This window comes from Cryptomeria japonica, chromosome 3 (assembly GCF_030272615.1).
Source record: "Cryptomeria japonica chromosome 3, Sugi_1.0, whole genome shotgun sequence".
NCBI classification, from domain to species: domain Eukaryota; kingdom Viridiplantae; phylum Streptophyta; class Pinopsida; order Cupressales; family Cupressaceae; genus Cryptomeria; species Cryptomeria japonica.
The window spans coordinates 48489915-48634093 of record NC_081407.1 but is presented as its reverse complement, the minus strand read 5'-3'; the positions used below and the strand labels follow the sequence as shown (position 1 = coordinate 48634093).

Genomic DNA, 144179 nt, shown 5'->3' with positions numbered 1-144179 from the left:
GATCTTGTATAATGTTCTTCACCCGATGACAATTTCCTATTTTATGTCCCTTGCTCTTATGAAACTCACAATACTCGTCATCATTCCACCAATTTGGTTTAACCTTTGGTTCATATGGAGGAAAATCTGGAATTGTGATTACTTTGTTTGCCACTAACTTTTTGAAAACAGACTCAAGTGGCTCTCCCAATGGGGTGTACTTCCTTTGTGATTTGGAAGTTGTTTGAGTATTCACTTGGTTGTTTGTAGAGCTTGATCCTGAAAAAATGATTTTGGGTCGCACTATATTGGCATCAACAACATCATCATTGACTGTGTTCTTGTTTTTGTTCCAAAATCTTGGCTTGTCTTTTCCTTTAAAGTCATCTTTGTTTTCTTTGAATATTTTGACGATGCCTTGTTCAATTAGGACCTTCTTTGTTGCTAAGCCTTTTTCAATGATGTTTTTGAAGGTGGACAAACAAGCTTTCCTTAGATCATAGCCAATGTCTTTGTTAACATTCTGGGTGAACATTTCTACCATTTGTTTTTGTGGAATTTCACAAGAGCATCTGCTGGCTAAATTCCTCCATCTTTGTAAGAATGATGAAAAAGACTCTCCATCCCTTTGCTTGGTGTTGCATAAAGTAGTGACTGATATGTCTGTCTCTATGTTGTATGAGAAATGTTGCATAAATGCCTCTGCTAGATCATCCCAAGACTTAATTACAGGTGGGAGTTGGGAGAACCATTCCATAGCTTGATCACCTAAGCTCTGTGGGAATAATCTCATCAAATATGTCTCTTCTGCTGCTACCTCAATGCAAGCTGTGAAAAATTGTCTTATGTGTGCCTTAGGATCTCCTTTTCCTCTGTACTTATCGAACTTAGGCATCACGAAATGTGTAGGAAATGGAGGCATTGGAATGCTTCTGTCAAATGGATAGGGACATATGTCTCTCATTGTGTAAGTTGGCTTCTGTGTATTTATGTCCTCCATTTTCTTTTGTAAGTCCTTAATTTGTCATTCCAAATTGTTCTTATGTGGAGACTGACTTCTTGGACCATACCCCATGCTTGAGGCACCAATTGGAGGAGGAGCATGTTGCATATATGGATGATATTGATCATACACATGTTCATATGGAGGAGGTCTATAATGATGTTGCGTATATGGACCACTTGGTATAGAGTCATGGTGAGGAATAGAATATCTGCTTTGTCCATGTATACCATACTCTATAGGCATGTCATGAGTTTGTTCTAGTGTGTTGCCCCCAAATTTGACACGGGGTTTCCTTGTGTCCAAATTTTGAACATGCCTTTGAATATCCAATTTCTTTGGTGGTTGGTCCTTAGCATTGGTATGTAATTGAGTATATTTTTCTGCATAAGACTTCCATAATGGTCTGCGAAGGTGAGTATCATATGCTTGACCATAAGGGACCTCTGGTTTTTGAAACAAAGACGATGGTGATTCAGGCACCATATGTGGTCCTCTATTGCCTCCACTATTAGGCCTCCTTTGATCCATGTTGGAGTGAGGTTGTTGCAAAGGTCGATTTTCCATTATTTGAGACATGTCAAAATCATGAGGGATCTTGGTTCCACTTTGTGCCATCACTTGTAGAAAATATTGTCTATCTCTCCTCATTATTTCCTCATCCAATCGATTGAAATGAGGATTCATAATGGTGTCTTCCACTTCTGCTGAATGTACGGAAAAGTTGTCCATATTGTCATTATGTGTATCATTGTTGTTTGTAGTGTCCATGTGCTCAACATTTGGAATGTTTCTATTAGCATCCATGTCAGGTAATGTAGTATGATCAAAATTGAAAAAGATATCATTGTCATACTCATAGGAGCTCATGTTTGTGGATCCTTGAGCCTCTTTAGTTTCTCTCCTAGATTTTTGGGAACGGGTTTCAACCATGAACTAGGTATTGACCAAGATGTGTGAGACTAGATGAAAATGGAAAAGAGTATGGATACCTAGAGTTAGATGGAATGTAAACGAATCTGAGGTTTACTTGCAATGTCCAAAATGTAAGACCAAGTATGTATGTAGTAGAGTAGGTGTGGCTTCCAAAGAGAGGATAGTTTCTTTTGATGAGGTAAGTTGACCTTGACTCTAAGTAAGACCAAATGAGACCCAAAGGTGATAGACCTTGATGAGGGACCACTTAGAAAAATGTTGTTGTATGTAGTGTGTTGACAAAGTATGATGAGGACAAGCAAGTGACCTTTTGACTCAAGTTTAGACAAATGTGTATGTAATGTAAGGTGTAAAGCAATGATGGACTTTGTGAGACCCAAAGATAGGTTGAATGCTAGATGAAATTTTTGGGACTAGAGAATAGAGGGAATAGATCTTTGTTGCAAGACCTTGGCAAGGGTTTTTGATCTTTCATTGTGTGTCTTATTTTCATAGACTAGCAAACACTTCAATTGGTGCACTAACCATTGTCTTTTGTGTCTTGAGCAATAGGCTCTTTTTGTTTCATCTTTAGAGGGCATGTCTCCTCGTGTGGTCATTAGGACTACTAGTGAGGAGAGAACGACCCAAGTGGTAGCGAGGAAAACCCACCTCTTTCGAACCACTATAAACAACTGTATTCATGGTGAAAACTATGGATAACATGTGTTGATTAGTTCATATCGACACTATGTCTCCCCATAAACCTGTTTGATCAAATTTATTTGATCAGTTGTAGGGCGTAACCCCTACCGGCTGGGAGCCTTCTGTATTTACAGAGCTAAAAGTGTTGCATGTATGGCCACACAAGCGGATGCCCTTACTAGCACCTTTTTGTTTTAGAAGCCAAAATCCTTCTAGTTGTTGGGGCAGGAGGTCGGACCTCTAGTAGCGGCCCACACACATACGATTCTTAGTAGAGATACAAAGTTCACCACAGGGAGTTTTCATGGGGATTGATGCTTGGCTGCCTCGAGAAGTGAGTGCCGAGGGTGGAGCCAGTGGGGTCAAGCATCTAAGTATCCACTCTGAATAGCGTAGCCTCGGGGGAAACTCCATGTGGGATCAACAACTATTGTCCTAGCCAACCATAAGAATTGTGCTTGTCTTATTTTGAACAATCAAACATTCAAGACCAAACAACAAAACATTATGTCTTTTGTGTCTTCAAGTGTATGCAAAACATTCTTACATCAAACAACACACTTTTCTTGGAGTCATTTTGAGTCTCACTTGCAAACATTGAGTCCTCATCAACATTGTGTCCTCTTGTCACGAAAAATAGTCAAACATTCAAATTTGGTCACAACAAACAACTTCACAAATTGGAAAAATTTACAGTATAACAAACAAGAACAGTCAGTTTCAGACTTATTGAGCTTCCTAGGTTATTTCTCTAGATTTTCATCTAGCATTGAACCTATCTTTGGGTCTCACAAAGTCCATCATTGCTTTACACCTTACATTACATTCACATTTGTCTAAACCTGTGTCAAAAGGTCACTTGCTTGTCCTCATCATACTTTGTCAACACACTACATACAACAACATTTTGCTAAGTGGTCCCTCGTCAAGGTCTATCACCTTTGGGTCTCATTTGGTCTTACTTAGAGTCAAGGTCAACTTACCTCATCAAGAGAAACTATCCTCTCTTTGGAAGTCACACCTACTCTACTACATACATACTTAGTCTTACACTTTGGACATTGCAAGTACACCTCAGATTCATTTACATTCCATCCAAACTCTTGGTCTTCCATACTCTTTCTATTTTCATCTAGTCTCACACATCTTGGTCAATACCTAGTTCATGGTTGAAACTCGTTCCCAAAAATCTAGGAGAGAAGCTAAAGAGGCTCAAGAGTCTGCAAACATGAGTTCCTATGAATATGACAATGATATCTTTTTCAATTCTGATCATACTACATTACCTGACATGGATGCTTATAGAAACATTCCAAATGTTGAGCACATGGACACTACAAACAACAATGATACACACAATGACAATATGGACAACATTTCAATACATCCAGCAGAAATAGAAGACACCATTATGGATCCCCGTTTCAATAGATTGGTTGAGGAAATAATGAGGAGAGATAGACAATACTTCTTACAAGTGATGGCACAAAGTGGAGCCAAGATACCTCATGATTTTGACATGTCTCAAATAATGGAAAATCGACCTTTGCAACAACCTCAACTCAACATGGATCAAAGGAGGCCTAATAGTGGAGGCAATAGAGGACCACATATGGTGCCTGAATCACCATCATCTTTGTTTCAAAAACCAGAGGTCCCACATACACATGGTCAAGCATATGATACTCACCTTCACAAACCATTATGGAAGTCTTATGCAGAAAAATATACTCAATCACATGCCAATTCTAAGGACCAACCACCAAAGCAATTGGATATCCAAAGACATGTTCAAAATTTGGACACAAGGAAACCCCATGTCAAATTTGGGGGCAACACACTAGAACAAACTCATGACATTCCTATAGAGTATGGTATACATGGACAAAGCAGATATTCCATTCCTCACCATGACTCTATACCAAGTGGTCCATATATGCAACATCATTATAGACCTCCTCCGTATGAACATGTGTATGATCAATACCATCCATATATGCAACATGCTCCTCCTCCACCTGGTGGTTTAAGCATGGGGTATGGTCCAAGAAGTCGATCTCCACCTAAGAACAATTTGGAACAACAAATCAAGGACTTACAAAAGAAAATGGAGGACATCAATACACCGAAGCCAACTTACACAATGAGAGACATATGTCCCTATCCATTTGACAAGAGCATTCCAATGCATCCTTTTCCTACACACTTTGTGACACCTAAGTTTGATAAGTATAGAGGAAAAGGGGATCCTAAGACACACATAAGACAATTTTTCACAGCTTGCATTGAGGTAGCAGCAGAAAAGACGTATTTGATGAGATTATTCCCACAAAGCTTAGGTGATCAAGCTATGGAATGGTTCTCCCAACTTCCACCTGGTATTAGGTCATGGGGTGACTTAGCTGAGGCATTTATCCAACATTTCTCATACAACATAGAGACAGACATATCAGTCACTACTTTGTGCAACACCAAGCAAAAAGATGGAGAATCTTTTTCATCATTTTTACAAAGATGGAGAAATATAGCCAACAGATGCTCTTGTGAAATTCCACAAAAACAAATGGTAGAAATGTTCACCCAGAATGTTAACAAAGATATTGGCTATGATCTAACGAAAGCTTGTTTGTCCACCTTCAAGGACGTCATTGAAAAAGGCTTAGCGACAGAAAAGGTCCTAATTGAACAAGGAGTCATTAAGATATTCAAGGAAAACAAAGATGACTTTAAAGGAAAAGATAAGCCAAGATTTTGGAATAAAAACAAGAACACAGTCAATGATGGTGTTGTTGATGCCAATAAAATGCGACCCAAAATCATTTTTTCGGGATCAAGTTCTACAAACAATCAAGTGAATACTCAAACAACTTCAAAGTCACGAAGGAAGTACACCCTATTCGGAGAACCACTTGAGTCAGTTTTCAAGAAGCTAGTGGCAAACTCACAATTCCAGATTTTCCTCCATATGAACCAAAGGTCAAACCAAATTGGTGGAATGATGATGAGTATTGCAAATTTCACAAGAGAAAGGGTCATAAAATAGGAAATTGTCATCGGTTGAAGAACATCATACAAGATCTTATTGATAGAGGTGACATTGAGATTGAAGGGCATTCATCCAATCAAGAACATGAGATATTTAAGGAACCATTCCCTAAACATGACAAGGGAAATTCCAAAGCCACAGATGACCAAACCAATTATACCAGAGCATCCTATAACTATGATTCAACTATCAATCACATTTCAATGGACAATTATGTCTCTACCATTATCATCAAGGACAAAATGCCTGAGAATTCTACCCAAAGACCCAAGATTGTCCTAAAAGGCATTGGATCTTCTTCCGAACCTACCTCTGAATGTAATGTCACAACTCATCGAGGTAAATTCACTTTGCAAGGTGCTCTAGCTAAAAACACCGCTTCCTCATCAACCAAGCCTGAGTACGATCTTGTAGAACAGTTAGGGAAGACACCCGCACTCATCTCCATCCTTGAGCTTTTACGCATATCTCCTGCACATAAAGCCATTCTTGACAAAATCTTGAGAGACACTTCTATCCCCACTGATCTGAACGTGGACCAGTTTCAAGCCATGGTGGGATACCTTTCCGTTCCACACTCCCTTACATTCACAGAAGCTGACGACGCCTCCATAAGCCAACCACATAACGCACCTTTACACATTGAAGCCTTCCTACACAAACATCGAATAAAACGAGTCCTGATAGATGGAGGAGCATGTCTAAACATTTGTACATTGAGCACTATTAAACAATTGGGATATTCAGATAAAGCTGTAAATTCTACAAACAAAATTACCATCAAAGCGTATGATGATGAAGAGCGTCCATCCAAGGGCACAGTCACCTTGCCTCTGAGAGTTGGACCGATTACAAAGGATGTGGTTTTTCATGTCCTTGATCTAGAGCTTACATACAACATATTGCTAGGACGCCCATGGATTCGTGAAATGAGAGTTGTACCATCTACATATCATTGATGCATCAAGTTTCCACACAATGGAGTTGAAGTGACTGTCAAAGCTGACCCAAATCCATTCATATATTGCAACAATCTACGACCTAGATCATAAATAACAATCCCAGTCAATCGACAAGCTAATCCTTCTTCAACATATGTGGATCCAGAATCCTTGAAAGCTTCTACATCAAAACAAACAGAGATCAAAGAAAAGTTCAAGTTTAAAGACATGGGATGTGGTGAGTATATATTTCATGTTGATCAACTCCCACTATCTCCTAAGGTTTTCAGTCAACAGGAACAGTCTACAAAAAAATTGCAATGCCAAGGAATTGGGTGTGAACCACCTAGTGTTGTGGCTACTAAGTCTAAATGCAAATCTCCTCTAGTGGTGCAAGCACCTCTTGATATCAATAGTCTTAAGAGTGGTTCCAGCGAAGAATCTATTGAGCGTATAGCCAGCCCTCTTGAGAACTCACATAGCCTTACCATTTCATCCACTCATTCCATTTTCACTCCTCTCCCAGACTTGGATCAACAAGAATTACAAAAGCCCTTACTCATTGGGGATCAAAAGTCAAGCTTTGAAAAGAAAAATCTAAAAGTCAAAAATAAAGAAAAGTCCTTTAGTCCAAATCAAAATATAAAGCTATTGGACTCTGAAAAAATCAAGGTCAAGGATAAAAATTCTATAAACAAAAAAGAACAAGAGTTGATCTCCCCTAATATCAAAATAACTGGGGGCAAAAGTTATACAATTTCAAGTCAAAAAGCATACTTGTTGATCCTAAGTCTCCATCATGCCATCTTACTTTCACTTCTTTTCACAATCACAAGCCTTCATAACTCATCCACTTGTTCCACACATCCTTTCCCTTCTGGCGATACATCATGGACCTTTAATGGATCTTCCTCGAAGGACTTTATTATCAAGGATGCCCAAACTTCTTCAAGTGACACGCATATGGGCCTTTGTAGTCCACACACTAGTAATTTTATCTCAGTCTCTTCATCAAGGAAGACAGTCACTCGAGCTACACATCATTCAGTCAAGGAACAATGCAGTTACAATCATAAGGTGAAGCCTCATACATTTGAGGTGGGTGACTTATTCTTTAGAGAAAATCCTAAAAATCAACAAGACAGAGAGAAGAAGGGCAAGTTTGAACCAAACTGGCTTGGTCCTTACATCATCACAGCAGCATATGGATCTAGTGCATATCAGCTCTCAATCACAGAGGGTGAACCTTTGGAGGATCCTATCAACAACATGCACCTTCACAGGTTTTACACATAGCTCTTCAAAGTATCCCAATTCAAAAATACAAAAAAAATAAAATAAAATTCAAAAATACAAAAAAATCATAAAATACAAAAATCGTTACCTGGTGAAAACCTGGCAAACAGGTGCCTGGTAACAAGAAAAAAAAAATTGAATTGAAAAATAGAAAAACATTTTCGTCCAACGGTGAAAACCACTTCGGTGGCGCCCTGGGCAAGTACCATGGTGAAAAATGGGTCACCGGTGCCATGCGTAGAGACATTGCTCCTCCCTCCTTCAGGATTCCATTTCATCCTTTCACTTTGCACACACTCACAACCTATCCATCCATAATAAACTTACCCATTCTCATCATGGCTTGTTATTGATCTACCCAAGATTGGTTAGCCATTCATAATAAACCTTCCTTTTCACCCCTTTCCATCCATAATAAATCAGCTCCTATCTGTGGCTAAGGCAAATCCTATGTCTCGTAATGAGTGTGGAACTGAGAGCATCACATGTTTTGAGGAGTACAGTCTCTTCCACTTTTCTTCAGTCTATTTGTGCACAATCCGCAATAAAGTAACATTTGCATCACCAGTCCGCAATAAAGTTTCGTATTCTCCGCGATAAAGTATCAGTTGCATGGATATCAATTTCAGATGAGACACAGCAACAACAATAGGCTTCAACAAATCAAATCTTTCAATAGACTCAGACAACATTATGGTTCAGTGCTATCTATCCTTTTTGTGAAAGTAAACATTGTGACCACAATCAAATAAGACTTATATAAGTAACAAGAGACGCTAAACTTAAGGACTACAATGGATGTTGGTGTCGAGTCTTAGTTTTCTTTTGATTTTATCTTTTGGTGACATGTCTTTTAGCTTTTTTGGGATGTCTTTGACTAGAGAATCTATCTCCAAGATGTTTTTGACTAGAAAGGCAAGGATGGGGTATCGTCACCTATTTTTCTTTTGTTGTCTGTGGATTGTCTCTTAGTAATGCTATGACTAGTATGAGGACACTGAGAGTCTAGTATGAATTGGGGCATTCCTTGTTTGTGACTATCTTATTTCCATGCAAACAGGTATAGTGACTTTCTGGGTCGAACATATGCCTCGATTGTCATAACCTATTTCGCCATAATAAAGCTCAATGATGATAACGCACAAGAAGCTCTTTCACTTTCATATCTTCTATCTTCCATCCCCCTTTCTTGATTGACTTCCATCGTCCTTCTTGAGTCCGTGTAGCCTACTATCACATGACTGAGTATAATGACACGCCAAAAACATTTGCATTTCATGTAGTTGCACCTGCATTATCACATGTTAGCATTGCATACATACATATAGATATCACAATTGCATCACATCCTACACACAACACATATTAGCACATTTTACATTTTCATCATGTAAATAATCATTTGCATTATCATATTCATTTGCATTTCATACATTCACATTTACATTTGCATCATACATAACATATTAAAAACATAAAAGATCAAAAATATTGCATTTCATCATGTACATATTTGCATCCATATCATAACCATCACATAGAAACATACATGATATAGAAACGTCTCATCACATAGGTACACATGCATATAGTTGTCGTAAAGATGAATCATCTCATATATATAATAAAAGTGTCATGATACAATGATGTCAAAATCATATGGCTACAATCACCCGGAGGTGTCTACATCATCATACAAAATGGTACAAAACTGATACAGAGAAACCCATTGATCACTCCTGCCAGTACTGCTGGTAATGCTAATCCAGTCCGTGTCATCGTGTCCTATGCCATGTGTCCAGCCCTCATCTCCAGTCTGGGATCCTGAAACACTCGTCTCAGGGCATCCCTGTCTCCATCTCGATCGTAAGGAACTAACTCCCCATCGATCGATATCCTCAGTATCCTGTACACATCCTCTAAGGTGACTGTCATCTCACCCATCGGCAAATGGAACGTGCATGTCTCAGAGTGCCATCTCTTAGCCAGCGCAGTCAGCAATCCCATGTTCACCCAAAACTGAGACACATACAGAATAAATCGCAGATCCATAACCTCAATGGCAGCTCGGTCCTCAAATGTCAACTCTAGTTGTAACCTCTTAGTCGATGGAAATCTCTCTCATGACTCCAACATAGGTAAGTACTCTTGCAGTCAAACAAATTGATCATGTCAGTCAAAGTAGCATTCACTGTTCATCACAAAGTGTTACTTCTATCCTAGTGACACTCACTATTCATCACAAAGTGTTGCTTCTATTCTAGTGACACTCACTGTTCATCAGAAAATGTTGCTTCTATCCTAGTGACACTCACTATTCATCACAAAGTGTTGCTTCTATCCTAGTGACACTCACTGTTTATCACAGAGTGTTGCTTACATTTGCACTCCCTGTTCATCACAAAGTGTTGCTTACATTTGCACTCACTTTTCATCACAAAGTGCTGCTCTTTTTAGTACTCCCTATTCATCACAAAGTACTATGTCTTGGTACTCACTGTTCATCACAAAGTGCCTCAATCTATCCTATCCTAGGGCCTCTGCTTGAGTGTATCCTCTTAAGTAGTTTCCTAATTGGCAATGTATGTTCTATCACAGAATTGTCAATCCTATCCCTATCTGCTTTCCTAGTCTTCCCTAGAGGACCTGCTTGAGTGTATCCTCTCAACAGCTTATCCAATTGACAGCGTATGTTCATCACAGAACTGCCCATTTGGCCTAGAAGACATAAATGCACATTTTTGACACAAATGCACCTTCATGACATAAACACACTCGCATTTGACCTAGACGCGCCTGACACCAACACAGATGTGCCTTGACATTTTTTGACCTTGTCTGACATATTCTAAAATGCTTTAAATGCGCTACCTAGCATGCATTAATGACAACATTTCATGCGACAAAGTACAAGGAGGTTTTGTGGTACTTACCGGCTCTCCTGCATCTGTTAGCCTCTGATATCGGTGAACGCGATTGAATCTATGCACCAATGCCATTGTTGCTGACTGCTACTGCTCAATTCTCTCTCTGCACTCTGATATCTTGGATGTGTGGATGACAGTGAGGATGTATTCCCCTCGTGGCCTATTTTATAGACTACCCTAGCCCTAGCTCTAGCCCTAGCCCTAGTCTCCCATGTCACTCTTCGTTATCCCGTGACTCTGTCACTCTATCCTATCTTGTCAGTCATTTCTAGCCTTTCTTTCTTATCGAGAGATTGTCTGAGATTTTTTCACATATGTTCATCCAATCTCTCGAGGGGGCATATCATTCCCATATTGGGGTAACTTTGTATCAGTTCATCTTATCTTCTTTGAAACAACACGACAAGCCGCATTGTCTCAAAGAGGGGCAAAATGTAGACACCTAAAATTGTCATGTCTAATTAAATAAATATCTTTATTTATTTAATTATTTTAGCCTAATTCTTCTATTAATTAAATAAATCTTTATTTATTTAATTAATTCATTTATCCTCTTCTAGCCTTATTTCTCATTTAAATAAATACCTTTATTTATTTAAATTATCCCTTTTCCTAAATTAAATAAATATCTTATTTATTTAATTGATCCTTATTCTTCTGTCAATTAAATGAATCTTTATTTATTTAATTAATTCATTAACCTTTTCTACCTATGACACATGTCATTCATCTCTTAATTCATACACTACCTACCCTCTTATTATTTTATTATTTTCTTTACCTACCCTCTAATCATAGCCGACCTCTTTTACACCTCTCAATCTTATCCCTCCATTTCTTATAGTGTCTTCTATATAAGGAGATGCTTCCTTCATTATGAGACCCTGACAAAAACTCACTATGCATTCAGCCCCGACTACGCTTTCCAACTTGTATATGCAATCAATCCTACTTGCAACCACATTTCCGTTCTTTGTTGAGCTCTTGTGCACACATAAAATCTAAGAGCAAATATATCAAGCAAGATCAATGGAGATAGGAAGAATGGAGATTCAAACCCTATTGGACATGTGATGGTATAATCTTTGTGATTTCATTTGATTTGCATTGTCTTAGGTAATCTTCATATGTTATGGTGGATCTTTGTTGTTGTTAGGCTAGGGTTTTGTGGTTGAATTCATTTAGTCTTTCAATATTGTTGTTTATCCAATTTCACCATAAACAAAAATAAATAGTAAATATTCATTTAATTAAGTGAACAGATTTATGTGACTACACCAACAACTTATGTTCATCCTGAATCTATGCTATTTGATAAGGCTTACGGTGTTTCAATCTTTCCAAATTCAACTTATTCACCATCTCTTCTGAAACAAGGTTATCTAAACTACCAGTATCAATAATAACTTTACAGCACTTACCGGATACCTTACATATGGTCTTGAACACAATTGTCCTCTGCAAGGGCTCCTCATCTTCTTCGATATGACACAAATCTCTCCTCATCATTAACAGTTCTCCATCTTCAGGTTTGTTGGCTGATTTGGTGGGGCTTTCTTCCACCACTATTGTTCTCTCATTATTATCTGTCTTCTTACATTTGAAAGCACGATGTCTTTCTCCTCGACACTTATAGAAAGTTCCTTTGAACACTCTCTTGTCTTGTCTTTTGTCATGTTTTTCAAAATTCTCATTTCGGTAGCCATCCAGTTCTCTCTTCCGGTAGAAATTTCTATCATCCTTCCTGTATGAATTGCCTTCTTTGCTTACTTCCTTATCCTTGTTCTGATCTGTACAGGTTCCTCTTCCTCTGGTATATCCTCTTCCTCCTTGAAAACTTCCTCCGAAAAATCTTCCACCTCTACCTCTCTGTCTCTTCTCATATCTTTTGTTCAACTTTTTTTTGCTTTCAGGGCATACTGATAAGCTTCTTCAACACTCTACAATTTGGTCAAACTGAGTTCATCTTGTATAGATATTTTCAATCTATTCAAATATCTTGAAACTTGTTCAACTTCATCATCAACATGTCTCTATCTAATGTTGAACTTGTAAAATGCTTCGGTGTACTCCTTCACACTAGATTCCTTCTGCTTCAAATTCTGCAACTTCCAGAACAGGTTCACTTGATAATCAGCTGGCATAAATTTTGCTTTCAACTTAGCAACCATTTGATCCCATGTCTTGATCTTCTCTTTACCTCTTCTTTGTCTATCAACCTACAAATGCTCCCACCAAAGAGATGCATGTCCTTTCAACCGGGTACAGGCATATTTCACCTTCCTTTCCTCTACAGTGTTCTCTCAAAATCAAAATATTTCTCCATCTTTGAGATCCAATCCATCAATTCATCTAAATCCAACTCTCCATCATATTCTGATGGGGTAAAATGTGGTTTAGTATTCGCCCTACTCAAAACGCTCAAAAACTTCTCTTCATCTAGATCAATCGTTGGTGGGTTTACTTGTTCTACCAGGGCTTCTTATCCTTCATCTTCACTCACATCTTCAATATGTCAGCCTCTTATCTGGGTTGTCTCAATGACTTCCAATCGGGCTGCAATTCCTCTCAACATTTCCATCACAGCAGGGTCTGCATTTCCACGCGCTCCACCATTCTTATTTCCTCTTTGCACCATCTTCACACCAGTCCTCTGCAACTGCAAGTCGGATCCACAGTCCACCACCCTACAAAAAATTCTTAGGACAATGCAATCTCCATAATGAAATCTCGCTTTGATACCACTTGGTGCAGTCACCAGTTAGGAGGGACCTCAAAGAGATCAATCTGGACCAGTCAACAAGAGTAAACACAACAGAATAACAAGGATATGATGGACACAATGTAGAACATAATGAATCATATCATGAAAACTCATTACAATCAACCGGTAACAACTGGATTATAGAAACCGGCTCACTGGCTTGCTAAAACATGCTCAATTACAGAACAGGTCATGACCGTGACCTCAAATCTTAAGATCTAGCTTCTATGATCTGTCTATCACTTCTATCTTCTATCTGAGTTCTAATGCTTAATTACAATATATATATATATATATATATATATATACGATCCAAAAGATCTGGTCGACCCAAAAAGGATCAAATACCGAAGAACAAGACCTAACGTGTAAAAACAACAAGGCCGACCTCTGTCAAAGAAATTCCTCCAAAAAATCCAAAGGATGAAGTGTAGATCAAAGGGAAGGTCGGCCACATGCCAAGGAACATCAGAATCAATGCTCAAGGCTCCGCAATCTACGGAAGAGATCTAGTAGATCACAAATGCAAATAGGTCCAAGCAACTGGTACCTGAAAATTGTCTCGAAAACCGGTAGCGATAACTTGCCGAAAAATGATCCAAATACTCTGTGATTTGGGAATAAGGTAGATGATCAAGTCCTTAATCAAAATCCAGCTCCTCAAGATCTGGTGAGTCAATGCAAGAAAATGCAGAATGAAATGTTGAAACTGCAAAACAGAAAGGAAATATTTTTTGGTTGATGCAAGATTGCCAAGAACCGGGGATGCTCTTGCATCACGAAGCATGAAGAAGAACAACCAGAGGAGATAAAAGAGTTGCTAATAAAATATGAGGACATCATTTCCGATAATGTAGCTGATGGATTACTGCCTGTGATAAGTATCAGTCATTGCATGAAACTGATTCCTGGAGCTAGTTTCCCTAACAAAGCAGCACACCGGATGACACCAGCAGAAAATGAGGAATTGAATAGACAAGTGCAGGAGTTATTAAGGAAAGGTTTGATCAGAGAAAGTTTGAGCCCTTTTGTAGTCCCAACATTATTAGAACCTAAGAAGAAAGGAGAATGGAGGATGTGTACTGGCTCTAGAGCAATAAACAAAATCATAGTAAAGTATAGATTTCCCTTGCCTAGGATGGATGACATGTTGGCATTATGTGAACTGGTATGAGGACATGATGACATTGTATGTTGTCATTGATGTCAATATGCTGAAGAAGTGAGAACCGGTATAACATTGTGAACCGGTATATATGCCAAAGTGAAGCGGTGTGTTTGTTCAAGGTGAACCGACATGTGGTTATGGGAACTGGCACATAGAAGCTTTGTATGACTACCGGTTGGTAGTCTCAACTTCAGGGTTTCCGGTTGAAGTGCTTCAAGCCTGTGTGACTCAATCGGTGACTTTGTGTGATGAGTTAGCCTTATGCACGTGAAGGATCTTGCATGAAGGAGATTGTTCCTATCTATCTCGAGAATGTGCAAAGTCTATAAACAGTGAAAACGCGTGATGGGTTATCAGCCGCCATGAAAGCGGTAGAAAACGAACGATGGAGAACATCTTGAGATTGGTTTAAGACTATTGCATTTAATTCAATATGCTCAACGTTCAGGATTGAACCGTTTGAATTGCCTAACCTAACAGGTTTAGGGTTTAGGGTTTATGCTACCGACCTATCTGCCTCCTATAAGGTCGATGTTTTGTTTCTTTCTGAGGTTGTTGGCAAAAGTTGTGTGTGTGTATCCAAGTGAAGGGATACATGATTCTTGCTAGACCAGAGGAGAGAAGTGATACTGTAGAGTGTAAGTGCAGAAGGTGAAGAGGAGCTAAAGCGGATCTGCATTGGCATTGAGTGTTGTTACCAGATATTGTAATACCTATTGATCTCTAACCACTTCAACAGTTGGGAAATCCCTTAACAGGGTAGCTTTAACCAGCTTACTATAAATCCTTTAACAGGGTGGCTCAAAACCATTGAGTTCTTGAAATCCTCTAACAAGGTAACCTTTAACAGGGTTTAACCTTACCGGGTATTCTAGCCATCCCTTAACCGGGTGATCCCTAACAGGATCGGTTCCTAACAGAACCTATTGTATTAGTCTTTAACCGGACAAGGCTCCTAATAGAGAAGACTTCTAAAGAGTTCAAAAATAGCTTGTGGGTATTCATCCCCATCGTGGTTTTTCCTAGCTGGGTTTCCACATGACAAATCTGTGTGTCATGTGTGGTGTTATTCATGTGATGGTTTAAGTGATGTGTGTTTGAAGGTAAATCATGTTGATCTAGTTGTTTATATTTTTTATGATAGATTACTTGTTCGTGCACTAGGGTGAAATGGAAATAAAGTATTAGATTGTATGAAAAGATAAGTGTCAACCATTATATGCTTGTCTCAGTTATTCTAGGTTTTGCCGGTTGTACTCTATTTAAGACCAGTGTTACTATTTGTCTACCAAAGCATAGTGTCTGCTGACAAACCGGTTTAGGATTGTGTTTTTGTATGTACTGATTCACCCCCCCCCCTCTCAGTACCGGTTTGGTACTATCCATTCATCATTGAGTTATCATGACATAATGAATTGTTTAAGTGTAGCCAAATATTACACAAAGATAGACTTGAAAAGTGGATACCATCATATCAAAATCAAAGAAGGGGATGAGTGGAAGGCAATATTCAAGATAAATGAAGGACTGCATGAATGGTTGGTGATGCCTTTTGGACTAACTAATGCACCGAGTACTTTCATGAGGTTGATGAACAAGATATTGAATAAATTCTTGGGTAAATTTGTTATTGTGTACTTCGATGACATATTGATTTTCAGTATGACAAAGGAAGAACATATGTTGTATTTGAGACAAGTTTTGCAGAGGTTGAGAGAAGAGAAGTTGTTGATAAACATTAAGAAATGCAGTTTCTTGAAGGAAGAGCTAGTCTATTTTGGGTTTATGATATCTACAGATGGATTGAAGATGGATCTTGAGAAGGTAAGAGCAATTGTTGAATGGCCTACACCAGAAAGCATTGGGGAGGTAATATTATTTCATGGATTGGCTAGTTTCTATTAGAAGTTAATAAAAAATTTAAGTTCAATTTGTAGCCCTAAGATGGAAACGATGAGAGGAGATAGTAAGAAGTTCAAGTGGGCATCTGGAGCAAATAAGAGTTTTGAGTTGTTGAAATAGAAAGTGATAGAGCAACCTATGTTGATTTTACCAGATTTTAGCAAACTATTTCAAGTGGATTGTGATGCAAGTGGGAATGCAATTGAAGAAGTATTAAGTCAAGAGGGAAGACCAGTAGCTTATTTCAGTGAAAAATTGAATGATGAAAGAAGAAGATATTCTGTGTATGATCAAAAGTTTTATGAAATAATTCAAGCATTGAAGAAGTGGAGACATTATTTACTGACTAAGGAGTTTGTGTTGTATATCGATCATCAAGGTTTACAATATTTGAACAGTCAAGGTAAGTTGAATCAAAGACACATGAGATGGGTGGAGTTCTTGCAGAGTTATATCTTTATTTTGAAGCATAGTAGTGGGAAGTCAAATAAACTTGTTGATTCCCTAAGTAAAAGGAGGAACTTGTTGACATAAATGAGAGTGAAAGTATTGGATTTTGAGGAATTGAAGAACTTGTATGAGAATGACCCGGATTTTGCAAAATCTTGAAAAGATTTTAAGGAACCTGTTGTGGTGGATAGGAGTAAGTGGGTAGATTATTTCATTCAAAATGAGATGTTGTTCTGAGGAAATCAGTTGTGTACACCCCAGAGCTCTATGAGAGAAAACCTAATAAAAGGGAAACATAGTGAAGGATTAGCAAGACACTTTGATGTTGATAAGACAGTAGCCTTGGTTAGTGAGAATTACTTTTGGCCTCAGATTCATAAGGACGTTAGGAAATTTGTTCAGAGTTGTAGAATTTGTCAACTTGCAAAAGATAGCAGTCAAAATGTTGGATTGTATAAGCCTTTGACAGATCCAGAGAGACTTTGGGATGACATAAGCATGGATTTCATACTTGGATTTCCTAAGGCATAGAGGGTAAATGATTATATATTTGTGGTGGTCGATATATTCTTAAAGATGGCACATTTCATACCTTGTAAGAAGAAAACAGATGGTGTGCATATAGCTGACCTATTTTTCAAGCAGGTGGTGAGACTACATGGATTACCTAAGAGCATAGTTTCTGACAGAGACACAAAATTTGTTGGATATTTTTGGAGAACACTTGGGAAGAAGATGAAGATAGATTTGAAATTCAATTCTACTTTTCACCCACAAACCGATGGACAAATAAAAGTAGTAAATAGGAGTTTGGGAAATTTGTTGAGATGCTCAATTGGAGAGAAAATTGAAAGTTGGGAATTGGTTCTTGCAGAAGAAGAGTTTGCCTATAACAATTTAGTGAACATGAGTACCGGAAGAACACCTTTTGAGATTGTTACCCAAATATACCCTAGAGACATATTAGAGTTAAGGGATATCAATAATGAGGACAAAAGGAGTGTAGAAGCAGAAGTATTTGTAGAACATATGAAGACGAAACATAATCAGGTCAAACAAACATTTGGAGGACATGAATAGTAGGTATAAGGAGAAAGCAAATGAAAACAGGAGACACAAAGAATTAGAAGTTGGAGATAAAGTGATGGTGTATCTAAGAAAATAAAGATTTCCAATCAGTACCTATAATAAGTTGAAGAGGAGGAAGTTTGGACTTTGTAAGATCTTGAGAAAATTTACTTCTGGAAATGCATATGAAGTGGAGTTACTTGATACCTCAGGTATTTCACCTATATTAAACATTGCAAATCTACACTAGTATCATGAGGCAGAATCCAGTGAAGACAGTGCAAAAGATTTGGAGAAGCAGATGCCCCAAAGGGTACCTGTAGCGGAGGAAATTTTCTACCTCAAGGATGATGGATCCTCGAGAACAAACTATCCCTTTGATACCTCCTCGAACTGGCACTAAAACGAGCCAGGGGATATCAGAGTTATGCTAAATTATTAGAAAGCCAAGAGGACTCTTTGGATGGCTCTATTGAGCCTCTATCCTTGAGATGAGCGCGCAGAGATGGGACACCAGCGTGACACGCTGTCGTTCTGTACGGATAAAGCACAGAGTCCGAGCAAAAAGCTTTGGCCGCACTAACAAAATGTATTAACTAACAAAAAGGTATTAAAATAAAACGATAACACAAAAAATGAGACTAAATCAAGAGATAAAAGTAAATGAGAGAATGTTACATGTGCTCCACACTATGAAGCCTCCTGCAAGTTAATATCCTCTTCACGGTGGTGTACCTACACACATGCAAGAAAGGAAAATGTTGGGGGTTGTGTTATAGAGCCTGCCTAAGTCAGACCCTCGTTTTGGTGTTTCCTCCTCCACGGACAACCCAAAAAGCCACGGGAATAATAAAGTGATAAAGATAATTGGAAAGATGCAACAAGAGATTGGTAAAAGATATTGGAAAATGAAAGAGAGAGATCAAGGAAACTCCCCTTCCATAAACGATTAATGGAAATTCTCATGTTGAGTGCTTGAAATGCTGCTACAATGGTAATGCTTGTAGAATGTTGTCCAAAGATAACTTCCAAGAGCTTCCACCTGCAAAAGACCATCAACTTGCCAAGAGAATCCCCACAAATGCCTTTGAAATTGATAGATAAAGGTCTTGGAAGGAAACCCGATGTCAATGGGCACATCTAGAGGTGTTATGATTCCTTTTGGGTGCAAGCGTAACACTCAAATGACCACTTGCAAGCTATTAGATTCACGAGATGCTAGTGAGCCATACAAACGTCTCCGCGTTGCACCTGTGTCCCCGAAGGTGACAGGTTGGCGGCGTTGGTGATACTTTAGCCAGAGCTGACAAAGATGGTTTAAGTAGACAAAAGGACAGGATGGCGAAGTCCGACCTTCGATGACATGGAGGAAGGCGCCATTTGTCGCATTAGTCACAAGGGATAAGATTTTTAACATTACAGTAGTTGACTAGATTGAAAACATTTTTGATTGTAGAATTGGGCGTAGCACCTGAAGCAGACAATACAGAGAGTATCTTGTGAAGTGGAAGGACAGACCAGTTGAAGACTCTTCGTGGATTTCTTAGGCTGAGGTAGACCATCTTGGTTTTCCGCCCCCGCAAAGTGAGGGACACTTTTTTTTAATCAACCCCAGATGTCTGATGAAAGAGCATCCTTGGTTCTTGGCAATCTTGCATCAACCAAAAATATTTACATTTCAATTTGTTTTCTATTCAGTTTTGTCTTGCAGTTTCAACATTCTTTTCTACCTTTTGCCACATTTTTTCACCGGATTTTATGGAGATGATTATTTTTCATGGACATGTTCATCTACCTTATCTTAGGTCCGCGTGTCATTTGAATATTTTTTTGGCAAGTTATCGCTTCTGGAATGTGGGACAGTTTTTTGGCCTGTGCTCTGGAGCCGCTTCGACCTATTTGCTAATGGAGAATCTTGCGGATCATTTTCATAGCTTGTGGAGCCTGATTTCATATGTTCTAATGTTCCTTGGTTCATGGTCAACCTTCCCCTAGGTCTGCACATCATTCTATGTTGTTTCCAAAGGAATCCTTTTGGTAGAGGCCAACTAGTTGTTCTTCACGTTACACCTTCTTCATCGGTGTTTGTTTTCATCTTAGGCTGACGCGGATCATCCTAGAGCTATGAATACCATATAAATCAATGTAATTAAGCATATGGAAGACAAATATGGAGATATAGAAGATTAATTGGAATAATTGTAGATCCAGAGTTGGCTCACATTCTTGCTTGAGCCCAGATATTGTATTTTGAGCATGTTTGTAATCAAGCTTGTGTTCCGAATCTGAAAGCTTGCATGTTGCTGGCCAATTTGTATTTGAATTTCCTGATATAATTTAAGTCTGATTTTGCATTGCCTCCATCACATTGTGTTGCTTTTGTTGTGTTTACTCTTGCTGCACAGTCCAGATTGTTCTCTTTGAGGACTCTCCTATCATGACTGCACCATGAACACTTTGAAGATCATTCATAAATATGAATGCCAAACATATCATCAAATATCCATATTTGAATGTAAGATATTAAGTGTTCCCTTCAAGTAATTTGAGCACCAAGATAGGGAAAGATAGGTGGTAGTATTTTATGGTTCTCATATATTTGATTGTATTCATTATATGAAAAGAAGCATGCATGTTTCATCAATTCATGCTCATTAAGTGAGATATTAGCATTTGTTGTAATAGGTCATTTGTTATGTAGTTTTAAGGTCTCATGTTGTAAAAGAAAATGTGTAAGAGCATAATTACTAGGGTGTATCAATAGTATGAGCATCATTGTATGGATCATAGTGCAACCATACCTTGCAATCAATCACATATTCAGAGAAGAAGTTTCAACACTAAGAGATATAGGGCCATAGAATTCAATGGCATTGATAGTTTCCCACATGTGATATCATTGGAGATTAGGGATACGATCCCAATATTCAATGGTAACAAAGACGAATTCGTGGATAAACATCTTCAGATTTTCAGTGATTTGATAGATAATTATGAAATAAATTTTGAAGATGTAATCATGAGATTGTTTGTGCAATCTCTGAAGGATGGAGCCAGAGAATGGTTTTTAGATTTGTTGCTAGGACCAATTAGCTATTGGGAGGAGTTTCAACTAATTTTTAATGAGAAGTTTGGTGAAAAGATTAGTGTATCCTTAGTAGTGCTTGAAGAGTTCATGGGCATTCATATTAGAAATGAAGAATTGGTCCCTGAGTTCAACCTTAGATTCATGAAAGCATTAAAGAGGATTCCTGAGAATTGTAGACCCTAGGATGCAGTGGTATTGGTTGTGTATTTCAGAGCATTTAACACAAAGATGAGTTATAGATTGTGAAATGAGGAGCCAACAAGTTTGCACGAGGATTTTCAAATTGCAATGAATATTGAAAAGGTCTCCAAGTATGGGATGATTAGGATTATCAAGCCTATAAGTAGAGCTTCATGTGAAAGTAAAAGGTGTAATTCAAGGGATAATAATGGTATTTCTAGCAATTCCCAGCCCATTCCCCGAATTTTAGTTTACACCAAAATACTGTTAGTGATCCTAAAAATGTTTCTTATGAGCCATATTATGATGGAATATACATGAGTGAATATTGTTAATATATAGCCCTCGTGAATCTAACTGATGGTAAATCGGTTATTATCTGGAGAGTGATATATTAACAGAGCATACAGTTCAGAAATTAAACATAAACAAACTAATTGTTATGAATGGTTGCCTCCATAGAGGCATGTCCATACGTGGCAACTGGCACGTATGGACATGTCCCTACGTAGGCAACCTTTCCTCTTGTATTTAAACCAGATTCAATGATGGAGACGATCAATAACTCACGGCAATCAGTCTTCTAGAATCGTTGTCATTATTCTTCGATCCATATTTCACAACATGGTATTAGAGCCAGTATATTAAGAGAATAAATTAGACAACCATATTACTCATAAGCATTTATCGGAAGTAAATAACAAATCGACGCAGAGGCTATATACGCAGAGGATATATCCGACTAAGAAAATATTCAAAATGTCAAGTAATATGAGAGTGGAAGATAGACTTGAAGAAGCCTCCAACTTCGTTTCCTGGAAGATACGAATCATTACCATTCTTGAAGAACTAGAATTAGAGTCTTACATAGAAGAAAATCTAGACATGCCAAATGATGAACCAGAGAAATCTACCTGGAAAAGGCATAACAATAAAGCAAAGAAAATAATTATTGAATCAGTCAAAGATCATATTCTTCCATCTATAGCCAGACTGCCTAAAGCATATGAAGTATTTAAAACCATTAAAAATACATATGAAGTTAACAATGCGAGCAGAATGTTAACCTTGAAACAACAACTTTTAAACATAAAGATGAATAAAGATGATACAATATCTACATACTTTTCAAGGATATCTGAAGTAAAAGACCAATTACAAACTATTGGAAATGAGGTAGATGATCAAGAAATCTCTCTCATAGCCCTAAGAGGATTACCAATTTCATGGGAATCCTACATTCAATGTTTTAGCAGAACACCCCCCCTACCCAAATTTGAACAACTTAAGAATGAGTGCATTCAAGAGGAATCTCGACTAATCTCAAGAGGATTAGGGCCAAATAAAGAAGGATAAATCCAAGCACTTAATACAAATACCTTCAACAAAAAGAAAAAGTTCTCCAAACGGAAGAGAGGAAATAAAAACCATCAGAAAAGAGATATGTCTAAAATTCAGTGTTACAAATGCGACAAATATGGGCACACTCACAGAAATTGTCCAGAAAGGAAGAAAACACAAGCTACTCTAGCCGAAGTCAAAGGAGAAAACTCACTTTTCTTCTTAAACCTATCAAGCGAAATAAATACAAATAAAAAGACTTGGATCGTAGACAGTGGAGCATCAAGGCATATAACTAGATTTAGAAATCAGTTTGAAACACTTAACGGGCACTCAAGTGAAGAGGTTACTATTGGAGATAACTCCACATATCCTGTGAAAGGAATTGGGACCTGTCCTATCAAACTAAGAAATGGAGTATCTCTACAATTAAAGGATGTTCTGTTTGTACCTAGAATAAAAAGAAATCTAGTCTCAATCTCAGGCCTAGCTGATCAAGGATATCGAGTTACCTTCAATGAAGATAAAGTTCTACTCTGGCCTAAAAATACAAATATAAAAAATGCCATAATAGTAGGTTCAAGAGATGGTAGCCTATACAAACTATGCAGTGATCAAAAGGAAGCACTAAATCTTGAAGTTTCAAATAATAATGAATTAAGGCACAAAAGATTAGGACACCTAAGATATAGTGCTCTATCCAACATAAAGAAGATTACTTCAGGACTACCCCAACTAAAATCCGAACACACAGGCATTTGCAAAGGATGTGCCTTGGGAAAGAATGTGAAAGTTTATTTTCCCTCAAGCGAGCACAAATCAAAAGTTATTTTAGAACTAATTCACTCAGACCTATGCGGTGCCATGTCAACACCATCCCTAACTAGATCCTTATACTACATAATCTTTGTTGACGACTACTCTCAAAAAACATGGATATATTTTCAAAGAATTCAAGGCACTAGTAGAAAACCTATCAGGGAAGAAAATTAAGGTGTTAAGATCCGACAATGGGGGAGAATATACATCTGACAACTTCAAAGACTTCTGTAATTTTGTTGGGATTAAGAGGGAGTATACTGTACCATATAATCCACAACACAATGGAGTAGCAGAAAGAAAGAACATAACCATAATTGAAGCAGCAAAAGCCATGATACATGACCAAAACTTACACACTTCATTCTGGGCAGAATCTTCAAATACAACAGTCTACATTCAAAACAGATGTCCGCACTCAGTTCTAGAAAACATAAATCCCGAAGAAGCTTTTACAGGGAACAAACCAGACTTAAGTCATTTAAGGATATTTGGCTGTCCCGTATATATACATGTTCCTAAAGAAAAGAGGACAAAACTAGAACCATCCAAAAAAAGAGGTATCTTCATTGGCTATAGTGAAAATACTAAAGGATATCGCATTTACATTCCAAGGAAAAAATCTATTGAGATAAGTAGAGATGTAAAATTTGAAGAAAACACTACACTCAAAGAACCTGAGGATGATAACATTACTAAAGAAGAAGAAGATCACATAACTGAGATTGAGAGGGAGAATATCATAGAAAATTCTGAACCTTCAGACACTAAGAGGGAGGACATCATAAGAGCTTCTGAACCTCTTGTTGATGAAAATATTGAAACACTCACTAACAAGAAAAGACCTCTATGGGCAAGGAAAATGATTGAAGAGAATAATGTAGAACCAAATGAAATTTCCAAAGAAAATAAGAGAACAAGAACTCTAAAATGTTATGCTGCACTTCTAACCGAACTCACAAATTCTAAACCAACAAATGTCAGAGAAGCCTTATCAAAACAGGCTTGGAAAGATGCTATGGTTGAAGAATATCAATCTATACTAAAGAATGATGTTTGGGATATAGTGCCTAGACCAAAAGACAAATCAGTTGTCTCATCCAAGTGGTTATTCAAGATCAAATATGCATCTGATGGCAACATTGAAAAACATAAAGCTCACTTTCTGGCCAGGGGATTCTCTCAGAAAGCAGGAATTGATTATGAAGAGACATTTGCCCAGTTGCCCGGTATATGTCAGTAAGAACAATCATTGCAATTGCAGCATCCAAAGGATGGAAAATTCACCAAATGGACGTAAAGACTGCCTTCCTAAATGGTTCAATTGAAGAAGAAGTATATATAGAACAACTAGAAGGATTCACCATACGTGATAAAAATTGCTATTTTTGTAAACTAAAGAAAGCTCTCTATGGGTTAAAACAAGCACTTAGGGCCTGGTATGCAAGGATAGACAACTATCTCTCCAAACTAGGGTACTCCAAGAACCTAGCAGATCCCAACATCTACTTCAAGGCTTCAAATGGCAATATGATTATATTGGTCCTTTACGTGGATGATCTTTTGATAACAGGAGAGGATAATCTCATTGAGAAATGTAAGCAAGATCTGGCAGCAGAATTCGATATGAAGGATCTAGGGCTTCTACATTATTTTCTGGGATTAGAAGTATGGCAGAAGAAAAACTACATCTTCCTAAATCAAGGAAAGTACACCATGGATATTCTAACTAGATTTGGGATGATGGAGTGTAAGCCATTAGCTAGACCAATGGAAACTAATTTGCATAAGCTAAAAATTGAGGCAAAAGATTCAGAACCTACAGATCCCACACTCTATAGACAAATCGTCGGTTCACTCATGTATTTGGTAAATACTCGTCCTGATATCTGCTATGTTACAAATGTATTAAGTCACTTCATGTGTGAACCTAAGAAGATACATCTAATGGCTGCTAAACACATTCTAAGATATTTACGAGGCACAATCGGACTTGGCTTAAAGTATGAAAATGTTGAGATTCAACTTGAAGGATATTCTGATTCTGATTGGGCCGGAAGTACCACTGACCGTAAAAGTACTACAGGGTGTTGCTTCAATCTCGGTTCTGCTATGATATCTTGGTTCAACAGAAAACAGTCAGTAGTTGCACAAAGCTCCACCAAAGCAGAATATATGGCAGCCTCCATGGGAGCTCGTGAAGCGGTATGGCTAAGAAAGTTATTATTTGGATTGTTTGGAAAAACTTTGAATTCAACAATAACTCACTGTGATAATCAAAGCTGTATCAAGCTCTCAGTTAATCTAGTTTTTCACAATCGATCCAAACATATTGAGATCCCTTATCACTACATAAGAGATATGGTAGATCGAAACGTCATAAAACTAGTGTACATCAGTACTGAAGAACAAAATATTGATATCTTCACCAAGCCACTTGCAAGATTGAAGATAGAATACTTCAAAAGTAAACTTGGTATGACTAGATTATAATTGAGATTATTAGGATGAAATTCCTACCATGTGTAATTTGTTGATGAATAAATAAATAAAATGTATATTGCAATATTCTAATTGTGTTCAAGAAGATGACAATCTTCTTATGTTTAAGGTTACTATTTCAAGGTGACGATCTTGACAATAGTTAACCAAGTGTCAAGATTGACTACATTAAGTTGTTGTCCTGAACTGCGCAGGATATCTTGATCCTAAAGTATGTGATCATCTCAAGATTGACTTCTTAAGTGATTGTCCCAGACTAAGCCGGATATCATGATATTGAGTTTATTGTCATGACAAGACTATATTAAATGTTGTCCTGAATTGTTTCGGAAGTCATGAGAGAATATGCTCCCAAGAAAATTACTTAGATCCACTCCTGCTAAGAGGGAGTGTTAATATATAGCCCTCGTGAATCTAACTGATGGTAAATCGGTTATTATCTGGAGAGTGATATATTAACAAAGCATACAGTTCAGAAATTAAACATAAACAAACTAATTGTTATGAATGGTTGTCTCTGTAGGGGCATGTCCATACGTGGCAATTGCCACGTATGGACATGTCCCTACGTAGGCAACCTTTCCTCTTGTATGTAAACCAGATTCAATGATGGAGATGATCAATAACTCACGGCAATCAGTCTTCCAGAATCGCTGTCATTATTCTTCGATCCATTTTTCACAACAAATATGATGTGATTCAAAATTCAGTTAGTTCTTGTATGCCAATCCAACATTATGTACATTATCAGTCATCTAGTGTGCAAGTTTCTAAAAGATCTATTTCATGTGAACCCCAACTTGTTGTCCAAAATTAGATAGAATTAATTGATATAAACCAAATTGATCCTCAAAACCTATCTTAGCATTATATAAAGGTGATGCACTCCATAACACATATGCAATCTCTGATTGACCATAAAACCACGAGGCTTTTAAACAATGAAGACATTGTGTCAGTAGAGGTTCATGAATAACTTCATGATGACCATGATGCAAGGAAGGAGTTTAGGGAAATTAGTGGAAGTGAAATGATGCATCCTGGGATAAGTGGACATGGGTTGAATTATGTTAATTCAGTAGATACCAAAGGGGAAAGCCTCGATTATGATATTCCTCATACACCTTGTGTGACTTTACTAGATGATGTGAATCACATTACTTGTCCCAATGATCATAGTGCTCTTTGTGAGTTAGAATTAGAGGTGTTTGTAATCTGCGAGCATGATAGTGATTCATATAATATTGATGCCCTTGCTGATAAAGAGTATGGAAGTTTTGGGTTTTCTCATGTTATTCTTTGGTTCAAATTGATTTATATGAAGTGGAGATAAAATCATTTGTTGAAGACCAAAGTGATATTAACATTACCATGATTAACAATGCATGCTTATTGATGAATGATTATGTAGCGTCGTAAATTGTACGCACTTGCTAGGGTGGTACAATTTCACACCTAGTTTAGCACCCGCCTTGGCGCATTTTGCATTTTGCATTGCATTTCCCCTTTAGCACTTAATTCATTAAATTAATTAGGTCTAGGGTTCTATTTTATCATCTCCCATATCATAAAGTTGGGCCCTTTTCATTAAAGTGTGCCCCTTTCATTTTATTCTTCCAATACATCACTTAATCTAAAACCCTAATTAGGTCCTATTTTGAACTTGGGGGCTTGATTTCGGGGGTCAAAACATCTCGAAATCACCTGTGACTTCGGGATTCTCTCTAAAATCATCATATCCGACGGCCCTGAAAATTTGGTGAAAAGTTGTCGGGACCATGGCGCCCGGAGTGCACATGGTCCCGGACATTTTTCCCAAAATTTTAGGAGCACGATCCAATCATAAAATAAAGCTTAACCCCAAGAAATTGGCGGGATATTCAATCTCTAGGTCGGCCAAAAGTTGAAATTAAGACCTAGGGTTTCATATATAAGAGCTCTCTTTCTTCATTTGAAAGGATCTAAATTTTGGCTTTGGAGGACCTTCTATGCAGCGAAAGAGCAGATCTTTGAAGACTTCAATAACATTCAACATCCATCCATCAAGCATTCATCAATTTCATTCATTTAGGGCTTGGGAGACATTGAAGAACAATAGGAGATTACCGACTGAAGATTGGCTTGTACTCCTCCCTTGAGGGTTGGGTATGATTTCATGTTGTTTTCATGTCTTTGCATAAGCTTCAATATATCCTTTATTCATGCTTTAGATCACTTTGCATCTTGATTTAGAACATTTACATTATCATTTACAACAATTAGGGTTTACTTTCTAGGTTGCTCTAGTTTGCTTACTTGCATTTAAGGACCTTGCACACACACTAGGTCTGCACACACAATACATTTTACAATACAACTTGGCTATTCATGGAGGTGGAAATCACCAAAGCGGGGGTTTGACTAAGGCAAAACCCTATATAGCCGCCCAAACACCTTTTCAGATATAAGTGCAGGTTTCGGGACTCGGACGACGCCGCAGGTTGTAGATCCGGGAGAAGCAGACTGAGACCGACCTTCCCACCAAATTTCAAAGCAAAAGACCAGGACAGGGGCGTGGGGCGCCCTAGTCCTCCTGACAGACAGCATTTTCAACATTTTTGACAGCTTTTCCAGAGTGCAAAAACAGCAGTTTCTGGAGCAATTTCAGGGGCAGAATCAGGACAGTGGCGCCTGCGCCCCCGTCTCGAACATTTTCACTCAGATTTTGACTCTAGGTACGCATTTGAATTCTTGTTTTGTCCTTGTGTTTACAGCTTTCCATTGTTTAAGTTCAATTCTGCAATCTTGTTATTAGTTCATACTTGCACTTTGGGGTTAGGAATTGAACTTGCATCATTTTATCTTTCAATTTCAACAAAAGAATAGAAATCCTAATAGGTAGCCCGTGGCTCTCTCTTTCACAAGAAGAAGTAGCCAATTGTGTGATACCTCTAGGCTCTTTCGTATTCCACAAGTGTGTGGTTGAAAGTGAGATTAGGGCATGCTTGCTTAGTGTCACTTTTTCCCCCACACAGATTCAAAGGTGTATGTAGACAACATTGCTTTGAGGATGACTTAGTTGACATCTTGAAGAATGATTTAGAGTATGGATGCACTTATTTGCTGACATTAATACTATAGAGGTGAACTATAGCAATGAATCCGAAGATATGAATATCACGAGTGACATAAGGAAGATAATGCATTTGATGAAATTATCTTTGATAACAAGGTAGAGCAAAAAAGAGTCTACGAGGAAAGGAATTTCCATGAGAATATGTGTGATAAGACCCTCTAAGATTTGTATAGGCTAGTGTTTGAAGTTTTTTGTGAGGATATAGTGAAGAAATAAGGGCTGATTATGTTTTAAGATGAGAATTAGAAGTATTCAAATGTGATGAGAATGCTGATGAAGCAGGCAGTTTGTGCTGACGAGACATTGAAATGTGCAATAGAGGGAGTGAATTTGTAGGTTCAGGTATATACTCTTGCAAGCATGATGTGGTGCTGACATAGGATGGATCAGCATATGAGTGTTTTCCTTTGATACATTTGGTACTCTAGACCTTGGTTTGCAACAGTCCATTGTTGATGAATGCATTTGTTGTAAGCAAATAAATGACAAGGATAAGTATGAAGAGGCTAGCTGTATGATTGAGTATAAGTGCTTTAATTTTTTCAAATTAAATGATCATGTTAGAGAAGATATCATTTAAGTGGATAGTATAAAATGCTTTGTTGAGTATGAGTTTGTCTTGTTTGATGGATGCAATGAAGCAACACCATATGAAGGTAAATATGGTTAGTTTTATCTTGATTGCACAATGTATAGTTACAAAGGAAACACTAACGATGATGAGCATAATGTTGTTTTGAAAAGGGTCGGTGGCTTTGTGTGTAATCATATGCTTATTAATGATAGTTGTAAGCTAGTGCTACTTACATGTGATGAAAATCAAATGTTCGATAAAGTTAAAATTTGGCTTTACATTTTTGGTGACCCAAGGCCACTAGTTGAAGGATGGATATGATTTTTGTCTAGTTCTGAATATGGAACCCAATGGATAAGGCTTGGTCTTCTTCTACGAAATATATGAATTCTTGTTATGCCCGTTGGGGGCATACATCCCCAACGACAATTTTTGTTGGCACCCTCAGAATTGGCAAGACATTTTGGTGACTAATGTGAAAACTAGAATCATGCACACTAATATGTCCTTGTAAGGGATTTTGTAAGATGCCTTGGGGTTTGGTTTTGAATCTTGCCTAAGTTATAAGGTGCATTCAAATATGCTTTGGCAGGCATTTTATGTTAGATAAGTGACTTACTGTCCCAGTCACCATTGGGTCAAGTTATTCTTTCATGGGTTTTAAATCATTCACCACTGACCCCATGTCCTAGTGTTCCCTTTTCAACCAGTAGCTTTTAGCATTTGATTTATCCTAAGTATTTGGTCCCATTCATTCAATGTCTTAGGGACATGAATCATGTGCACATGCTTCAAAGTTATTCTTAGTTGGTCATAGCTTCATAAGCTATTAACACATGTTGAAGTGATTTGCACACCTTGTTGAGGCTTAGAATCCTATTTGATGTGGCAATTTGGTCGTATTCTACAAGGTAACTCGGGACTCCGTGAATTAAGTAAAGACACTTCACAGAGCTTTGAGTGATGTTATTGACCACGATGATTCTAGTTGTACAGCTCGTGTGCTCGACAAACTATTTCAAAGCCTTTCTTGAGTCCCAAGGTCGTGTCACAGAGTGTAAGGGTTAATGTACTTGAGAGCTCGATGAAGTTATTCATAAACCTCGACATGTGTTCGAGGAAGGCGGTAGAGAAATGATGAGAAGGTTGACTTGACACTTGTTCAGAGGTTTTCCTTCTCTTGGGCAAGTTTTCAAGTAAGTGGAGACAACATGCATTGTCAGTAGATGAAAGGGATCCAGTATATCAACTTGGGACACTATAGCATCGTAAAATTGCGACACTTGCAATTTCGACTGCATTTGGGTCTTCACGATGGCAGCGCAACATTGAACCTGAATGGAGACCCCGAAACCTGTTTACGACATCAAAAACTGCATCTTTCTGCACCTTGGCCTGATCCTCCTTGCACCCTGCTGTCCCGGGAGGTGGGACCATGGCGCCCAGCACCCTGGTCCTTCAAGACCATGGCGCCCAACGCCCTGGTCCCTCAGGACCATGGTGCCCAGTGCCCTAGTCCCTGGCCCTATTTTGGGCCCGGTCTCTTGTTGGGCATCGGGTCTTCAAGTTTGCAATTTGGAAAATAATGCTCCTAGGTTGGCCTAAGGTCAAAAAAATCAGTCTCCTAACCCTAATTGACAAGTATATAAACTACATTTCTCCTCCTAGAAAAAAGGAGGAAAAACATATGTGTGCAAGAGGTGGAAGCGATAGGCAAACATTCAAACATTCAAACATTCAAGCATTCAAGTATTCCTTCAAGCAATTGAGCATTCTAAGTCTCCATTCAAGGCTAGGTGTTGCATTCAAGACAAGGATTCAACCATTGAAGAGGAGATCACCTACAACATACAACCTACAACATACAACATACAACATCATTACACCTTCGCATGTAAGAATACAAACATTCTTACAACAAGGTATCAGTACTTGATTACATTACAAACACTTACATGTACAACATTCTCATTTCTTGGTTAATTCCAAAACCGGGGTTTGACCTGAAGGCAAACCCCTAATCCCTAACCCCCCAATCGTCCTCTCTTTTCTGTGTGTAGGTTGTAGGTACACGACTGTAATTAAAGATCTGGAACCCTTGTACAGAGACGAACAGATCCCCCTTCGTTTCGCGGATTTTTCGGAGGACCGTGTGCACTCTGGGCGCCATCGTCCCGTCAACTTTCGCTCAAACTCGCAGGACAACATTGTCTTGACATTTTACTGCTAATTTCAGGTCCGCAGCTTCATCCCGTGTCCCTATCTCCGTCTACAAGCGAATCTTTCTTACTTTTACATGCACTCCTAGTTCAATCCTTCCATCTACATTCTTTACAAAAGAGGGTATCCTTGATGTCTCAACCCTTGAAACTCATTTAGAATCCAGTCTTGCATTGTGTGGGATTGGATCTTGTGGGTTTAAACCCCTATTTTGAATGTAAAGTCTCTCCTAAGTGAAAACCGTCAACCCTAGTGACCTCCTTTCTCTCTCCTTGGAGTGGGGGGAACACCTAGGGTTTGATTTTCCGCTTTACATTTTGGTGAACCCGACGTGAAGATCCTAATTCTGATTATTCATGGTTAGATCTGAAAAATTTGCTTCCTTAATTACATTTCCATGTTTGATCTTTTGCAAATTTTAGAGGTTAATTGCATAAAAACCCTAAAATTTTCTTTTTAGTAATTGAGCTTGTGAAATGTTTAATTGTTAATGCTTGTTTCAGATCTACCCTTCTATTGCAAATTGTCAATTCATATTTGTGTTTTAATTCTGAAAATTAAGTGGTTAAGTGTCAAAACCCTAATTTTTAAAACCCTCTTGATTCAACCTTTGACCGACGATTTCACTGATCAAAACACTTTCAAATCGGCTGTAACTTTGGATTCCGCAACAAAATCATAATATCTCTCATCCCTGAAAATTTTGAAAAAAGTTGCGAGGACCGTGTGCACCCCGAGCACCATCGTCCCCAACATTTTTTTCGAAATTTCGGGAGCTAGATCTTACTGTATTTTTCTGCTAGAATCCAGAATCTTGCCTGATTTCGTCAATTCTAACACTTTCAAAATTAAAGTCAAAGTTGGTCTAGTGATTGCTTGGATTAAGGCTTATAATTATTAAAAAATTGTTGAAATTGAAATTTTGTGTTAAAATTGTGTTTCTTACTGTCCTAAATCTGCAAAGTGTGTTGGCATTCATTTGAAGTTTCAGTGCTTTATTCAAACTCTTGCAATTTGTGACTTTTGAAATTAAGTGTTTAATTACAACAACTTTGATTTCCGCTTCCAAAATTGAATTTTGCGTGAAATTGAGTCAACTTTTAAATTTCAAAGCTTGCATTGCTTTTAGTATTCCCTCTAAAATCATAAAATTCAAAATTTCAGTTTCCCTCTCTTTTTCAAGATTCAAATTTTGCATTTTTCAACAATCTTGGTAGGGTTCAATTTTGAGATTGCAACTTTAATTTGGCCTATCTACAGATCATAAAATCACTCAATTTTTTCAGATCAGGTTTAAAATCATCATAACTTTCATCCCTGAAAATTTCGAAAAAAGTTGCGAGGACCGTGTGCACTCCGTTCGCCACGGTCCCCGACATTTTTTCTAAAACTTCGGGACGTTGTCATGATTGCATTTAATAGCTTAAATCTAGGAGATTGGCTGATTTTATTGAAATTTGCTACCTCTAAATTCGAAACTAAATCCAAAATTCAAGATCTCAATTTTCAAGATAACAATTAAAATTAAGTGCTACCCCCTTGGCCCTAATTTTCAATTGTGCCTACCTTTCTTGGAAGTTGTGTTTCCCTCTTCTTTCACAAAGTTCAAATTGGATAATCATTATCTCATTGTTCAATTTCGCCAACTTTATTTTTCAAAATTCAAAATTTTCTTTCTCCCTCTAGTGCATGAGTTTTACAACAATAAGCCCTACTTACACTATTCTCGTTAGACGAAGCCTTAGAATTAAGTCTTTCCAAGGTTTAATTACCGAGGAGATGGAACCTAATTTGAATGGCCTTTTTAACAAGGACACGGGTAATTCCTCTAATCCTCTTAATGATGAAGAAGCTCTCCATGAGGTTTCTGTAGAACAACTTTCGAAATTGGATAACCAATTTGATGGTTTTCAGCAATGGATGTCTCAAGAATACCCCGATAGTCAAGCTCTTTCATTAATTGAGGGTCTAAAACGTATGGTTCAAAGTGATAAGAACAAGCAAATCCTATGGCTCCGAGTGATAAGGGTGATAGTAGTCAACAACCATTTGGGAAGTTTAAACTGAACAGAGAGTTCATTAAGTTCAATGAAAACATCACCAACAACAATGTGAATGCAGCATTAGGTGTGCCTCCTATTTCTAAGTTTTTCAAGAAAGAAAGAGAGTTTACTCCTTTGAATGAATCATTGCATAGTATTATGAATAAGTTATTGGAACGAAATGTGCTTACCCTCCCTCCTATAAAGCAAATAGATCCTGCATAGATTAATTCACCCTATTTTGATAACAAATCTTTTTGTCAATTTCATCGTCAACCTGGGCATGATACTGAAAAATGTTTTGCTTTAAAGGGTAAAATTCAAGATTTGATTGATAATAATACTATCTCTGTTTCAGGTGTGAATGATAAAGGCAACACATCTGTAGCTCTTCCTAACCAAAATCTTAAGATTTTTACTGATCCATTACCTTCTCATACCTCTAATGTGATTGAGACTAATGATTCCTCTTTCTCACTTGATGGTCTTGTGTCTATGACTCCGAATATGATTAACTTTGTAGAGCAGCAGAAAATCCCTAAAGAACCTTCCATCACATTTGATTCCAGTGAAACTATCAGGGCACCTGATGGTCCTTTATATATAGCTGCAAAAGTCAAGAATACACCTTGTCGTGGAGTGCTTATTGATCCTTCTTGCATGGTTAATGTCATTACTGAAGAATTTCTTTTTACTTTGCAATTGAATCAGGTGATCTATGACAAAACAAATGTGGTTGTGAAATTATTTGATGCATTTTCTTCTCCTGCAATTGGTTCTATTACATTACCTATTGAGGTCCATAACAAATCCCTTGATGTGAGATTTGCTATTATTCCATCATCCGAACAATTTCGTGTGAAGCTAGGCTATCCTTGGCTATCTTCCATGAAAGCTATTGCTTCTCCTATTCACAAGTGTTTGAAATTTCTCCATAATGGTGAAGCTGTTACTATCAATCATAGTCTCTTTAAACCAGCTGAAAGAACTTCTAGCGTTCCTATTGATTATTTTTGGCCTAAACAATTCCAATCTCTTCCACCGCGAAGTGATCATCTTTTCAAATCTTATCAAAAGTGGAAAACAGATATGATCCTATCTCTAAGTGAACCTAGAACACCCAAACTTGATATTCCTATCATTCTTGAGAAGGAAGTTCTTCCTTTGAAAGATAAAACTAATGTCTTTCCTCAAGAAGATTCCCAACCCATCCCTATGGATGTGACTACATCTATGTCTAATAAACTTTCTAAAAGTAGACCTATACCTCCTCGTCATGATGGGCTTGGTCTCCTTCCTAAACCAAATATTCCTCCTTTATATGGAGTAGTTCCTCCTCCTTCCTCTTATGGAGAGAAGAGACCTTCCTCTCCTCCTATTGTCCAACCTAAGAGACCACAACCTAGACACTCAAGTGATAAGGATGAGAACATTCCTCCTCCTCAATCTTCTCAACTTCCTACTAAGACTAGACGAAATCGTTCTGCGCGTGAATGCCGACGAAAGCGTCATCTTAGAGCTCGTGCAACTGCTTCTCAAACTTTGCAATCCCCAAAAACACCTTCAGCTAGTATTATTCCATTTTCTCCTCAGCCGAAAATTGAGCCAAAATCTCCTAAACATAAGATGCATGATGGTTTTGATCCTGTGCGAGTTAAAGATCCTATTTTTATAAATCTTGATGATGATATAGATGAAAATGTTATTCATGATGAAAATGTTACTCCTCTTCATTCTGATAGTGAATATGAATATGTTGATGTTGATAACCATTTATCTAACGAATTTTCTAAAGTACTTATCCTAGCTCCTGGACAAGAACAACGTGGCTTGGAACATGAACATAGCCCTTGTTTGGATCTTGTGATAGCTCCATCTGTTGTGTTGGATATTCCTCCTCTAGCGTGTTTCCTGCCTTCCCGAAATATTGATCAGCAAGATCGGGGGGTAGATGACGTGCTAGACTAGTTCATTAGCATAGCAGACTCTCTCCTCCTCTCTTGATCTCTTTTGTTACTTATTCTATGTGTTATTCTCATTCTTCTATTTGTTGTCCTTAGTGTTGTCTACTTGAGGACGATGCAAAGCATTGAGATCTCTTTTGGTCTCTCTCATGTTGACTCAAAAGACGCATGTGTTCCCTTCTTCTAGGTGATCTTCCTTGATTGGGGAATGAATAACAATTATGCATACATACATATGATATACATGAATTATCATACAGCATACTGACCCCGAGGAAAGCGAAGTCACCTCGTGCTTTGTGTTTTGTGTCTATTATCCTTGGGTTTATCTCACACTTGGGGGATAAATCTTTGTGATAACATGCTCCTTTCCCTTCTCATTTCTTATATGTATCACTACCTTAAAGCAATCACCCCCGATGAGGCGTGTGCGATCGCTTTAATGTAGGGGGCATACACTCCGTTCATATCTCTTCAAGATACTTGAAAATTTCTTGGCGAACTTAGCTTTGCCTTGAAAATTTTTGGTATTTTTCTTGCATGACTCATAGTGAGGGAACCTTACTACTGACAGTCATGGTTCTCCCTCGTGATCTTCCCTTTTACTTTGTCAATCAAAGTCGTAAGATCCTTAGTCCACTGGGGGCTTGGTGTATCTTGCCTCCTTGATGTGGTGAAAGTCTTTCAATGTTGTTTCCTTGTACTTTACCGGAAGTATGGACGTACGCTTATACTCCCGCTAAAGTGGGGGCTAAATGTAGCGTCGTAAAATTGTGACACTTGCAATTTCGACTGCATTTGGGTCTTCACGATGGCGGTGCAACGTTGAACCTGAATGGAGACCCCGAAACTTGTTTACGACATCAAAAACTGCATCTTTCTGCACCTTGGCCTGATCCTCCTTGCACCCTGCTGTCCCAGGAGGTGGGACCATGGCGCCCAACGCCCTAGTCCTTGGCCCTATTTTGGGCCCGGTCTCTTGTTGGGCATCGGGTCTTCAAGTTTGCAATTTGGAAAATAATGCTCCTAGGTTGGCTTAAGGTCGGAAAAATCAGTCTCCTAACCCTAATTGACAAGTATATAAACTAGATTTCCCCTCCCAGAAAAAAAGGAGGAAAAAAATATGTGTGCAAGAGGCGGAAGTGATAGGCAAACATTCAAACATTCAAACATTCAAGCATTCAAGTATTCCTTCAAGCAATTGAGCATTCTAAGTCTCCATTCAAGGCTAGGTGTTGCATTCAAGACAAGGATTCAACCATTGAAGAGGAGATCACCTACAACATACAACATCATTACACCTTCGCATGTAAGATTACAAACATTCTTACAACAAGGTATCAGTACTTGATTACATTACAAACACTTACATTTACAGCATTCTCATTTCTTGGTTAATTCCAAAACTGGGGTTTGACCTGAAGGCAAACCCCTAATCCCTAACCCCCCAATCGTCCTCTCTTTTATGTGTGTAGGTTGCAGGTACGCGGCTGTAATTGAAGATCTGGAACCCTTGTGCAGAGACGAACAGATCCCCCTTCGTTTCGCGGATTTTTTGGAGGACCGTGTGCACTCCGGGCACCATCGTCCCGTCAACTTTCGTTCAAACTCGCAGGATAGCATCGTCTCGACATTTTACTGCTAATTTCAAGTCCGCAGCTTCATCCCGTGTCCCTATCTCCGTCTACAAGCGAATCTTTCTTACTTTTACGTGCACTCCTAGTTCAATCCTTCCATCTACATTCTTTACAAAAGAGGGTATCCTTGATGTCTCAACCCTTGAAACTCATTTAGAATCCAGTCTTGCATTGTGTGGGATTGGATCTTGTGGGTTTCAACCCCTCTTTTGAATGTAAAGTCTCTCCTAAGTAAAAACCGTCAACCCTAGTGACCTCCTTTCTCTCTCCTTGGAGTGGGGGGAACACCTAGGGTTCGATTTTTCGCTTTACAGACACGTTGAAATGTCTTAGGGGATTTCAGTGAGTGTCTGAGGGGGGAAAAGAGAGATTGGTGACGTTGAAGTCGAAGACAGGTGTGCACTCAATAAATCTCAAGATGACTCGCATCAAGTTCAAAGTGGTAAATCAAGAAAAATCAAATTTGTGTTGATGGCCATTGCTGAGATCAATGGATAAGATTTGAAAGAATAACATGTAGGAGAGTCAACAAAGTAATAAACTGGGAACATGAGTTTTGGGGCCAGAAAACAAGAAGATCTCGGTGAATCGCTTGTAGAAAATCATCACCATATGGGATAAAAAAGAAGGCTTTATGTGTGTTAAGCTCGAGGAAAGAAACCGACAACATGAAAAGTTGCATGGGTATGGGTGATGTATTAATTTGGAGGAAAGAACTGAACTGGTGGGTAGGTAGTCGTGGAGGATAAGTTTTAATCCTTTGAAAAGACATAAATCATAAAAGATGTTTTATATGCATGGAACTATGGGTTTGGCTATATTTAGAGCTTTTGATTTTAGAAGTGTTGAGGTTTTTCTTAAGTTGATGACAAATGCACTAGTCAAGTAGCGTTATAAATATTTTCTTGTGTGCTTGTTCGAGAATAATTTCATAAATGGAGCACTTATATGCAAAGATGGACAGTGTGTTCACAAGGTGCAAATTCCATGACAATAGGTGGAGAATACTTCAGTAGACTACCTTGTAGCTAAAGGGATATTGATAATATAGAAGGTAGCTAAAGGGATATTGAAAATCTAGAAGGTAGCTAAATGGATATTGAAAATCTATAAGGTAGCTAAAGGGATATTGAAAGGCAGCTGCAGTTGCAAAAGGCCTTTGAAAAGCTACCTATCTTCATCCCTTCATTGTTTGGTGACTAAGAGGCAAGGGGAGCAGGGAGGAGAATAATGAGGATAGCGGAGAGTCGGCTCTAGAAAAGAGCCTTATAAATTAAAATTGATGGCTAAATTTAGACCCCCTGTTCTGATTATAACATTGCTCTATGAGCTCCTCTTATAATTTTACTATCTTTTCTTCTAGTTCTACGAGCTCCTCCGCTAGTTTGTATAGTGTGAATCTTGCATCCTCGAAGTCATTAGCAATGTGATAGTGGCACGACTCAAGCAATTGAACTTCAATGATATTTTATTCTTCACCAGGGTGGCTTTTAGCGTACATAGTCTAATATTTTGTCATTTTCTAGTTTTTTAGTGGGAATATTTTTTTTCTGCATATAATCCAAATACATGTCAAATAAAAAAAGATAGTTGTAAACAGCTTGAAGCTTATTGCATTCCTTTCGTATATAAAAAGAATTCCAAGGCTATAAAAATGGATTTTGGTTGGTAGACATTGTGTGGGGTTCTAATGGAATGGTAGTGGTAGTACCTCGGTTAGGGGGATGAGCCTTGAACAATGAAGAATGTAAATATTATCTTCAGTAATGTCAATTAGTTCATGAATTGTCATGGAAATTTTGATTTTTAAAAAGTTGTCTCCATATTGTATTTCCTTATCATACATGAATAATAATATCAAGGACTCCATTATCCATATTTGCAAGAATGTTGTGAATGTGTAACCCTATTTGTGGGTTCTTTTCAAGGAAAATATTAAAATCTTGTAATCGTTTTACAATAGATTTAGGTATATAATATGGATCTGTAAGTATGATTTCCGTAATAGCAATAGGGGTAGCATCAACGTTAGAAATTAATGCTATTAAAACCCACTAATTAAGATAAATTATTATTTGAATGTTTGCATCAGGATATAGGTTTGACTTTGCACCCTATATTAGGCACTAGTCTACGAAACCTCCAAAATTTTGACTCTGAAACACTTAAGAAAATTCAAAGTTGCTTCTCTTTATGTTCTTTGTTTTCTTGTTTAAGTTATTCCACTTCTTACATCTCCAGGGCGTTCAAGGAATAAAGGAACTGAATACAAGAACATTATTATTTTTTCTTTTATATGATAGAAATGGAGACACTTATTTAATTATTCTCAGTGATTATCTGGGAGAAATGGTGAGCTATGAGCACCCATTTCTTATAAACTTGAGAATTATCCACCATTAGTAATCTGCAGTTATTGTTTAAAGATGAGTTGATGATTTTGTAAGACTGTGTGAATTGGGAATAATCTCTTGAGTTTGGAGGAGCTCAAAGTGAAGAAGGTTTGCTTAGCCTTGTGGTGTTATGTTTTCGTGTCCTCAATTTGCGGATAGGGTCAAATATGTGACCTAGATGTTCAATCCCATGGTCTAAGGTTTTATAATTTCTCTTAGGATTGAGGGTAGCAAGAAAAATCATCAACACATAGGTCGTGGCTTCAATTTAGGGTTGACAACAATTGGAGTTGACATTTCAACTTTTTATAGAAATCACAAAGAAGTCAGGGTTTGCAAGAAGAAAACACTTTGAACGCATTGATCGCACGAGCAATTCATTCACATGTGAGATCTCTTAAGATAGAAAGATGACAAGTGATTGAAGTGATTTCAAAAAGCCCATTTATCCATTGAATTCACCTACTTAGGGTTAAGTAATCGTTAGTACATTTTACTATTACAATTCACAAAGTTGATACTTTGTTTTAACATTTTTCACAAACAATGTTGCTGAGCAACAAAACCATCTGGAAACACCTTTACAACCTTTCCCATGCTGAAAACAACTCAACATCCAAAACACAAGGGGTTTGTAAGATCTTTAATTTGCTCTTCCCCTCAGATAGTGCATAATTTCTAGTTACTAGAAGAGGATTCCGCACCAACAAAGGGTGCAAATCCATCCTTACTCTTTTCTTCCAACTTCTCATTTGATTTTTTCATCCATGTCATCTTCATCTTCTCCTTTTCTTCATTAACATTAGTCTTCTTTATTGGAATAGTAGTCTTCTCATTCTTTCTTTTGCATAACCTAGCAATGTGTCCAAATGTATCATAGTTATAACAAGTCGGACCTTGTTGCAGACCATTTCAATTCCTTTTGATGCTTGACCTGCACTCAATAGCCTTGTGCCCAAATTTGTTGCATGCATAACAATATCTATTGAATGATTGAACATTTATACCATTGCCTGTATTCACATATCCATTCCACACCATCCTACTTATGCATTAATTTTCCTTTTGTCCAAACATATTGTAACTGTAGAATTGACCATTAAATGACTGAGATCTAATTTGACTTCTACGTTCACTATCTTTATCTCCAATTTTATTGCATGAAAAATAATTAGTATTAAAGTTTGATGAATACCTACTTTGAGTAGGAGTAGTCCTTTTATCAATATTCTTGTTTTGAACAGGATTGAAACCTTGTCAGAGTCTTTCAATTCCTCCTTGACCTTTTCCTTTCCTTTTTCTCCTTTACCGAACCTCTTAGGACTTTCACCATTTTCAAATCCAAGTCCACATTTATCTTTGTTTTGCTTATGAGTATTGAGCATCACATCAAGCACTTCACTTCCACCTTTAAGCTTCAAACCTTTTTCAATTATTCTTTTGCCTCTTTCATCTCTTTCCTCGACATATCCACTTCTTCCTCAAGTTTGATACATTCTACAAATTTGTCATGTAGCTTTGTTTCAAGATCATCAATAGTCTTTCTTCCTTCATCAAGTAGCTTTCTCAGATAGGCGATCTTTTCTTCTACTTTCTTACACTTGTTTCTACTTTCATCCAGATCTACTAAAGAATGTATTAATTCTCCATCCATGTCTACCACAACATCAATGTCCCATTCATTTTGTCCATAACATCCAAATCAGAGTCAAACATAGTATTCAAAAACCCAGATCTACCTCAACTGTTAGGTTGTTACTTCAGGAACCTTTCTCTGATACCAATTGTTGAAAACCATTGGATGTTGAGAGGGGGGCTGAGTCAAAATTTACTAAAAATTAACCCAATTTAATCTTTTTTTTGGACATTCATTCCATCTAACATATGCATGAAAGTAAATAAATAAAACCAGAGAAGCAACCATACAAGAACACCAAGATTTTGATGTGGAAAACCCAAAATGGGAAAAACCACAGTGAGAACTATCTCACTATATGATAAACTAATTATAATGTTTAGGCCAAAGGCCAAGGAGCTCATTGCCCCTAAGATGACTTGTAAACCTAAGGTGCACAACCTCATGACAAGATACCAAAAGGACTTGCAAACAATGAAGATCACTTTTTTAGGACAATATACATCTGATAAAGATAAATCAATAGAGTTGAACTGTAAGGAATTGCATCCACTAAAATGCTGATCACAGTTCACAATTCAAGATATCAAAAATTGCCTTCATCACTGCTCTATAACGCTTTCAGACCACTACACTACTTCACATATACTTCACACAATATATACACCTTGTCTATATCTCTCCACAATGATTCCACCATTTATACACCAATCACAACCTCAAGAACACCAATTAGGTCAACTTAACAAGTTGTAATGTGTAAATACATAACTGTTGACTCAAAGAAAAACTCTAGTGCAATGAGGAAGGGAAAATGAGACATATCAAGCCTCACACCAAGTTGTCACACCTTCTAGTCCATCCTAAATCATCGCCCATAGAGCCACATGCAATCGCATGAACGTAAACATTTTAGGTCAGGTGCAACGTATAATTATCAAAGCACATCACCACAACTTTAAACTATCTTCAATGTAGACCATCAAAAGTACTTGTAAATTCCCAAGATAACATCAACAAACACTATTAACATTGAATAACCGAACCGCATCACCATAATACTAGTAGGTATAGGAATACAATGCATTCCTATACATTAACACCAGAACAATTAGAATATCTAAACACCAATTGTGGTTCCTCTAAACTAGTACCAAAGATCTAAAAACTTAAGGATGTATCATTGAAATCCTTCTAGAACAATCACAAATAAACTTCACGCATTCACATGACCACATTGCAATCCCACTGCAACTGCACTATACCAAACCACATCCAAAACAAATACTATAATCAAGTAGCTCATCTAGATCAATAAGTTTGACATCAATGACAACAATAACTCATATATGCAACACAACACACTTGACAACACATAACACAAAACAATATAACTTCACTTGCCGATCAAACCAACACTAGATATCTAAACTTGGAACACTACATGAACCATATAAATATGTCCTCCAAGCCGCAACACTCGAATCACCATAGTAGAGCATTCTCTGGACCAGTCCTGATAGACAACCTCATTGTCAACAAACCACCACAACCAACTACATCATCAAAGCAATATTGTTTCTTGCATATTGTAACTTCTATTACACTAGCCTTTTGGAAACACCTCATACTTACTCAACATCACCACTAGACAACATAAAGACATTTAAACACTCATTTCTAGAGTATATACAACATTTGCACTACACACAACGACATCAATGATAACACTACACATGTTGACATCAATGACAACACAAGCAACATAACTCAAGTTTCCAACAAAATACTCATTAAGAAAACTTAGCAAGGCAAACTAGAGTTTAAATTGGAAACTTGTTAGGAGTTTTCATTGAAAAATCAACTTAGGTACTTTTGTGGGTGCACTAGTGAGAAAGGTCACTAGCCTAGGGTTATTGATATCCTCGAGGGAATATGACTTGGGGCTATAGGAGATGGTTGGTTGTAGCTAGAAGTGGTCAAATCAACTTCCATGATACATTGATTACGGGTTCTAGGCACACAAATAGTTTGAATGTGTCCAAAATATCACTAGGGATGATGGACACCAAACCGAGTGCACAAATATAAGGTAAAAATGCAAAGTATGTGATTTTTGTATTTATACATGGAGCATAAATTCCATGGATTTTCTCGTTAAATAAGTAATCATAGGTATTCATTTGAAAATGTTCTCACCTAGGTTGATAGATGATGGCCAATTTTTTGACATAGGTTAGCTTGGGGGAAGCAAAAGTAACTTTTGAATAAAATAGATGGAATCATAGCACATTTTTATTTAGGGAAGCGATTAATAACTTAAATTATAATTACGATGGGTGATACAATAAATTCTACATTAGATCTAGATCATTAGACCTTAATCAAACAAAAAAGTAAGATAATGCTAGTTTCAATCAACTTATATACTAGGATCTGTCAAAATAAACATTAAAACAATACATTTATCAACAAAACTAATATATATCTCCTCTAATCTCAATTGTTTTATCTTAGTTTGAAATACTTTCTTACAGTTCACCATGATCGTAGGTGATACTTCATGGCCAATTGTGCCCATTCGCCATTGAATGTTACTCCCAAACACACGGGAAGTAGTAGAGATTAGAAACTAGTATAATCTTTCTTTGTATTATTTATTTAATGAATTACTCCATGTTCTTATGTGGTTGCTTAAGTGCATCTTCTACTTAAATTTAAGTTGTTGGAATATTCCCATGTAAATTTAAAATTATGGAACAAGTATTATTTAGAAATTGAAAATAAATTGTGATAAAAAAAAGGAACTTGAAAAAATACATGTGACTCCATTATTTTTTTCCCCTTTTTCATTTGTCTCTATTTTCTCCCTTTCTTATTATTCATTCAAATATGTTAAAAAAATATACATTTAAAAAATAAAATTTAAAATGACTGTTAATCAGACCCTTCCCTAAGCCATTATTGTTTCTGTCTTACTGCAATTTCCTTTTCTTCTTTTGTGTGGTACGACCTACCATGAATTTTGATTGATTTACAGTAAAAATAGGCTCAGTAAATCTAATCGTTACCTCATTGGCTAGTTACCCTCTTTTTTTCGGGCTTTACTGAATTCGACCCTAAAAGAGCAGGGCATGTATTTACAGTCTGTCATTGTTCACTGATCATGCTGTACACGAAACATAAATCATAGTTCCCTGCAATCTCAATCTAAAAGTTCCCGCTCCACTGACATGTTGGGTTGACGTTTGAATCTTAGTAAGAATGTCCCGCTCCAGCCTGTTATAAATGCAAAACAGCTCTGAAGTCTGAAATGCCGTACACACATTAAACCATGTTCACTCTAATCCGTACATACCCTGTTGCCTCGAATGAAAAAAAGAGGGAAAGTACAGTTTTGGCGATTCAACCTAATTCTCCCTGCGTCCACTAGAGTTGCGCAAATTTCCAAACGTTGACGGTGAGATTAAATCCAGAGAGCTTCGATTGCATTCCACAAAGCTCGGAGTGCATATACACCGTCCCGTACAATACTTGTACTCAAGCATTCTCCTTCGTAATTAATATAATAATATTAAGATAAAGACATGTGAATACTCCCACGCATCTCAATGAACGATACGCATACGCTTAACCGTATATATAATGAATTGAGAGGCGTGAGTTTATATGTTGAGGGATAATCTTAACCTTTTACTGTGCAAAGACCTACCTATACTTTTCTACCCTGCAACTATTGAAAATACAAGGGAATGGCGAGGGCAAAATTGCAGCTGAAGACTATTGAAAACCCAGTAAGCCGTCGGTCTACTTTCTCAAAGCGCAAAACAGGACTGTTGAGAAAGGCCAGCGAGATCTCAATTCTTTGCGATGCGGAAGTTGCGCTCATTATTTTCTCGCCATCGGGAAAGCTGTACGAATTTGGCAGCCCCAGGTAAGGAATTACCCTCATACCTCCCCAAAGCACACCAATCACCAATTTATTTTGTTTCGATTTTATAGTTGAATAACATACTGCGATTTAATTTCAACGATTCAGCGCTGAAGATTTATAGAAATCGAATTTTGTTGGAATAAATCATGTGTCAAAGAACACCGTCTTAGAAAGGTGAAAAAATATCGTTAAAGTTTGGCTACAACTTTGCTTCAATTCAGGAGTTAATATTCCCTGCTTTCCATTGGCCATAGTTTCGGGTTCCTTAGTAGTGAATACAATGACGAAAACAGAAAGTCAGAGTTATTCTTTCAGACAAACGATAGTTTAGTAATATCTCTCAAAATGTGGATGGCGCAGTATTATGAAATCGAAATGCAAGTTGCATTTTAGAGGAAGTCATATTTGAGATCAAGCGGCCACCTTAGCAAGGTTCGTACCGCCAATCACATGGCCCTCCTATACCTATAACCTGCAAGTACCTCATGGCGCCATTAGGCAAAACCTGCAAGTAGGTACCACTTATGCACTGAGCGAATGACCATATTTGAAAAAAAAGACAGAAAAACAGGGGATGAGAAACGCAAATTGTTGGATGACTTATGGGTATCTCTCCAGATATCAGGGGATAAGACGCCAGGTTTTCATGATTTAAATTTTCAGACAAAGGAAAATGTTTGCAACTTGAAAGGTTTTTTTGTGACTGGGTTTCATTCATCGAATATTTGCCCATTTATCTTAGAAAGATATGCTCTATGTGACGATCAATAGATTCTCCATTGACAGGGATAATTGCAACAATAAGATTCGTTCTTACTTTTCATCCTAGAAAATGTTAGAACACGTAGTAAAATTAGTATATTTATATTTGGAGATGAATTGTTCCTCACCAATGGTAAATTAAGGAGGGAAAAGTTAGGATCAAGGTTAAATCACAAAGTGGATTAGGAGAAGATAAACTAGTATATTTATATTTGGAGATGAATTGTTCCAGTCAACAGATCCAGCGCTGAAATAATCGCTGAGTGGTTTTAAAGTCGTTTAATGACATCACGGAGAAAAGAAGCTTAAGTATTTAAAATCACACCTTTGAAGATGTTGCTGCGTAAGTCAAACAAAATTGTGTAAAACTGAAGCCATTTGACAAGAAGCCTAGCTACATGCGAAACAAAATCCCCTATTTGAATAAGGGAAGCCGCCCAAGTAAAAAGGGCAAAGTTTTTTAAAAGCCAATCCTCAAAGGAGGATATCGTAGATTCCAAAAGGAGTAAATTGCAAAGTTTAAGCCACGTTTAGAAAAGGAGAAACCAATCTTCATAGGAGGAGATCGAAGCCAGTGGGATTCGGAATCGAGCAAGAAGAATCAGGGTTTTTGTACAACCTCAGATTAATGAAAGAATTGTCCATGCAAAGAGGAAATCTGATTGGTAAGAAGGAAGCTCAATGAGATTCGTTTTCAAGACGAAGCTTCACTACCACGTTTGAAGACGGAGGAAGACCATAAATCAGAAAGGATTGATTTGCATGAAGAAGATTGCGGATCTTGTGAAAGCTGAGAAACTAACCTAAGTCATCGTAGTATGAAGAAGTCAAATCCAAGTCTTACGAAAAGCTTGGAGGAGTTACAAGCCCAGCATTTGCAGTCCAAATGGAGATTGGTTGAAATTAAGGAAGAGACCATTTTTTGAAATTAAGGAAGAGATTGTTGGTATAGTTATTTTTCCAAATTGCCCGAGTCTTTGCAATTTTCTGCATGAGCTAAAAGTAGGATTTCTAAATATAGAGTTTCTATGTGTTTTTAATTACATGGAGTTGTATGACAAGTGTATGCATGAGCTAAAAGAGGATTTCTAAATATAGAGTTTCTATGTGTTTTTTATTACATGGAGTTGTATGACAAGTGTATAATTTTTAGTTTTTTTTGTTGTGTCTGAGACTTCTACATAAAGAAGTAGAATGTAATGAAGTCTTTCTATCTCATCTCTTCGATCAATTAATCTTTGAGCTTGTAATCAAGAAGGTTTTGTAATTCCATTAAATGAATAGAAAGTTTTATCTTCTGATGAGCAATTCTTGTTAAATTAAATTTCTTCATAGATATTATTATTAAGGCAATTAAAAACAAATCAAATCCAATTTCCACTTTATACAAACAAATCAAATTCAATTTTTGCTTTACATGGCGGGTTTGCTTTTTTTGTAAAATAAATCAAATCCAATTCTTGCTTTTTAAAAACAAATCAAATCGGTTTACATGAGATATGTAAACGGACAAAAATGAAATATCCATAATCTAAACAAATTAAATTAAAAGAGGATTATATCAAAACATAGAATATGGGTATAAAACATATAGATATGGTGAAGAGATTAGATGTAGCCCGAGAAAGGGATTCAAGGTGGTCGAATAATGATAGGTGAATTGCTATGCCAATGAACTAGTAATTTAGGGGTAGATGAAGTTTAGGCTTTGGGTAATCAATCTTCTCTTTTGTAAGGATGGGCATACTAGTGTGTCAAATGTTTGTATGGAGTTAGTGATTCAAGTCTAGATGTCATTCCTTGTGTGCAATACTGACTCTCGATTCAAGTTACCAATGGTCAATTAAGAAGGTTGATTTGCACCAATGATCAATTAAGGAGGGAAACTTTGGAGATTTGGTTTTGGGAGTTTATAGAGGAGAATTTGGGGGTGTGTGAGGATAGAGTAAATAAAGTAGGGAGAATGGAGGAGTTGAAGAGATCTACTAAATAGAGGAGTTGTAATAGTATTCAACCATGGAGGTATGTAAGGGTTGGAGGATGAATTATCAAAATAGTAGTCTAATATGGAGAGCAAGATGTGTGTGCAATAAGACCAAGTATTTAGAAAGAATAAGAAATTTTTTAGTTTGGGTAAATGAAATACCATAGACTAACCTAGAACATATACTCATCAAGAAAATTTAGCAAGGCAAACTAGAGTTTGAATTGGAATCTTGGTAGGAGTTTCGATTGAAAAATCAAGTCAGATACTTGTGTGGGTGCATTAGTGAGAAAGGTCACTAGCTTAGGGGTATTAGTATCCTTGAGGAAATAGGACTTGGGGCTTTAGGAGACCAGAAGAGGTCAAATCAATTTCTATGATACACCAATGAATGGTTTTAGGCACATAAATAGTTTGAATGTGTCCAAAATATTATTCGAGATGATGAACACCAAAATGTGTGCACAAATGTAAGGTAAAAAATGCAAGTATGTGATTTGTGTCTTTATACATGGAGCATAAATTCCATTAGATTTTTCCCTTAAGTATGTAATCATAGGTATTCATTTGAAAATTTTCTTGCCTGGGTTGATAGGTGATGACCAAATTTTTGAATTAGGTTAGCTTGGGGAAACAAAAATTCACTTATGAAAGAAATACATAGAATCGTAGCAACATTTTTGTTTAGAAGAGGGAATCATAACTTCAATTCTAATTAAAATGGGTAATACGATAAAATCTATATTGGATCTAGATCATAAGACCTTAATCAAACAAAAAAAATGAAACAATGCTAGTTTCAATCAACTTATGTTCTAGGATCTGTCAAAATAAAGACAAACAATACATTTATCAATAAAACTAATATATATCTCCTCTAATCTCAATTATATAATCTCATCTTAAAATACTTTCTTAAAGCTCACTATAATTGTAGGTTAAACTTCATGGCCAATTGTGCCCATTGGTCATTGAATGGTGCTCCCAAACACAAGGAAAGTCCACGGTAGAGATTAGAGAATACTAGAATCTTTATTTGTATTCTTTTTTTAAAGAATTATTCTATATTTCTGTGCAGTTGCTTAAGTGTGTTTTCTACTTAAATTTAAGGTATTGTAATGTTCCCATGCAAATTAAATAGTGGAAAAACAAAAGAACTAGAAAATATCTATATGGCTCCATAATTTTTTTTCCTCTTTTTCATTTGTCTTTATTTCTCCCACCAAATTTTACCCACCAAAATTATTATTAACACTAGAGGAGAGGGACCTATATGTGTGCACCCTAACTCTGTGCTTTTCAAAATCTTATGTGGATATTTCAAATCATTCTGAATTTTGTACAGCAGTTAACTTGTCAATAAAAAAATCATTTTTCAAGTCCATATGGCCAAATATGATGCCATCAGCTTGCATTTATGTGAAGGTGTCCAAAATGGTCTCAAATTGTGATAAGATTGAAAGGTATGTACTAAGTCATTTTACTTATGCAGCTATGTTGCATCACATGATCAGTTATTTTTTGAATTTTAGAGGTACTTTTTTGGGGATAAGCAGATATTTTTAAAGTACCACAATTGTTCTCGTTTTGTTCAACTATCATGAAATGTATTAGACTAATCACACCCTGCCCTAAACCATTATTATTTCTTTCTTACTGCAATTTCATTTACTTCTTTTGTGTGGTACGATAGCATGAATTTTGATTGATTTACAGTAAAAATAGGCTAAGTAAATCTAATCGTTACCTGATGGGGTACGCTCTTTTACCCGGGCTTTACTGGATTCGACCCTCAAATAATAGGCAATGTATTTACAGTCTGTCATTTTTCACTGATCACGTTACTGCTTACAGTCTGTCATTTTTCACTGATAACGTTCCTGCTCCAGTGACATGTTGGGTTGACGTTTGAATCTGATGTCCCGCTCCAGCCTGTTATAAATACTAACTTCTCTATACCTAATGCAAGACAGCTCTGCACTAGGAAATGCCCTACACACACATTAACCCATGTTCACTGTATTCTGAACATACCCCAGTTGCCTCGAATGACAGAACGAGGAAAAGTACAGTTTTGGCGACTCAACCTTTATTCAACCTGCGTTCACTAGAGTTGCCGTACACACAAATTAACCATGTTCACTGTAATCAGTACATACCCCAGTTGCCTCGAATGAGAAAACGAGGAAAAGTACAATTCTGGCTGACTCGACCCAATTCTACCTGCATTCACTAGAGAAAGAGGGGCACACTTAGGCTTAAGGATCCAATTTTATAATATGTGAATTGGTGAGAAAGGATCTTAGATTTAATTAAATTAATAATTAAATGCATAGAGTTGCGCAAATTTCCAAACGTTGAAGGTGAGATTAAATCCAGAGAGCTTCGATTTTTATTGCATCAATTTTTATTGCACAGAGCTCGGAGTGCATATACATCGTCCTCTATAATATTTGTCACCACTTTTTCATTTGTCTTTATTTACCAGAATTTGGGAGAGGGTCTTATATGTGTGCATCCTAATTTTTTGTTTTCAAATTCTTATGTGGATATTTCAAATCATTCTCAATTCTTTTATGTAAAAAAATCATTTTTCAAGTCTACATGGGCAAATATGATGCCATCTGCTTGCATTTTTGTGAAGGTGTTCAAAATGGTCCCAAATTGAGATAAGAACGAAAGGTATGCACTAAGTCATGTTTTCTTGTGTGCTGATGTTGCTCATATGATTAATTAGTTTTTGAATTTTAAAGATATTTTTCTGAAGATTACCATTGACATGACATTTTTAGGACACCACACACCACAATTAATCTCATTTTGTTCAACTACAATGAAATCTGTTAGACTAATCAAACCCCGCCCTAAGCCATTATTATTTCTTTCTTACTGCAATTTCATTTTCTTCTTTTGTGTGGTACGATACCATGAATTTTTATTGATTTACAGTAAAAATAGTCTCAGTAGATCTAATCGTTACCTTATAGGGTACGGTCTTTTATTCGGGCTTTGCTGGATTCGCCCCTCAAATAATAGGCAATGTATGTACAGTCTGTCATTTTCACTGATCATGTTCCTGCTTACAGTCTGTCATTTTTCACTGATAACGTTCCTGCTCCAGTGACATGTTGGGTTGACGTTTGAATCTGATGTCCCGCTCCAGCCTGTTATAAATACTAACTTCTATATACCTAATGCAACACAGCTCTGCACTATGAAATGCCCTACACAAACATTAACCCATGTTCACTGTATTCTGAACATACCCCAGTTGCCTCGAATGACAGAACGAGGATAAGTACTGTTTTGGCGACTCAACCTTAATTCAACCTGCGTTCACTAGAGTTGGCGTACACACATTAACCATGTTCACTGTAATCAGTACATACACCAGTTGCCTCGAATGAGAAAACGAGGAAAAGTACAATTCTGGCTGACTCGACCCAATTCTTCCTGCATTCACTAGAGTTGCGCAAGTTTCCAAGCGTTGCAAGTGAGATTAAATCCAGAGAGCTGCGATTGTATTCCACAGAGCTCGGAGTGTATAGACACCGTCCCTTATAATATTTGTCAACACATCTTTACGCAAGCATTCTCCTTCCTAATAAATATAATATTAGTATTTGTATTTCAATTAGGTGTAATGGTTAATGGTTATGTTGATAGGAAAATATATTTAATCAATATATAAGAAAAAAAAATTGCAATTTAATTTCAATCAGGTGTAATGGTTATGCTGATAGGAAATTATCTTTAAGCAATATATAAGAAAAAAAAATTGTAATTTAATTTAAAGTGGCAAGTTGTGCAATTGTTTTTTGTAATATACAGTGTTTTTACAATGTATTGAGTGGATATGTGGGCTTGCTTTTGCTTTCTCTTGTGGTGTGCTTATCCTTTTTCTTGTCTTCCAAAATCTTAGGGTTAATGTTAAGATTCAATTAGCATTATGATTAGGGTTAGTATTATGATTAAAATTATTGTGTGTTATTTTAGGGTCAAGTTGCAATTAAGGTTATAGTTTTATCTATAATTCTAACTATGATGGTAATCCAAACTCTAACCTTATCAATCTTGGAACCTAATTCTAACTCCATAAGGTTCCAACCTAAACTAATGTTAACCCTAATTTACCATAACCAACTTAATCCTAACAAAAGCTTAAATCTAATTCTAATTGAACCCTAATATTAACTCTAACCTTAACTACAATTTTTTAATATTGGTATATAGTATTTAATATTTACATTAGATTGAGGATTGTAATTTAATAGAAGATGATATGCTACACATTGTAATAAATTATATTTTTTTAGCAAAATGGTTTTTAAATTATTTAAATTTTTCATATTTTAGAATTGTACAATAATTATTTTTAAAGTTTATAATATTATTAAATACAACATATAAATATAAAGTTTTGTAAAATGACAACAAATAATATATCACACAGATTTTGTTATAGTAGAACTACAACTATTATTAATAATTATTTTTTAAATTATTATATTAGTAAGATAATAATTTCAATTACTTATAAAAAATAAAATAGTAAGACAATTCAAATATTGTAAATATGAACATAAAATAATTGTACTTAATAAAAAAGAGTAGAATATTATATATTTTTAAATTTAAAAAAATTATACATGCTTTATTATTTATTAAAAAAAATGTTAAGACATTTTAATAATAATTTTTAACTAAAAATAATATTTTTTCATTTTTATTATAATAATTACAATTTACTATATAAACATTTAAGCTTATTATATTTATACAATAAAAAAACAAGATTATTGTAAGATTATCTCTTCTATATGATTTTCATAACATATTTATGTGTTTAAAATATTTTTGAATAAAATTAAAAATACACAATAATAAATAAAATTCCATCTAAATATAAAATAACATTATTTTTGTTCAATAGAATAAAAAATATACAATAATACATTGAATTTTAACTAATTATAAAAAAATATAATACTTATTAAATAAATTTAATTCAAAATTAACACAAATTTATTTTAAAATTAATGTAATAATTGTATTATTTATATGCTTTGTTGGTGTAATTATTTATTCATGTTGGATATTATTACACCTTACTTAAGTTTACTTAGGGTAATGCTTTTCATAGTAGTTTGGGTATGAGACACTTGGGTGTTTGTGCCGCATTGGGATAGTGTGTGTAGGAGAATTTCCATCTTTTTGTGGTCTTATCTTGTTGTTACATTTCACATTCCACATTCGGTGTGTGATCCACTTCATGTAAAATATTATATTGTTTCTCTTACCTACCCCTACTTATCCCTACCTACCCTTGTTTCTTATTGAGACACATTTCATGTTTGTGTGCTCACATATCCATATAGCCTTGCTCATATTCATTGTATGTAACAACAATTGATCATTTATCTATTGATGAGAATATAGTTTATTCTTGTCCTATATTTTGTCTCTCTATTTTGTACTTTTCATTGAGCTCTTGGTCTTGGCAAAATCTCACATGGTATCAGAGCCATTAGAGCATCATTGATTTGTTTTAGAGAGATTTTATTGTGGCATCAAGAGGTAGATCTGAGGAGCAACATCTTTTGGAAGTGTCCTAGACTAGATCCGACCTCGCCATTGAGCCTGGGTGGCCGTTTCCATAAATTGACTATAAATTTGCCTATATTTGGTGAAAAGTCAATTTCGGGCTTGAAGAATTTTTTTTGCCCAATTTGAACGGTACGGTACTATTTTATGCAAAAACAAATAAAAAAATTTCACTTTTTTTGCGAATAATTTATTCAATATTCATTATTTATTTCGCAGTTTTTAAAAAGTTCTTATATATAAAAAAAAATAAAAAAATTGTATTTGTTATGGGGGGTTTCAACCCCCCGACACCGTACTATCCTCTTTATTCTGCAAGCTTCGTAAAGTTGTTTTCGAAGGGTGTGTTTGTTGTGGGCCCCGCCATCGCCCACTCTGACCCCTGATTGCCAGTGCAACCTCCCATCAACGACCCCCGTCCTCCCCATTTGCTGGTGGTTGATCTCGCCTCTGACAACTGCTAAACCGTCGGCCTTGACTCTGTCGACTGCTTTGCATACTCCGACAGCCTCGTGTTTTTGCCGGTCATCGTTGCAGGTCTCGCTGGCCTTGCGAACTTCCTCCGGCAACACCCTACTCTGCGGCTAGCTACCGGCTCCCATTGCTCCGTCTTGCCGAGGTGATCCGACATCTGCCACCACGCGGGTCCTCATCTACGCCACGTGGCAACGCCTGAGAGGCTCGGTCAGCTCTCCAGTCAACAGGTCAACGAATTTAGACAACTCAGCAATGTGTACAACCCTGTCAGCACTCGACATCCACGTGGAGGCCAGTCATTTGCCACGTGGGACGACACGTCATATGACCGTACACACAGTCAGCGGTCCAGTCATTATTGTCCATACGAACACGTCAATTTTTTCAGTGAATCCGTTTTTGCCATGTCATCAGTCTGTACTGTACGGACATCCAATCAGGCAGGGAGGCGAAGATTTGGCAACACCCATACGATCGTCCAATTTAGGCTCGTAATTTGTTGACGTCATCATTTATTTGAAATTTTGGCAGGCCCCTTCTTTTGAGCTTTTTGATTTTTTAGTTCAACTTCAAATGGCCATATCTTGCTCATTTTTGCTCCTTTTTTTTAAATGGGCTAATTTTTCGTGTACTTTATCGTGGTGGCATTATTTCCTGATTTTGATGGACAAATATTTTAGAAATATCAGTTTTTGGTGACTGTACATGTCCAATCCCCGTTTCTGCAACTTCAGGGACTCCGTTTGGGCTCATACGAACTCCTTTTCAGGCTCCATTTTTTTTGAAAGTGCATAATTTTTCGTCTACTTTTATAATATGCTATCAGTTTGCAGTTATTTTGAGAAGAAACTGTACTTTCAGCATATGATTGTTTTTGGCCAATTTGGCACTTCTATTGCATAGATCTATCTTGTTAGTCTTTTGCATTGTAGTTCTCAGTCTATTGGGGTAGTTGTAAGAAAAAATCAGAAGTCCACCTTGCCATTGTTTGCAAGTGGCCTATTGTACATGCACTACATATAAAGTGCCAAAATCATTTTTTTTTTTTTGGGGGGGGGGGGTGTCTCTTGTGCTTTTGTGTTCTTTCCTTTTTGCTGCTATGGGTTCTCCTAAGTTTCCTCTCTTAACTCTCATAATTATGCTACTTGGAAAATTGATGCATGGAGTAAACTTATGGAAAAAGGACTAACTCATTACACTGATGGAACTATTGTTGCTCCCGTTGATCCTAAGGTTGATCCTGTTGTTCACTTGGATTGGCTCACTAAAAATATCATGGCAATTGGTACCTTAAGAAAGTATGTATCAAAGGATCTCATCTTTCATATTGATAAATGTACCTTAATTAAGGATGCTTGGCCAAAGTTTCAAGACTTGTATGGTTAAGTTGATGAGATTAGGGGATATCAGATTGATAGTGATCTCACCATGTTAGATCCCAAGAAATTTGATACTATACAAGACTTTGTCACTAAGGCAAAAGAGTTGAGGGCACAACTCAAAGATTGTGGCATTGATAAGGATACTCAATTGATCTTCAATTTGATGGGCAAGCTTCCACAAGAATATGCAGCATTTGTATCTAGTTTCCAAACCCATAGGATGACAATGGGTTCAAGCTACACAATACCTACATTTGATGCTTTTGCCGAAATGTTGATGATGGAATAAACTAAGTTGATAAGCATGGGCATTCTTAAGGCTTCTAAGTCTCAAACATTAGTGGCAAATCAAGGGAACAAAGGAAATCAAAGAAAAGACAGCTCAAACAAGAAGAAATAGCAATCAAAGTCTAAGGACAAAGCACCACCTTCTCCACAACAAGGAGATTCATCCTCTTCCAAGAAGGACAATTCACCAAAGGAGGAGAGACCTACTTGTTCCTATTATAAAAAAGTTGGTCATGAGGAGCGTCGTTGCCATTCTAAGAAGATTGATGAGCTCACACGCATCTTCAAAAACCACAACATTGATTTGCCTAATGCCTACAAGGAGGAGGATTCATCAATTTCCACTTCCTCACTTTCAAAAGGGAAAGGGCAAGCATTCATGGCTTCAACAAGTGGGAAGACTCACTCTTTTGGGACAAGAAAAATAAAAGCTCTTTGTGCTACTACAAGTCATGATTCAAGGAGATGGCTTCTAGATTCAGGGGCTTCTCATCATATGGCATCTTTGCAGTCTATGTTTTCTACATTTGAGCCTTGCACCATGTCGTAGATTTTGATGGGAAATCATACATACATGGATGTGATTGGGAAATGAACTATTGCCATTGGGGATAACTCCTTCACTGATGTGTTGTGTGTATCCCATTCGACAAACAATCTCCTTTCCATCTATCAAATCACACATGGGGCAACTAAGAGAATTGTGGAATTCACACCTGAGTGAGTTTTCATTAGAGACTTGGAGACTAGAACTATCATTGCGACTGGGGTGGTTGATCATGCATCTCAGTTATACTCCTTTTCAGAATTTTGTTCCTAGTGATGAGGATGATTTTACATATGATGATTCTTCACATGATGATTCAGATTTTGAGGAGAACTTTGGGTACTTGAACTTGGGGATTCTCACTTGTGACCCCGTTCTTGAGCCTTGTATTTCATCTCCTCCTATTGCTATCACATAACCTATTGCACTTGTTTATGCAGCTAGTGCGACAGTTTTGCCTTCTTGTGATTCAATGCAGTAGGATATATCTTGTCTTCTAGCTTCAGTTTCTTGGGATGACTATTTGATCGACATTGCAGATTTGGGAGACATCATTGATGATATTCATCTTCTCTTTGATGAAGATGATCATTCTTCGATTGTTGCGAGGGAGCACTCCAATCCTCTTGTTCATTCTCTACATGATCATTCTTTCAAGGTTGACATGATTGTGGATTCTTATGTACAACAGTTGGAGGAGGTCTATTTTTCCTTAGAGGAGACATGTGAGTCTTTGGGACTTGTTCTACATTCATCTCTATTAGATCTTGGAGTGCCTTTTTCAGCAGTGTGGAGCAGTTCACCACCTTTGGAGGAGGTATCTTTTAGCATCGACATGGGGACACTTGAGCAGTTTCAGAGATTTATTTCATCATGAGTTTTTTTCCTACATCTTCCCTTCATGATTGGGGAGACTTCATGGATACACCTTTGGTTTTGTTTCTTCCTAAGGGGAGGAATGTTTTTTCGACGTTCATGGAGTAGTTTCTTCATTCATTCTCGAGCTTCTACCATTGGTATAGATTCTACATTGAGGGGGAGCTACCTAGCTTCTCTTCTTCTCTCAAATGGGGGGGACTTTCTCCTCACATGGGGTTTTGTTCCTTACATACTTCTATGAGAGTTCTCTTGTATAGTTTTCATCTCTTTTGGGGGAGGGTTTTTTCCCATTGGGTTTTTCTCTCTTTCCCTGCTTTATGAGAGATCGCATTGGTTTGCATGCATTTGCATTTGTACATGGGTATCTAACATGGCCTAGTAGTCGGGACCCATCTTGCATTGCTTAGTTGCATTGTAGACTTAAGTGCATTCCCCTAAGTTGCACTTAAGGGGGGGTGTTGGTGTAATTATTTATTCATGTTGGATATTATTACACCTTACTTAAAATTACTTAGGGTAATGCATTTCATAGTAGTTTGGGTATGAGACACTTGGGTGTTTGTGCCACATTGGGATAGTGTTTGTTGGAGAATTTCCACCTTTTGTGGTCTTATCTTGTTGTTACATTCCACATTCGGTGTGTGATCCACCTCATGTGGAATATTATATTGTTTCTCCTACCTACCCCTACTTATCCCTACCTACCATTGTTTCTTGTTGAGCCACATGTCATGTTTGTGTGCTCACATATCCATATAGCCTTGCCTATATAAGGAGGATCATATTCATTGTATGTAACAACAATTGATCATTTATCTATTGATGAGAATATAGTTTATTCTTGTCCTATATTTTGTCTCTCTATTTTGTACTTTTCATTGAGCTCTTGATCTTGGCAAAATCTCACATTCTTCAATAAATAAAATAATAATTATTAATTTTACTATTTTAAGATTTTATTATTTTAATTTTATTTACATATATTTAAATCTCTAATAAAAACTATATAAAGAGAAAGAAAGTACTCCCAATGTGTGAACCTACAATAATTTTAAACTAAAAAGTAGTATTTTTATATTTTTATTATAATAATTGTTGGTGTATTTATTTCATTTAATTACACTTAGGCTTATTAAGCCTACTTAGTCGTACATTTACGTTTGAAACTTGTCCATGCAAGATGTCAAGTCCGTTAGGAGTTGTTAGAGAGGCGTCGACTCATTTTCGACACCTCATGCTACCTTTGTGGTAGGCAACTCGCCACCACTCATTGAGTGTTAAGTTTGACTTTTGACTCGACCCAATCACTCTACCTATATGAACAATTGTCGAATAGACTTAATTTATTGAAATCTTGTGCTTATTCTAATCTCATTTGTTCTTGGATTATTACTTGGTATCGGAGCAGTTTGAGTTTCTGTAAGCCAAGATCCGGATTCACTTACACTTGTGCATTGATGTGAGAGGGACTTGGCACGAAGGAGTGGTGAGGGTTTCTTTGATGCCTCACCACATAGGCGAGGGTTTTGTCCTCACTTGGCCCCCACAAACATGGACACGGAAGGCAAAGGTGGCTTGAGTAGCGCCCATGTGGTAGGTAGAGACGGCAGGAGCAACGCCCACCTTGGTTCAACCACTTGAGTCGAGGAACACTCAGTGGTGCCCTGCATTCGGAGTAGCGCCCAACCTCGCACAACGTAGAGCATGGCGTGGAGCGGTCACCCTCTGCGCAAGCCAATGACAGTCACAGAGAGGCGGCCTGCAAGGCATGGATGACCCAACAACGCCCATGCAGGCTTGCACGACCCCAACGGCCCTTTGAGACAGGTTCATGCAGAGGCAGCGCTTAGGCCGTCCGACTTGCTCACTTTTTCATTAGGCTCGACTTGCACATCCTTTCATTGGCCCATTCAAAATTTGAAAATCGGCCTTCAAAAGCACGACCGTCAAATTTAATGGAGGCCAAATTTTTGGACTTTAAGCCCCTGGTTCTTTCCAACTATTTTTTGCAAAAGTGCATGATGTTTTGCCACGAATCCAACTAGCACAATCACTCACTCTCATTATAAAGTGCCAATTCTGTGTGTTTTTGCGGTTTGGTTACAAAGCACTCATTCTATAAAGTGCCAAAAACAAGGGGGTCGTCAAATATTAAATCAAATGGGATGTACAATGTAGTCGTATGACAAGCATTGCGATCTCATTTCTTGTTGCTACTTATGAATCTAGAAATGCTTCACAGTGAGGATGCATGATTCCTTGCAACAAATTATGCATACTAATTTTCAACACTGCAAGTTTGGAGACTAGTATGATGAGGTTCAGTATTTGGATAATGTGCAAACTTTAGAGACAACTACATCACTTCCTCCACATCCAGAATGGGAAGTCATCTTCCACACATTATGGGGGGTTACATAATCCTTCATTTTTCTCATATAGAGGGAACATTCATTGTACTTGTGCATAGAAGTATCTCTTGAGAGGACATGATTGGTCCTTTCTTTTATGACATATCTTCTTCACTCATACATTCATTGTTTCATCATCTTTATCTCCATGGATTAAAGATTCTAGTGCTACACACCATATGGATTCTCTTGCAAAAGCTATATTATAACGCACTAATATAAACTATCGCACTTCTTTGTACTTTGTCATTGATGACATATGTGATGTAATTCTCTTGTACTCCATAGATTAGGAATATCTTGTGAGACTTGGTGCATGACTCCAATGAGACTTAGATTGTACCAATTTGCCATTGATGTGTATTCAGCTGATGCTCAAAGCAGGTGTCTCCATTCTTGATCTTCATGTTGTTGCAGTGAGTGATTAATCGATCATTCTTCATTGACATTGGTACCTAGTTGTGTCACAATTTGACATTCTTAGTGCAAACATTGGTTTCTTTGTAACAAATTCTACCTTAAGAGGGGGCTTCATGGTCTTTTCTTCTTATCTCTTTTTTGGAGGATATTTTTTTCCCATTGGGTTTATTATCTTTCTCCATTTATGAGAGATTTCATTGTACATGGGTACCTCACCAAGCTAGTAGTCGGGACCCATTTCCTTCATGCCCACCCAAACTATGCTTAAGGGGGGGTGTTAGTGTATTTATTACATTTATGCTTGACACTTGTCCATGCTAGATGTCAAGTTGGTTAGGAGTTGTCAGAGAGGTGTCGACTCATTTTCGACACCTCATGCTACCTTTATGGTAGACAACTCGCCACCACTCATTGAGTGTTGGGTTCGACTTCTGATTCGACCCAATCACTTTTCCTATATGTACAATGGTCGACTATGCTCAATTTAATGAAATCATGTGCTTAGATTCTAAAGCTCATTTGTTCTTTGATTATTACAATAATTAATTTAAATTTAAATATATATATTCTTTTTTAATATTATAATTTACTATATAAAAATATAAATTTATATATTTATAAAATAAAAAAACAAGATTATTCTAAAATTATCTCTTTTACATTATAATGTCAAACATTAAAAAAATTAATTATATTATATATTTAACACCAATTGTATATTTTATATTTAATTTGATATTTTAAATTAAATTTTACTTTTAATAAATTTTATATTAAGAAAATTTATATTTTAAATTATATTATTCTTTATCTATATTAAATTCTTATTGAAATTTTTTATTTTTATTTTCTTAATCTGACAAAATGTAATAATTGATTAGACAACAACTTCTATCACAAGATTAAATAAAATGCTTTGAATGAGGAGCCTTTACGAAATGCTAAATACTAACTAATTATAAACTTTTTTAATGCATGATTAAACATTAAAAAGATTACTGATATTTGTGCGATAAAAAAAAATTCCCCTTCCCTAAAACATATAACATATCTGAAATGAAATAATCCATAGCAGATAGGCTCATATGGAATTAGGAAAGTAATGACTTAACGCAAATTCAAGGACGAATGAATGAATGAATGAATGAATGCTTTTCATAACATCCACAAGGCCAAACAACCCATGGGACCCATAGATAGTTATCAAAGCATGCGAAGCCCAAACAAACCCAAATGGAAAATTGTGACTGCTAAATCTCTTTCTCCTTCTACAACTTGGATCTTTTGATGTGCATCTTGCTTAAGAAATATACAACTTTTCTTCGTCAAATAGGTTCGTCAAGGTGTTTACATTTAGTGTCTTAGCATAATTGATTCGAATGTCATTGTAGGTTGGACACTCCATGATATAATGTCATTTTGTCTCCACCACCCTTTGAGTGCAATATCTACATCTTCTATCGTCCCGTTCCTCTTGAGGTATCATCCATCTCTCCATTTCACATCTAAGTTGATGTGAGCCGGTCCCTATTTGATCAATTAGCATTTTTGCCTTCCACTTTATATCCATTCCTATATAGTTCTTTTGTGTAAGGTCATGCGTGGGGTTGAAATGTTTTATATGGTATTCCTTTTTCCTCCCCATTTGATTTGTCCACATGCTTTCTTTGATTTTTTCTTGCACATATTTCTTTAGCTCTCCATTGTTTTTTGGGCAATCTTTTAGGTTAATGTCCCATTTATTCATCCACTTAATATTTTGTTTCATCCATGTGCTCTTCCTTTTGTCTAGTCTTTCTCCCGCTGCCAACTTCGGCCAGCAATGTACCTCCATGTTTTCTAACCTCCCTAAGTAGCTTAGAAACCGGAACATAGTTGATGCTTCAATAGGGAAAGCTCCTGCCTTGCTAGGACAATCTCATATGGGATAGATGACTTAATCTTAAGGATGGTTGTAATTAGATGTTTTTGTAATCTCTCTATTTGTTTCCATTTCCTTGTTGAATTGCTGCTGCCCCATACCTCACAGCCATATAATATCACCAGAACCACAAGAAGTCCAAAGAGAGTTTTTTAAGTTTTCAATCCCATAATTCAGCTCTTCTACATCTATTTTGAAGTGAGTATAAGGATTTCCAACCCCTTTGAATCCTTTTTGCTCTACATGTTTCCTAATTGAGTTTATTGTGGAAGTCTAGACTAAGGTACTTATATTTATTCACCATTGGTAAGAGGTTTCCCTCAAAAACAAATTCTGTATGGACCTTCTCTCTCATCAAGGTGAAGATCACGACCTTGGTTTTGCTAGTGTTCACTTGCATCCCCACCTCATGACATAAATGTTCTCGAGCCTTCAAGTGTTCACTCAAATCTTGTGCTGTTTTTGTCGTTGGGATAAGGTCATCAACATACAAAAGCAACTTCATTACATAAGTGGTAAAATGAATTCCCTCACCACCAAACTTGTTTATCCATTTCTCTAATTTGTCAATATATAACCCAAATAGGATAGAGATAGTGGGCAGCCCTACTTGACCCCAATATCACTTCTAAAGCATTCTGATAATTCTTGTTTGGTACGTATCTTAGCCAAGATTTGGTCATATAATCAATTAACATCATCTCTGTAATGTACTAGAATTTCCAACTCTTTTATTTTACTCCATAATTTGCTTTTGGGCACTGTGTCAAAACCTTTTTTGAAATCAACAAAGCAACAAAAGGCTTTCCCTCCCTATTTATCCTATACCTTCTCAATCAAATGCCCGAGTGTAATGCAATGATCAATGGTAGAGTACTTTGATTTCAAGCCCGCTTGTCCTTTTGCACTCTTTCCCTCTTTTTCAACCCAAATATTGATTCTTCTTTCAATCATGCTCACAAAAAGTTTACCAAAGAGAGGATTGATAATTATAGTGCGGTAATTTGAGGGGTTATTGATGTCACCATTTTTGAGCAAGGGGATGACAACACTAGTTGACCAAAGTGTTGTCCAATTTGTTGGAAATCCATTTTGGATGACTCCATTGAATATTCTTTTGATGCGAGGCGTGAGAATTTCCAATCCCCATCTTAAATGTTTTGCTTGTATGACATTTATGTCTTGTGTTTTACCCACCGTAAGCTTTCTAATTCTTTCTTTGATATTGTTTGAAGAGAAGAGTTTAATTTTTGATCTAATCATCGGTGGAGTATCTTTATCCTGATCTCTGCCATATAATTGCTTTGCATATTCTAGCCATTGGCGATCCGTGATATTATTTTCTTTGTCTGCGTCTCTTTGCTGCAACTCTTTCCAAAAGCCTCTTGGGTTGTGCATCCCAAGCTTAATCAGCTCCTTTCTTCTTATTTGCATGTAATGCTCTTTTTTGTTTATCATTATTTTTGTATATTCCTTGTCATTGCTCTGTATTTTGACAATTTTCTTTGCTGCTTTACATTCTTCATCGTACCATGGGTTTGCGGGGAAGCTATTCTTGCTGCCTCTTTTAGGTCTAGACCTTTTGCATGAGTTGAGAGCCTTGAGAATTATAGATGTCAACTTGACGCCGCCTATCATTTCCTTGTTTGAATTAACCAGCCCATTGGCTCCCTTGATATGCAGCTGTCTTTTGAGCGTTGTTCGAAACATTTCTTGGTTTTCATGTGTCAAGAGGATAGTCCTTTGAGTGACCTCTTCCTTTTCTGTTTGTTGCATCTTCTTTTGGTGTTGATTGTCTTTTTGCATGCTAATCTTTACATATATTGGATTGCGATTCTTATTTCATATCTATGGGACAGTCCTTCACCTCTATATTTATAACACTTGTCACAAGTTTCTTTGAGCTTATAACATAGTCTACCACACTCTGACCATTATAAGTGTGACATGTAATCTTCCCTGAACTAGGCCAAGCCTTTAAATTGTTGCATATAATCAGATCATACAAACTGCAAACTCCTAGCAATTCCGCCCCGTTATGTGTGATGGCTCCCTTTCTATCTTGAGACATTCTTTCCCATTTTTAGTTCCCTTCTTCTTCTAAGCATAGAGGACTGTCCCCTATTCCCTCCTCAATATTAAGACAAACTGACAAAGAGATTGATTATTGGTTGTTCTAGCATTAAAGTCTCGAATTAAGATGATTTCGCCTTTGTGGTTATATGCTGATATAGCTTTTTTCAAGGCTATGTAGGGGTCTTTTTTGTCGAATTTCCTCTTTTTATAGAATTTTGAGCTATAAGGAGCAAAGTAGTATGTTGGAAGATAAATTGTGGACTTTTTATCTTCTATTTTTATCCATATGTACTGCTTATTCGGATCTTCTTTTTCCACATGTATAATTATTTCCCAAGAATCTCTTACTAAGATTGTTACTCCTCCATGACCCTTTCTACTTTCAGTTTAGCTCATTCCATACTGATACCTTCATATAACCCTCAAAGTTTGAGACCTTACATCCTTCGTGCTCGTGTGTCTCAAGGAGGACAATCACATCAATCCTCTTAGCTATGGGTCCTAAACCGGGCCCCCTCCTCTAAGGGTAACCTCTACAATTTCAGCTTACCATTGAGAGGTGTGCCGGGGGGGGTCCGCCTCCCTATTTACTATGTGTTGTTTTGTTACTGAACTGGGCTTTCCCTCTATACATCCACGTTTCATTATCTACACTCCTTGCTACGACGACTTTTTCTCGTTTTTTCTTTCTCTCTTCTAATTATAAAGGAGTTAAATCTTTATCTATGAAAAATCTTGTACCTTTAACCTTTTGTTCCTCAAAATTTTGTTCTTGTCTTCAATACTTTTCAATGTTACTCTTACATTTCTATTTCTATCATCTTGTGACCTTCTACCAATTCTGTTTGTTTGAATATGTCCTATCCACTCCAACTCGTCTGTTAGAAAGTCTTTTAAAGTCTTTTATTAGCCTATTGGTATGCTCACCTTCCTCATAATCCTTCAGCCCTTTTATTATTATATTTGCTGTCATTTCTTTTCGCTGTCTTTCTTCCCCTATTTGCATTCCAATCTGCTTTTCTATGAGTTCGTTTTGGTTCTCTGTTGACCCTGATATTGCTTCTTCTGGCTGCTCCTTTAGTTTAGCTTCTTCTATCTCTATGTTTGCTATTGCTGATTGTAGAGATGTTGTGAAGTAAACAATGAGTCCCGAAGAATTTATTAGTGCGAGTCCCACGAAAGACATGGAAGTAATGATTATCGTAAGTTTTAAGCAGTCTGTTTGAATGCTGGCCACAAAAATCTGACGTGAGAAATGTGAAAACCGGTGGGAGGTTTCTCACAATAAAATAGTCTATCAGCTAAATATAAAGAAGATAAAGACATGTGAATACTGCCACGTGTCTCAATGGACGATGCACATGTGCTTAACATTAGATATAATGAATTGAGAAGCGTGGGTTTATATTTTGAGGGATAATCTTTACCTTTTACTGTGCATATACCTATACTTTTCTACTCTGCAACTACAGAAAATTCAAAGCTGAAGAGTATTGAAAACCCCGTAAGCCGTCGGTCTACTTTTTCAAAGCGCAAAACAGGACTGTTGAGAAAGGTCAGTGAGATCTCCCTTTTTTGCGATCCTGAAGTTGCGCTCATTATTTTCTCGCCATCAGGAAAGCTGTACGAATTTGGCAGCCCCAGGTAAGGAACTCTCATCTCTCCCCAAAGCACACCAATCACCAATTTATTTTGTTTCAATTTTATAGTTGAATAACATACTGCTATTTAATTTCAACGATTCAGCGCTGAAGATTTATAGAAATAGAATTTTGTTGGAATAAATCATGTGTCAAAGAACATCGTCTTAGAAAGGTTTAAAAATCGTTTAAATTTTGCTAGAAGTTTGCTTCATTACAGGAGTAATATTCCTTGCTTTCTATTTGCCATAGTTTAGGACTCCTGAGTAGTGAATAGAATGACGAAAACAGAAAGTCAATGTGTTAGTCTTAAAGACAAACGATAGTTTAGTAATATCTTTCAAAATGTGGATGGCGCAGCGTTCACGAAATCGAAATGCAATTTGCATTTTAGAGCAAGTCGTATTTGAGATCAAGCGGCCACCGTAGCAAGGTTCGTACCGCCAATCACATGGCCCTCTTATACCTATAACTTGCAAGTACCTCATGGTCCATGGAGCCATTAGGCAAAACCTGAAATTAGGTACCACTTATGTACTGAAAATGGCCATATTTGGGAAAAAAAGGAAAGAAAAACAAGAGATGAGAAACGCAAATTGTTGGTTGACATATGGGTATCTCTCTAGATATCTGTTAGAATAGTCTGGTAATTTCTACCAGTTACCACCACCAACCTGCAATTAAATTAATGCCTAGTCTAGAAACATCAAGTCTAACTGTCTAAGATAGAAGAGTCTAGAAAGGATGGCCAACGTAGAAGAATGAAAAAATCTGGAATGATCCTAAAGCAATAAATTCTAGATCATTCTGCAGACCTCTATAAATAGAGGCGATGTAATCCATTTCTGCAAGCAATAAGAATGATGTGTTTGGTGTATGTACAGCAGTACACTTGCGTAACAAATAGTTTGTCTCTTTAATGCCTCTGCCCACCTTCATAGTGGTATCAGAGCCAAGTTTATTGCAGCCTTGTAGGAGAAAAGACTATTTTGGGTGAACTTTATTGCAGCCTTGTAGGAGAGACACAGTCAGAAGAAGAACTGCAGACCAAGGAAAGCACAGCAAGCCGTAGTAATCTGAAGACGTTGATTGGAGAAGCTACAGAATTGAGGAAGCATTGCCCTCACCAACTGAGGAGTCGTCAAAAGAGTGAAAGAGGCCGCAGCCAAACAAGGAGGAGATTAGTCGTATTTCACAAGAAGAAGAATTGTTGAAACATGAAATACAATCATGGCATCAGGTATGAATTATATGCAACCTCTAGTTCCAGTGTTTATAGGAAAGAATTATGATACTTGGGCAATAAGAATGAAGACATTATTTCGTTCTCAAGAATTGTTGGATATGGTAGAGAAAGGGTTTGTAGAACCACAAAATGAGGCATCATTAACCCCAAATGAAAAGAATAAGCTTGAGGAGAATAGGAAGAAGGACATAAGGGCCTTACAAATTATTCAACAAGGTATGGATGATTTAGTCCTTGCTAGAATTAGTGGAGTTACTTCAGCCAAGAAAGCATGGGAAATATTAGAGACAACATACCAAGGAACAAGTAAGGTTAGAGTAGCAAAGTTGCAAGCACTTAGAAGGGATTTTGAAAGTCTTCAAATGAAAGAATCTGATTCAGTAGAACAATTTTCAGTTCAAGTTATGAATGTGGTTAATCAAATTAGATTAAATGGTGATGAGCTAACAGATCAAAAAGTTGTAGAAAAGATTCTTAGAAGTTTGCCTAACAAGTTTGATACTATTGTGGTTGCAATTGAAGAATCTAAAGACTTGTCTAAATTGTCTATAGATGAGTTGTTTGGATCATTATATAATCATGAATACAGGTTGAACAGGAATAGTAATTCTTCATTAGAGAATGCCTTCAAGTCACAGATGACATTTGGCAGAGGCAGAGGAAGAGGAAATTCAAGATTTAGAGGAAGAGGAAGAGGCAATTTTCAAAGAGAGGATAGAAGAAGTCCTGAACCAGGAGGAAGGAGAAATCAAAGTTTCAACACAAGAGGACGTAGCAATAATCAATCATCACAAAGGTATGATAAGTCCAATATTCAATGTTACTACTGCAAAAAGTATGGACACTTTGCTAGTGAATGCCGGAAGAAACAAGTTGATATAGGAAAGCAAAATGCAAATTTTTCTGAAAATAGTTCAGAAACATTGTTTATTACATGTCATATAGCACAAGAAAGTCCAAGTGATTCTTGGTTTCTAGATAGCGGATGTAGCAATCACATGACAAGAAATAGAGATTTATTTGATTACTTGGATAGCTCAATTAAATCGGAAGTGAAATTAGGTAACAATGACACAGTGGAAGTAATGGGAAAAGGTACAATCAATGTGATGACAAATTTTGGTAAGAGGACTAGTCCTGATGTTTATTATGTACCGGGTTTGAAACACAATCTCATAAGTGTTGGTCAACTTGTTCAAAAAAGTTATAAGGTTATCTTTGAGAATGATGTATGCCCTATATTTGATAAATCTTCTAGTAACAAGATAATTGCAAGGATTGAAATGACAAGGAATAGGATGTACCCACTTCGAATGAAGAGCGAAAAGGTTGAAGAAGCTGAAGTGAATTTCAAGGCAACTTTTTTGGATCAAGCATGGGTATGGCACTTGAGGTATGGTCATCTTCACTTCAAAGGATTATCTTTATTACAGCAAAAGAAAATGGTAAAAGGATTACCCCCAATTAAAGAGCTACTAAATTTATGTAATAGTTGTATTTTGGCTAAACAACATAGAGATAAATTTCCAAAAGGGATGTCATATAGAGCATGGAAACCTCTAGAGATTGTACATACGGATATATGTGGTCCAATGCAAACACCATCATTGGGGGGGAGCATTTATTTTCTAACTTTTATTGATGATTTTAGTAGAAAAATATGGTTTTATTTCCTTAAGTACAAATCATAAGCATTTGGAAAATTCAAAGAGTTTAGAGCATTGGTTGAGAAGCAAAGTGGCCTACCCATTAAGGTATTGAGATTAGATAGAGGTGGAGAATACAAATCAAATGAGTTCTTAGATTATTGCAAGTATCATGGAATAAAGAAACAATTTACTATGAGTTACACACCTCAACAAAATGGTGTTGCAGAAAGAAAGAATAGAACAATAATGGAAATGACAAGGAGTATGTTGAAGGGAAAGAACCTACCAAATGAATATTGGGCTGAAGCAGTAGCTTGTGCAGTATATATCTTAAATAGGAGTCCAACAAAAAGTGTGAAAGACAAGGTTCCACAACAAGCATGGAGTGGTAAGCCCCATTGTGTATCTCATTTTAGAATTTTTGGATGTGTTGCATTTGCACGTGCCTAAGGAAATAAGAAGTAAGCTGGATGATAGAGGTGAGAAATGCATCTTTATTGGCTATTGTGAACAATCCAAAGCATACAAGTTGTTTAATCCCATCACTAGGAAGGTAATCATTAGTAGAGATGTTGTTTTTAAAGAAGAAGAAGCCTAGGATGGAAGTATAGACAAAGCAATCACAGGTACTGTAGCAATACCTTATGATGAAAAGGAAGGAAAAGAACAAGGAAGCCAAGGAGATCAATTGCATGAACAAGAAGGAACTTCGTCAAGCAATCCACAAGGAGAAAACTCAACAAGGGATGTTGAACAAGATGAATCGTCAAGTCATTCCTCTCCTAACTCACAAGTAAGTAATGACTCTAATCCTACACTTGCATCATTAAGATCAAGGAATAGAAGTAAGAAAACTAGAAGTCTACAAGAAATTTATGATCAAGGAGATGGAATAGATTTGCAATTAATCTTTGCATTATTTTCTCATGATCCTACATATTTGAAGATGCAATTAAAGAAGAATGTTGGGTTAAAGCAATGAATGAAGAAATAGAATCAATAGAAAAGAATGACACATGGGAATTAGTAGACTTGCCAAAGGGAAAAAAATGCATAGGAGTAAATGGGTTTACAACACCAAATTTAATGCAAATGGAGATGTAGAAAAACACAAGGCAAGGTTAGTAGCCAAGGGATTTACACAACAATATGGAGTAGATTATAATGAAACATTTGCACCTGTCGCAAGACTTGATACAGTTAGAATGGTATTAGCTATATCAGCTCAAAACAAGTGGAATGTTTACCAAATGGATGTCAAATCAGCTTTCTTAAATGGTTTTATAGAAGAAGAAGTTTATGTACAACAACCACCAGGATATGAGAAAAATGGGCAAGAAGATAAGGTATACAGGTTGAAAAAGGCACTCTATGGACTAAAGCAAGCACCTAGAGCATGGTATAGTCGGATTGATACATACATGATGAATAATGGATTCAATAGAAGCAACAGTGAGCCTACACTATACACGAAGGACAACAAACAAGGTCAGATTCTAATTGTTTGTTTATATGTTGATGATTTGATCTTTACTGGAAGTTTATCTACTGATGAGTTTAAAATAGAAATGAAAAAGGAATTTGAGATGACAGATTTGGGATTAATGAGATATTTTCTTGGAATCGAAGTTATACAAAATAATAAAGGGATTTTCATTTGTCAAACAAAATATGCAAAGGATGTATTGAAGAAGTTTAGAATGATAAATTGCAAACTAACATCTACTCCTATAGCATCAGGGACAAAGCTTAGCAAAGAAGATAAAGAGTACGAAATTGATTCAACCATATTTAGAAGACTTGTTGGAAGCTTGATTTATCTCACTGCAACTAGGCCAGATATTATGTATGGAGTCAGTTTGATATCTAGATTTATGGATACACCTAAGAATTCGCATTGGCAAGTTGGAAATAAAATATTGAGGTATATCGCAGGACCAATAGACTATGGGATATTTTACTCCACAACAAATAATTTTGAATTGACAAGATATACAGATAGCGATTTTGCAGGGAGCATTGATGATTGAAAGAGTACTTCAGGTTATGCATTTCATCTTGGAACAGGAGTTGTTGCATGGGCATCAAAGAAACAACCTATAGTGACTATTTCATCCGCAGAAGCAGAATATATAGCAGGAACATCAGCGGCATGTCAAGCAGTATGGATGCGAAGGATCTTGATGGACTTAAAGCATGATCAAAAAGAGTCAACAACAATCTACTGTGATAATAAGTCAGCAATTGCACTATCAAAAAATCATGTCTTTCACAAAAGAAGCAAGCACATTGGCACGCGGTACCACTTCATCCGAGAATTGGTTAATAATGGAGAAATCAACTTGAAGAATTGTAGATCTGAAGAACAATTGGTAGACATATTCACAAAGGCATTAGCACAAGAACAATTTGAATATTTAAGAGAAAAGTTGAATATTGTAAATAGCAATGTAATTAATAGAAATTAGGGGGGAGTGTTAGAATAGTCTGATAATTTCTACCAGTTACCACCACCAACCTGCAATTAAATTAATGCCTAGTCTAGAAACATCAAGTCTAAGATAGAAGAGTCCAGAAAGGATGGCTAATGTAGAAGAAAGAAAAAATCTGGAAAAATCCTAAGGCAATAAATTCTAGATCATTTTGTAGACCTCTATAAATAGAGGCGATGTAATCCATTTCTGCAAGCAATAAGAATGATGTGTTTGGTGTATGTACAGCAGTACACTTGCGTAACAAATAGTTTCTCTTTAATGCCTCTGCCCACCTTCAATATCAGGTGATAAGACGCCAGGTTTTCATGATTTAAATTTTCAGACAAAGGAAAATGTTTGCAACTTGAAAGATTTTTTTGTGGCTGGGTTTCATTCGTCGAATATGTGTCTATTTATCTTAGAAAGATATGATCTATGTGACGATCTATAGATTCTCGATTGACTAGGATAATTGCATCAATAGGATTGGTTCTAACTTCTCATCCCAGAAAATCTTAGAATACCTAGTAAATTTAGTATATATATGTTTAGAAAATTTTTATGCAAAAAATATCTAGACGGGAATTGTTCAATATCAGATAAAACTTTTCATTCATTCAGATGAGACTGCAATTCCTTCTTGATCACACGATTAAGGATCAGCTTATCAGAGAGATTACAAATCAAGAAGGTTTTGTAAGTCAATAAAAAGTTTTATCTGCTGTTGAGTAACTCCTGTTAAATTAAATTTCTTCAATTGGTACAGAGCAGGTTCAAAAAGGTTATCGGGTCAATAAATTTGTGGAGATGAATTGTCCAATCAAAAGATCCAGCGCTGCAAGAGTCGCTGAGTGGGTTGAAAGTCGTTTCATGAGATCATGAAAAAAACAAGCTCCAGTATTAAAAATCATAGCTTTGAAGAAGCTGTTACGTAAGGCAAACAAAATTGTGTAAAACTGAAGCCATTTGAGAATAAGCCTAGCTACATGCAAAACAAAATCCCCTATTTGTATAAGGTAAGGCGTCCAAGGTGAAAGAGTAAAGTTTTTTAAAAGCCAATCCTCAAAGCAGAAGATCGAAGATTTCAAATAGAATAAATTGGAAAGTTTAAGTCACCTTTAGAAAAGGAGAAGCCAATCTTCATAGGAGGAGATCGAAGTATCATTGTTTTCAAGACAAAGCTTCACTGCTACATTTGAAGTTGTAGGAAGATCACAAATAAAAAAAGATTGATTTACATGAAGAAGAGTGCGGATCTTGTGAAAGCTGTAGAAATTAGTCTAAGTCATCAAGTGTGAAGAAGTCAAGTCCAAGTCTCACAAAAAGATTAGAAGAGTTACAAGCTTAGCATTTGCAGTCTAAATGGAGATTGTCGCATAATAGATCGTGGTAGGAGAAAATCTGATGAGGTCGGAAGAAGATATTATTGTTGTGTGAATTCATTAGTAGTTGAAATTAAGGGGGAGATTGTTGGCATTGTAATTTCTTCAAATAAAGAGGTAGAATGTAGTGAAGTCTTTATCTTTGCAGATCTCTTTGATCAACTAACATTTGACCTCGTGATCAAGAAGGTTTTGTAACTCCATTAAATGAATAGAAAGTTTTATCTTTTGTTGAGCAATTCTTGTTAAATTAAATTTCTTCACATATATCAATAAAGCAACTAAAAACGAATCAAAACCAGTTTCTACTTTATAAAAAGAAATCGCATCTAATTTTTGCTTTACATGGTGGTTTTGCTTTGTGAAAACAAATCAAATCCAATTCTTACTTTTTAAAAACAAATCAAATTCAATTTCTTCTTTATATGGTGGGTTTTCTTTTTGTTTTTCTTACATCGATTGCGTTGACGTCCTATACACCTTTTTGCTATTGTAGAATGCCCACGACATAAAAATATAAGATTATTAATTAGCTAAAGTAAAAGAAAATACATTGACTAAATGCAAGCATCAAGGCAATAGGATTAATATGAGATATGTAAACTAACATAAATGAAATATCCAATAATTAGAACAAATTAAATTAGAAGAGGATTATATCAAAACATAGAATATATGTATAAAGCATGTGGATACGATGAAGAGATTAGATGAAGGGAGAAAGGGATTCAAGGTGGTCGAAAAATGATAGGTAATTATTATGCCAATGAACAAATAATTTGGGGGTAGATGAAGTTTTACGCTTTGGGTAAACAATCATCTCATTTGTAATGGTGGGCATGACAATGTGTCGAATATTTGTATGGAGTTAGTGATTCAAGTAGATACCATTCCTTTTGTTGCATCATTGACTCTTGGTTCAAGTCAAAAACACCATTTAGAGTAATAGTTTTAGAATTTGGACAAGTTGAAAACAAGGATTAACCTCCATATAAATCGTCACACTTTTCTTCATAAAACTTCAAAAAAAAATATTAGATTTCTTGAGCCAATTATTTACTTTATGAATATACGTATTTTTAATATTTTTATTTTAATTGAAACATTTAGTGAATTAAAACTATTATAGATGGGTTGGGACATGGCCCAATTGCCAAGAGCTTTGTGTGGTAGGCACGAGGTCATGAAGTTAACTCTCTTTCTAGCCCATGTAGTACCAGAGGGCGTGTTGTGTCATCATCACTCATCATGTCAAAAATAGTTTACTTGATGCATTCTGATTTATAGGGGGGGCTAGCCGAATCTTGTAGTCTTAAAAAAGGAAAAAATTATTTTAGATATTCTATTAGTAAAAGTTTTACCAAATTTCAAGAACATTTCATCATCATTTGCATTGCAAATACAGATTTCTGCATAATTGATCAAGGTAGGAGCGAAACCCAATGCACTCGGAAGAAGATAATATTGTTTTGTTGAATCCGTTAATGGTTGAAATTAAAGGGGAGATTGTTGGCATAGTAATTTCTCACAATTGCATGAAATCAACTGCAGTTTTCTACATAAGCTATAAGTAGCATTTCTAAATATAGAATTTTTATTTGTTTTTAATTGCATGGAGCTGCATGACAAGTTTCCACAATTTCTAGATTTTTTTTGTTGTGTCTAAGACCTCTATATAAAGAGGTAGACTGTTAAGAAGTCTTTATCTTTGATGTCTTCGATCAAATAATCCTTCATCTTGTGATCAAGAAGGTTTTGTAAGTCCATTAAATGAATAGAAAGCTTTATCTTTTGTTGAGCAACTCCTATTAAATTAAATTTCTTCATATATATCATTATTAAGGCAATAAAAAACGAATCAAATCCAATTTCTACTTTATAAGAATAAATCAAATCTAATTTTTGATTTACATGGTGGGTCTTTTTTTGAAAACAAATCAAATCCAATTGTTACTTTTTAAAAATAAATCAAAACCGATTTCTGCTTTATATGGTGGGGTTTCTTTTTTTTTCTTACATGGATTGTGTTGATGTCCTATCCACCTTGTTGCCATTGTAGAATGCCCTTGACATAAAAATATAAGATTATTGATTAGCTGAAGTAAAAGAAAACTCATTGACTAAATGCAAGATTTGAGGCAATAGGATTAAAACATGAGATATGTAAACCAACATAAATGAAATATCCATAATTTGAAAAAATTAAATTAGAAGAGGATTATATCAAAACATAGAATATAGGTATAAAGCATGTGGATACGATGAAGAGATTGGAGGCAGGGATAAAGGGATTCGAGGTGGTCGAAAAATGATAGGTGGATTGATAAGCCAATGAACTAATGATTTGGGGTGGATGGAGTTTTAGGTTTTGGGTAATCAATCATCTCTTCTGTAATGATGGGCATGATGGTGTCTCCAATATTTGTATGGAGTTAGTGATTCAAAAATATACCATTCCTTTTGTTGCATCATTGTCTCACGATTCAAGTAAAAAATACCTTTCAGAGTAATAGTTTTAAAATTTGGACAAGTTGAAAACAAGGATAAACCTCCATATAAATTGTCACAGTTTTAACCTAATTTACCGGTTCTTGTGGTTTAGGCCTGGGTCCGGGTCCGGTTCCTGGTTCGTGCCCGGTCCTGGTCCGGCCTGGGTTCGACCTGGGTTCCACCCGGGTCCTTCCCAGGTGGAACCCAAGAGGACCCGGATGAACCCAGGCCCATGGGTTCCCAAAAACGGGGCCCACGGGTCTAAAAACAATAAAAACCAATTAAAAAGTACTTAAAAAAATAGTTAATTAATAATTAAACCCTAATTCGCCCCTTTATGATGCATTTCATGCATCAAAACATTCATTCAACTCATTCTATTTGCATTTTTGAAGATTTTTTCTCTAAAGCCGGGTTTCTTAGTTTTTGCATTTTTCTTCGAAGGTAGAGACTATGAAGATGTGAGACACGCATAAAAGGCATAGGAATCACTGGAGAAGGAAGATTTAGTCATCAAAGGTGAGTGAATTTGATTTTTTTACAAGTTTTTAAGAATTTTTTAAAGTTCTTTTCAAATTTTAAATTTTTTTTTTAAAGTTTTTCTAAAAATTTTTAAATAAGTTTTGTATATTTTTATACACTTTGTATGCATAGTATGGGGTTATAATGCCAAAATTTTATCAATTTTTTTCAATAATGTTGTGTTTTCTCTTTTTATTTTAGGTGCATTATTCATATAATCATACATAATGGCTGAAATTGGAAGTGCAAGTGCAAGCTCTAGTTCAATTGCCCATGCCCGAATTGAAAATAACCCCTTTAAAATTGATCAAGATTCACCACTTTGGCATTATACAACAATGATCAAGCAAGTGTCTGGTGGTGGGGGTTTTGTTTGGAAGTGTAACCATTGTGGCACTGAGTATACCAGCTCATACTATCGAGTGAAAGGCCACCTTTGTTTCATCCCCGTGCGTGGAATAAATTTTTGCAAGGGATCAGATGCCAAGGGGCTGCCAAAAGCTCTAGTTTTGGAATATATTAGAGAACAAGAGGAAGCTGATAGGAGAAGTGCAAAGCAAAGACTGATCATCCTCTTGTCCAGTCAAGCTCGAAGACTATGAGGCCTTCTAGTAGTATTGGCTCCACAAGACCAGTCGGATCGCATCCTTTCATGCCAAAACCACCAGTTGCTCCACTAGAGAATCAAAATGTTGTGGCTTCACGGAAAAGAGGCCCATTGTATACTGCCTTCAAAAATGAAATGAGAGAGATTGCAGATCAGAGCATTGGGCGTTGCATTTATGGCAATGGGCTTCCTTTCAACCTTGTTAGATCACCTTACTTTTGGGACATGGTACATACCCTTTGCAACACACCTTCTGATTATGTTTGTCCAAGGTATGAAAAGGTGAGAACCACCTTATTGGCAAAGGAGAAAGCATCCGTAGAGTCACAGTTGAAAGTCATCAAAGATACATGGCCGGAAACAGGTTTGACCATCGTTTCTGATGGATGGAAAGATTGTAAAAATAGGCCATTGATCAATGTTATAGCAGTGTGCCCTAAAGGGGCAATGTTTTTGAAAGCGGTGGATTGTGAGGGGCAAGTGAAAGATGCAAGTTTCATTGCCAATATCCTCATAGAATGCATTGACATGGTGGGGCCTCAAAATGTTGTCCAAGTCATAACGGACAATGCTAAAAATTGTAGGGCAGCGGGGACTATAGTGGAGGCTACATACGGTCACATCTTTTGGACACCATGTGCAGTCCACTCACTCAATTTAATCATGCAAAAGATTGGCACACAAATTGATTGGGTGAAAAAACCGTACGAGGAGGGCGAGGAGATTCAAATGTTTGTGACTAATCATCATATGTCACAAGCCACTTTTAGGACCTTCTCCAAGTTGGAGTTGTTGAAGGTAATTACTAATTTAAATTTTTAATTTTTAATTTTTTAATTTTTTATAATTGATATATGTTGTGTATTTTTTTATGTCATGTTAGGTAGCTGAAACACGATTTGCATTTCACACACTCGTCTTAAGATGACTTGTGAAGGTGCGAGAGGCCTTGAGTTCTATGGTCATCAACAGATTGTGGAGTGTATGGAAGCAGGCCCAGACAGAAAGAGCTCTAAAAGGAAGAGCATTGATCCTTAGTGAGAAATGGTGGGATGATGTGGAATATGTTTTGAATTTCACTGAGCCCATCATGAGCATGATTAGGTATGCTGATACTGATCGCCCATGTTTGGGTGAGATTTATGACGGCATGGATTGTATGGTGGAGAAAATAAGAGAAGTAATAAAAAGAAAAGTACATGACCCAACGAAAACATTTTTCAAAGTTGTGCAGAATATTATTGTTGACCGTTGGAACAAGATGACCAATCCCTTACATCTCTTGGCATTTGCTTTAACACCAAATTTTTATAGTGCAGAGATGCTTGCAACACCAAGGAGGGTACCACCATATAGAGATGCAGAGGTTGCTTTTGGCTATAGAGCTGCCTTTAAAAAGATATATCAAGATGAGGAGACAAGAAATGTTGTCATGAAGGAGTTTGGCCAATTTGTATCCACAAAAAATCATGATGTTGTAGCTCTCAATGCTAGATATGGGATGGATGCTGATGAGTGGTGGTATGTACATGGTCAAGGCTCCGTTTACTTGCAGCCTCTTGCAATTAAACTTCTTTCCCAAGTATGTATCTTTTTTATTTTTTATAGTTTTCCAATTCCATTTGATGCTATCATATTTTTATTTTATAATTTATAAATTTCTAATAATGTTTTAACTTTTAACAAGTTGCAAGTTCTTCTTCAGCGGAGCGGAATTGGAGTACATACTCCTTCATCCACTCAGTCAAATGTAATCGTTTGGGTGCAAAGAGAGCTGAGCATTTGGTCTACGTACACTCCAACCTTCGTTTGTTGTCACATAAGGACCTTGAATATAATGTGGGTGCAACAAGGAATTGGGATCTAGCCCCCGAGTGTGCTGATTTAGATGCTACAGTTGCACAACTTGCCCAAGTCTCTATAGACGAGGCAGCTATGGAACTTGAGAGAGACTTGGCTAGTGGGTGTGACATTCCATTCGATAGTGGTTCAATTGATGCTGGATTTGAACCACTTGATGACCTTGGGCTTGGGTTGGATGGTTCAGATGAAGATGAATATGGAATTTAAATCCCATAGATTGCTTGTAATTTGAATTTTTATTGTGTCATGACATATTCACATTTTGAAACTTGAATCAGTTGAAACTTGAAACTTGAATATTATCTTTTTTGCAAATTATGAATATGATATTAGACTTTAGTTATTAGTTTACTGATAACATTTGCGATATATGGATATTTATTGGCATTGGCAATTATGGATTTATGATTTATGTATGGAAAGTCACATTGTATATTTTATTTTTGTATGGATTGTATATATTGATGATATATATAATATATGTGTATATTTATCAATTTATAATTAATATATGTATATATGTACAGACGAACCCATACCCGTACCCAAGAATTTTTTTTTTTTTGCCGAACCCTCGAATCCGAACCCGAACCGATAACTTAGGTTTTAATCATAAAACTTACAAAAAAATATTAGATTTCTTGAGCCAATTGTTTATTTTATCAATATACATTTTTTTAATATTTTTATTTTTATTGAAACATATAGTTATTTAAAACTATCGGTGATGGGTTGGGGCATGGCCCAATTGCCGAGAGTTCCTTGTGGTATGCATGAGGTCATGAGGTTGAGTCTCCCGCCAGGCCATGTGGTACCAGAGGGCATGTCATATCATTGTCACCGGTCATGTCAAAAAAAGTTTACTTTGCGTATTGTAATTTATAGGGGGGCTAGTGGAGTCTTGTAGTAAAAAAGAAAAAAGAAAAACTATTGTAGATATTCCATTACCATAATTTTTACCAAATTTCAAGGATATTCCATTAGCATTGGTAGTCCAAATGGAGATTCCTGCATAATAGATCGCGGTAGGAGCGAAACCGATGAGGTCGGAAGAAGATATTATTGTTGTTTTGAATCCATTAGTGGTTGAAATTAAGGGGGAGATTGTTGGTATCATAATTTCTCCAAATTGCATGAAATCAACTTCAGTTTTCTACATAAGCTAAAAGTAGGATTTTTAAATATAGATTTTTTGTGTTTTTAATTGCATGGAACTGAATGACAAGTATCCACAATTTGTAGATTTTTTTGCTGTGTTTAAGACCTTTATATCAAGAAGTAGAATGTAATGAAGTCTTTATCTATGGTCTCTTCTGTCAACTAATCCTTGATCTTGTGATCAACAAGGTTTTGTATCTCCATTAAATGAATAGAAAGTTTTATCTTTTGTTGAGAAATTCTTGTTAAATTAAATTTCTTCGTATGTATCATTATTAAGGCAATTAAAAAATAATTAAATCCAATTTCTACTTTATTTAAATAAATCAAATCTAATTGTCGCTTTACATGGTGGGTCTTCTTTTTGAAAACAAATCAAATCCAATTCTTACTTTTTAAAAATAAATCAAATCCGATTTCTGCTTTATATGGTGGGTTTTCTTTTTGTTTTTCTTACATGGATTATGTTGACGTCCTGTACACCTTGTTGCCATTGTAGAATGCCCATGACATAAAAATATAAGATTATTGATTAGCTGAAGTAAAAGAAAACTCATTGAGTAAATTCAAGCATCGAGGCAATAGGATTAACATGAGATATTTAAACCAACATAAATAAAATATCCATAATTTAAACAAATTAAATTATCTCAAATGAAATATACATATTTTTATAGAAACATATAGTTATTTAAAACTATTGGAGATGGGTTGGGGCATGGCCCAATTGCAGAGAGCTCTCCGTGGTAGGCATGAGGTCATGAGGTTGAGTCTCTTGCCAACCCATGTGGTACCAGAGGGCGTGTCGTGTCATCGTCACCAGTCACATCAAAAAAAGTTTACATCGCGCATTATAATTTATAGGGGGGGCTAGTGGAGTCTTGTAGTCTAAAAACAAAGAAAAAACTATTGTAGATATTCCATTACCATAAGTTTTACCAAATTTCAGGGATATTCCATTAGCATTTGTAGTCCAAATGGAGATTGCCGCATAATAGATCGTGGTAGTAGTGAAACCTGATGAGGTCCAAAGAAGATATTATTGTTGTGTTGAATCTATTAGTGGTTGAAATTAAGGTGAAGATTGTTGTCATAGTATTTTCTCCAAATTGCATGAAGTCACTTGTAGTTTTCTACATAAGCTAAAAATAGCAGTTATAAATATAGATTTTTTCTGTACGCATGGAGCTGTGTGACAAGTTTCCACAATTTGTAGATTTTTTTGTTGTGTCTAAGGCCTCTATATAAAGAGGTAGAATGTAGTGAAATCTTTATTTTTGATCTCTTCCATCAACTAATCCTTGGTGTCGTGATCAAGTAACTCAATTAAATGAATAGAAAGTTTTATCTTCCGTTGAGCAATTCCGGTTAAATTAAATTTCTTCATATATATCTTTATTAAGGCAATTTAAAAAGGATCAAATCCAATTTCTACTTTATAAAAAGAAATCAAATCTAATTTTTTGTTTTACATAATGGGTCTTCTTTTTTAAAACAAATCAAATCCAATTCTTACTTTTTAAAAATAAATCAAATCTGATTTCTGCTTTATATGGTGGGTTTTCCTTTGTTTTTCTAACATGGATTGTTTTGATGTCCTATACATCTTGTTTTCATTGTAGAATGCCCATGACATAAAAATATAAGATTATTGATTAGCTGAAGTAAAATAAAACTCATTGACTAAATGCAAGCATCGAGGCAATAGGATTAACATGCGATATGTAAACCAACATAATTGAAATATCCATAATTTGAACAAATTAAATTAGAAGAGGACTCTATCAAAATACAGAATATAGGTATAAAGCATGTGGATACGATGAGGAGATTAGATGCAAGGAGAAAGGGATTCAAGGTGACGAAAAATGATTGGTGAATTGTTATACCAATGAACTAATAATTTGGGGGTAGATGGAGTTTTAGGCTTTAGGTAATCAATCATCTCTTTTGTAACGGTGGGTATGATGGTTTGTCAAATATTTGTATGGAGTTTGTGATTCAAGTAGATACCATTCCTTTTGTTGCATCACTCACTCTTGATTCAAGCCAAAAACACCCTTCAGAGTAATAGTTTTAAAATTTGGACAAGTTGAAAACAGGGATTTACCTCTATATAAATCGTCACACTTCTCATCATAAAACTTTAACAAAAACTTTTAGATTTCTTGAGCCTTTTGTTTACTTTATGAATATATGTATTTTTAATATTTTTATTTTCATAGAAACATATAGTGATTTAAAACTATTTCTTGAGCCTTTTGTTTACTTTATGAATATATGTATTTTTAATATTTTTATTTTCATAGAAACATATAGTGATTTAAAACTATTGGAGATGGGTTCGGGCATGGCCTAATTGCTAAGAGCTCCGTGTGGTATGCACGAGTTCATGAGGTTGAGTCTCTCGCCAACTCATGTTCACGGGAGGGCGTGTTGTGTCATAATTACCAACCACGTCAAAAAAAGTTTACTTGGTGCATTGTAATTTATAGAAGGTGGCTAGTCCAGTCTTATAGTCTAAAAAAAAGAAAAAAACTATTGTCGACATTCCATTAGTATAAGTTTTACTAAATTCCAAGGAAAACTTATTGAGTATGCTATTGATTTTTTTTATATGTAGAAATGTGTAAAAAAAATTGTTGTGTCAAGTACATTAGTCATTAATTATAAATATATATTAAAAAATAAAATATTAGTTAAATTAAGAGTAAGAATAAATATAAAATTAAATAAAATTTTATTTAAATTTTATTTCTAGAAGGATGATGTGTTTCCTCTTGTACCATTATTTTATTAATTTGTAGAGGTTTACTTCATTCTAGAGGCATCTATAGACATGTTACAAATATTAGAGAATTCACAAACACTTATTCATTAATGTTACTTTTATCTATGATTCTTACTATACCTAGAATTGCATAATACATAATACTACTTGAAGAAGCAATTAAGTATATCTAAAATCATAGAGAAACACCATAAGTTACCTAAAACTTTTGAAAATATAAAAAGAGTAAATTCTAAATGCTTGATATTCACCTTTGTTTGCAGTTTATTTCATTTGGTCTCATTTATAATGATTTTCATCTAGATGAAATTATTTTTTATGAATAGAAATCAATAGTAATGTCGTTTGAGCTTTACACCTACGCTTGGAAGAGTTTGTAACGCCTCTGTCTGTAGCCACAAATGTTGGGATTCGCCTGGGAGGCTATATCTTTCACGTTTCTCGCCTTTCTGGGGACTTCTTGATCATTTTTTAGATACTTTGAGCTCTTGGCATCCATTCTCTCTTATCTTGCACAGGTTTTCTAGCATTTTGAAGACCACCATTGTTGCATCCTCTTGAAGAACTCACGATGCTATCTTCACAACTGTTGGAGGGGAGTTCACTCTACTTCTTAGTCTGTTTACATATTTAAAACCTCTCATTTGCAACTTATTTATTATCTCGACTATTCATCTTTATCTTTATCATTTCATTTTTCAATCGTGGTTATCTGGGTTGTCCGTGGAGGTGGAAACACCAAAACGGGGGTCTAACTAAGGTAGGCCTCTAAACACAACCCCCGACATTTTCCTTCTTGCTTTTGTGCAGGTTTATAGTCTTGGGAAGGCAATCATCTTCCTGGAGGCTTTAATCGTGGACTGTTTGTAAGCTCTCCCTGCCCCTTTCTTATTTTATTTCAGTGTCGTGTACCTTTTACTCTTAACTTAGTTTTTCATTTACTTCGTTTAATTAATAATATAGTCGCATCTATCATTTCTTTATGGTGTTTGTGCTCCATACAGGACAACGACGTGTCGCTCTGGTGTCCTAGTTCTACACGCTCGTCCTAGGGATAAATTCTTAACTAGGTCATTCGGGAACTTTGTTTGTTGCTAATTTATCTCATTATGTGCTTAGTATCCCGTGGCTCACCTTTAGTGCCAGTATAAGTTCGGTAGAGCGAAGGTAGGTTTGTCACTTGAGGTTCATCACTTTGAGGGTGACAAATCCCATCCTCCACATACATGTTTCAAAGGAGTTCATGGTTAAAGCGTGATTAATAATTTTTAAAATGAGAGAAGATATTGTAACACTTCATAATTTTAGTAAATGTTTCATATTTATTTTTTTAATGGAAGCCTTAACGAGTATAGTTAATGTTAAAGGTGACTATATTTTTTAGGTATAAGGCATATGCTTAGTGCTTGTATTTAATGTAGGTATACTTTAGGTTGAGCTTGACATCTATTATTTGCATGGATAAATATAAAATTTGTACTCATGTCATCTATGTTCCATTTAAGAGGACTTTTGAAGGTTTGAATGCTACATCTGACAATTAAAGAGTAGCAAAATCATATCAAAGGTTGGAAGAAGTGGAGGCATGAGGACATATATCATCTCAAGCTAGCTTCTTGCTCAGGGGTGATTTGTTATATGAGAACCTTCACATTTCTGTCCCTGAGGAAAAGAAGGGTCCTAGAATCTTGAGGTTCTTGTGAGTGCATATAATGTATTCATAATTGGTTGAGGTTTTCTACAATAGTAGAGGGATTATTTTCACAGTGGAGGAGGGATGTGATATAGTTGGAAGAGATGTGGACTCTCAAAGATGAGTTGTTCTCTCATGTGTAGCACTAGAAGAGACACTTTGACATACTCAAAGGAGATGTGGACTTTTAGAGGAAATTTGTGTCATTGTGCAAGGAGGTTGGGAGCACTTTATATTCTCTTATGTTGGGAAAAGGTTTACATGTTCTACAGTTAGGAGATCCGCTGAGGAAGTCAATTTGGTTAAGGATTGGTGAAGGCACTTCATCTAAGTCTCAAGAAGGGTTGGTATGATCATCTCTTGTAGTGTTCCACCCTTTGTCAGGATTGATATTATAAGGGCTAAATCTTAAAACGTAATACATATTTAGTTAGTTTTTAGTATAGTTTTAGAATAAATTTTAATCAATTTCGGTAGTTTTAGTTAGTTTTGTGAAAATTGCATTCGTGTAGGCTAGGTAGTTGTTGGAAAATAAGGATTTAAAAAGCCAATTGATTTTAATGAGAAATTATTATATTCTATCTCGAAGAATCAAATCAATACATCTTTTTATTTTTGTAACAATGGTTCAAGTTTTGTGCAATTTTTGTTTTGTTTCTCTACTATATTTAATAGTCATGCATTTATGTTAGATATGGTGAGAAAAGTAAGGTTTATAGGTTGTATAATCCTCTCACTAATAGGCTCATTGTTTCAAGAGATGTGTTTTTTTATGAAGATAAAGTTTATGGTCATTAAAAGGGCCATGTTGAGATGTGAACATCTATTTTAAATGGTGGTATTATTAATGCTATTGATCATGAACAACCCACTAATATTTCAATTCCAAATGCTACACATCGACCAAATATCCATTCATCTAGTTCTTCAATTCTAAGTGCAAGTCCTGCTTCAAGTCCGAAAGGTAAGAAGATTAAGTGACATTTATGAAAAGGAGTACACATCGGGCACATGAAAATCCAAGAGATGAGACAACAACTTTTGCTTTACTTACCAAGGCTGATTTTGAACAATTATGCTTAGAAGATGCATGCACTAATGAGTTTTGGGTGCAAGCAATGCAAGAAGAGATAGATTCTTTTCATAGGATTGATACTTGGGAGGTTACAAAGCTTGCACATAACAAGATAAGATTAGTACCAAACGTGTCTACAATACTAAGCATAATAGTGATAGGAGCCTTGAAAGACATAAGGCTAAATTAGTTGCCAAAGGATTCACAAAGAAGTATGAGATTGACTATATGAAGATGTTTGCACCAGTAGCAAGACAAGAGACTATTGGAATGCTTGTTTTATTAGTAGCTCAAAATAATTGGAGTATCCATGATTTGATCACATGGATACGAAAGCTGTCTTCTTCAATGGGTACTTAGAGAAGAAGTCTATGTGAAACCACCATAAAGTTTTGAAACGCAAGGTAAATAGCATCAACCCTGTAAGTCGAAGAAGGTTTCTTATGGCCTCTAGAAAGTACTAAGCGCATGGTATTCTAGGATTGATGGATATTTTAAGGAGAATGACTTCAAGAGAAGAATGAGTTATCTTACCCTTTTCTACAAACAAGAAGGTGATGATATTCTTATTATAAGCTTGTATGTTGATGATTTTTTGTATATGGGTAGCAGTTTTAAGATGAAAGACGAATTCAATATTTCTATGATCAATGAATTTGAGATGAAAGTTGTAGGTCTCTTGCAATATTTTCTTGGAATGGAGGTTGTCAGTAAGATGAAATTTTTATTTGTCAAATGAGGGATATGTTGAAAAAGTTTGATACGACAAGTGTTCATATAGTTGTCTTGTGTAAAAATGATGGTGTTGTAATAGTTAATGAGACAACTCACAAAATTATTGTGGGAGAGAGATGTTTCTAACCCACACAAGGTTTGATATTGCTTATTCAGTTTATCTTATTTCAAGGTGAATAACAAATCCATATGAAATGCATATGAAGACAACCAAAAGAATTTTAAGGTAGGTGAAAGACACTCTAAATTGTGGTACTCATTACTAATCTTCTAAAAGGTTCAATCTTGTTGACTTTTGTGATTCAGATTGGGAAGGTATTTTGGATTACCATAAGTCTACATTTGTTAATCGATTCTCCTTTGGTTCTGGTTTGATTACTTGGAGCTCAAAGAAGAATTTAGTATAGTTGCCCTTTCATCCACATAAATAGAGTACGTTGCAGTCACTACCTATGGCTTAAAAAAGTTCAGAAGAAATTAGAGAGAAGCAAATTCAGCCTATGGTGATTTTTGTGACAATATGAGTGCTATCAAATTAGACAAAGAATTTTGATTTGAAGTATCATTTCATCTAGATTTTGGTGCAAAAGAAGAAAGTAGAATTGAAATACATCAATACTCAAGAATAGCTAACAGATATCTTCACTAAAGCAGTTGTTTGACACTTTGAAATCAGATTGTGAGTCCTTTCAGCATCAAAGGGTAGTATAGTATGTTGATAACTAATGCTGGATCATCTAATTCTGCCACGTCATTTAGAGATCAACCAATTCTGCCATGGCATTCTTTACTATGCAAGCCACCTTGCAATTCATTCATCTTCAGCTTTATTATTGACTGATAGTTTTAAATTTAATCTACATTTAAAATGTTTTAATGTGGCATTCATTGCTATGCAATCCAGAATGAAATTCATTCTTCAGTTTTATGATTGACTGTTCGTTTTAGATTTAATCTGCATTCAAATTTGTTTCAAATTACTGTTTTTAAGCCCATGTTTGTGCCCGTTGCATGTGAGGAATTTGAACTATGAATTGTTGTTTTTAGACGCTGCGAACTCTAGTAGTTTTAGCCTCTTTGCTCTTTAAAATCTGTTTTAAGAGCTGTTCTAAAATAAGTTCGCTAAGAGAATAATACAGAATATGATTTTGTGAGCTGAACTCTTGTTTTCTGAGCAGCCTGAATAGAGTTAATTTGTTACATGCATCTATTGTAAGTTTATCCCTGCATTCTTGTCTGCTGTTATTTATTTTCTCTGCTGTCATAATTTTTTTGTTTTATCAGCTAGTTAAGTATAGCGCTGCTTTCAGATTCTCGACTTTAGCGTTCAATTTATATATTTCTTGTCAAGAATTTGGATTTCATGTTTGGTATGCCATCATGTATGGTTAAATTCACAACAAATTAATTTTTCATATTTCTGTGTATTTTTCTAATAATTTTTTTTTTCTTTTAGTGTTTTCACATTTATTATTTTATTTTGATATATATTTTTTCAATAATATATTTTTTTTAATAAAGCATGAACAGAATAATGGAGAAGTACCAGAAGTTTACTACTATAAAAGACCATACATCATTTTCAGAAACTACAGAGGTATAATTCACAACTCTTCTTATTCATTAATTCTTTGTATTTTTTATTAATTTTAATGATTTCCTTAGAAACTTTTGAGGTATAAGTGATAGCATTTTCTCTGAATGAATTTAGTGATGCCATATTTCAACTACCTAATTAATGTCATTTTTGCTTAAGGTATAATATGATGGATTGTATGGATAATTTTGCAATGGTTCGTATTTATTTTCTCCATATAAACAGCAATCACATTTAAATGGAAATTTTATGTATTAGTAATAAAAATGTTAAATTTATTAATTAATGCTTTTTGTTTTGAACGATTGTTATATGTTATTAGACAATAAAGAAATAAATAATTTTTGTAGAGTTTTTTTTTTGGATGTGGGATTTAAGTTTGCAATAGAGAAAAAATAGAAAATAATGTCTTATACATTATAAGGGTTCCTATCATTTTTTCAAATTCTAAACTTTTTTTCATTAAATTGCTGGTGGTCTTTTTGGATGAATGGATAGCTCTTCTAAATTTTTATCTTTGTAAAACTAAGGGGTCTCCTTGAGATCTTACCTAACAATTATAAAATAACAAAGACTCATAAATATATTTTATACTCTTTTTATGTAAAAGAATTCAAAGATTTGTCACTATCTACCCTACATGCTAGTATTTTCGGGTCATTTGACATGAGCGAACCAAGAAAGTATTCTGAGATACTCTCCTGATAAGGCACTAGAAAATCTTCTCAATATTTATTTCATCAGATCCTGGTACATTAGAATAACATTTCAACATGGGTTATGGGTCAACACAATACATTCATGATTGTTAATTAATTTTTCAAGGTCAAATAGCATATTGGATAGATTGTTCTTTAAACAAAAGTTATCTGCAAAAAATATTTGAAGAAGCTCAACCTAAATTGAGTCTAATTGTATAGCACTCTTAAACTAGTCAAGAGGAACCAAATTTAAAAGATGTTGGGAAAAAGAAAGGATTATGAGAAAGATGCTAGGTAAGAAATGAGATTCTATCAATTGAAAGAGTTGTTGGGTATATGAAGCCCAATGGTCACATGGCTGTTTTTCTTCCCCAAAAGACTCTTCATTTCATATCTAAGATGTCTATATACATGACTGAGTGCAGTCATGGATGTACTGTGTAATTGGATATTGGTTAATAAGAATTCTCCCTGTATTTCTAGTGGACGTAGCCACTTAGTGGTGAACCACGTTAATCTTGTGTCTTGAGTTCTTTGTTGTGTCTATTATTCTTTCTGCTATTTTTTGTTCATTATTATGTGTTTTCTTTGCTCATTTTTAAACTAACAATTATTATGTGTTTTCTCTGCTCATTTTTAAACTAACAATTGGTATCAGAGCTATGGTGAAATATTGAGCAGAGATGGGATCCGATTGGATAGTTGATCCTGGAGTTGGGTGCTTTTATGTTATCAATAAACAGGCTGAAGTTTCAGATGATGAGGCTGAATCAGTCATCGAAAAATTTCTTGACAGTCTAGACTCAGTAGAGAGTGATGTCCAAGTGGAGGTTGAAACCAAATGTCATTGGTGGGATGGCTGGAAAAAGGAGGAGACTTTGGCTGAAGAAGAAGAGGGTTTGTTGTATTCGCTGTTTGAAGAAGAGATTGGTTTGTTTCCCTTCCAAGATGAGGAGGATGCCTCCCGGGGTGAGGAGGATGTAGTCTCGAATCTAGCGAATGAGGATGACCCTGAAGAAGAACAAGCAGATTGCAAAAGTGATGATTTATTGTTGCAGATTGCAGTGGTGGAGGCAGAGTGGAATGCATTGATTGCAGGTACTGCACAAGTTTCTGCACAAATTCATTCAGTGAGGCAATTGTGAGAATTGGGAGTGATGTTTGTAGGCGATTCACACCTGTACGAGAGTTTTATATTTGGGTATTAAAATTTGATAATGGTGATCCTCTAGATATTCTATTACGGGGGAGCACAAGAGCAAGAGACTTTGATGGAGGAGTGTATTATGCATCTGTAGATAGTAGTGTTCCCGATTATGGATTACTGGATGAAGTAGTCAAAAAATATGTTTTTAACTCTCATCTGACTTGGAGAAGATTAATTCGCACTGTTCATGAACAGAGTTTGGCGATAATTAAAATCTTCTCAAGAGTTGGTTGTAGTATGAGCCTTGGAATGGAGATGCAGGGAATGTTATAGGCTGTGCCGGTTGGACTTCATGGGGGAGATTGTTGGGTATATGAAGCCCAATGGTCACATGGCTGTTTGTCTTCCCCAGAAGACTCTTCATTTCATATCTAAGATGTCTATATAAATGACTGAGTGCAGTCATGGATGTACTGTGTAATTGGATATTGGTTAATAAGAATTCTCCCTGTGTTTCTGGTGGACGTAGCCACTTAGTGGTGAACCACGTTAATCTTGTGTCTTGAGTTCTTTGTCATGTCTATTATTCTTTTTGCTATTTTCTGTTCATTATTATGTGTTTTCTCTGCTCGTTTTTAAACTAACAAGAGTAACCATCAATTTTTAAGTCTTCTTTATAAAAATTTAAAAATTGAATAAGCAATTACTAATATAAACTACAGATACAATATTGAATAACTTTCTTATAATAGTAAATATCCACCATATAATTGCCTTTCCAGACCTAAAAGAAATAAGAAACAAATAACTATATCTAAAAATAAAATAGAAACATTAAAAGCAACCAAAAAATTATAGCTAACAATGTCACCCCCAACCGCCACCTACACCTATATATACATACATACATTGCCTTTTTAAGGATGTGATTCCATCCAATTCTTGGCGTTGTGTGCCGGACAATTCATATCTGTAATTTAAGGTTCCTGCCATGCCATTTTAATGGCTATCGATATCACCTCGTGAGTAAATTCTGAAATGAATCTAACTAGAGTTGGCCTTCATTAATTTCCTAGCCACCCTTTACACAACTACAATAGGGCTCACGAACTGTTTTGAGTCGGCATTAAGTTAATTATACTTATGCGAACAACAAAATAAGATTAGATTTACATGAAATAACGCTAAAACAATTTCATATTAAAGTTGTTAATCAAGTTCCTAATCAGTTCACAATGCGAGACTGAATCCCTAAATTATCTTCATCTGTAAATAAATTTTATCGAAACCTAGATTAGATGTCATCTCAAGGACGTGGCTAAATTTGGGACGAGTTCATGTCAATAGTGAACCCTGATGACTAATAAAAGCTGATCATTGATAACATGAGAAGTTCGAAAAGAACAGTGGCTATTGATCCCTATGTATTAATGGGTTTTAGACAGGCGTTATGGTATGCATAGCATGATGGAGGTTAATACATAGTGGAGAGGTCTGATAATTTTTTTTATTAATATAAGATGGGAAGGGCCCCCAACTTTCATAGATAAAAATCAATAGCCACCAAAACCATAGGTTTGAAGAGCAGGTCAACAAATCATGCAGATACAATGCAGTTAAAATCAGTACATACAAAAAAAAAATCATTAGCGTAGAGTTTAAGGAAAACATAACTAAAATAGCAGAAATAAAAAAATATGGTAACATGAAAAAACTTGACGATTCTAAAAGATAGAGTCTTAATTTTCCATCACCTGGTTTAGAGTAGCCTCCTGAATGATCGAAGAAATTGTCTTCTTCCCTTTCTTCTTGGGGCCACTCTTCTTCGTCTTTCTCTCGATTTTACTTCCCACGGTAACCATGCCAATAACAGTCCTACGCATCAAATTACTGTTGATCTTGACAAGTTGTTCAATGGCTTTCTCAAGTTTAAAATTATTTCATTGTTCCTTTCACAGCCAAGGCATTTATGAGGAGCTTATAAATTCTCTACTTTGACCCCTAGATCTTCCAACTACACAGCAAGGACCTGCCAGTTTCGGGGAATTTCCTCTTTATTAGTGGCCCCCTTATAATCTTTAGGCTCTTCATCCTCATCCTCGCCGTAACCTTTTAAAATATTAAGTTCCTCCAGGGCTTCATTATATTGTGTTTTATAGGGTGAGAAGCAGGAAATTAAATCCTCAGGGATAAGGTTCAGTGGCTTATCTAAGGTTTTCTTGGTGTCCTCATTGGCATCTACATTAGAGGTGGAATCCTCCGACTGGGCCTTGTTTTCTCTTCTGGGAATTTTTTTGAGAGTAGTAATATTTTTAGCTGTTGTAGTGTGTTTGGCAAGTCTTGCAGACCTTCTATCAGTAGAGGAGGCAGTAATGTCTTATTTGATACATAACCCATCAGAGATGTCGATAGCAAGGGAGGGGTGGGGTGAAATAGCTCGTTTGTTTCCACTAGAACTTTTGACCTCTTTCCCTTTGCCAACAATGGTCTTTTGACTACTACCCAAGGGGTTGAACACTTTTATCCCTTTATCAGGTGTAGGGTTTGGACCGAGCTCAACAACTAATGGTGGGGCATCACAGTCAAGGTTTAATTTATGCTTCTCGGAGGAATAGAGCGAGGCATGTTTCAGAGAAATGGCTCTCGATGATGAGGAGATATCAATTTAAAAGGCAATTTTCCATTTGCTTCCACTACTTTAGGACATGCTAGGGTTTTGAACCAAAGGTAAAATATTTTGAGGCGGAGTAGGGTTCAAGAAAGGAGTGGTATCGAAGCAGTAAATGTAGATGGCATAGATTAAACCTTGATGTAACTGGGGTAGACACCTTCATTGACACATTTATATATGAATGAAAAAAGAAAGTAAGGAAAACCAATTTATTATGCTTAAGGTGATTGAGTAAAGGAAAATGTTACCCATGCACAATGGAAAATCTGCCCTAGAGAGTGAAATATTTTATCAAATGATAGCTAACTACCCCTAGGGAGGAGACAGATCATCTCTCTATTAAATCCATTCTGGTGCTGTTTGATTGTATAGTAATATAATCTTCATATGCCTGCTTTTGACTGAGACGAGAACCTTTTCACCTTAGCAACTTAAACTAGTAACCTGCACAATGAACTCCTTAGAAACCCCTATTTTATATAGTCAACTTTTACTCTGTCACCTCGCTAATTGTTCATAATTTGGGACAATAACTCCTAATCCTTTGATTTCGTAATTCGAAGAAAGGAGTAATCTCTCCCCTTTACTATTCATAGATGTATACACTAAAAGATATCCAGGTTCTAGAGTAGAAAAACAGCAAAAATTGCTCATGATTAAGATATCTCTTTTTTTATATTTATTTATTTATTTAAGTTTTTAACACGTGAGAAAGATGGATGAAAATCTTATCTATCTTTGTGCTTATACATTTTTCCATTTCATTAAGTGTGTTGTTGATTTTGAATAGTTATATCAAAAGAGACTTTGTACTTACGCTGGGTTTCAGGATTAATAATTGCCATGGAATTATTGAGAAAGCAATCATCATTACATTCTCATTTAATTATTCTTCCCTACTTGGCTTCTCATGTACTTCCTCTCATTTTCCTCTCTTTGTACACTAATCAGCCAAATGATCGTACCTTTATTATAATTAGACAACTTGCTATACATCATCATTACCAAATTAACACAGGAACCTTGCCAAATATTTAAAAAGTTAATTCCCTGCATGATTAATATATACCACTTGTCTATCTTTGAACATGATATTTCTAATTGAAAGAGGAATTTTCACATTATTCACGTAGTATTTTCATTAATAAAATTTATGACCTTTATTAGCCAATGCATTCGCTAGCTTGTTTCCCTCTCTGTAAGTATGATTTGCTCTCCAATGAGATAAGAGAGTGAGGAGACGTCTACTATCCTCAATTAAATTTGTTATTTTCCATGGAGGGGAACCATAAAATTCTTAATATCAACAATTATTTTAGAATCTCCTTTGATTATGAATTTTTGAAATCCATGCATAATGATCCACTTCAGACACCACCATAGATTAGCTGCCTCGACCTCATTATTAGTCTTGATCCCAACTTCTTTTGGATAACCCTCTATCATTTGACCGTTTTCATCTTGTATTACACCTCCCGATAGCTACCATTCCAGGATTACCTTTGCTATATCCGTCAAAATTCAATTTTACCCCTATTCCTTTTCAGGTTTTCTCCAATTAATATCCTATCGTATGAACTTCTTCGTTAATCTGATTTTATCCATTCAACAAGTAATTTCCCATTTCAATCTAATAGATAATTCGATGTTGGTGCAGTTTGGAAAGCTTTTGGATGTTATATATAATTGATATTTTCTCTTTTATCCTTTTTTATTATTTGTAGAACTTTGTTGTTCTTGTAATTAATTCCTAAAAAAATATCAAATAGATTATCTTATATAAAGCTTATGTTTGTGTTTGTTACTTATCCTGATTAACTCCTCTCCATTTTTGTTGAATGTATCATAAAAATTTATACTTACAATCTTCTCCCCTTCAACTTTTTTTGGAAATTGGAGACTCCAATCAAGCATTAGACACAAACATTTGTTGAGGAATGACGACAAGAATGCTTTGCAATGTGAGGAAGTGGCTAGCAGACAATGTCACTCCTAGTCACACAAGGTCCTTGCCATTTTTATGTTTTCTCATGAAATAAAGGACCCATCTAATCTTCTCAATGTCCTCTAACAAAAAAATACAAGCAATGTGTAGCACAAGGATTGTAGGATGCCTCTCCATAAGTAGTCTACCTAAAGCTACATCTGCAAATGCATTGTCCATTATAACTCAGACAACATTCTCAACACCAACCTTCTAGATCACCCCCTCTCTTAGATTGTATAAAGTATCAAAATCTTTGAATTTATGTGGGTGATCTATAGACTTAAGGAACACAAATGCACCATTAGAAGCAAATAAAAAGTGCAGAAGAGTCCTATTCCATCCATCTAATAAGATACTGCAACCTTTTCTTTGCCAAACTTTCCTTTGATAATCAACCACAAGCCATGTATTTTTTATGGCTTCTTGTAGCAATGACCCACTCAATTCTCTAGGTGTTGGAATCCTAAGCCCCTCATCTACATTGATCAATGCAATCACCAAACCTTCCCAATATGGGTTATTTGCCCAATTGAAGGGAAAATTATTACAATACCTAAAGTTTTCTGCTACCATTGTAGCCTCATGGTGTTTTTCTTTATTCCAACCGGTACCTTCAAGTGAAGGTTGTGCTCTTGGAACATTCTGTGGAACAAGATCCTCATATCCTCTCCTTCACCTCATATTTACTTATCTTTTTTGATCTGAAATGCTCCTCTTCACCTCGTATTTTTTTGTTTAGAACTGTATTGGACATGCTTGAGCAAAAATAGTTAAAAAATGAGATTTTATGTTTTTAAGCTTCCTGGTCGCGCCTAGGCAGACCCAAGAGTCCTCCAAAACTCAGGTGTCTGACTTAAAAACAAGTCAATTCCTAGGGTGAAACTCAGGTTGATCCTCCACAAAACTCGTTGGGACTCACCTTTCGACTTTGTGGCAAGTTTGTTGGCAATTGACACTCAATTGGTTCGTTTCAATATGTTGTCATTGATGGCAACATGGTCATTAATTCCGGCTTCATATTTTGGGTTAGTTGTGTACTGACAGACACTTCACAAACACTTCACTGGCACCGACACCGACACCGACACCAGTAGGTTGGAAGGAATTCTTTGATCACCAACAATGCAGGTCGACATGGTTTAGAATCAGGTTATCGATATTGGAGGCCGACATCTTTTGGATCTGACATCGACAATTGTTTTTGATGTTCATGTATTTATGTTATCTAGCCGACATGTATATTCATATTGTAAATATCTTTGTAAGCCGACATAAGGCATGATGAACTGTAAAGGGTATATAGGTCAGTTGGTCAGATCATTTTGAAATATATGGATGGATAGGAGAATAGGATAATGTTATGTAACGCGAAACATATGAGAGAGATCATGTATGTGAGGATATTTATGTAAGGGATATTCCAATAAGGGTTTAGGGTTTCAGACTGGGACAGACAGAGCTTAACTGAAACTGTATTCAGGCATAGAAGATGCTATATTTGTAGTTCAATCATTTTTCCGGATTGTAGTCTAGATTTGTAAGTAGTCAGTGAGGCTCCTTTTGTGATTGAGAAGTGTGCTCTAGGCTGCAAGTGCAGGCCCCTATATTTTATAATATCTCTTTATATGGCTAGTGAATTGATATTGTGGGTCACAAATCCCACCGTGGTTTTTCCTCTTTGAGGTTTTCCACGTATAATTCTGTGTGTTATGGTATTTATCTGTGTGATTGGCTTATTGGTTGCTTTACTTCTTTCAATCTTATATGTACCAGTATGCCGGTTGGTGTATGCATGTTTTAATAAGGTTAAAATTAATCATTCCGGTAGAACACTGATTCACCCCCCCCCTCTCAGTGTTCTTGGATTCTAACAGAGTTGACTCTTCCAACATTTGGAATTGCGAGTCTCATGAGTTTTGGAGAGTACTCGTAGGGTTATAAAACACTAGTCATGATAAGCACGTTTGTGATATGTGTTGAAATGGGGACTTAGCCTACGCAAATAAACTAAATCTTAATTCCCAAATTAGTATCATTCATTGGAGGAAATAGCCAACAAGATCCAACTTCAATCCCAAAGTAGAGGTGGATGTTGTGTAAGATTATTTCCTCTTTTTTATTTTATTTGATTTGATATCAATGTCTAAGGGCTAAGTATAATGATGCAAAATTGATAGTATTCAGCACAAGCAGAATGATAAAGAACTATAAATCGACACAGAAGCTCAGATTTGGTAATGAGATATAGAGAGGAACCTTGTAGGTAATAGCTCAAGCTGAAAGTGTTGGAGTAGTGAGCTAAGCACCCTAGACCCTAGACCTAGAGGTGTCTTTATTAGTTGGGGCTTCAAATTCTCAATCAGCATGCTTTGTAGGTAATTCCTTCAAAATTCAGCCAAAAAGTGTTGGTCAAGTGAGCTAATTGACAGTCTAAGAGTTTTTGCTTGTTCAAGGTCTAGGATTGTGTGCCTTAATCTATTCTATGCAAATTTATAACTTTTCGTGGTTAGATCTATAACATGCATACATATAAGAGCAAAAAATGGTTGTACTAGATAGTGCCTTGCCTAAGTCAAACCTCGTGTTGGTGTTCCACATCCACCATAGGTGTGATGATGAAAAAGAGATCTTAGTCTTGGTAGGGCATAGGCTAAAGCAGAAATAAAATGCTGAATTGACAAGATTATACCTTAGGATTGATAGTGGTGGTGATGCAATGCTCTTTAGACAAGTCATCCAAGTCTTGGCGCAATAACAATGCAAATCATAACGAAATCTATCATTAAAACATACTTGAAGATAAGTTGCTATAGCTTGAAGCTCCTTGTACTCAAATTTGCTCTTGATGAAGGAATTAGGACTCTTGAGTTGTGATGAATGAATTGCTAGATTGGATTTACAAATGATAAATGATTTCCTTACATAGGGTTCATAATGTAATTTCATATTTTGGCTGACTTCCAATGGTCATATGAAAATATCAGGATAGGGTAACAAATAGTATGAACCAACACTCAAACATGTATGAATTTGGGCCTCTTTTGGAGGGACTATGACACTAGGCACCATAGTCCATTAAAAATGGACAAAATAAATGTGTTGCAGAGCATTCAACCCTAGGACATAGGCTGAAGTCATGTCACAAGCATATGACAACAATTTGGATAAGGTAAAGCCAAAATAGGCTTGAAATTACCTTGAAGGAGACAATAAAGTAAGGGCCCAAAATTTCTTAAAATTGTAAAGGAGTTAAATTTTTTGATACTATCTAGCGTGTTTCCTGATTCAACTTACATGTTGGCACGTGGTGTTGACTTGGATTTTGTAGGTTTCGCTTTATAAAAGTTAGTGCCAACTTACTCATTTCAAATGTTATGAACTTATAATTTTGGTTATTTTTATTTTCATCTTATTGCAAGTTTTAGCAAACTACAAAATGGAAGGGATATGTCGAGGGTGGGCTAAATAGGAGGTGGTTATCTAACTGTTAACTAGTTAAACAATCAGTATTAAGGAACTTCAAAGGATTTTCAAGAGAAAGAAAATATAAATTCACATTAACACTGAATTTTCCAAGTATATAGAATCTAGGGTGTACGTTCCGTAAAAGGTAAAACACTTGCAATTGAAATCTTATAATTTGTAAGGTTTTCTTATTGTTTTTTATTAGATTAAGGGGGAAAGGGCCCCAAGCCGTTATAGATCCAAATTAGAAACCAGTCGAAAACAAAACAAGGGCTTGGAGGTCAAGTCCACGAACTAAAATATCAAAGAGTTTATAAACTGTTCATATGAAAACTAAAATTAAAGAAGTATTAAAATAACCACCTAGGAACAATTACTATCAGAAACAACAAAAAGAAGCAACATAGGGGCATTAAGAGATATAGCCCCATCCATCCAACATCTTCACCAACTCCATCTCCTAAGGGGATGAGGCATTGGTCTTCTTCCCTTTGGCTTCTCTATCCTTCGCCCTCATTGGAGCTTTTCTCTTTCTCTTTCTCTCAATCTTTTTGCCCATTGTTACCACCTCCATAAATGTTTTGTGCATCAAATTTCTATTGAGCTTAACCAAGTTCTCAATTTCACTATCAAGGCATTTAATTTACTCCTTGCTTCTTTTTCATCCTATCCATTACCTTTTCTTATCATTGAACCTTAAAATAATTTATAAGTACTAAAAATCACCTTTGAATTATAAATTGGATCACAAGGCTAAATATTGAGGAGGAAACATTGGATTTGTGGAGTTGCAGGTAACCCTAAGTGTCTTGAGAATGAAAGCACCAAGAAATTAGCAAAAACTACGAATATGCGATTCTTCTCTGTGTTTGCATTCCAGATCTATGTTGCTCTATGTGTATTTTATTTTGTATTTTTTACATTCTATATGGCAAATTTAGCAATTAAAATAAGATCATCTGCATAAAGGAGCAATCTTATCACAAATTCACCCAACTAAATACCGTCACCATTTGAGGGTCAAATTCAGTAAAGGTTAAATAAAAGGGTGTACCCAATGAGGTAACCATTAGATTTACTCAACCTATTTTAATTGTAAATCAATCAAAATTCATCGAAGGTCGTACCACACAAAAGAAGAAAAGGAAATTGCAGTAAGACAAAAATAATAATAGCTTAGGGTAGGGTTTGACTAGTAGTCATTTTAATTTTTTTTTTAAAATAAATTTTGGAAGGTAAAATTTGGAGGGAGAAAACAAAGACAAATGAAAAAGACGAAAAAAATTATGGAGCCACATACATTTTTTCTAGCTCCTTTTTTCCTCAATGTATTTTCAATTTCTAAATAATGCTTGCTCCACAATTTTAAATTTGTGTGGGAACATTCCAACAACTTAAATTTAAGTAGAAAATGCACTTAAGCAACTACATTATTTGAGAATGATATCACTTATCACTTAAGCAACTGCATAATTTTAATTTTGAACTTGCTTGTGATTAAACGTTTTTGAATTCTTTTTTGGCTTGATTCATGGGATGGTAATCCTCTAATAATTTCCATGTATCCACACTTGCAACCTCTATGTGATAGTAAGTAATTGCAGCTGGTTGGAATACTGTGGTGGATTATAAGATAGTTTGAAATTGAGTTGTGGTTGTTGGTTGCAGATGGAAGAACTCTATGAATGGTTGCTAGGTGGGTCAGAAGAGGCTAGGCAAGAGTTAGCTAAACTTCTTGCTTCTCGGAAGTGCAATTGTTTGTTAGGAAATGATACTTTAGCCTAGGGTAGAGATTCAACTAGTAAGTAACTCTATAGTTGTGGGATACTTCGAGCTTGATAGATAGCTGTTTAGGTGATCAGGATTAAATTGGGAAAATATTGAAATCTAATTTTTTCAAAATTTTCTATGTTTTAGTAAATTGCAATTTTGAGGGTCTTCGGTGCATTTTTGGACAAATATGCTGCCTAGAAACATGAGGAGATATCATCGATGTTTCCGAAATTTGGTTCTAGATTATTTGAATACCTTTCCAACGCATCAAACGGTTTGTAATTCGGAGCTAGGATGAGAAAGTTATGCCTTCTCAAAGTGGACTAAAATTTTATATTTAGTTTTTTGATAATTTTGATAGTTTTAGTAGTTTAATTGTAATAAACATTATGGTGACTCTTCGTTTCAATTCCAAGGGATTTGTGTGACCCTTGGGATACATTCGACTTGTATAAACTCCAATTTTGAATAGAATGGAGACAGTTTTTGGTTTGCAATCTTCTTGTTGTCAATTTTTGTGTTGAAATCTACAATACCGCAGGTATCACACCAGGTATTGTAATTTGGTTTTCATAAATCAGATCATTAGGAGTATAGGGATTCCTTGGTGGAAATAGGTGTGGAAAAACTTTTCTTCGCCCAAATGCAACTTTTTTATGTGGCTGGTTGTTCATAAGAGAAGTCTTTCTTGGGATAACTTATGCAAGAGGGGCTTACATGTCCTTCTATGTGTGTGTTGTGTTGTGGGATTGAAGACTGTATTTCTCATATTTTCTTTCGGTGCTCTTTTTTGAAGGAGATTGGGCACCTCTGGTGGGGAGTGTTAAAGCAGGCCTGTTGGCATGTCTCCTCTTTGGTTGAGTTTTAGGATCGTTGGTGTAAGCCTCCAGTTTTAAAGACTTCTTTTCTTCAGGTTGCTTGGGTTCTTGAACCCACTTTCATTATTTGGCATCTTTTGTTAGAGAGAAATCAATGAATCTTTCAAGATGCTAGAATGGTTGCTCAACATTTGTGGTGGATAATTATTCTCACTCTTCATGAGACTGTCTTGGCCTAGTGTGATCTTGTTGGAGATGTGGACCTTGGAGAAGTTGATATTTACAATTGGTTCAATTTTATTGTTCAAAGAGTTGATCCTTCTCTTGGAGTGGGTTGTAGGCAAGCTTAGAGGAATAGGTGCAGGCAACCTTTGCGGAAGAGTAATCGGATGGGTCGATGACACCCTCCTTAAGGGATTTTGAAGATAAATATTGATGGTTCTTTTAGGGGTAATGGTGCAGGAGCACCTAACCCAAACATACACCAGGAGGTTAAAGATCATGCCGTGAATAATTTCACTCATATTTGAGTTTATATGGTCATTGTAATGTATTTTGAGTCATTATGAGGTCTTACGTAAGGCTAAAAGAGCTAATTGTAATGAGTTGTCCAAGTTGTCCTAATAAGGTCTTGATTGGGTTTATGAGGTCAAATTTGTATAAACGAGTCATGAAAGGGTAAAAAGGTTGTAAAAGGTCATTTGAAGTCCATTTTGATGTATTTGGAAAGTTCATGTGAAGTCTTACGAGTTTGGAGTTCATATTCATCAAAGTTGTCATTTGTGGCATTAAATGTTGTCAAGCAAAAAAAACTCATGTTTTGCAAAGTTGTAAAAGGGTTGTTGATTGGTCTAGAGGTGGTTGAGTCAGTTGTAACTGCCATATGGATGTGTGGAGGTTATAAAACCCATCATTTGGTCGAATCCAATGGGGGTGTGTATGATTGGAGGAAGGAAATGAATATCATTTGAAGTTTTTACACATTCCACATTGTTTTCTGGGTATTGCAGTCTGATCATTCACGTTTTTATTTATGAAAAAACATTTTTCTCCATTGGAAATATATTGGATATGATAATGGAATGAGTTAACTTTGTTTTCCCTTTGGTTTCATTTAATTTCAATCACTTGGTAGCAAGCTATGCACGTTTTGATGAAAATTGTCAAAACCTTCAATGAGAGTTAACAGTTTTACAAAAAATGATATCAGTTTGGATTGAACCGTTGGATCTTTCCATAACTTTTATGGAAGGTCTGTATTGAGGTTATCCAAAGTTCCACCGAAGCGATTGGCTAAATGTTTCCGTTTTCAAAAGATGTTAATGACTGTTCGTTTGCATTTTATTGTGAAAATCAGACAAATTAAGATTTGGGACAGTGATAGGTTGGTTTGTTCACTTTGTTGTAAGGGGACCTCTCTATGTTTATGAATATTTGAAGGCACTATTAGATGTTGTTTTTTATGCAGATAAACCCCTCTTGATGTGCTTTGGAACTTATTGGAAGAGATCAACAAAAGACCTTTATGTTGACTGTCACAATTAGGACAGTATTTCAGTCATAAAAAATGGAAGATTGTTTGTCTTATTTTGCATTTTGGACTCACAAGAACTCAAAGGATTGGTGATAGTTCTATATGGATGATTTTTTTCATGATGCTCTGCATCAGGTAACCTAGTCATGCTAGTATTGATTGTGTAGGGTGTGATAGCTTTGGTCTTGTCCAATTTATCTGATTCACAAGTGGAGTAGGGCGTGATAGCTCTGGATTATTTGTGAATCTGATTCACAAGTGGTGGTGACTCTGTTGAATAACCAGCGGTTTGATGATGTTAATTGACACTTAGCCTTGGTTATTAGACTGATTTTAAGTTTGTGTAGTTCTTTGGCATGTATTTCTTTTACTCACATTCCTAGGGAGTGGAATCGAGTAGCAGGCTGCCCGGCCAAATGGGCTTCTGATCATTAGGAAAGGTGGAATATTGTGGATAGGGGACAATTATCTTTGGAATTGTCTCACATGTTGGAGTAGTTAGTTGATATTGATAGAATTATTTAATAATCTGTTCTATTCTGCGCTTTCAACCCTTCTTGCTTTGTAATTTAGCAAGGTTACGGGGAACGGGGGTACTTGGAGACTGGTACCCGTATTGGTATGCCTAATTTTCAAAAATAGGAGATGGGGGTACTTTGAGGCACCAATTTTTTTTAATATAATTTAATAATTTCTAGAGAGTATCATGACATAGAACTTTGAAAACAAGAACAGTGGTAAAGTTTAATGTTGAATTTAAAATTGAACAAAAATTGAAATTAAAATTGCTTATAATATTAAATCTAAGTGGCTTGTGCATCTGGAAATTTCCGGAGATGCATCTCCATTTCCGGTACGCCTCTCAGGGGGTAGGAGACGGGTCTCCTGATTAGTAATTTAGTTTGTGTTGAATAAATTTTTACCCTTCAAAAACTAAAAAAAACTTAAAAAATTAATGATAAAGTTCTGAAGGCTACATGCTTATCTTTATATTCTAAGAAAGGAAGATCTAGTAATTTTATTCTTCTTTAGTTTGAGTGAATATTAAGAAATTCTTCTTTAGTTTGAGTGAATATTAAGAATCTTCCAACCCTTGCTCGATATAGGTGAGTAAATAAGAGAAGTTTATATTTATATTAGTTTTGGCCTTTTGACTATTCTTGAAGCCAATGTAGAGATACTCTTTCTAGTAGATTTTCTTGATTTGTTTCAATGATATTATAACTATTAGATTTTCATCATTAAAGCATATATAGGTCCAAAATTTTTTTTGGGGTGCCTCTTTTTCCTAGAATGTGAAAAGCATTTGATCTTAAAGCTCCAAAGCATCTTTAGGCTTATTACTTTCTTAAAGGATAACCCATCTAGAATGGTTATTATTAATTAATTTCACTTCAATTTTAATATATTGTTTAGATTGTTTATATTATTAATATCTTTAAAAAATATTTATTAATATTTTATGAATTAAGATTCTATATGAGAATAGATGTTACGTTTGGAGCTGGAGAATTTACGAAGGAGGATGAAAAATTTACAAAATATGTACAAGTAAGCATTTTTTAAGTATTTGACAAATATTTTATATCAATATAATAAATTTAAATTTTATAATAATAAAAAAAATATCGGTCTTGATGACACAGACATATGATTGGTGACGACTTGGGTTCGCTTAGTTTTAAGGAGCTAAAACATCTCGAGAAGCAAATCAGCTTGGGTAGCAGAAAGCTGCGCTCAAGAAAGGCAACTCTGGATAGCCTTTATATTTCATAGATCTGCTTCAATCTAAGTTCAATTCTATATTCACTTTCGTCAAAATTGCAGAATTCATTCTTTAGAGAACAATATTAATAGGAGTATAAAATTACAATAAATTTCATTCAAAAGTACCATGTCTGATGATTGTGTTCTCCAATATTGCAGGATAAAATTTCAGTAGAGTATATTGGGTTTCTGAAAAACAAGGTACAATACAATTCGTCTTTGAATAAATTGGTTTACTTCTAAATATTTGTGTCTGATTTTAAAAATAAAATAAAAAATCTAATTTCTTATATTAAGATGGTATTTACCTATCAAAAGGAAGATGGTCTCAACCTATCAAAATGGAAAATGTCATTATTTTGGATTTGAATTTCTTTTTTATTATATTAAAAAGTTATATAAAAAAAAGTCAAATAATTTTTTATTTTTTTATGGAGGTGAATATTTCTTTTTACAATGTCATTATATTATTTTATTTTAATTTTTAAAAATAATTGAGATAGTGTTATTCCAAAGAATGTTTATAATAATTCTACGAATATTTATATGTTTAAATAAGGATAATTAGTTGATTTATATAAAAGTAAATATAAATATATATATATTTTTTAAGTTTAATTACTAATAATTAAGGTGTTGAGCAATTTAAGATAAAATGATACATTAAGATCTATGTTACCCAATGTTTTTGGGTCTCTTGCTTAGACCTTTGGGTCTGGATTTGGTTCAAACCCGTCTAGTATTCTTGAGAGTTCGTCAAAATCTCTATGAATTTGCTTGGGATGAACCTAGGCAAACCAGTTGCAAATTTTCTTCGTATTTCATCCTTATGCTGCAACAAACCCTCTTTTTTATTTTCTTCCTGCAAATTGTTGATCGCTTATAATACAACAGGCAGGAAGACAAACAAAATAGTGATAGGTGATCCTATATTGCACTATTGGTGGGCCGAATCATAGATGGAGATAGGTGACTTGAGAGGTGCGAGAGTCTGTTTTGATGATTATTTGTTTAATAAGTTTTTTTTTTTTTTTTGTTAATGTTTTGCCTTTTAAAATTTAGATTTAATTTTTTATTTTTTATTTTTTAATGTTTTAAAAATGAATTTTACTTAAGAGGTTTATACCTATAAAATTTATTTTTAATTAAAAAATATATTTTTTAATTGTAAATGTAATTTTTAATTACATTATTTTATAAAGGTCATGGTTATGAATTATATTTAATATTGTATATAGATTATATTTTTTATTGTTTTAAAAATGAATTTTAATTAAGAGGTTTATATCTTATTGTGTTATAGTTCCCTCACCTTTATGTAAATTTCATTCTTTTTTCCTCTTGCAAGTCTGAATATGACAACTAAAGCCTTAAAAGTGTGTATTTACCACTTATACCACCAAAGTTCTACACACTACCTTTTTCTAAAATGTATCAGAGTTTCATCTTGGTTACAAACCTTCGTTGACATCCAACAATCCTTCACATACTCATCCTAATCCCCGCTTGTCCTTCCCATAAGTGTTTCAAAGTGTTAGTGATTCATATTCTAAGTTTTTAAAATCGTGTTAGAGTTCGACACAGTTTCCTAACCATATCAAAATCCGACCATTCTCATCATACTCTAGAAGTTTTCTAAAGTTTAATCTTGGGCTTGAAGTTTTCCAAAGTCTTAGTTTTAAATGACTTGTCAAAATCCAACGCCCCAACTCAAATTGTTTCTTTGTTATATTTATCTTGTAGTCGTCAGTCCTACTTTTAAAATAAACGGTGAACTCCGATGCAGTTTCCTAACTGTGTTAGAACTTGATGATTCAAGTCATTCTCAATGTAAAAGTGAAGAAAGCATAGGTAAGAAGCAAAAGTTAAAGCAAAAGTGGATCATGGAGAGGTTAGGAATGTCTATTGGGCTCCGACACTCCATCTTGAACTAAAGAGGGACCAATAGAAAGGAGGAGGAACGCCATATAAAGCAGGAGTTATAAGTAGGTTTAAAACGTTTAGCAGAGTCCGATGATTATTCTTAATTAAAGGAAGAGATAGTGATAAAGCAAAAGAGAAAAACTTTCATTCAGCGTAACCAATATGAAGTTTTAAAACCTGTGTTGGATCTCGTTGAATCAAGCTAATCAATTTGAAAAGACGAAGTGAAACAACTCCCGACAGTGCTAAACATTAATTACGAGGAGCCAAAATTAGTGAGCATTGAATACATTGCTAAGTAAATACTATTAATTCATGTTCTCTACTTTTAAATCTTCATTCGAAGAAGCAATTGGGCATTGAAGAGAGATAAGCAAGAATACAAGAGTTGCTTACGAAGCTAGCATCGTCGCCATTGTTGCAGAAGAGGTAGGTGCCCCAAACCACCAACAACTAACTTTCGTCATAAGGCTAGGGTTCTTAAGGGTGGGAATTGAAGAATTATTTGGATCAATTTTTAAAAAAAATTGTAAACATGAAATTCAAATATTTTGTGTATGAACATCTTAATGGATGGGAAAGTTCGTTGCTTGAAATTGACGATACAAAATTAGGATATATAGTGTCGTGACCATTTCACACATCGCTCCATCACGAATAGAAACCGCTCTGATTTGCTTTTGTTTTAGTTTTATGTTAGATTGCTTGGTGTGTTCCTTTTGAATAAATGAGTGTATGGCGAAGCTTATGCTTGCATTTTGAGAGGCAACAATTCACCTTTTGATTGCTTAATCGAAATGAGGAGAAAATTCAGCTAAGACAAAAGATTGCAAGCATCCTTGAGCTAAGGATATCGCCCCCTTAAGAAATTTAAGCATCCCTTAGCTAAGGATATCGCCCCTTTAAGAATATTTCATTGTTGAACTAAGGATATCGCTCCCTTAAGCATTTCAAGCCTTCCTGAGCTAAGGATATTTCATCCTTGAGCTAAAGGATACCGCCCCCTTAAGGAATTTAAGCATCCCTGAGCGAAGGATTCGCCCCCTTAAGGATTTGCATCCTCCTTGGGCAACGATAAAGTGCGACATAGAGATTTGAGGACCCCCCTTTAGGAAAGGCAAGATGTGTTCAAGGCATTATCTTCCCTTATGCAACTCAAGTGTGATTTGATCAATGCGATGGATATGTTTTGAAGCGCCCCTTTGATCGGACCCTCTCCACGATGCAAAGACTTTTTTTAATTTTATTTTTAATTTCAAGATACAAATTTGGCCATACGAGTTTTAATTGCAAAGCATTTAATGTTGGATGCAAGCGGCTCTATGATAGGGTGCGATCCTTCTCTAAACATCTATATAGATTGTTTGATCAAACGATAGAACGATATTGCTTGTGTATACTTCGACTTCAATCAGGTCTGCGAAGGCGAATTCATAGATAGCGATCTCTATCCAAGCAAGAACAAGGTCTGTGAAAGGGTGATTCTGATTTAGAATACAGCGAACTCTTTCCTTGACTAAATGCGACTTTGATTGGGATTACGGCAAGGTCATTAAGGGAGCAAAGTTGATAATGATATACAAAGAATTGGTCCTCTGTTCACAGCGAAATCTACACCAGGTACAGCGATCCAAGTTTGACATTGCTGGTCATAACGAATTCCCACAGTGAGAAGCGAATCTGATTTGGATACAGCGAATTGATTGTTTTCTACAACGATTTTGTCTCCAAGCATAGCGATCTTAATTCTGAATATTGCCAAAATAATTGTTGCAAACCTCAATGAATTCACTTTTGAATGAATGTGATTTTCGCTTAGACTGAGGCGAAGGCATTTAGGGTAAGAGCGAGAAATGAAAGTCACCCAAAATTGTCTGGACTCGGCGAGTTCAGGGGGCTCGGACTCGACTGAGTCTCGGAGACTCGCCTTGACTTGGACTCCCCTCGCCTTGACTTGAACTCCCCCAAACTTGCCAAGTCTAATGTCACGAGGCTAGATTTACCCGTGCGGAGCCGACGATATTTTAGGTACTTGTCTTTGAGATCCAAGCACTTCCAAGAACTCGGATTATGCCTGTAAGCACTCCCAAGCTCTAGAACCTGCACACGCACACTTGCACAGCATGTACAAACTTGCACAACGAAATCCTTACACAATGAACACAATGTTGGGGTGATAAGATGGCTTTATCGATCTGAAGAAATGGCCCTTGGCCTGGTCTACAAACAATTCCAACTATGTCGCTGGTCACTACCCCGAGTACTTCTCAAGCACCCGATTGCAAGTTCCCGCCCTTGGATCTGCGTCCACTCTTGAAACACCGGTACAGATACCACTGCACCTCGCCCCTGGCTGTAGCTTCTCATGTAGACTCCAAATCCACAAAGACCCTGTCTCCTTCGGAACTCAACCTGGCGCACCACTGACTCTCTCGTGAGCCTGTGACGACTTACCCAGTACACGACCCAGGCCCCCTCCCTGAACGGGGACTCCAAGTCTCACTGCGTCTTTGCTGTTGCTTCTACTTCACCTTTGCTCTGCGATTGCTCTAAACACCTTTGCTCGCTGGAATGCTGTTTTGTTCCTCCTCGGATTTCTCCACCATGAACCTTCGCCTGGGAAAGTAAAGCACATTGTAGAAACGTTCTCTCATGAACGGCGGGGTACTCTGCTTCCCCCTATATAAGTTTTTCATCTTGTTCTCACACAACTGTAGCTTGGCATTAACCATCTGTCAATCATCACAACTTCCACCTGCTGAGAATCAGAAGCGACTTATCACCCCAGAAGCCTACTAATCTCCCCGAGACAGCAGCCCCTTACATCTAGTGAGCCCCGACTCCCAGACTTTCCAGCAGCAATGACATTTTAAGTAAAAAAAAACAAAAAAACTTACAATATGTTTTCAATTGATTTTTTTGGTTTATATTATGCTTTTATCCCAAAAGTGAAGTTCATTTCATTCATTTGGCAAAATAGGAGGAGAAAGGTGAGTTGTGAGGAGAAACAAGGGTTCATTGAAGGAAAAACAGCAAGGAGGAAGCTCAAGATTTCGTCCATAAATCACATTGGGGCTGCATTATACTTTCATTTGGTGCATCAAGAATTGGAAAGGAAGAGTTTGCATCTCATTTCAAGCTTGTTCTAAGAGGTAAGATTGATTTTTTGAGTTTTTTGTTTTGTTTTTTGTAAGCAAAAATTTTATTGTAATTTGTTTCATTAATTTTTGCATTTTGAGCCAACCATGCAGCGCATTTGGTTGCGAGTGCAATTGGAGTATTATGAGCACATACAATCCAAAAGGCATAATAGATTATCTGTGGAGAAGTTGAATGATCTTGTCTTTGTTCACTACAACCTCTGGCTCAAACAGAAACGAAGTGCACACAATGACGTCTCCCCTATCATTCTAGAGGAGGTTGATCCTGAAGCTGAGTGGACCACTGAGGCTACAAAACTTGTCTTTAGTGATGACGACATTGATTGGGTTGACAATGCAGATAGAGAGGCCAAGGCTGTAGCCATGGCAGAGGAGCAAAGAGCACGAGCAGAGACAACAGAGCCAGAGTCACACAGATATTCATATACTTGATGTTGGTGAGGGTCGCATGGTGTCACAGGCAGAGGCTAAGGCTGTCAAATCATCCAGGACCTACCTTAGACATCTTCGTAGGAGGGATGCGGGCTCCTTTGAGCCATAGGCTTGTAGTTATTTTTACTTTTGATATTTGTATGGAACATTTGATCATATTATGACATGTATTTTTTATTCCATGAGTTTTGTAATATTGTATGCATTTGACAATATTTATATATATCTATGTTTGTTATTTCCTTCAGCTACAATTTGCATTTATGCTTATGTGATTGATGTATACATGTGTATGTAATCAAATTAGCTTCTATTTGATAATGTTATTGTGTCTTTAAGGTGTATTTAATAAAGGGTGCATGAAACAAGTTTTAAATCTTTAAAAATCTCTAAACTTCTTGAATTTTTCACTTTGTCGAGTCCAATCAAGTCCGAGTTCCGAGTGGAGTCAGCCTCGCTGAGTTTGAGCAGAGTCCGAGTTCCATTTCTATGATCAAACCTGATCATTATCTACTGCAAGCAAACTTCTTGAATCAACAAATTGTGGAAAAAGGATCATTGAATTCGCATCAGTATCTAGTGATTGATCAAGGATATATTCATTTAATCAAAGATAATTTTGTCAAAAAGAGGAATCGGATTAATATAACTAGTCTGTTTTGAAACATTTGCTGGTCGGAAATAAGGCCGATTTCATCATTTTTACACAAAATCAAACCTCATTCCATAACTGATCCAACTTCTTATTCATTGTCTTCATGAGGCTTTTATTTGGGATGCTTTAATTTAACACATTTTTTTATCATCTTAGAGTATTTGCAAGGCGCAAATTATTTGCATAAATGGTTATAATCAATTAGGAATCAGATTTGCAAGCTAGGGTTTTGATCTAAACATGTAGGGTTTAAGGTGATATTGAAAGATTTTGATGAAATTATTAGTCTAGGATAGAGATTCCTAGCCTAGGTGATTGATTTCTACTTGCAAGCATAGATATCATATCACATGACTAACTTGAGCAACTCTCACAAGTAGGACATGGTAGGAGTACGATTGACCCTCATCAAGGGGGACTCAAGAGGCGATATGATGGAGTCCAAGATTACATCATTTTGGGCCAATGTAGGAGACATCAACCTTGGACAAATCAACATGAAGAAGTTTCAAGGGCCACTATACACCACCAAGCCTTCTGAATACTCCAAGATGATGATCGAGAGTGGCATGGTGAAAGCGATAGGTTTCCCTATAGTAGTGTAGTGTGACAAATTGATTGTTGAGTGTGCCAAACACTATGATGCAAGGAAGAGGATGATAGTGACACTTGATGGCAGAGAGCTCGCCTACCTTTCTAAGGAAGCTATTAGGGAGGCCTTCTATAAGAGCAAGGAAGCAACACAGGTGGTCTATGATGATGATCCTGACAAATGCCTGGGCATAATTAACAAATATTGGTTACTAAAGAGAAAACCTAGCCTATTCCAAGATGCTTAATAAGTTCCATAGAATTGACTTCAAGTAGCAATTTAAGGATTTGATCACACTACTTAACTGGGTTATGGGAAGTCCTTATGCTTTTCAATTTGAGAATTGAATGTTCTACTTTATAGAGATCATATCGACTAGAAAGAAAAAGATCAACTGGGCAAGGATCATTAGTATAGGAGCTGAGGAAAAATCAACTCTACAGCTCCCAAAGATCACCTGTATGCAAATTTGTCACAGAAGGAGAGAAGCAAAAAAACTATGGAGACTAGAATTCAGAGATCCAGAAAAGAGGAGTCATATTGATTGTGCAACAAGAATGCAATTCAATAATTACAGTTATGAAAAATACAAAGAGAGAATCCTTATAAAAGGATACTTGAAACCCTAAAGGAGAAAACCCTAACGAATTATAAAATTCCTAAGTTTAGCTTAAGCGTAGAGTATAATAGACTAATAATTAAATAAATAATTACTAGCTAATAAAAGATAACTCTAACACCCCCCCTTAAGATGAACTTAGGGAGTAGCTAAAAAACAACTAAGAACTAAAAAAACATGTAAAAAATGCAGGAAAGCAACAATGGGTCCAGACAACTAGCCCTGATGAGGTACCCAAGTACAATTAAATCTCTGTAAAGTGGAGAAAAAGGAGAAAACCCTGTGGGAACAAAACTCCTCTCCAAGAAGAGATGAAAGCTCAAGTGAAGGACTAAGAAGCCTCCAAACAAGAGTGTTCCAGAAGATAGGAACAAAAAGAAGAGAACGAAGAACACCACTGAAGCATGAAATAGCTACAAACACTATCGAAGAGTAACTGCTGATCTGAAGAACCTGTACTGAAATAGAACATGATCAGGTAGAGAAGACTGTAATTTACATGAGTGCCTTCAAATGACACTACTCGAATCAGATGGAAAACAAAGGCAAACAATTGAACTCGAAGATACAGATGACATGAAATACCAAAGCCTGAAGAGCTGATCAATCGAACCAAGGAAGCATTAGAACAACAGGACAAACCTTCCCATAATGCTGAAAAGGGAGAGGGACAAGTACACTGAAAAGAACGGCCAACAAGAACTGCATAACGAAGAACCATGAACATCGAAGGTGTAGAGAAAGTACATAGTGTCGTGGAAGGAACACTCACTTGACACACATCATGAGGCTAATGTCGTGGAAGGAACACTTACGTGACAAAGGTAGATGGCAAACAAAGACAAACATCAACCCCCCCATGGCACTTTATAAGTCGTACATGTACAATAAGGCACAAGATGTGCAAGATCCCAAGTATACATTGCATGGTAGCACTTTATCTCAATGCGTTTGCATAAATAAAATACTACAATGATTAGAAGAGACAAAATACTGAAAACAGAAAGAACAACCAAAGACGAGACATCCTACTCAAAGAAAGAGATCACAGGAGCTGAAACATCCAAGATATTCTCCAGAGTACTGAAAAGAAAAAAATTGAATAAAATATATATGGAGCAGAATTTGGAAAGAAAAATCATATGAATGGAAAGAACACGTAACAAGCTTTCCAAGGATATAAGTTATGTCTCCTAGAGTGCAAAAAGTAACCTCTGGCTTTGATAGAAAAAAATGCCATCAAAAAAGCAAAATCAAAAGTTCAAACCTCCAGATCTGGATAGAGCTCAAAAAGAGCTTTCCGATGATACAAGGTTTTTGAAAAAGCGCCTCCGTATGACCAAGTTACGGCCAAAAGAAAAAATTCCCTCTTGTAGGGCATAAAGAGGGTAAAGCAAAAAAAATTATTTATTTATTTATTTTGACGAAAATTTTCTGACGCATTTGCAAGTACATTCGTACGGATTTTTCGTGTCTCAAAAAACGTGCAATAAAAAATCATGTCCTAGATGCCCCTGTCATCGAAAATAGGCAAATTATATATCAAAATTCATGGAATCGGCCTTTTCAATCCAACTGTGAGCTCCTTTTGACACCAAAATGTACCAAAAAAATCAGCTACCCCCAGAAATGGAAAAAACAACTGCACAAACCCTCGAATACACAGATTTGAAGAGCAAGGCCCAAAATCTCTCATGAAGAGAACAAGGGCATGTAGATTTGGAACTCTGATACCATATAGGAGTTGAGGAAAAATCAACTCTACAAGTCCCAAAGATCACTTGCATACAAACGTGTCACAGAAGGAGAGAAGCAAAAAAACTATGGAGGCTAGAATTCAGAGATCCAGAAAAGAGGAGTCATATTGATTGTGCAACAAGAATGCAATTCAATAATTACAGTTGTTATGAAAAATACAAAGAGAGAATCGTTATAAAATGATACTTGAAACCCTAAAAGAGAAAACCCTAAAGAATTATAAGATTCCTAAGTTTAGCTTAAGCCTAGAGTATAATAGACTAATAATTAAATAGATAATTATTAGCTAATAAAAGATAACTTTAACAATTAGCAACAACATTGATATACAACTCAAGAGACTCATGCAAACTAGGACCTTCTAGATGAGTGCATACATTATATATTGACTTGCCAGAGCTCATGAGTATGCAGGATTAACCTATAGAGGTCTAGTCGGTAAAAGAATTGGAGAATTGAGAGCGTGTGAATCATACATACAATTACATTATCTTGGCGAGACACATTACAAAAGAGTGAATGATGCCTTCACTATGTACATAGCGAGGACATTGCAAGGTGACATTCATCAAAGACTATCCCCACAGGCAAAGAGCTAGTAGAGACCCATCAAAATGGGGACCCCCTCTCCTTTTTTTTGGTCCTGCTTTCTCTTAGCTTAGTTTTCTCTGCTTGCTAGGTGTTTTGAGTGAGTTAGTGGTCGCCTAGGCTGGGTAAGTTAGGGTTTCCTTCACAGAGCTTTCCTAGGGTTCTTTTCAAACCCAAATTTGACTTGGGCTTGGGAAAACCATTTGTTTTGTGCCTAGAGCCCTGATGTAATTTTAGAGGGATTTTGCCTTTGAAGGATGAAAAATGTATATTTTGCAAAGAAGTTGAAAAGTTTGAGTCAGGATGGGTCAAGGTTGTAAGTTTTAGGGCCAGAGTCTTTGTCTTGTGTCAAGTCAGAGTCAATTGAATGAAGCCAGTGATCAAAGTATAGGCTCGAAAGGCGAATGCTAGCATAAGCAAGTTTGGAGAGATATGATTATAAGGAGTTGGCTTAGAAATTCAAAGAAAAGGTTAAGGATGTTAGCTAAAACTTGGATTTTTCTCCTGACTCTTCCAAAGGGTCCAGAGCGAAATTTCCCAAGGACCTAAGATTTCACCTAAGTCATTGAATGGTTGGATTGATTGTCAAGGATATGGAAGGAAATGCATCAAGGGTTGAATCTAGGGCGAAGTCAAGTCAAATTCAAGGTGAATTGAGCCTAGAGGAGAAATTTCGCTCCTGACCCTTCCAAAGGGTCCAGAGCGAATTTCTCAATAGGGCATTCTACCCTGCCGAGAACTAAGAACTAACTCATTCCCAGGCATTATTAAAGGCAAAAAACTTGTTTGGATAAGGAAATGTGGGAGATGAAGTTAAGATTTGAGCCTAAGTGTGAATTTCGCTCCTGACCCTTCCAAAGGGTCCAGAGCGAAATTCTTGTATGACCTTATTTCCTCACTAAACCTTGAAGTAAACGCCAGTTTGAGAGCAAATTGACTTGATCATGATAGAAAAGGGTTTGAGAAGTTAGATCCAAGGCAAAAACGGGAGGAAAGAAGTGAGAAATGAGCTCAAGTATGAATTTCGCTCCTGACCCTTCCAAAGGGTCCAGGGCGAAATTCCCATAACCTTTATGTTGCTCTTTGTTATGACCAAGTTTTTTGACTTCTAAGGCATGGTTGGGAAGATTTTTATGTGTACTTGCCCTTGAAAGGTAGTTTGAGGCAATGAAGTGGTGAAAATCAACCTAAAACAAGAATTTCGCTCCTGACCCTTCCAAAGGGTCCAAAGCGAAAGGCTCAACTTGACCCTCTATTTTGCCTAATGCATCAAAATGACCTTGTTTTGAGCTAAGTGGATGGTAAATTGACTTGATTATGGTGAAGAGAGACAGGTTTGAAGAAGTGTGAAGTGGGGGTGGACTGGCATGTTTTTGCCTTCTGAAGTGATTGAAAGTGAAGGAGATGAAGTATTTTATCTAAAATCTTGAATTTCGCTCCTGACACTTCCAAAGGGTCCAGAGCGAAATTCCTCAAGAGCACCTTTTTTCCCTTTGTGTGAGGTCAAACCTTGTTTCTTATGGCGTGGTTGAGGGTGGATTTGTGTATATTTGCCTTGCATTGTAGATTGGAGTTAAAGAAAAGAAGGATCAAGCCTAAAACTTGAATTTCACTCCTGACCCTTCCAAAGGGTCCATAGCAAAATTCTTAAAACCTCCTTTTTTCTCCCAATTTTGTGTTGAGCCAAGCATTGACCAAGGAGAATGGAGCTTGAAGATTTCCCTAGGCATGTATTTGAATGGGTTGTGATTCTAAAAAGTGAATATTTTGAGCTAAAATTTGAATTTCGTTCCTGACCCTTCCAAAGGATCTAGAGCGAAATTCTAAATAGGTCCCGTCCTTGACCATGGTTTGGAGCAAATTTCTCCTTTCAGGCTTTCCTGGGGGTCAAACAATTATTGCCTTCATGATAGAGGGATCCAAAGGTGAGGATCAAGGGGAAATGAAGTAAAAAGGATACAACTAAGTGAGGGAAAACAAGCAAAGTATGAATTTCGCTCCTGACCCTTCCAAAGGGTCCAGAGCGAAATTCTCAAAATCCTCTAATATGCTCATGTTTCAGATCAAGAGATGGATTCCTAGGCATTGGTGGAGAGAAGACTAGTATATACTTGCCTTAAGAAGCAATTTGGAGTAAGGAAATGATGGAATTTAGACCTAATCATGAAAATCACTCCTGACCCTTCCAAAGGGTCCAGAGCGAAATCCTTCAAATTCTCTTTTTTCACCTTGTTTGAGCTACGAAAAAGGCTAGTTGTAAGATCATGATGGCAAGAGCATTGAAAGGTTAAAGATCAAGATTGTGAAATGATGGAAAGGTGGAGTAAATAGAGTAAAATGGCAAAAAGATCGCTCCTGACCCTTCCAGAGGGTCCAAAGCAAAATTTCTTGAAGAGCGGTGTTTTGCTAGTTGATGTGTCCAATCAAGCCTCCTTGAGGGTGGTCTAAGCCTTTCCACATCATGCACATTCTTATGATCATGAAGACTAAGTATGCTTTCATCAAATATTGACAAAACTTCAACATCTCCTAGGTTCGCCTATGTCTCTTCAAGGGGTTCACAAGCGGATTTCTTCAAAACACATTACTCCTCTCTTAAATCGCTCATCAAACCTCATTTTGAATAAATAATACAAATTCGCCTTGATTAACACTTGTCAAATTGGCTAATTCGGCCTATGAGCCTTAAAATTCAAAAAATTCACCCTTTGGTGCCCAAGTATATATTTTTTTAAGCTTTAATGATGAGTCGGCCAGCTTGGGAAAGGAATTTTTTGTTTTGTTTTGTTTGTCTAAGCAAGGTTGGCCTTTTGGGAAAAAGGGTGAAAGCGCCCTATAAAGGAAGGTGGATTTCAGAATCATTAATCATTCATTCTTCCTAAAGCGAATTTAAGGAGCAGACTTGAAGAGCAAATTCCAGCAGGTATAGGCGAATTTCTGGACTTAGGAAGGCAGGTCAAGACAGATTTAACCTTTCAAAACTCAGACCTGATCCTCTCAAGGGCAATTTAGAAAATCAGCAGGGGCGAACCTGAGGTTGAGATCTGAAGTTTTAAGCAGAATAAATTCTTTAAATGTCACTTGGAAAGAAGGCGAATCCAGCAGCAATCTCCCCTTTTACCTATCTTTTCAAGTTGATAGCTAGAAATCAAGATTAAGGTATGTGCAATCTGATTTTTTGAAGGTGTATTGAAGATCTGATTCAATTTTGTATATCAATCTTTTGGGTTAAGTCTTCAATAATCTAGTTTGATTCATAGATTATCTTCAATTTGAAAATTCATAATTTTAAAGGATTATCATTTTATTTTCAAATTAAAGATCAATTATTTCTTTAAAATCTCAAATCACCTATCTAGGTTACTATAACTAAACCTAACTTAAGCCTTTTGTAGGTAACAAATGGCGGCTCCCAAAGCAAGTGGATCCTCTACCCAACAGGGTCTCATTAAAGGAGATCAAAAGAATGACGACTTGGAGACAAGGATCATATCGAAATGGAGCAATATTGGAGACACCAACGTAGGAAACCTCAATGTGAAGAAGTTTCGAGAAGCACCCTACATTGGCAAGCCATCGCTCGTAGCCAAGAAGATAATTGAGAGTGGGATCATCAAGGCCGCAGGCTTCCCTTTCGCAGTCAGATGTCATGAGCTGATGATCGAATGCGCTAGGCACTATGATTCAAATTCAAGGGCAATTGTAGCCAAAGCTGGAACTATCCTCGCCCATCTCTCAGAAGGAGCTATAAGCGAAGTTTTTCATCTTCCAGAACAGAGGGATATGATCTACAAAAGCCTAGAAGGAGCCAAGTCTATCTACAAAGATGATCCTGATACATGTATAAACTTTATCAATAAGAATTGGTTACTCAAGAGTAGGTCTCGTCTAAATAAGATACCCAATATGCCTCACAGAATTGATTTCCAAGAGGAATTCGAGGACTTGATAACCATGCTCAATCAAATTGTAGGTGCTTCCCAAGCCTTCTTTTTCGACAGATGGATGTTCCTCTTTATACAAGTGATCGTTCAAGGGAAAGGAATGTTCAACTGGGCCAGGATTATTAGCAACAACCTAGATGTGCAGTTGAAGAGGCTAGTCCCTACTAAGTCATTCCACATGAGTTCATATGTTATATATTCTTTAGCCAGATGCTTTGAATATGCAGGACTACCACACAGAGGAGTTGTTGGGAGAGGACCCAGAGAGATAATAGTATGTGATTCTTATGCTCAATTGCATCATCCACCTAAGAGTTACTACAAGCTAGTCAACGATACTTTCACAATGCATGTCACCAGGACATTACAAGGAGGGATGCACCATCGCTATCTCTAGAAGCACAAGAATTCGTGATGAAACATAGAGCATGGTTCATTCAATTTCCTAAATTCACTTACATCAGAATACATGGATGTCCTTCACCTCCTTATATGTTGCCAAAGTATCGTACAGATAGAATAGTACTACTTGAGGTGACTAGACAGTCGGCAGCTTGTGCTAAGGCATCAAGACATAAGCATGGGAATGGTATCCCTGTACCTATTTCACTTGGAAATTCAATTGAAGTATGTCCTAATTATCAAGCAGCTGAAGATGTAGAAAAGGAACTATCTCTCTACTCATTCGCGTCTTTTGCCTCGAGCGAGCATTTTGATCCTAATGGTCATATGGAAGAAGCAGTTGGGAAGAAGTACAAGCATGTATTTCAAGTAGAGGACTTCTGGATGAATAATCAGGATGATGTAGAGGTTAAAAGAAAGATGCACTCTCGATTTCCCTTGGATCTTATTAGGAAATGCAAAGTTTATAGAGTAGCAGATCAAGCACAAGACAATGGCAGATATCTTCAATCTTCCTATAAAAAAGAAGACAAAGAAGTGAAGATAGATTGGGATGAGCAATAAGTAGCAGACTTAAGAGCATTGATGGATCCAGTATTGAGTTGTACTCGCAAATGGGTGGATGTCCAGCATCAAAAGTTGAAGGAACAGAACATAGCTATGACATTCAGCTTAGAAACAAGAACGAAAGAAGGAGAGGCTAGTGCAAGTGAGAACACTTCTCATTCTAAGAGATCAAAGAGAAAGGAGGGACTTGAAAAGAGAGAATCGTCCAAGAAGAGACAAAAGGTGAATCTTGATCATCCCTCGAGTTCTTCTTCTAGACATGAAAAGGAGATAAGTCAAGGAGAGGATCAAAGAGAGGTGGTGTATGAGATAAATGAGTCTGGAATCCACAGTACAAATTGACAAACAAGACAAAAGAGAGACACTTCAACACTCATCAAGTTAGTCTCTCCTCTCCAAGTTGGTGCTAATGAGCAACAAGAAGAAAAGAATGATGATAAATCAACATCTCCTTTTAGAGCCGAGAGACCTTTGCTTGAGGAAATACAAGTAAGGGAGAAAAACTCTTCCATTCCAGATTGGCTTCGAGAAAGACTTACAAAGGTAATTGTGGTTGAAGATGAAGAGCAAGTATTTGATTTGGAAAGTCTTCTAGGAAACTCTCAAGAGGAGATCGAAAGGAAGAAGGCTACAAAGATGTCAAAGGTAATTAGAGATGATGCAAGGTCCAAAAAGATACAGATAGCTACACCAACAGTTGACAAGTATGATGATGAGATTATGCCAGAGGAATATGATTTAGAGACATTTGACTTTGGTCCACTTACCTCCGAGCAAGTCGTGGATGATGCGACTGATTCAGTAAGGGCTGTTAATGATAAACTAAAGGAAGAAATAGAAAATAATAAAAGGTTTGAAATGGAGATTAACGCTTGGAGAAATTATTTTAACCACCTTAACCAGCCGTTAAGGCGACAGGATCTAGTAGTCTCACCCTTGCAGGCATTCCCTCTTGAGTCAATAAATCAGGCAGAAAATATGAAGAACTTGGCCCAACTCATGAATACATGGATTGATGGATCTTACAAGGTAGCCAAGGAATTTGTAGCAAGAATGATGAAGACAGTCCACAAAGCTATCCAAGTCCTTGAGATCATTCATAATCTAGCGGTGACTGTTGATGCATTCACTCGCACTAGAGACATTGTCATCCCACTATTGCAAGTGGTAAGGACATCAAGACAGGTTTTAACACAAGAGAGAATAATTGATGGAGGAACCCATAATCTTCTACAATGGTCAACTTTGCTCCAAATGAAGGAAGTTCTATTCAAGAACATCAATGGTAGATGCAGCCGAGTTGAAGACACTATCCATCCTATTAAGGATAAAGTGTTTGATGTATTATGTGCAATCCTTGATAGAAGGATAGAGATTGAAACAGATGTGGACGTCCAAGAATTGGAGGACAGGATCAAGGTCATCTTTTGTAGAGAGGAAGGCAATCACAGAAAAGCAATGAGATGAGATGTATACTACTATGTTCTTGATTGAGAAGACAAAAGAGTTGGAACATGGATGGGAGATGACTCTCCTTTCGGCCTTTGATGAGGTCCTTAACTTGGAAGAGCGAATGAAGAACCTGCCTGAGATTCCCATTGCAGAGATTGAAGGGATTATGTCCAGATTCATTGAATATGCCAGAAAGGAACATGGGAAAGGGAACAAAATTCTAGATGAGAAGTTGTTATGAAATGATGTGGCAATTCAATTCCTATTGGACGATGTTTCTTCGTTATTTGTGCCAATTTTTTATTGGCTATGTTATGATAATGCTTATTTGATTAGGGTTATTTTTGTGGCAAACCCTAATTAGGGTTTAGGTGTCAAAATCTCAGCCCTTGATCTTCTTTAAATCTGGGCCATTCATTATATTTGAGAAGGCTAGATAAGCTCTCACTCATTTCATTTTGTAGGTTAGAGTTAAGAGGAATAAGTTTATTAGCAGCAGAGAAGAATAGTTATACAAATTTGGTGAAGAGAGAAAGTTGAACAATTGTTGTTTTATTTTGCTATGAGATCAATGAAATATTGAAGTTATGGTGTGTTATTGCAATCTTTGTGACTTCTTACATGGTTGTTCATCTTCTTGAATCACTCCTATTGAAGATAGTATTTAGATGTTAGAGTTATATTGAGTGATAAATGTTGTGGTTGGTCTTTAGTGAAGCTCATAGTCCAAACCACTAGCCTCTTACTGATTGTAAGTATGCCTTGTGTGGTCAATTGGAGATATTGAAATTATTTAGAGTTCAATCATTATTTGAATACCGATATGTATCCAATTGATAGTATCTATGTTCATTAATGATTTGAAAATCATTGAATTCCCTTAGAAGATCGCCTCAATTTCTATAAAGTTGTTGTTCTATGGCAAGACTGAAATTGGTAGAGTTTCACTAAGATCGCCCTCCATTTAGTCATTCTTAGGCACAATGTAGCATAGCCCTCTCGAATCCCCTACCGTTTTTTGAAACATCGGTTAGTATTAGGAAAATCCAGTTCCTCATTGATAAAGTAGTCGCAAGAACCAGCTTTTATATAAAGTACGTAAGGCCCCTTGATGAAACAGCAAACACTACGAACACTAGTGCTTATCCACAAGTAGAGAACCTACATATTAGAACCTTGGAGTTGCTCCGATTGATCCTTCGGCGAAATCTTCAGCATTCGAGGGAGCTTTATTCAAGAGAGGATAAGGTACCTTTGGGTATTTTATTTTGTGTTTGATCGTGTACAAAAGACACGTCAACAAGGTCCTAACAGATTTAAAGAAATAAGAAGATATTGCAAATACATTTTGTATAAAATATCATCAATAGCCTTGACAAAGAATTTAGTTATCCATGGAAAAAGTAAGCACATTTAAAGAACAGATATCATTACATAAGAGAGCTTGTAGGACATGGAGAAATCATAGTTCAAATATTTGTAGGTTTTAATAGCCGCTTGTTACATTTTTACTAGGTCACTCACAAAAGATAGTTTTGAGCACTTGAGAGAATGGGCATCATGAATACAACAATAGCATCTGTGGAACTCCCACAATCCATGTTAGAAGATATATGAGTTGGCCATCTCGTTTGTAGTACAGATGAGTGCCGTTTGCATGGAGTGCAAGGCAGTTTCATATATTCTAAGTCATCTGTAGATCCCAAAACAGATTGCTAAGTATCATGAAAAATAAAGAATCCTTTCCCTTTATTATATATAATTAAATAATTAAATTTTGTGAGAGCCCCTAAAATGTTGACTCTAAAAGTTGAGTTCCAAAATTGTTGAGCTCCAGAAGAGCTTCTGAATAGTCGAATTCCGAAAGAACCCCGAGAAGTTGAACTCTAGAAATATCAAACTCCGAAAGAGCTTTTAAATGGACAGTTTTAGATCTAAAAATACAGAATAAGATTGAAATGGTTCAAAACTAAAAAGGAGCGTTTGGAATTTAATGTAAACCTGAGCTAGTTATCAGAATTAATTATGGAATCCTATTAGAAATCCTTTTGGGATCTGTTTATCTTCTATTTCCTTAACACCAGCTGCATTTTTAAATGCTATGTATTTACCCTCACAAATTTATTGCCGGTAGTTGAATTTGAACTTTGATGCGAGCAGAAACTTCTGGGAGAAGGAAACAAGAGAACAAAATAGGAGAGTGTCTCCGTATTAATAGCGTTCGGAGGAAGAATAAAAAACTGTAGCATCAGAGTGTTGAGCAGGAGATCAGTAGCAACACTTACAAAAAACCAGTTACATTGTATCTCAGGAAAGTGAGCATATCCTGCAGTTCTAGAAAGACCTACCTGTTATTCACAGCAGTAGTAAAGTAGTTTGTAAATATTTTTGTAATCACAATAAGAAAGTTTTGGTAAATGATATATTGTGATAAATACGTTTTCTTTATTTGGACTCTTGTTTTAGCTCCTTTGATCTCCATAATAGTTTGGTTTGGATTTTGTTCCATCAAATTGATGTCAGAACTATAATTTGTTTAATTTTACTTCAACAAACTGATATTAGAATTATAGACTGTTGTTTTGTCTGATTTTATTCTATCAATACGTGCTGCAAAGATGCTGTAAGTTATTTGTTCTATTGAATAATTCATACTATAAGTAATTATTTAAATATTATTGGATGAAGATTTTATTGGTTTGAAGTTATGGTTAACTTGAAAAGTTATTTCTCTTTGGAAGGTTTTTTTGGCTACCTATCCTCCGCCTTCCTCGAATATTATGACCACAAAAACGGATTCTTTGCAACTTGGTTTGTATCAAGGCGGAAAAGAGAAACTAGGCAGTCTTTACAAGTGTTCTTAATGATTCCTACAATTCACATTTATTTTAACATTTCAGAAATGAATTCTGTAGCCTTAGCAATCACATTTTAACGTTTAGTGATTTCCTATTTAGATGTTTTTTATTTTACATTTGAATTGGTGCGCGCTGCACAGATAGAGCTTCTTTAAATTCCTTCCGTGAACACATTGTGTAGACAATTTTTATTGATAATTTCGATGTCACCCAGGAAAAATCATTGGAAGCAGAAAACGCTAATATTTGTAAAAAGGTATGAGTGTGTGCTATCCATATCCTTATTTTAATCAGAATATATCTATCATTTTTAACCAGAATGATACTGTAAAATCCCAGAGCTATAGAAGCCACAAATCAGGAGATATTGATCTTAACATCATGGAAAAAGAGAGTTAAAGTGGGAACAGATTCTGCAACTCAATAAGATCTGGTTCAAAGAAACCTTTGCCTCCCGCAATTCACATGATCATAATAATTTCAAGGCCACGCTCTGCTCGATCAGATTTTTTTCATCTTCAACTTCAGATGTACATTCTATTTCGGTTTTGCCAAATACTCTCTATTTATTTGGTTGTGTATGCTCGTGATATAAGGCGAAGGGATTTTTCTGCAAGTATTAATTGCAATAAAGTTATAGGTGCTGTGAAATTTAATGTCATATAATATTAAATAGCCGGCAAATTATGATTATTTAAAGTTTTAGATTTTTAAACGACAGTTGTTTAAACTTATTAGTTGACATTACTCATATTTCAAATAATAAATAGTGTGTTGGCTGTTTAAAAACTTTGTTTATTATAAACATTTATTTAAAATTTTGAATGTTTTATATAATAAACAGTTTAAATTTTTTTTAAATATATATATATTATTTAATATTAATGAAAATTAAATATTGCATTTGAACCGTATAATTTTTTTTTTCTTTATTTCATATATATGTTTAATAATTTGAATTTATGTTTGTTTTTTTATTTGAGATTTTTGATGGTCAAGTTAACAAATCAAAACATTTAATTTGGGCTGTATAATAATTTTAACTACTTAAACTGTAATAATTAGATAAGTCTTAAAGATATTATCAAGGAAAATCAAATATTGAATTTGGTTTGTGTTGAAATAACTATCATATGAAGTAGTTTTAAGTATGATTAATAATAAACCTAAAACTATGATTAATGATAAAACTAATTTATGATGGATTCTCTTAAGATTTGTTTTTATTGTCAAGAAAAATTAAACATTCTGTTTGGGTTTCTTGAAATAACCCTTACAAAGTAGTTTTAAGCACTGCTAATGATAACCCTAGGTTATCATGGGTATTCTTATGAGTTTTAAAAACTCCTTTGAATAAGGGCTTGTGAGATTTTCTTGTAAGTCTACTTGAAGCTTGTCAAATTGAAGTCTACTTATCCAAAGTTAATTTGTAATTGGAGATCCAACTCTATTTAAAATTTCAAATATACGAGTACATCCAAAGTTATGGCATTTCACATTTGCAATTTCTTTCCTCTTATTGGTTTATGTTGAGAAAATTGGTAGATCTTTGACAACATTATTGTTATTGGAGAGGGTATGGAATGGACAAATTATTCCAATCTCCATGCAATCTTCATCAAAATTAATTTAGAAAAAGCCTATTATAGTGTTTAAATGACATTTTATCCAATTCATATTGGATATCGTTGGATTTGGTTCTTGCTTCATTCAATCTATCTAAGTGTTATGTTTTGATGCTTCAACTTGTCATACCACTAATGAACACATGTAAACCAATTTGGTTATTTTCAGCGCTATTCATGAAGGTTGTTCAATCTCCTACATTATAATTCCTTTTTGCCAAAAGGTTTGGCTATAGGTTCACTTGAGCCATTACACAAAATCTTGTTTATGGTATTTTTCTAGCTTCCAAGTCATCATCAATTAGTGAGTGATCATTTTGTCAACAACACCTTTCTGACCTATATTGAGGATGAGGGTAGTGTTCCCAGTTGCTGTCATTGATGTCAACCTGTAGCTTGTGTTGTGTCATTGATGATTATCAGAGTATGGGGAGATTGTTGGTAATTGTTGTCAGGTGTTGTTAGATGGTTGTTGGTTGGAAATTCTCTGTGTTGTGGATGTCCACCTTCATGGTGTCTGATGTCTACAATCAGTATGATGTGTTGATGTCGATAATGATGTTGATAATGTGCTTAATGGAAAATATGGTATAACGATGAATCTTATTAAGATGAGAATTAGATGCATTGAGATGAGGATTAGAAGTATGATAAATATATTGTATACATATGTTATAATGAAGTATTAGTCATGGAAATAAAGTGGATATGATTGCAATGATCTTATGTATGGTACGAGATGATATTTTATGATGTTTTTGGGACGCTCTAGTGTTTTGAAGATTTATGGAATAAGTAATTATAGGAATGTATGTTGAAGGAAATTTGGAAGAATGCTTTGCATTCATCCACATTTGATGATATGGTGTAATGCCTCGTTAAGGATCCCCAAAGGACTAACAATTAACAACTTAAATAATATAGCAATAATTTTTTTTTAAACATAATGCATTATATATTTTAACACATCATATAATTAGTCATTACAATGCACAAGAAGAAGGTAAACATACATTGAAAATTATGTCGTCTATGGGTTCCCTAACGTTGCTACTACGGACAACTACTAAACAAGATCTAAGATACACAAATCATGAGTGAAATAACTATAACATTACATAACATAAGAACATGTACAACTACGACTATATTCATTTTAAGTGCTAAACCAAATGTTCCTATGATAACCTTTTCAGATGAGATAACATAGATCATACATCCACATGAGTACTCGGTACCAATATCTAGCCACTTAAAGCACTATTCTAGAGTTGCATTGATTATCAATTACATCCTCCTCCTTATGGAGTGTTCAAGATACAATAACAATACAATTACAATGCTTCTCAATGATATTAATTACAATAATTGAACAACTTGCAACTTAAATGAAAAGGTATTGGAATGAAGAAGACAAGATCCTCCCAATGCATATGAACAAGTCCATCGGTCGCTAATGGAGGTCGGCAACAACCACCCGACCATGTGGAACCCTAAGGTCCACACCATTATGCGTAGGAGATGGACACAAGGCCCCCCACACACACACAACTAAGGGAGAACAAGGTCTACTCTCAAGCACAACACTAATATTCAAGGAAACATATGGTATACATAAGGACAAGTAAGATAAATGACAAAGTTCCACCAGAGGCTTCTACTCACGACATATGATAAGATACTAGAGTACCAAACAAAGAGTGTCATCACATAGCCTTAACATGAGTTACCTTGGTAGCCTCTTTAGGCCCTAGCCCCCATTTGATAGCTCATGTGGAATCAAACAGTCGTTTCATGAAGACAAGAAGGTTCGATTATTCCAAATCAACGCCCCTCTGACAACCGTGCCTTCCCAATCCCATCCTTAGTCTTAACAAGCACTCAAGGTCATGGGCGGTGCATTATATTATCTTACAAATGTGTTTTACTCAAGTCCATTAATTAGATTATCACTTAATTAATCTAAACTCTCCAATGACTTACCGTAACAACCTCTTTAGGGCCTCGACCCCCATTGAGAGTCACGCCTCCTTAATTGCATCTAGATACCCTTACTTCAGGGCTCAATCCAGGGAATGATAAGCTTCAAGAACATAGATATCTCATTTAGATCATACATGAATCCATAATCAGGAATAGAAACACATAGACGTACGTGCATATTCGTCAAGGCATTATTCATCAAGGATTCAACCATTAAACCACTCCTAAATGCGTAATCAATTAGATTCTTTCATAGCTAAGTATAGGTATAGATACATGAACACAAATAAACCCAAAACAGATCATACAAACCCAAAATCACATGATCAACAAGGTACATGACCAAACTTAGCCTTTGGAATGCTCCGGGGACTAAACAAGGCCAAATTAGAAGATCTAGGCAATTGACCTGATACCTGCACACTTGCAGGCCAATGCTATGTGGTTGTCGGCTATAGTTGCATAATTGATGCTTACTTTTGAATAGTTGCAAGTTGTAACTGTGTGCAGTTGCACCTGTAGTTGTGCAGTTGCACAAGGGTGACTTGAAATGCCTAATCGAACATCAAATTGACTCCGAAGGAAAAATTTGGGTAAGAACCATTTGAGTGAAGCTTGTTTACCTTTCGAAAATACAATCAATTTAACCCTAAGATACTAATACAAAAAACACGAGAACAAAACCCACAAACAACCTCAATTTTCTCAATTGAAACAAAAGCATTTCATATAAAAACTTATCATTAAAACCTATAAATTGTAACCACTCATCAGATCGATACAAATGATTCTAAACACACCATATTTCCATTTCAAAATAAGAAATTCAAAGAATAAACAAGATGGATAAAGAGCCCTACCTCGAAACTTAATAAACAAGGAAAATAATGAAGTTTGCACACCAATACTCCAACCAACACCTCTCAGAACATCAACGATTCCAAAAATTAATCAAAGCAATTCGAAGTAAGACAATCTCGAATCCCAAGCCTCAATCCAATCCACACATTCATGGTGAAGTCACTGGTTGCGAGGGACCTCAAAGAGATCAATGCGGACTGGAAAGCAAGAGTAACACAACGGAGACAAGAAACTATGATGGAGGCAATGCAAAATTGAATACATTAGATCATGAAAACTGATCACAAATAACCGGTAACATCCAGGTTACAAGATTCAGCTCATTGGCCTGCTACAAACATGCTTAATTACAGAATAGGTCACTCCCAAATCTCCAAATCTAAGATCTATCTACTATATTCTATATGATTTCCTCTTACTTTCTTACTTGACTTCTAATGCTCAGACTCATAAATTTTTCACCAAATTAAATATAGATCAACACTAGAGTCATTTATCAATATTAGTATATGCAGATAAACATCTGGTAAACTAATATATCAATGCTACACTTTAAGTGTTCATTAACCATGCATAGACTGAAAGTAAAGTATACCATCACATAAAAAACATTCACAATATGAACACCATGATTTTCACGTGAAAACCCAAATAGGAAAAAAACATGGTGGGAATTGGTACCCACAAATATTTTGCACTCTTTCGGAATGTGCCCTGTTAGGAGCCAAGCCTGGTTAGAAGCTTACAATGATGCCCTGTTAGGACTCACCCGGTTAAGGGATTTATCTCAGCCCTGCTAAGAGCTTTGATATGTTAGGATCAACCTCTCAAGAGGATTTTGAACTCAGATATTTAGTCACCCTGTTAGGAGATTTTACAATGTGAGGCCTGTTAGGACCTACCCTATTAACGGATTTTAGCTACTGTAATTGTTAGAGAACAACAGTGAACAATCTATGTATAACACTCAACTGCTTGCTTGATCAGATCCAATTAAGTTCTAAGTCTGCATAACTTTGGCAGATCTCTCACACCCTGGTTCGACTTGACACACTTCTCAAAATCACCAACACTTCAAAACATCAACCTTATCGACATAAATAACCTTTACAACTAGGTCGGCATCAAAACCCTAAGACTCACTACATAGATCATCACAAATCTTTACAACTCATTACAGATCATCATATGGATCATTACAATCAATTATAAATTAATATCAGCTGTTGAATGATTATAAGTCGTCACAACAAGTCGATCTGGTACAAAGTCAAACCCTTAGCTCATTCCTCTAAGCACTTTGCACATTCCCAATAAATCCGTTCTCCAAATGTGCCAAAACATCTTTCAAACACATCACATGCTTTGTGTTGCATTATGATCAACATGTGAATTTAATGTAGATCACTGCCAAACCAAAAATCATTACCGGTCAAGATAATTCTTTATCGATCCTTAAACCCTTCTTAAACCTTGGCAAAAACTCAACAAAAATTATAAACATAACTTCCCGTTGTCACAACATGATGAGGTTCTGGTCAGATACATATTATAATGATGAGGTTCCGGTCATATACATATTATAATTGTTCATCACACTTCTGCATTCATTTGACTTATGTCCATACTTGTTGCATTTAAAACATTGACTGAGGAAAGATGGACCATTATTATTCATCCTCTTTCTACATTGACTAGCCATATGACCAAATTTATTGCAAACAAAATAGTTATTATTGAACTTATGAGCATTAGGTTGCCTTACCAGAGGCTTTCTAGAATTGTTCTTCTGATGTGTTGATTTGGTATTGCCTTGACCGGATCCAGAGCTTTCACCTTTCTCAAATCTAAGACCTCTTTTGTCATTAACATTCTTCTGGCTTTCAAGCATCTCATCAAGTCTGGCTGAACTGATTCCGAACTTTTCCTTATACTCATTTGCAGCTTCAAGATCATATTTCAAAAGAAGGATATGCTTTTCAACGTCTTCCTTGGTTTCATATAAATCATGCTCTAGTTGACCATTCTCACCACCAAGTCTGTTGCATTCATTAGATCTTTCTTTCAAGGATTGATTAAGATTCTCTTCATTGTTCTTTCTTTCCTCAATCTCCTTGGTTAATTTCATCACTATATCTTCCATCTTATGTTTTAGGGTTGCATTCTCTCTTGCAAGCTTCTCACATTCCTCTATCTTCTCCTTCAAGGCTTGGTCATCAATGCTTTGGCTTTCTTTCTCCTTTAGTTATCAACAAGTTCCCTTCTCTTCTCTCTTGACTTGTTCAACTGACCTTTCAATGACCGCATGAAATTTTCAGCATCTTTAATATTTTCTTTCATTTGTCAGACCTCAACTTCCGGTTCATTCATTCAAAGTTAATTCCATTTGGAAAAAGTTCACTTTTGTAGACTGAATAGTGTTAGACAGTAGTCAGGAGGCCACTTCAAATTTTTTTATTTCATGCCCAGTTGACATGCAATTCAAAATTATTGTACCATATGATTCTCAATAAAATTATCTACCATATCCTAGGTTTGTAGCCCCTCAACTCATCATTCGATCAGCTTTCAAAGCCCATTCCAAAGGAACATTTTCAGGGTTTCATGAGCAACATATTTAGATTTTTCAGAAAAAGCTAATTTTGAGGTTATATAAATTTCACATGTGACATAAATTGGTCAAACCCTCTTGTACACTCATTCAAGGTATATTCATCTACCAACATGCCAAGTGGTGGATCCTGAAATGTTGATTTGATATTTTTTCAAATCAGGGTTTGAAGGTCACTCAGGTTGTTTGAACAACTTCAGATTTAGCAATAACTGAGTAGTCTACTTTGAATGTTAATATCTTTCACCTTGGATGTCGTATCGACAATCCATCAAATATCCCTGATTCTATGTGTTACATTCTATCAGAGTGCCAGCTCCCAAGCCTTGGGCAGGTGTTTTGGTCAATTTTTTAAACAAGTTTTGGAGGCTTCTCAGGTGTTTCTAGAAAAAGTCAAAGTTGCAAAAATTATAAATTTGAAGGTTCTAAATTAAGTTTCTTTCATCCCGGACATCTTCATGTTGGCAATTAACACTCAATTGGTTGGTCTCACTATGTTGTCATTGATGGCAACATGGTATCTTGTTCCGCCTTCATGTTTTGGTTTAGTTGTGTACCGGTAGGTACTTCACAGACACTACACTGACATCGACATTGACAGGATAGAAGGATTTCTTTGATTACCAGCAATGTAGATTGACATGGTTAAGAATAAGGTTATCGGCACCGGAGGCCAACATCTCTTGGATTTGACATCGGCAATTGTTTTTGATATTCATGCATTTATGTTATCTAGCTGACATGTAATTTGATATTGTAATAATCCTTGTAAGCTGACATAAGGCATGATAAGTTGTATAGGATATATAGGTTAGTTGAGTTAGATTATTTTGATATAGATATAGTGGTGGATATGTGAATGTGATATAATGTGAAATATATCAGAGAGATTATGTATGTGAGGATATTTATGTAAGGGTTATTCCGGTAAAGTGTTTAGGGATTCAGACTGGAACAGACAGAACTTAAACTTGAACTGTATTCTGGCATAGAAGATGCTATCTTAGCAGTTCAACACTTCTTCGGATCGTACTATGGATTTATATGTAGTCAGTGAGGCTCCATTTGTGATTGAGCCGTGTGCTCTAGGCTGTAAGCCTTCCTGCAAGTGCATGCCCCTTATATTTTGTAATATCTCTTTATATGGCCAGTGGATTGATATTGTGGGTCACAAATCCCACCGTGGTTTTTTCTCTTTGAGATTTTCCATGTATAATTATGTGTGTTATGGTTCTCATTTATGTGATTGGCTTATTGGTTGCTTTAATTCTTTCAATTCTGTATGTACCGGTATACCGATTGGTGTATGCATGTTTTAATAAGGCTAAAATTAATCATTCTGGTATAAAATTGATTCACCCTTTCTCTTAGTGTTATTGGATTCCAACAATTGGTATCAGAGTCTTGTGCGTCGGAGGAAGTTTAACAACTTGAGGAAGATCCTGAATCCAGGATCCGGAATCCATGGACATGGGTTTGGATAAGCAACTTGAGATGGCACTTGAATACTATGATACTGAAAGGTTGAACTTAAAGCTACAAGATGAATTGAATTCTGCTAAGGAATTCATTGTTGTCCTACAGGAGAGGCTATCATCTATTTAGGCTAGGAGGAAGGAACTTTTGCAAAGTCAGGATGATGAAGAGAAAGATGCACTTAAGGAACAATGCCATAAATTAAGTCAGGAGAACATGGTTATGAGAAATGAAATGCAAGCTATAACTATGAGAATGTCTAAGGAGATTGAGGACCGAAATAAAAAGGAAGAAAATCTTCTTGTATCCCTGAAGAACAAATTTGAAGAATGTGGTAGGTTGGCTCATGATAATGATATGCTGAGAATTGATTTAGTATAATCTCAAAGTAATAAACAATAGCTTGAGAGACATGATAATTCTGAGAGAAGATCTAACTATTGCAAGTGAGTATAAAGAAAAATTCAAGATTAGCTCAACACAACTAGATGAGTTATTGAAGAGACAAAGGCAGATTGGAGATTCCAGTGGACTTGGATTTGAGCAAGGACAAAGTTCTGGTACTTCTAATGAAGATCAAAAGCATAAGGCACATGTAAGACAATTTAATGCTTATAAATTTAATGGTAGATGTTTTGTTTGCAATAGGTTTAGTCACATGGCTAGACAATGTAGAAACAAAGTAAATCAGAACCTTGATTCTGCTCTTGGTAAATGTTCTAAATGCAATAAGTATGGTCATAAGACAAAAGATTGCAAAATGAATGTTAAATGCTATGCATGGGGAATGTTTGGACATATGGCTAATCAATGCAGGTCAAACAATTTCACTGGTTTTAGCAAAGCAATTCAAAGGAACAATGTTACATGTTATGCACGTAATGAGGTTGGACATATTGCTAAATTCTGTAGAAGCAGAAATCCATCGGTTGGTAATGGAGGATCAAATGAGAAAGAGAAAGAGAAAGAGAAGGTTAGTGAAATATGACAAGATCATACTCAGAGATGGGTTAGGAAGATTGAAGAACAATCATCAGGTGGAAATGCACTCGTTACTTATCCAGGAGAGGAGGTTGCTCTTGCACCGGCATGTAGCTCATCTGGTAACTGAGGTAGATGCCTTAGGGGTTGGCAAAATTCATGAAGATGTTGCATATGCCCTAGGAAGAGGTTTTGGAAGATGTTCCAGACATTGGAGATGCTTATCTAGTATGGATATGTTTTGTCCGAGATTCAGTATCTTTCACCGACAATCATTGATGTCAATAAAAGATTAGGGTTTTTCTTGGAGGATAAAAGGTCGAATTCACTTCATTATTGATCACCTTGCATTCAGAGCAATCCAAGGCATTTCAGAGTAGTCAGATTTCTTTTTGAGCAATTTCACCGACGACTGGAAGAATTTGTTAAGGGTTTTCATCAGAAGCGATCAACAGGTATTTATCTTTAAACATGGAGGGAAGATCATCATCTATTCCTATCTTTTTTGCAAATCCGACGGTTGTAGAGGTCAAGGACCGCTCCAGAGCAATTTTCAAGCAGTATTCACACGTGGCTATCCTGGAAGATTCGGTTGGAGCATTTTTCCATGTTCCGGAGGGAGTTATCTATGTTGAAGATGTTAGGGCATACATACATTGTCACATTGAGGACTTGAGAACATCTGAAATAAAAGGCATGTACATGAGCGAGTTGATGGGAGAATGTTGAAAGATCAAACCGGCATACAAGCACATTGAAGACTTAGGGTTTACCGATATTTTGGACATCCCAAAATTCGTAGATGAGATAATTAGGTGTGTTTTGAGGAGAGTACATTCTGTGTGTTATGATTCTCATTTATGTGATTGGCTTATTGGTTGCTTTACTTCTTTCAATTATGTATGTACCGGTATACCTGTTGGTGTATGCATATTTTAATAAGGTTAAAATTGATCATTCCGGCATAACACTGATTCACCGCCCCCCTCTCAGTGTTATTGGATTCCAACACTTCAGTCATTAATTTAGAGCTTCTCCACTGAGTCAGTTGCACGAAATCAAAATATTTTTAGTTGGGCTCACTTTGGAGCCCGACTTGTGCAGTGACCCAATAAGGTCTAGTAGGGCGCGTTGAAAGAAAAATACATATTATTTAAATTTTATTAATTTAAATAATATTATTTGGGAAATGTTTATATGATAATCTTGTAATCTCTTTTAAATCATTGATTTGATTTAAATGAGGTCTATTCAAAAGGAAAATTAAATTATATTAAATCATTTAATAGCTTTGTGGTTTGCAAGAAAAATCACTTTGGTAAGTGATTTGGAAATTTAAAATTTCCTTCGGTGACCAAAATGGTGGGCCCACACAAAATATCAAAGAAAGATTTATTAAATCATTCCCCATGATTTAATTATTAGAGTTATCTTGTATTAGCTAATAATTATTTATTTAATTATTAGTCTATTAAACTCTACGCTTAAACTAAACTTAGGCATTTAATAAATATTGTAGGTATTTAATAATTACACATTATCCCTTTAGGGTTTCTTTAGGGTTGCACATATTTAGGGTTGCTATTATCCTTTTATAAGGATTGTATTGTACTTGTTAATTAAATTGATTCCTTTTCTGAATGATGATCTTCTTCTTCAGAACATTTATGCTTTTTTGCTTTATGTGCCTCCATTCTTCTTTTGTGACAGGTATTTGCATGCAAGTGTTTTTGGGATCTCTGAAGTTGTATTTCCTCAACTTCTTCATGGTATCAGAGCCTACATCTATTGCTGCTTGTTCCTGATTTTTCAGAAGATTTTTTGGAGGAGAGTTTCAAGTTTTTTCAGAGTTTTTTTTATTGGATCTGGGTTAGCTGTTTTGTTTATGATCATTTTGGGCTCAAACGGACCTCACCATTAAACTCAAAACGCCCCAAAACCCCCATTTCCATATAAAATTTGTCAAAATTTGACAAATTTGGGTTCTAAAATTTTTTCTTTGGTTTTACTTTTTTTGGCACGAATTTCGAGAAATTTGTCAAAAAAATCATTAAAAAAATTCAGAGCAGTTTGGGCCAAAACAGACCTCACCGTTGGCTTCCGAAGGGCGTTTCCATTCATTTTGACATATAATTCGACCTATTTCGGTGACAAGTGCATCTGGGCCATGATTTTTTCATTGGCACGCTTTACGAGGCACAACAATCCTTACGACTGTACCTGCAAATGCGTCAGAAAATTTTCGTCAAAAAATTAAAAAAAAAAAATTAAAATATTTTTTTTACCTTTTTTATGCCCAAAAAAGGGTTTTTTTCTTCTTTTGGCCATATATTGGGCATACGGAGTCATTTTCTTGAAAACGAATAGGCGTCGGAAAACTGGTTCCAAGTCGGACATCATCATGTTGGTAATTTTTTCAAATTTTGCTGTTTGACTGTGTTTTTTTTTCCAGTCAAAGTGGAGTCTCCTTTTTACACTTTGGGAGTCATAGAATGAACATCCGAACTTCGTTTTTTGAAAACTTTATATCGTTGGAAAGCTTGTTCTGTGCACTTTCCAGCCATATGAGTTTTATTTCCAGATTTTACTCCATGCATATTTTATTTATTTATTTTATTTTCAGCACTCTGGTGGATATCTTGGTTGTTTTAGGTCCTAGGATTTCTTCTCTGGGTAGGATGTCTCTATTTTAGTTCTCGTTTCTATTTCCAGTCTTTTTATCATTGTAGCTTGTATTTATGTAAACGCACTGAGATAAAGTTTCATCATGCATTGTTTACATGGAATCTTGCACCTCTTGTGCCTTATTGTACATGCACTACTTATAAAGTGCCATGGGGGGGTTGATGTTTGCCTTGTTTGCCATCTACCGTTGTCCAGTGAGTGTTCCTTCCACGACATTCGCTTCATGATGTGTGTCAAGTGAGTGTTCCTTCTACGACACCATGTACTTTCTCTGCACCTTTGATGTTCCTGGTTCTTCATCATGCAGTTCTTGTTGGCCGTTCTTTTCAGTGTACCCGTCCCTCTCCCTTTTCAGCATTATGGGGAGGTTTATCCTCTTGGTTCTAATGCTTCCTTGGTTCGATTGATCAGCTCTTCAGGCTTTGGTGTCTCATGCCATATGTATCTTCGAGTTCAGTTGTTTGCCTTTGTTTGCCATCTGATTCAAGTAGTGCCATTTGAGGGCACTCATGTAGATTACAGTCTTCTCTACCTGGTCATGTTCTATTTCAGTGGAGGTTATTCAGATCAGTAGTTACTCTTCGACACTATTTGTAGCTATTTTCTGCTTCAGTGGTGTTCTTTCTTTTCCATCTCTTTTTGGAGTAGAGTTTTTTCCCATGCGATTTTCTCTATTTCTCTAGTTCATAGAGATTTGGTTGTGATTGGGTACCTCATCAGGCCTTGTTGCCGGGACCCAAATTTGTCTTCATCATGTAGTTGCATTTTTTGCTTCATGCATTTAGTTTTTTAGCTACTCCCTAAGTTCATCTTAAGGGGGGGTGTTAGAGTTATCTTGTATTAGCTAATAATTATTTATTTAATTATTAGTCTATTAAACTCTACGCTTAAGCTAAACTTAGGCATTTAATAAATATTGTATTATTTCTAATTATTAAATACACATTATCCCTTTAGGGTTGCACATATTTAGGGTTGCTATTATCCTTTTATAAGGATTGTATTGTACTTGTTAATTAAATTGATTCCCTTTCTGAATGATAATCTTCTTCTTCAAAACATTTATGCTTTTTTGCTTTATGTGCCTCCATTCTTCTCTTGTGACAGGTATTTGCATGCAGGTGTTCTTGGGATCTCTGAAGTTGTATTTCTTCAATTTCTTCATTAATGAGAATGAAAAAATTTATTAAAAGGGGGACGGGTATGTACAGGATCATGGTGTGCCAAAACAGGCCCTTGAGTGGCAATGAAATTTCAGAAAATTAGAGTTATGCAACTTGACATGAAAATTTGAATAAGTTATGAACATTATTGTAAAATATGTAACACGAGAATCTATAGAAAATTGAATGTAGTTTCTAAGCTCCTAGTTTTTTGGAAAAAAAAAATCCTATTTGATGAAAATTTCAAATTTCAAATTTCAATGCAGTGGTACCAAAATTTCAGGAAAAAGATAAGAAGTAGGCGTATGTCTGACCACCCTAATCACAATCAAATCATAATATTTTTTTATAAGATTTATAATATAAGTATTAGACTCATGTCCGGATGTGACATACAATTTTTTCTAAAGTAAATAATTATTTATGATTTTTTTACAACTTTTCAGAAATTCATAAACTCCTACGTCTGACCACCTTAACTTGGTCGAAACCTTATGAAATTCAATTTTTAAATTTTTTTTCTCTATATTGGACGAAGCATAGGATGTGATGCATGTTTCAGATTCAAAAAATGTTATATCGTTTGAAAGTTATGTGTGTTTTTCAATTAGTCTATTAATTAGGACCTTTGTCAGAATTCAATTAGAAAATAAATAGTAATTATTTATTAAAGTTGAAATAAGACAAGCCTTATATTTTTGGAAAGCCGAGAACGTCCTTAAAAACCCCTTTTCGTGTTATCAATTTTGGCTATAAAAAGAGTCGTCAGCCACCGGTGTAAAGTCTGGAAAATCAAGGAATAATAAAAAACACATTTTTTCAGTTGACTTTCTAGGCTTGTCACTTCCAAGCTAATTCCCAAAGCAAACTCGAGCCAAAATTTCAAATTTGAAATTTGTACAACAAAAATCGGATATCCGATTTTAATAGGTAAATTCAATAACTAAATTTGCACATTTAAAAATGGTCAACGCTTGCGGAATCGTACTTTAACATTTGCGCATTGCCTTATTTTAGGGTTTTTGCGTCGCATTAACATTTCTCCTATGTCACGCACTTGGTCTTTATCATTTGCGAGCATCGAGTCCTTCTGCATTCTTCAGTTGTCTCGCTTTCGAATTTGGTCTTGTCGATAACAATCTTCAGTCATGATTTTGGTCGATCTTATCCTGTCGCATCAATGTGCATGCTCATTTAGCATATTTTGACATCATCAATTCGATTTCATTTTGGACATCATCAATCCTAATTAGGGTTTTGTCCTATTTTCAATCTCGTCATTTTGCGATTGATTTGTCATCAATCGTTGTCGTTTTCAATCTTGTCGTCTTGCGATCAATTTGTCATCAATCATCGTCTTTCTCAATCATGTCAATTTGGATCAATTTGTCATTGTTCCTCAGCGCATTTATCAATCAAATCATTTATCAATTCAAAATCATGATCGAATCGACATCAAATCAATCTTACATCAAGACCTAATTGTCGTCCTTGCATTTCTAATTTATCTTCTAGGGTTTTATGATTTATTCATTTAACCTTGTTTGTCATTTTCTCTCCATTTTCCCTTTAGGTTAAATAATTTATTTATTTATCCTAACTCTTCTTGTCACAATTAAATGTTTATTTAATTGGCTAACTAATTCTTCTCTCTTTGTGAATTAATTAATAAATGAAAAAATTGTTAATTAATTCACTTAATTCCTAATTTCCTAATTTTCTAATCTTTCTAATTTCATCGATTTCTTCATTTTTCTAATTTTCCTAATTCCTAATTTCCTCATTTTCTAATTTCCTAAATTTAATTTCTCTCTAGTTTCTCCCTATTTTTGTGCTTCGGTGGAAGCATGAATTTCTCATGCGTCATACTTTTGGCATAGCAAGATGTCATAAGCTTCTAGTCCTCTAACCTTTGCATTGGCAATATGTCATAATTCATGACATAGAAGGTGTCATAACCTTCTTCCTTCAACTCAATTGTGCCATTTTTGAAATCAATTGCCTCTAATATCAATGTCATGCTAATCTTGTTTTTTGTCCAATTTGTCTATAAATTGGATGAGTTTCTTGAATCAAGGTCCCTACCTAGACGAATCAATCACGCTTCTAGTATTCTTGCGCTATCGTCTTGTCTACTTACTTTCACATCATGCTTATGCACTAGTAGGTGAGATCCAAAAACAAAGCTATTTGAAGGAGAAAGAAGGACAATGGAGCCACATGAAGAAGACATCTGCATTTGGTTTGCTTAGTTTTCAATCTTGCATGTCTTGTTTTCATGTCTTTATTGACTGTTTTTAGGATTGATCACTGCATTTGAGCTTTCGTGATTGAGCTAGATTAATATCGATTTGCTTTGATGATTTCCAGATTCCTATCTACATTAATTGGTGAACCCGACGTGATCTTAAGGAAATTATGAGGTGGATATGATATGAGAGAAATAATGAGATCTTGAAGTGGATCAGATTGCACCAAAGTGGAAGAACCCATTGTGCATGTCGAGGGTTCATGAACATCTTGCACTGACACATTAGAATCATGAGTGGGATTAGGATCATGAGGGGGACTACGATTGTGTAGTGGACATGGTTCAATGACAGGCTCTTCAAGAGATGAAATGGGAGAAATAATGGGATCATCAAAAGAAATGCGATCTTGGAGTGTATATGGAGCATTAAGACAAGGAGATGGAGGAACAAAAAGATCTTGTGGAGGATTTAAAGGAATAATTTGTTCTTGACAAGGAGGAAGATCATTGGAATCCTCTTTAAAGGTGCTTTGCTCTTGACTTTTAATGGGATCATCAGAAAGGATGGAAAGGATATCTTGATCTTGCTCGGGGAATGGAGTGTCAATAGGAATTTGGATAGGATGGACAAGAATAGGGGAATCATCATGAATTTCTGGGAAGATGATATCCTGGTCAACAATTGGATGGGATGATAAGGTTTCAGGATCTTGATCTTGATCTGTTTCAAGACACGTTTCTTCATGCTCTAAATTATCCTCTTGACATGGGGTTGGACTTTGGATATGCATGGGGGATTCTGACAAGTGATCAATGTTTTGGCATGAAGGAAATGCACTTTGAACATTTGTGATGGATTCTGGCAAGGAATCAATGCTTGGACATGAGGAAGAGATACCCAATGACCCGTAAGGACAACATATGACCCCTTATGACACGATATTGGGTCGTTATGGGGTTTATAATGTCCTAACAAAGATTACTTTAGTGGCGAATATTCACCAATGGCAAATTTTTCACGTCGGCCATGTCGGAAATGGCAAATATTTTGTACCGACTGGGGGTGGCCATGTCGCCAGAACATTATCAATTTCCTTCAAAGTCACGACCCAATCGCCGTATGTTTAATGCAATTAAATGTTTCTATGCGATGATTTCGCCAATACAATATATGGTGGACACACGGTAAATTGAATTGTTTCGCCTATACTCTCCGAGGTTGCCTTAATAGATGACCTTAATTCGCCTATAGGCATGTGAAGATTTGTTAGCCAGGGGGACCCAATTCGCCCGACATCTTGCCGACGCGTGTCTCCATTCACCCCAACTTTCGCCAACTATATTGTATTCGCCTATTATTTGGACGACCTATAATCGCCTCGAAAATTACATAAGTCGTATTTGGACGACCTATAATCGCATCGAAAATTACATAAGTCGTGTTATAGTTATGCAGGATTTGCCAAATATTTGTATACCATATAAAATTCCCACTGAATTCGCCATATAAGGATTGGTATAAATACATGCAAAGATCAGATCTATCTCAACACAATCTGGTGGGTTCTAGGCTCTGAATACTGATCAATAGCGAAGTTTCAGACCAAGGAAAATCATTGTTGTTGACTACATTGGTGACTGCTAGTGACCTAAAGCCTAAAGGTGAGCGATCATATTTTTGAAGTGGTATATTATAAATTATAGTCTATTATTGCTTCTTCAACAAATTGATATTTTTTTGGCAGTCTTTATTTGGTTGGAGATGTCGAACAGGAAGAGGGGTAGGAAACCTGAATGTGGGGAAGGCCAGGAGAGGCCAACAAAAAGCATAACGTTGTCTTCGTACTTTGGCATTGGAAAAGATTGTGGTGAAAGTCAGGAAGGTACATCATCACAAGTACAAGTACAAAATTTGCCACCTGCACCACATGTTGAAGACGATGGCGAACCTGATATCTCAGATCAGGATGATCCTAAAGAAGATTATCTGATAGATACCCAAGTTAGCCGGAATGATACAATCGACTTGGGTGATAATGCCATTGATGATAATGCACGGAAGGGGAAAAGAAAAGCCATATCAAAAAAGGGTGAACCACAATCAAAAAAGGATTGGGAGTGGGATATGTCAGTGAGGAATTTTCAAATTAATTGGGCATCAAAGTATCCATTCATTGAACCAGTGGAGAATCCAATTGAAGGCGAGCCTCCAATAGAATGCAGGTGTAAGATTTGCACTTGGAAACATAACAAGGAAATTAGGTTGCAGCTAAAATTTGACACCATAGAAAAGCATATGGGTAAAGTTTATGAAAAACAAATGATAGACGGGGTTGAAAAATCAGTGAAAAGATGGAAAACAAAGGAGGAATGTAAGCATGTGAGGAATGCTGAAGAGTATTATTTTCATGAGAAATTATAGACGAAGCTTGCTGAAGTTAAATGTTCTATTGAAGCTGGTTTTGGAAAAGCAATGCAAATAGAACAACTGGGAAAAGTTGTTCAGTTAAGCGTTGTTTTTCATATTTTGAGCAGAGGGCGTGCTATGACAGATTTCCCATCAATTAGTGGTTTATTATAGTTTTTGAAAGCTCCTAACTATCCTAATAGACACTGGTCAGTAAACAGTGGATGAGAATGGGCAAGTTGTCTTGCTGAGGTTGAAAAAGAAGATGTACAGGAAAAAATAAGAGAGTCAAACTTCATTGCATTTTCTTTAGATGAAGTTACGACAGTAGACAATACTTCATGGGTATGCATGCATGTTTATACTGTAGAGAATCATACCCGCCAACCTCATCTACTATCTGTTGCTAAAATGAAGGAGAGTGTGACAGTGGAAAATTTATTTCAACTAGTAAAGAGAAGCTTAATTGAATATGGAGGTATGGATGACATGATGGTAGCCAAAAAATTGGTTTGTGTTGGAGCAGATGGAGCTTCAGTAATGCAAGGTCATAGGAACGATCTTTGTACAAAGATTGAGACTTCATTTGCACCGTACATTACTACAATTCACTGCATGGCTCATAGAATGAATCTAGCTTTTGGAATTGTGGGCAAGTTTGCTTCAGTTAAAAAAATTAAAATTTTAATCAGAGAGCTCTACTCACACTTTTGTCGAAGTCCCAAGCAATTTATGGAATTTAAACACTTTGCTGATGGATTAACTGACGGGAACAAGCTTCTCAAGGATAATGATACCAGATGGATCTCTTTGGATGGTCTAGCGCATCGAGTGTTTTCAGAATATCCATGCTTGATTGGACTATTTCACACAACTCGCGACGAATCAGATCTACCAAAATTTCCTGAACTTCTTGGCAGGTTAAGTAATTTAGAGACACTCTTAACTTTAGTAGCTCTTCTGCCCATGCTAGAGGAAATGAGGAATATTATGAAGGCTACCCAAAAAAGAGCTTTGTATATTGCAGAATATGCTATGCTGCGTAAGATGACATGCATGACCCTCGACAATCTCTATCGAAATCAACCAACACTATCTGATGAAATATTTGTTAAGTGGCGGACACTCACAGATTTGAACAATCCTGATAACTTTTCACAAATCGGTGCAGACAAGGAGGTATGTGCCAATGTACGGGGAGTTGAGATACCAATGCACTTCTATGCCATGGTCGATCCCGAGGAACCAGGAAAACGCCCCAGGAAGCAAAAAGCAAGAGTTACAAGGGAAGATTTCAACAAGGTTGTTGAGACTGTAACTACTTCTGTGAAAAAAATTGCATATGATCTTTCCTCACAAATTAGAAGCAGATTCCATCCTGACAACCTACTCGAAGCCATGTCTATTGTGTTTCCTCGTTATTGGAGCTTCAATAATGTAGCTAATTTTCGAAGTAAGCTATTGACTGTGATAAAACAATTTTGCATATCCAAATAATTGAATGGAGTAACTATAAATGGAATATTAGACAAAAATCATCTTCGAGAGCAATCATCTTATTTTGCATACACTATGAAATCACAATATGCCAAAATGGAGAACCCTCATGAAGAGGGATCAGTAATAAAAAGGCTTTGGAAATCTATAGCTGAGAACTCAACGTTGCATGATTTAATGCCAGAATATGTGAAGCTTGCCGATTTATGTCTTACCATGATATTGGGTTCTGTGGAAGATGAGAGAGTTTTCAGTGCTTTGGGGTTCCTAAAATCAAAGCTAAGAAACAAACTAGACAAAAGTTTAGAAAATTGCTTGAGACTCTTTACATCTAGGTATGATGTCCACACATTTCCTTACGATAGGGCACTGCAAATTTGGAGGTCCAAATGTGAAAGAAGAGGTTTGGGCAGCACTTCAAACCAAAGTGGGACTATTGACTCATGTACTGGACCTACTAATAGCATTGAGATGTAGTTTAATGAAGGTATGCAGACTCAGAGTGAAGAAACCACATAAAAGAATCGAGAAAGCACTAAATTTGTTAAGGATGAATGGCAACTGTAAGAGATTGGTATTTATTAATCTTATTACTGTATCTCATCATTCATATTACAAAAGCATATTACTTTTTGCAATTAGAATTTAATACTGATTTGTAATTGTATTTTTCAACTTTCTATTTCCAGATTTAAAATAGCATAATAAAAAAAAAATATAATGTGTTTATTGATACAAAGATGTTTATTGTTTATTTATACATGTTTGAGTCTCAAATTTGTGTGATACATTTCAGAACCATATGATACAATTCATTCAATAGTAATACACATGTCGAGAACTTAGATTTTCTTTAATTCTTTCAAAATATAGCCATATGGTACAATTCATTCAATAGTAATACACCAATTTGTGTGATTCTTCATGCCAATTGCAAAAGTGAATACAAAGTTTTAGAACCCTTTGCAAATGACCCTGAATTCCCTTTTATAGAAACAAGGGAGCAACAATAGCTTCAGGTTGAATTTCAAGTTTGCAACATGTGAAGACTGAACATCAAAATCATAAACTTGTTGGCATTTTTGATGATTGATGCTGTGATTGTCATTGATGGACACACACTTGATTTGAGATCACTTTTTGTATGTATAAGTTAAAGTTCAACCAATATTTGTTCCAACCGGTATGATGTATTATAGTCTTTATACTATCATTGTTTTGCAGAAAGTGTTTACCAATCTGAAGCGATATGAAGACCCCAAGCGGTTCGAGGATCTCAAGCGGTACAAAGGAACGAAGCGGCACAACTCATATTTCCCAGTCTTCATTTTGTCAAATCAGCAACCGGTATTTTTCTTTAACTGGTATTCTGTATGAATCGGTAATACTCTATGATGAGTTACCAACCGATATTTTGTGATGAGTTACCATCCACTGATTGTTTGGCGGTGCCGACACTTTAACGGTGCTTTTTGTGTTGGGTTACAGAATATGTCTAGATGCATTGAACCTAGGAAATTGTATTGTAATCCTATTGGACCGACATGAAATTAGATTCCTTTATAAGGACATCATGTCTAGGGTTTTAGGTTGTTGCTAGGGTTCAAGGTGGGTGATGAGTTTTTGTAAGGGAAAATACAGAAGAGAAGATTAGGTCTGCGAGAAGAGGCAGAGTGTGAATGTGTGGAAGACTGAAGTAATGTTGGAATGCATTAGGAACGAGCTATCAAGGATCTAACCAAGCAATTTGTGCTATTTGCTAGATCACTCACTTGTTGATTACTCACATCTTCGACAAGTTTGAAGCCCTTAACCGGGTAGGCCCAAAAACCTTTTGTAAATCCTCTAACAAGGTGGTTCACATCTGTGGATCTAACATCCTCTAGCAAGGTAGTCTTTAATCAGACTTATCTCCTAACAGAGATTGAGATTCCTAACAGGATCTGTTCTGGTAAAGAACATTGTATGACCTTAACCAGTCTGGTTCCTATTCTGTAGATAGTTACTTGTGAGTTCCATTTCACTTTGATTTTTCCCATTTGGGTTTCCATGTCAAAATCTCTTGTGTTATGGTGTTTGTGCTTTTGTGGGTGAATGCATTATTTGCTATTTGGTTTGCATGTGTGCTAACCGGTTTGTCTGCTAAACTATTTTACTGGTTTACTGGTAGTGTAGTAAAGTGTTTAAATACAATAATTTTTGGCATACTAATTCACCCCCCCTCTTAGTATTCATCAATTGCTATCAGAGCCAACCTTTCTATAAGTCTAACCACTTAGAAAGAGATATGGGGGAATACACTATGAGGAAACTTACTCATCGACTCACTTAGTTTGAGCAAGCCTATGATGATCTTATGGTCAAATATAAGGCCTCTCAGGTAAAAAGGAGAGAACATGCTGAAAAATTGATAGAGCTATCTGAAAATAGTTTTTTTGATGAAGCGGACATGAAAGCCCTGATTCAAGAAGTAGAAAAGATGAATGAATCCAATTCCAACCTGAGAAAAGAGTTGGAAGGACTGACTATTCGAATGTGCCAAG

General features: G+C 36.1%; 2 protein-coding genes across 5 annotated transcripts; both read left to right on the top strand.

Annotated features, from left to right (window-relative positions):
• The first annotated feature begins 44881 nt into the window (after positions 1-44881).
• LOC131033087 (agamous-like MADS-box protein MADS3) lies at positions 44882-122811 on the top strand. Of its 4 annotated transcripts, XM_057964228.2 has the most exons (8): positions 44882-45609; positions 87207-87282; positions 102868-102929; positions 103025-103124; positions 103305-103346; positions 121980-122049; positions 122311-122352; positions 122436-122811. In XM_057964228.2, exons 1-7 carry the CDS (start codon positions 45428-45430, stop codon positions 122337-122339), a joined length of 561 nt encoding a protein of 186 aa, XP_057820211.1. In that variant the 5' UTR covers positions 44882-45427; the 3' UTR covers positions 122340-122352; positions 122436-122811. The 4 variants fall into 4 exon arrangements, with proteins under 4 accessions (XP_057820211.1, XP_057820223.1, XP_057820217.1 ...); XM_057964234.2 differs by lacking the exon at positions 121980-122049 and having other exon boundaries at positions 44891-45609; positions 87216-87282; XM_057964224.2 differs by lacking the exon at positions 121980-122049 and having other exon boundaries at positions 44901-45609.
• LOC131033077 (uncharacterized) lies at positions 104421-121392 on the top strand. Its single transcript, XM_057964219.2, has 2 exons — positions 104421-108220; positions 108320-121392. The coding sequence occupies exon 2, from the start codon at positions 116276-116278 to the stop codon at positions 117212-117214; it is 939 nt and encodes a 312-aa protein (XP_057820202.2). The 5' UTR covers positions 104421-108220; positions 108320-116275; the 3' UTR covers positions 117215-121392.
• Positions 122812-144179: the final 21368 nt, after the last annotated feature.

What these genes read in the sequence shown, in the direction of transcription:
- LOC131033087 (XM_057964224.2), top strand. Translation starts at nt 45,428, where the DNA reads ATGGCGAGGGCAAAATTGCAGCTGAAGACTATTGAAAACCCAGTAAGC. An exon ending in TTGGGTTTCTGAAAAACAAG is followed by an intron (nt 103,347 to 122,310) that starts GTACAATACAAT and finishes GATGTCACCCAG; the next exon opens with GAAAAATCATTGGAAGCAGA. An exon ending in ACGCTAATATTTGTAAAAAG is followed by an intron (nt 122,353 to 122,435) that starts GTATGAGTGTGT and finishes GTAAAATCCCAG; the next exon opens with AGCTATAGAAGCCACAAATC.
- LOC131033077 (XM_057964219.2), top strand. Translation starts at nt 116,276, where the DNA reads ATGGCGGCTCCCAAAGCAAGTGGATCCTCTACCCAACAGGGTCTCATT.